The 106,431-nt window shown below is 44.6% G+C and overlaps 3 protein-coding genes across 8 annotated transcripts; all 3 read right to left on the reverse strand.

Annotated features, from left to right (window-relative positions):
• Positions 1-11,453: 11,453 nt before the first annotated feature.
• Positions 11,454-39,317, reverse strand: SMAD4 (SMAD family member 4). Of its 5 annotated transcripts, XM_083702806.1 has the most exons (13): positions 35,543-37,459; positions 33,347-35,170; positions 25,603-25,924; positions 25,170-25,344; positions 24,158-24,187; positions 22,269-22,484; positions 19,921-20,040; positions 19,681-19,794; positions 19,034-19,084; positions 18,488-18,671; positions 17,893-18,061; positions 16,030-16,168; positions 11,454-14,169 (listed from the first exon to the last, which is right to left on the reverse strand). In XM_083702806.1, the coding sequence occupies exons 3-13, from the start codon at positions 25,849-25,851 to the stop codon at positions 13,958-13,960; spliced, it is 1,659 nt and encodes a 552-aa protein (XP_083558932.1). In that variant the 5' UTR covers positions 25,852-25,924; positions 33,347-35,170; positions 35,543-37,459; the 3' UTR covers positions 11,454-13,957. The 5 variants fall into 5 exon arrangements, with proteins under 5 accessions (XP_083558932.1, XP_083558931.1, XP_083558935.1 ...); XM_083702805.1 differs by lacking the exons at positions 33,347-35,170; positions 35,543-37,459 and adding an exon at positions 38,793-39,317; XM_083702809.1 differs by lacking the exons at positions 33,347-35,170; positions 35,543-37,459 and adding an exon at positions 38,793-39,192 and having other exon boundaries at positions 18,488-18,665.
• A 2,720-nt stretch (positions 39,318-42,037) lies between these two features.
• Positions 42,038-54,193, reverse strand: ELAC1 (elaC ribonuclease Z 1). 2 transcript variants are annotated; one of them, XM_083702896.1, is made up of 5 exons: positions 52,853-54,193; positions 52,673-52,715; positions 48,387-48,567; positions 46,118-46,573; positions 42,038-42,698 (listed from the first exon to the last, which is right to left on the reverse strand). In XM_083702896.1, the coding sequence occupies exons 3-5, from the start codon at positions 48,541-48,543 to the stop codon at positions 42,214-42,216; spliced, it is 1,098 nt and encodes a 365-aa protein (XP_083559022.1). In that variant the 5' UTR covers positions 48,544-48,567; positions 52,673-52,715; positions 52,853-54,193; the 3' UTR covers positions 42,038-42,213. The 2 variants fall into 2 exon arrangements, with proteins under 2 accessions (XP_083559022.1, XP_083559023.1); XM_083702897.1 differs by lacking the exon at positions 52,673-52,715.
• Positions 54,194-56,241: 2,048 nt separating this feature from the next.
• On the reverse strand, positions 56,242-99,746 carry ME2 (malic enzyme 2). Its single transcript, XM_083702792.1, has 16 exons — positions 99,588-99,746; positions 84,787-84,908; positions 78,907-79,040; positions 75,450-75,599; positions 73,827-73,902; positions 72,360-72,521; positions 70,315-70,418; positions 69,766-69,875; positions 69,561-69,658; positions 68,646-68,759; positions 68,429-68,543; positions 66,621-66,763; positions 63,808-63,910; positions 63,107-63,177; positions 61,774-61,872; positions 56,242-60,994 (listed from the first exon to the last, which is right to left on the reverse strand). The coding sequence occupies exons 2-16, from the start codon at positions 84,892-84,894 to the stop codon at positions 60,830-60,832; spliced, it is 1,752 nt and encodes a 583-aa protein (XP_083558918.1). The 5' UTR covers positions 84,895-84,908; positions 99,588-99,746; the 3' UTR covers positions 56,242-60,829.
• Between the last annotated feature and the right edge of the window lie 6,685 nt (positions 99,747-106,431).

Raw genomic sequence — 106,431 nt, forward strand, 5'->3', positions numbered from 1 at the left:
TTTGCTCTATAAGACTCACTTTTTCCCTCCTAAAAAGTAAGGGGAAATGTGTGTGCGTCTTATGGAGCAAATGCAGGCTGCGCAGCTATCCTAGAAGCCAGAACAGAATATTTTTTCCTTGTTTTCCTTCTCCAAAAACTAGGTGCGTCTTGTGGTCTGGTGCATCTTATAGAGCGAAAAATACAGTACTTAATTTGTTCCGGAGGTGCGTTCTTAACCTGAAACTGTTCTTAACCTGAAGCACCACTTTAGCTAATGGGGCCTCCTGCTGCCACTGCAGCACGATTTCTGTTCTCATCCTGAAGCAAAGTTCTTAACCCAAGGTACTATTTCTGGGTTAGCGAAGTCTGTAACCTGAAGCGTATATAACCTGAAGTGTATGTAACCTGAGGTACCACTGTAGTGCCTATTCACCAAGAGCTCTTCAAGGTGCCTGCTGCAGCCATTGCTGCCACCATGGCAGCAGCAGCAGTAGGAAGTACCGTATTTTTCGCCCTATAGGACGCACTTTTTCCCCTCCAAAAATGAAGGGGAAAGGGGAAAACTGGGCCAAAACAAACAAGATGAATTTTAACAGGGAGAAATATAAAGTATTGCACTTTGGCAAAAAAAATGAGAGGCACAAATACAAGATGGGTGACACCTGGCTTGAGAGCAGTACATGTGAAAAGGATCTAGGAGTCTTGGTTGACCACAAACTTGACATGAGCCAACAGTGTGACGCGGCAGCTAAAAAAGCCAATGCAATTCTGGGCTGCATCAATAGGAGTATAGCATCTAGATCAAGGGAAGTAATAGCGCCACTGTATTCTGCTCTGGTCAGACCTCACCTGGAGTAATGTGTCCAGTTCTGGGCACCACAGTTCAAGAAGGACACTGACAAACTGGAACGTTTCCAGAGGAGGGCAACCAAAATGGTCAAAGGCCTGGAAACGATGCCTTATGAGGAACGGCTAAGGGAGCTGGGCATGTTTAGCCTGGAGAAGAGGAGGTTAAGGGGTGATATGATAGCCATGTTCAAATATATAAAAGGATGTCACATAGAGGAGAGAGAAAGGTTGTTTGCTGCTGCTCCAGAGAAGCGGACACGGAGCAATGGATCCAAACTACAAGAAAGAAGATTCCACCTAAACATTAGGAAGAACTTCCTGACAGTAAGAGCTTTTCGACAGTGGAATTTGCTGCCAAGGAGTGTGGTGGAGTCTCCTCCTTTGGAGGTCTTTAAGCAGAGGCTTGACAACCATCTGTCAGGAGTGCTCTGATGGTGTTTCCTGCTTGGCAGGGGGTTGGACTCGATGGCCCTTGTGGTCTCTTCCAACTCTATGATTCTATGGGGTGAATGCAGGCTTTCGCTGAAGCCTGGGGAACGAGAGGGGTCGGTGCGCACCAACCCCTCTCGCTTTCCAGGCTTCGGGCAGCTCTCCGCAAGCCTTGGGAGCCCGGTGCGACTTCCCGCCGGGCTCCCAAGGCTTGCAGATAGCAGCCTGTTCTGGGGGCTGGGGTTGGGGGAAGCCCCGTGCCTGGGGGGGGGGGGAATAAAAAAAAATTCTTTACCCCCCCAAAAAAACCTAGGTGCGCCCTATAGGGCGAAAAATACGGTACATTTCTTGGAGGCGGCAGGACCCGCTGCTGCTGTGGATCCTGCCGCCTGAGGCGGTCACCTTGCCCCATGGATGGGCCGGCTCTGCCAAATGCCCTCAGAATAGAAAACCAGGTGGCACTCGTATCTCCTGTGGGGCTGTAAGCCGCATACTGGTACCAAGGCGGAAAGCAGACTTACCCACTTTATAACGTTGCCAGGAAACTGATTTCTTTTCTCGCACAACGGACCTGGTTCAGCCAGATAATCTCAGCAATGTGTTTGAACCACAGCTGGGCGGATTGTGCAAAGGAAGCATTGTTGTGGAAGACGGTCGCCATTTTGGCATGGGATTCGGTCATATTATTGACAAATTCAGGCTGCCCAATCATAGTCCCGTTTGGGAGGGCTTGCGCAAGAACCCACTTTCCCCAAAGCCTGGAAATTTTTGTGAGAAGGAAATTGATAGGGAAAGCAGTGGTAAGTGTGAAATGGCCCCACTTCAACACAATGATGCTTCAACCAGTGTTGGCTGGTGTTACACTCCCCTTGAAGACTCAGGCTTGTAGTTTGAATGTTCTGGATTTCTCCAGCTTTCAGTGCTGGCCAGGAATGTGTTTGCACAATTACAGCTCATGCAGCAACTGTGCCCTTGCAGTGTTGGATATGGCCATGGCTATGGGGAGGCGCTGTGAGTTAAACCACAGAGCCTAGGACTTGCCGATCAGAAGGTCAGTGGTTTGAATCCCCGCAACGGGGTGAGCTCCTGTTGCTCGGTCCCTACTTCTGCCCACCTAGCAGTTCGAAAGCACGTCAAAATGCAAGTAGATAAATAGGTACCACTCCGGCGGGAAGGTAAACGGCGTTTCCGTGCGCTGCTCTGGTTCACCAGAAGCGGCTTTGTCATGCTGGCCACATGACCTGGAAGCTGTACGCCGGCTCCCTCGGCCAGTAAAATGAGATGAGTGCCGCAACCCCAGAGTCGGCGACGACTGGACCTAATGGTCAGGGCTCCCTTTACCTTTATGCATGCCTTAGTTACATCCTACCTGGACTACTGTAATGTGCTCTTAAGTGGGACTTCCTTTGCAAAGTGTTCAGAAGCTTCAGCTGGTCCAGAATGCTGTATCCAGATTGCTAAGATCCTCAGTTGAGCATCTTTTCTCACTCCCATCAATATCAGACACATTTTGTGGTGACACACAAGATCTGCAAGTGACCTGATTTTCATTTTCTTCCAAGACTTATTTTCCCTGTGTATGTGTTGTGGCATGTGGAGATGAGCAACGCATTTCAAACAGGACTTGGGAAATCACTCAGATGTTCATGAATTGCCATATTTGATATTGCTGCTGCTAAGGCAACACACAGCTCTCTTTTGTAACAGCTTATATTCAAAGCAGTTGAGACTAATTACCTTTTAGCAACGTTTTGCTTTAAGAGGAATCTTAAGTCAGATTCAAGTTCTTTCAGGCTTTTAAAACTGCAAACTGGAGAAACATGTCTTTGCATGCATACATTGTCTTTTTCGAAAGAAAAGGCAACTGATCTAGACTAAAACGAAATCTACCGGCTGCTCCATACTCATTATGTATTAAATTTCTATACAACCTTTCATCCAAGGATCACAGAGCGGTTTATACTAAAACAACACAAAAATACACAAAGTAATAAACAAAAACCATGCACTTGCACAGACACAGGTTCAAAGGATATAGATAGTTTAATGAATGAAAGGCCTAGGAGAAAGGGGATTTGTCTAGAGATGACTCACTTGCAGTGGCGTAGCGTGGGTTGTCAGCACCCGGGGCAAGGCAAGTAATTTGCGCCCCCTAACCCGTGGATTTGCGCCCCCTAACCCGTGGATTTGTGCCCCCTAACCCGTGGATTTGCGCCCTCTAACCCGTGGATTTGCACCCCCTAACCCCCAGATGTTGCGCCCGGTGCGGCCGGGCCCCCCTGCACCCCCACGCTACGCCACTGCTCACTTGTGTAGGTAGAAACCAGTGTATAGGAAATTGTATCTGATAGTTGTCATGTGTGTGTTTGTGCATATTCGTTGGAATGTTGACAGTGCAATGCTCTGTCTACTCGCAAGTAAGTCCCACTGAATCCAGTGTGATTTAGGGTGCTTTAGACATAAAAATTTGTTGTGGAATCATGCGTGCGTGCACATTTGTGGGGTTTTTTTTGCAGAGACCACAACAAAAAGTTATCCCATATTCCCCCCTCCCACACACACATTTGATCCAGATTTACCATTTTTTTGTTTTTATTTACTTACTGAATTTTTAGCCCCAAATAACTGTAGGGCACCAGGGTGGTGTGCTAGACCTTTGATTCACTCATGCCTGGACGCAGCAGAATGGACTCTCTTCAGAGGCAGCTTCCCTGGGGCATCTGAATGAATTGCACAGAGTTGCATGCAGCAGGCTCTCTTCAACACAGGGCATTTGTGTGTGTGTGTGTTTACAATATACTGGAAGGGCTGGCATTTGGCATAATTTAGGTTCAAATCAGGTGGTGCTGTGGGTTAAACCACAGAGCCTAGGGCTTGTCAATCAAAAGGTCGGCGGTTCGAATCCCCACAACGGGGTGATCTCCCGTTGCTCAGTCACTGCTCCTGCCAACCTAGCATTTTGAAAGCACATCAAAGTGCAAGTAGATAAATAGGTACTTTCTGTTACTATTCAGTTCCAGGATAAGGAAGCAGAGGTGCAGTTGGGATAAGATCTCAGGGGCTAGACTTAGGCTGAAGCTATCTCCCCGGATCAGAGTTGGCCTGCCTTGTTTTAGTAGTGGGTTTGAAAGTGGTGGGTTAACTACTCTGGGGCAGTTACCACAATTGTGCGTGTAAAAACCAGGAATATCAGACGGGTTGCTAGCAGGTATTTACTTAGTCAAAACAGTTCAAATTCTTTTCGGTAGTGAAAGTCAACAATGCTATTTTCCCATTCTTGTGATGTGAACCCCAGACCCTCCAGGTGTCCCTACTTTCCAGGGATGTCCCAGATTTACAGAAGCCATCCCAGTTTCTGATTTGATCCCAGAATGTCCTGCTTTTCCTTATGACATCCCTATTTTTATCAGGGGGTGCTGGTGGCACTGTGAGTTAAACCACAGAGCCTAGGACTTGCCGATCAGAAGGTCAGTGGTTCGAATCCCCGTGACAGGGTGAGCTCCCGTTGCTCGGTCCCTGCTCCTCCCAACCTAGCAGTTCGAAAACATGTCAAAGTGCAAGTAGAAAAATAGGTACCGCTCCGGCGGGAAGGTAAACGGCGTTTCCGTGCGCTGCTCTGGTTCGCCAGAAGCGGCTTAGTCATGCTGGCCACATGACCCGGAAGCTGTACGCCGGCTCCCTCGGCCAATAAAGCGAGATGAGCACCACAACCCCAGAGTCGGTCATGACTGGACCTCATGGTCAGGGGTCCCTTTACCTTTACCTGGGTTCAAATCTGGCTGCAGGCACCTTTGATCTGTGATTGGAGCCACAGCAGTGCTGAAGTATAGTGGTACCTCGAGTTACAAACACTTTGGGTTACAAGCACATTGGGTTACAAACTCCGCTAACCCCGGAAGTAGTACCTCAGGCTGAGAACTTTGCCCCAGGATGAGAACACAAATCGTGCACCACTGGTGCGGCGGCGGCGGGAGGCCCCATTAGCAAAAGCGCGCCTCAGGTTAAGAATGGTTTCGGGTTAAGAACAGACCTCCAGAAAGAATTAAGTTTGTAGCCTGAGGTACCACTGTACTTCGAACCTTTTCCTCTATGACATTTCCTGCTCTTCCACCCCCCAGCTACTATTTCCCCTGCTGGAAGGGACGGTGGAGAGCAATATAGACGGTGCCTATTTTGTTCCTTGCCACTTGGCACAGCCCCTTTTAAAAACCTGTTAGTGCAAGTTGTTATTCTTCAGGTTTCAGTTGACTATCCCTCAGCTGCAGAAGTGCCAAATCCAATTACACCTTTCCATTCACAGAAAGGCTTTTGATCCAGAGACTAATGGAAGAGGATTTTCACCAATTTACCCTATAGGCCTTCCACCCCCCCATCCTCCCATCTACTCCAGGAGCAGGGGGGCTGGGGACCCTTCCAGTTCTACACTGATGAAGGCGTTGGGGGAGGGTTTTAGGGGAAATAGAAATTGGCAAAAAACACCTCCCCTGGCTTGTTATCGGAGACCCATTACCTGAAAGGATTGGGAATCCATCGCATACCTGCAATTTCAGGTTGTGCAGTTATAGCTGATTGGGCGCAAGAAGCCACTTGCCCCAAAGGAACAGACTTTATGTGATAAGGAAAAGTGACAGGGAAAAGTATGGGATGACGTCATCTAAACTCCCCACAAGCGAAGAATTAATACTTGCATCCAACATCATCTAATCTCTCCAGAAACAAATGTTTATGACTCCTCAAAGTCCACTTTTCTGCGTACCAAAGGACTCTCCTTTTGTAAAAGGGCACAATTGCATCGTGTCTCTAGTGCCCATGCAGGCCAATGTATGCAGATGAAGAATAAGGCCTTAGGCCTTTGCTGTGGTTGGAGGATGGATGGCAGCTAACGGACTGAGATTGAATCCTGACAAGAAGTACTGTTTTGGGGGGACAGGGCGGGTGGGTGTGGGGGACTCCCTGGTCCTGAATGGGGCAACTGTGCCCCTGAAGGACCAGGTGCGCAGCCTAGGAGTCATTTTGGACTCACAGCTGTCCATGGAGGCGTAGGTCAATTCTGTGTCCAGGGCAGCTGTACCAGCTCCATCTGGTACGCAGACTGAGACCCTAGAGTGGTGCATGCTCTGGTTATCTCCCGCTTGGACTACTGCAATGCTCTCTACGTGGGGCTACCTTTGAAGGTGACCTGGAAACTGCAACTAATCCAGAATGTGGCAGATAGACTGGTGACTGGGAGTGGCTGAGACCATATAACACTGGTCCTGAAAGACCTACATTGGCTCCCAGCACGTTTCTGAGCATAATTCAAAGTGTTGGTGCTGACCTTGAAAGCTCTAAATGGCCTTGGTCCTGTATACCTGAAGGAGCATCTCCACCCCCCTCGTTCAGCCCAGACACTGAGGTCCAGCTCTGAGGGCCTTCTGGTGGTTCCCTCACTGTGAGAAGTGAGGTTACAGGGAACTAGGCAGAGGGCCTTCTTGGTAGTGGTGCCTGCCCTGTGGAATGCCCTCCCATCAGATGTCAAGGAAATAAACAACTATCTGACTTTTAGAAGACAACTGAAAGCAGCCCTGTTTAGGGAAGTTTTTAATGTTTGATATGCTAGTATGTTTTTAATATTCTGTTGGGAGCCACCCAGAGTGGCTGGGAAAAGTCAGCCAGATGGGCGGGGTATTCTTATTCTTATTATTAATAAATAATTCCGCACACTACAGACCCTCAAGTCTATGGTGAACTGTTGCTCATGTATAATTGGGCAACCATATTTGAACTGAAGGCACATGCCAATTGGTTTTTAAAATCTATAGAAGGCAGATTGTGCCTTTAAAGTACATTCTCCAGCCTTCCAAGAGATTTTGTCAATGTAGTTTGCACCTTGTAGTTACAATTCCCAGCAACTCTTAAACTTACAGTGCCCAGAATCCTTTGAAGCAGGAAATGGGCTTTGACTGTGCTGCAAAGGTCTAATAGGTCAAATATTTCCTAAAGGTTATTTTCATCTGTTGTGCTTCTGTCCGGCTCTTACAAAAGAGGCTTCCACTGATCTCTTAATCCCAATGAGAGCTACACCTGCCTTGCTCAAGCAATTCTACAGCATCTGCAGCCTCCGGACCATTTACTAGTCCCAAGGCAATAGTATTTTGAATTCAGGCAGGTGTACCTGAGGACAGAATGTACAATGAGAACCATCGAACATCAAACAACTCCCATAATTGGTTAGCATGACCACATCTCCAGTGTCATGGAGTCGGACACTGGTTTTCTTCCTATCTCACTTTGTCCAAGCACAGTGCTGTTCTGAGTATATTTCCTGTTAAGAATACAACCGAAGTTGGAAATGAGGATGAGTCAGCCAACTTGGGCCTTGTTTTTCAAGGTGTGGCTATTGCTGTTCCAGAAAGGCCAGCGTCCTTGAAAACAGTCCGTGGGATAATTTCACCAGTGACTCACCTGTACTGCAAATAAAAGAGCCCAAAGGTAATAATTAATGGTATATTGCAACATCTGGATAATTGTCTGCTTTTTGTGGCTGATGTGAATGGCGGGAGGGGATCGCAAGGCTGCAAAGACTTCAGAGGACTGCTCATTGTTAAAATTAATATTCAAGGCCTACTTAACACTGCAAATATGTATAGATGTATGTATAGATGGCATTTGACGCCAGTAAAATTAGCTAAAATGTATAGGAAAAAAGAAAGAAAACGTTGGAAATGTAAAAAGGCAGATGGGGACTATTTCCATATGTGGTGGACCTGCGATAAGGTAAAAAAAAAATGGGAATCAATTTATAATGAACTCAAAAAAATATTTAGATATACTTTCCCCAAAAGACCGGAAGTGTGTCTATTAGGCTTAATAGGAACAGAAATTAAAATAGATCAAAATTTGTTCATGTATGCTACAGCTGCCATGAGGACCCTTCTGGCCCAAAGATGGAAAGCACAAGATATACCAACTATTCAGGAGTGGCAGGCGAAGTTGACAGAATATGCAGAACTTGCCAAACTGTCAGGGAGGATCCGGGACCAGGGAGATCAAAGATACCCAAATAACTGGAGTAAATTTATTGAATATTTAAAGAAGAATTGTAAAGAGGTCAAGGCACTAGCAGGATTGACATAATACCTCCAATGTATAATAGTACTAATATGAGAATGATGTGCATGATGGAAAGAGGATAAATATACCAGTTGTGGGGGGGGGGGTCGCAACTCGGCAGAGTCAAAGGGAATGTATGGTGCTATTACAATTTGTTGGGAAAGAATATATAAGGAAAACAATAAAAAATCACTTCGGGGGAAAAAACACTGCAAATTTAAGAAGTAGCTATCTAGTATAGTACTTAGGGTGGTGAAACCTTTGCTGATGCTTGGTGGTGTCATTAGAAAATGTTTAGCTGCTCAGGGAGCGGTTGGAGAGTCCAGCTTCTCTGAGGGAAGGGCACATTGTCACTTTGGCTTGGCTGGGATGAAAACCTCCAACACAGGCAAGATTGGAAACTCAGGAGAGGATCTCAAGACCTATGGAAATAAAGAGAACGGGAACTTCTAGGCAACACAGCAGAAGGATGAGAACACAGCAACTTGCAAAAAGAATAAGTGGAGAATGAGACTTGCCAGGTAAGGACAGATAGGGAATTGAACAGAAAAGGAGAGGGATCAGAGAGAAATCAGAGAGGGAGCGCTGAAGAAACTTCACAGCATGTAAGATGAAAAGGAGTTGCATGCTAGGGGGCAAGGAAGAGTACTTAGGAGTTTGGGCAAGAGCTGAAGCAGCAAAGGAAAGTGGGACAAAGTAGGCAGTGATCTGAAAAGCAAGAACCGGAGGGAAGAAGTATGTGGTGAAGACAGGAGTGGAAGAAAGGAGGAGCTAAGAACAGAGGAATGGAGTTATGTGCTGTTAGGAAGTGAGCAAGCAAGGGAGAGTTGGAAGACTGGCAATTATGGACCAGGGAGCCAAAGCAGAATAGGGTCGCTACAATTGGAAATTCGACCTGTCACGGGAAGTCGGCTACGTGGGGTTTTTCACTGCAGTTTTGGGAGCTGACCACAGGTGTTTTTTGTGTGGAAGTGCTTAGATGTGCAACACACACATCCCTCTCGCCAGCAGCTCAAAATACCATCTAGTAAGAGCCAGGTATGTAAAAATCCCAAGAAACTGAACTGCAGAACACAAGCTGTGTTGATGTCCAATGGGCATGTTTGACTTCTGCTGTTTTCCCCAAGCCTTCAAAGTCTCTAATGTGCATTGACAGCTAGTGTGGTACAGTGCTTGAGAGTGTTAGACTAGGACCTGAGAGACCAGGGTTTAAATCCCTGCTTGGCCACTGGGGAACCTTGGGCCATTCACTGCCTCTCAGACTAACCAACCTCACAGGGCTGTTGTGCAGATTAAATGAGGGGGAGAACCATGTACACCTTGGGAAAAAGGTGGGATATAAATGCAATAAATTTATATTTGCATAGGAGACGCAGCCAACAATTGGAAGAAGAAATGACATTTGTGCACCCAATACATTAATGTCTTCTCCTAAGGGTCAAACTAGATTTTTGCAAATAAAGTTTTCTTTTTTCATGTGAAAAGGATGAAGCAGACACATTTTATGAGACATTTCCTTCCAAACGTGGAAGAGTGAGGACACCTAGTGGCTAATTGCACTGTCAAGAGTTGTTTCAAGCAGCCCAATTATCATCAAAATTTAAAATCTGCCCTGATGGATCATAGCAGAGCCAGCTTCTATTCTAGTAGATGCAAGACAGATCCCAAACCCTCTGGACATCGTGGTTAAACAGGAAGTTCCTGGCCATCACCAGCTGGCATACGGCTCACAGGAAACTCTGGGAGACAAGTTAACATTCACCATAGGTCTCATTGGTCCACTTCATGGCATTAATCTTGCAGCTCTTGACCAAAAGATTTTTATGTGGGCATAAGCTTTCATAATAGGGATGCGGGTGGTGCTGTGAGGAGAGCCAAGCCCCCCCTCTGCTACCGGCACAGTAAGTTCCGATTCTCCTCACAGGCGCTGTGGATTAAACCACAGAGCCTAGGACTTGCCGATCGGAAGGTCGGTGGTTCGAATCCCCGTGACGGGGTGAGCTCCCGTTGCTCGACCCCTGCTCCTGCCAACCTAGCAGTTCGAAAACACGTCAAAGTGCAAGTAGATAAATAGGTACCACTCCGGCGGGAAGGTAAACAGCGTTTCCGTGCGCTGCTCTGGTTTGCCAGAAGTGGCTTAGTCATGCTGGCCACATGACCTGGAAGCTGTACGCCGGTTCCCTCGGCCAGTAAAGCGAGATGAGCACCGCAACCCCAGTGTCGTCCGTGACTGGACCTAATGGTCAGGGGTCCCTTTACCTTTTTAAGCTTTCATGAGCACAAACCAGCCAATGAAACATGTTTTAACTTTTTTTAAAGGTGCCCACAAGAATGCTTGTTCTTTATGTAGTGTGAGACAGACTTGACACAGCTGCACCTTTTAAGGATTTGCAAACTCATGCAATCCACAACTGCAGTTTTCCCCACTGAGAACAAAGGTTAAAATTAAAACCACTTGGTACAATCATATTGAAATCTGCGAAGACCTTGGCTGATAAAGACAAAAAGCAAGTTATCACAGCAGCTCAACATCTACAGCAGGTAAGGCGTTTTTCATGACCAAATAATGCAGAAGTGGGACTCTTCCCCCAAATATGCATCTCTTACCAATTCCTTTGTGCACCACAGCAAGCTGCTATTTTAAAGCAATGAGTGTATGCTCCAGCGGGCGTTCTTGCTTGTTAAGAATATCCCAGCACGCAATTATAAACAGCCTATCTCTATATTTTATTTTGCAACAGGAGTGACATCAGCTCCGGAGGTTTTCGAAAATGGGGAGCGTTTTCTTTTCCACTTTGAAAGACCTAGAGCAGAGCTGTTTCTCAGGCAAGAGTTTCACAACCAGGAAGGTGCCAGGACCATAATTACCTCACAATTCTACAACTGCATTATGCAAACACATATAGATCCTATAAGCAGAATTCAGCCTGAGAATTTCAACTTTCACTTACTTACTTACTTAATTTACTTACTTATTTTTAAAGAGAAAAAGTATCTTGTCCCAAAGACTGTAAACAGAAGCAGGGGATAAGGGAGGTGTCCTATGCAGGCTTTCCAACATGCCCAGTCTCGCGACAAGAGGAGGAATTATGCAAAATAGGCAAGTATGCAAATCTGCTTTATTTCTATAATTCGTACAGTTTGAAGCATTCCATTTTTCTTCACACAATTCTGGGTTTTCATGATATACATAGTCTCCAGGTTGGAAGAAATTGTTTGGCTCCCCCCCTTTTTTTTTATTACATAAATTGGAACGGGGGCTACACAGGGTTCTCCTTCCATCACTGACCATTCAAAGTAGCCCAAGATGTATACAGAGGATATACTTGGGAGGTGAGCAAAATCTAGCACTCACACACTCTCTCCCCACAAGGCCTCCCATGCTTTTTTTGAAAGAAAGCCAAGGCAACTGGTACATTTGCATCTCTGAAGTGAGACTCGCCTAGGAAAACCTGTCTGACTGCTTTGATGCTTCTTGCACTATTTACAGACTTGGAAAAGCTCTAGCACACATTGGTTTCCAGCTGCCCTCCACTCTGATGCCCTGGTGTGCTTGTCAGGCCCTACACTGATGACTAACTCATTCAGAGGCTACATTTGGAGCCGGGTTAACCATTCTGCTGAGCCTGCTTTAGAGCAGCCCCTGTGTTTCAGTTCAACACTTAAGAGCAGGGCAAAAAATTCTCTTCCAGGAATTGCAAAGTTTCAAACACCCACACCCCACCCACAAGATGCAAAGCTGTATTTTTTTTTTTTTTTTTTTTTTTTTTGCTTAAGCGTGGGGGCGGGGAAGAAATTCTACATGAAGAATAAAAAAATGCTGAGTACATAAAATTACTTAACTTCCATTGGGGTTGTCGCTCATTTAAAGAACTCTTTCGTTGATTAATTTTATGGCTTTTAATTGATTACTCAATTAAGTCTGCATACATTTGCATAGGAATAACATAGTTTTGAAGAAAAACCATGCTTTGTCTTTAGATTATAAAAACAGGCACCATCTTACAGAGCACTCCTTTTTCAGGCAGCAGGGGAGAGGGGCGCCTCCACTAAAATTGGAGGTTGCCACCTACAGTTCTATGTACGCACTTATACTGACAATTATTAACTTTAAAAATAAAATTTAAAAGTTGCCTGATTAATCAGGACACCTTTTCAGATGATCAAAAGTTTTAGAATCCTTTGGTTTCATAGAAAACTGGAGGGCGAGGCAAAAAATAAGTCAGGCTGAGTTGAGGAGGGAGACTATTACAGGCAGGGGACTCAGATACCAGGAGCTGGGTTGGGCAAAGGGGAGAGATGCTGCAGGCCAGATGTGCTCTGCACTGTTCTGTATGCTTGCTAGCTAGGGGAACTGCCAGTGTCCATTCCTGCCACCGTTTGTTCTTATAATACTGGATCTACGTAAAGGGGAAAGACAGCTGACACCACAGAGTTTGAAAGCAAGCCAGAAAGTGGAGAAAAACCCTCCCATTGCTTCCTGCAGAATTTTCAGGCAGAAACTTTATCCAGGACTCCAGATGAAAGGATTCAAAACGTAGGAAAATACTTACAAAAACTGTCGATAAATTTCTATCAGAGTTCTGAGAGTTTTTTCCAGTAGTTTTATTAACTAGAGAAAGCATAATATTGCATCTGTCATACAGCCAATACATTTGCAACTTCTACCTGAAATTCTCTATACAAAGTCAATGCAAATAGATAAAATCATTGATGGGATAAAGAGCTTAAAATAACCAAGAGGTATAAAAACAAGTTTGCCATCTTGCCCTGAGTAGAAATGTTAAAAAATATAAAATCTGGATTCTCGGCGATGCAACCATCAACATGATTATGAGGTTTTGAAATGGCACTCCAAGTGCAGTAAAACACATATTAATGCTATCTCAACTGTCCAGGTTTTACAGCCTTTTCACTGTAGCGGAAATCAGTTGGGAATAGTAATGAAAATATGTATCATTGCACACTGGTTACATAATTTAGCTGGCAGTTCTCCTTGCTGAATATTTTATGTTGCATTTACATTTAGTGCCAACTTCGAAGCCCATCCATTTCTAGTGTGTTTCAAATGATTATGTGTATATAAATATTTCACATACAGAGCCTTGCTATGAGACGTGCCCCAGTGCTGTAGCAAAGTGCAGCACCAGAAACCATCCCTTTAGAATAATCAACATGATTTTGCTCATTTGGGGTGGATCTAGCTAAGGGGCAGGCTGAATAAGTGCTTAAGCGGAGCCCCCCAAAATCCATGCCACCAAGAGAATGGAGCGGGGGGGGGGGGGAGGTTCCCTTAATCAAGCCAAGTGAGATTTCCAAGGCTTAAGCACAGCAGTGATCACGCCAAGACCACAATCAAAACTTTGCTGCTTGGCGTCAGCTTCCCACAACTACAGAACAAGCCCGAAGGTGTGAAACTATTCAGAATTCCTGCAGGTTCTGATTTTTTTTTTTCTGCTGAGAGCAAGGTGGCAAAGACATTTTCTCTTTAAAACCTGGTTAAAAGATTAAGCAGAACGGAAGCAAAATATATCTTCCGGTTAATAAAATTGTATTTTACAATCCGCCATCCTCACTCTATAACAGCTAAGAACAGCAGCAAGGTCTCAGTCTAGGGGCTGGGGGTCTGCAATAGGCATGGTATGGAGAACTTCGTCTAGGAGCTGCAGGGCCCGATGCAGGTGGATTTCGATCCAACACGGCGTCTCCTTAATGCTCTGCCTCGGGTAATCAGGTCCCCAACCTTTGACAAAGCTCATCCTGAGGATACACAGGCGGCGAAGGTCATCCACGCCAATTCCAGCTGCAGCTGACAAACCTAAAAAGAGCCAGGGACTGCATTAAACACCCTTCTTAGCTTTCGGTTTCAGGTAAGCAATTTGCCAGCCTCAACCCAGCTTTCGAGTGGCTTGGGTGCTTTAACAGCAACAATGCTTGCTGCCAAACACTTCCCAGATTTCTGAAAATATTTAAAATTTGTTTGCTGGGTGAGCGGCAACAGTTTCCAATAGTCTCAAAATGTTTATGCTCTTGGCTAAAGAAAATATGCAACAAATGTGTAACAGCTATTACTGTCCTATTAGAATCCTCAAGGCCTAAATCCTGATGCCAAAGCTCAATTTAACAGAGCCTAACATTCCAGCAGCATTTCAGAAGAAACTTACACTACCCGGCAGAATCCATGATTCTTTTGTCCAATTTTGGTAGCAGTTCCTAGCTGGTGCTTACCAACCCCTGCTTCTGCCCTGCAGGGAACTTTTTAAAACCATCTTCCAGATTTAAAAAGCAGTAGGAGATATAGCTGTCTCATCTGAACTGCAGCCTCCAGTTTCCTCCTTCATGACATTCCAAGCATTTATCAAAAACTGCTGCATCATGTGAATTCCCATGGGAAAGGAATTCTGTAAATGCTTTCACACCCAGCACTCCTGTCAACTCACCACAGGGGTATGTCATGTTGAAAGGGGACAAAACCAATTCCCTGATGAAAAACAAGATAGACACATGTACAGCTCAAGCCAGACATCGTGCGAAGCTATGGTTCAATAGGGTTGCAAACCACGGTTTGTTTTGTCTGAACTGATAAACCGCAGTTCTATTAATTTGTTTGCCTCCAGAGATCACAGCATCTGGAAACGGGAGTGATGAACAAAAAAGGAAAAGGAAAGACTCTCCTCCTTGGAAGAGAGGGGAGTGGTTGTGGGCGGGAGCCCGAGCACCGCCCCTAGCAGGGGGCGTTGGACCCCTGCCTCCACCTCTCCTGGCTGGCGCCCACGCCCCTCGGCAGGCACCCAACCAGTTGCCTCCGAGGGGGCGTGCTCAGCAGCCTTTTGCTGCAGTGCCAGCCTCTCCCCGGCCTCATTCTTCGCCGTCGTCTCGTTGCGAGTCATCGCAGGGAAGAGCTCAGCCACGAGGTTTGGAGTCGGGGGGTGTTTGTGTGTGTGGAGGCTGTCTGGTTCCTGGCTTGCCTTTTTAAATTTAGGAGGCTTGCGTGCGCTCATTGCTTTACTGCTTTTAAAAAACCTAGGCACCCAAGTCTGCCTTGCTGTCTTGCTGTGTCCTCTTTTCTGTGTAAAAACCTACATTTTATTTTCCCCCACTCCTGGTGCTGGATTTGTTTGGGCGGTTTAAGTGTGAATTACCTTTCTTAAGCTGCAGTTTTTTCCTTTGCCCAGCACATGGTCTCTCCACCAACAGCGAGGTCTGAGTATGAGTGCCGTCTTTCTATCTCACTTGTCTCCTCACTTTCCTTCCCTGGCCTCTGCCTTGGTGGCTGTGCGTTTTATTTTAATTTTGGCCAGGGTGCCTGTATGTTTTTCCCCTCTATTGCCCTTGCCCGTCCGATTGCCTGGCTGGTCTGGGTGACTGAGTGGGTTTGCCTTACATTTTAATTTGCTGGCCAGGATGCTTGTACGTTTTCCCCCTCCCTTGCCCTTGCCTGTTCCTCTCTAATTTTAAGCCTCCAGAGATCACTGCATCTGGAAACGGGAGTGGTGAACAAAAAAGGAAAAGGAAACAAGTGAACAACTATAAATCATGGTTTGTTTACACATTTGGAAGCTCAATCCACAGTTTGGCATGATCGAATTTAATTTATCCCTGCCAAAATCACTTCAAAAGTGAATAATAGCAGAGAGCGGTGGGGAAAGCTGGTAATTTACTTTTATATGCCACTTACTGATGGCTGGAGCGATTCCTCCTACAGATCCTGGCCCAGGAATATTTCCTGCAACTGCAGCAGCTTGAGCAGCAGCTGCAGCCTGTGCTGTAGCAGCCTGCTGTTGCATCTGACGGTGACACTGACGCAAATCGAACACCTTATTAAAAAAGAAACAGCAGAGATTACAAATTAGTCTTCGAAAGAACACCCGCCAAAATTAAAACCACTGGGAATTCCCACCACTTAAGGCTTTCACAATGCAGAATGTGCAGGTAACTCAAAAAATTGGAACAAACTTGTCTGGCTAAGTTTATTTCTAGAACACAAAGCTGACTGTTCTCTCCCTTTGCTGTTCTCCTTCTAAGAATCTCCTTCTAAGATTCTGACGCCACTGGCTGTATGCACTGTGGAAAACACAACAAGGGCTCTGCGAACTGCGAAGGCAGACACCAGGAATCATGCAGAAGAAGCCACATAAATGTATTCTGTGTAGGGATTGTTACTACATAGAGTAGCAACTGTTTGTTAAGTTCCTGCCACATGCTTCAGGAACAGAAGACCATGGACCAGACTGAATGATGGTGGCTTCTGTGAAAAGGCACATGGGAAACTTAGGCACCAAATCAGCACATGAGAATTATAATGAATGGCTGGGCAACAACATAAACAGCACACTTACACCACATGGTTTGAGGCTATTGAATGTTGGAGAAGTGACATGTTGGAAAGACATTAAGGGTGGGGGTATAGGAAAAGAACAAAGCGAGGGAAAAGTGCTGAACAGGGTGGAAGTGAATTTGGGGAAAAGAGTAGGAATCTATAGTAAATTATGTGGGAAACTGCAGCCCAACACAAGCATGCATGAGTGCTAGTTAACACATGGAGGTTTTAAGACCACAGAGTTCTGTTCCTAGTCTCAGCTAAGTCACACCCCTTCTCTTCCACAAGGGAAGGTGTTTTTATTCCTTTCTCAAACTCTCTTGTCGCCATGTAATCCACCAGGACGGATATGTATGAACTTGGTTCATGTTCAGATAACATGTTTGAAATAATATACTGTATTTTGCACCCAAGAGTAATCTACCTGTGTTCTCCTTGCTGCTGCATGGAATAATACATGAACCACTTTTGGATTTAGTAATTAGAACATGTTAAACTTATTTATAACAGTGTGTGGACTGCTCATTGCAAGAAGGGTAGAAAGTGGGGCAAGCATTTTATGGTAGACTAAACGGGATATGCAAAAGGGTTTAACAACCAATATTCCACACTGTGCTGCTAGCTAACTGGAGAGTGTGCAAAGCCCCATGTTTTGAACCTAGGGGCCCAGCCAAGTCTTAAAATACCCACACGTGGGTCAGATCTATTTTCCTTCCACAAATTAAGGGCGGTCAGCCTGATTTCATGACGTTTGAGAAAGGCCACAAATACATGCTAGCATGAGCATGGGTTGAGTTCTTAAAACAGTTCACATTATAGTTAGAATTAAAATGACAACCTGTCAACATCTCACAAAAATCAACTTGCATAAAATGATTAATTTTGATGTTTGAAGTCATCAAGCCTAATCGAGGGTTTTAAATCTGATCGTGGGTCTCATGCTTACAGAGAGACTGAATGAATCCAATGTCTGTGAGCCTGGCAGCAAACCTCGAAGGAATGGTCTCCATCTTCCCACCACTTCCTAAGACTGCTCTTCATAAGCTTATATTTTAATTCTTATTTTGGCTATAGGCTGTTCTTAGAAAATAAAAACTTGTTTCCCTTCTACTTGCAATGCCAAACATAATTACAGTAAAAAGAAAAAGAAATAAGGAGAAAAAACAAGTCAGGAAAGGCTTCTAGAAAATATTGACTGCCACCCAACAGATTCACACAAACCTTTATATATGCACTTGGATAAATTTTGTGGACTGCATCGCCTGGCGCACGCCCTGCTTCCCGATCTAGGTAGTAACTCTGAACAAAGACTGCATGATCACTGAGGCACCGAACCCACACGTCACCTTCACCTTTGCATTCCAGCTGCACACCTTTGCCTATATGCAACCTGAAAAAGACCAGACCACTCAATGCAAGAAGGGGAAACAGTTATATAGAAAATCAGTTCAGTTTGTAGGCAGCTCCTTCAGGGGGAGGGATACTTAAAAAACATTAATTTCCAGTAGGATAGCAGGCCTAATCTGTTGACAGCAAAAACAATAAAGAGTCTTGGGGTACCTTAAAGCGACAATTCCATGTTTAATACTGCACAAAACAACTGTTGATAACACAGGAATCCTGGGATTAGTGCTGCCTTTTGTCTGTCTTGAATATTCCAACCTTTAGCATGAAATATTCCAACCTTTACATGAAATTTCCCTCTGTACCTGCCTTTTTTCTAAACTAAACCTCCCCAAATGTTGCAGCCTTTCCGCACAGATTTGCTCCAGCCCCTTGTTCATTTTGGTTGCTTACTTTTCCAGAAATAACATACCTCGCTCTCTCAATGGCTTCTGTTCTATGAACGTTGGAGAGCTGACCGAGGCAAAAGCGGTCTCCACCTGAAGGGTCCACATATCCATCAACTGTAACAATTGGGCAGCTTGAAGGTACTTTAAATGTTTCGCCAACTTGGACATCCATCTCAAAATAGGCAATGGAACACCAGTATTCTGGAGCTGATTTTTATCCCCCCAGGAGTAGGGAGGAGGAAGAAAGAGAAGAGAAGTGAATGCAGAGCACCAGGCAAACAAGCAGCAGAGAAGGAGCATAGGGAATCAACTTCTAGAACATAGTTGTTCAAGCTTTTGCTAAATCTCTTCACTGCGTGTCTCTAGAAATAGGGAGCTTATTCAATTTTGCCTTTCAAAACTATAACTTTTTCACAGGTTTCTTTAAAAAAGTTTACATATGGGGTTTTTTTAAAGGTCAAATGAATGGTAGAAGAGATTTTAAAGGGAGCATGAAGCTGCTTTCAATTTGACATTCTTAACTCATAGAAGAACACCAATTCAACTGAACGTTCTTTATATGCACTTACCAGGGTGGTTTGATATAGGTGGCTGGAATGCAAGTTCATTATGAACTGGCCCTAAAAAAATGCAAAATAAATACAGTCATGGTGCTTATTCTTTGTCTACTCTCCTCACAAGTCCCTGCATCCTCCAAAAACAAATGACCACTAAATATTTGGATTTATTAGTTACAGTAAATAGGGCAGACAGTAGAAATCAGTGGGGGGGATCGTGTACAGTGCAAATTGTATACATAAACTCAGATAACTCAGCCTTTATAGACACACATAGAGAATGCCCAAATGTGTAAGGCAGAAACGACTTTTGGAATAGTACCCCAACCATTGCTCAAAGTGTTGTTTGTACAAACACTTGCAGCTTGTTAAACAGAAGAATAAGAGATGAGCATGCCTACCTGAAACATGCGTGGTTTTCCTTATTTTGTTTCATTACATTTATATCCCACCCTTCCCATATCATTTCCTTTCCTGTGTGGTAGGTTCGGGTGAGAGACAGTGCCCGAGACAAGACAAGGGCCTTTGTAGCTGAGCAAACACCTAAAGTGAGATCTTTCTGGTCCAAGCCCACTGCACCATTACTGCCTCTCCTGCAGCCACCAAGATGCTGCACAAAAAGTAAGTGCATCTCAATGCGGTAATAAAAGGGTGCTTACAGTAATGTCCAGGATGGGGCATAGGTGGATGATGTTGAAGATGCCCATTTTGATGGTGAGGGATGGTAGGTGTATAGGCGGCAGTTCGACTCCCAGTCCAAGTTGTTGTACTGTCTTAAAAATGCAGAGTAGAAAAGTCTGATCAATTTGCTTTACCTAGGAAACCCCTTCCCCGCTCCATTTCATTTGAAAAACTAGCAGTGCCCTAAAACACTGATGTACGGTATAAAAAATACTTACTGTGGTGGTAAGTAGCTGGCTGAGCTGTAAAGCCATTCTGCTGTGTCCCTGGCTGAGGCCCTGAAGCAATCTGCAAAAGTCCATCACTGTGGCTACCAGGCAGCATACTGGGGGGTTGACCTGGCAAAATTTAAGAGAGTTAATACCTGCCTTAAAATGAGTTATCATTAGACAGATGTTAGCATCACAATTCTGCTTCTTTGCCCTTTATTTTGTAAAATTACTTATTTGATTTTGGCACCTTCAGGAAGCCATGACACAAAATATGGTTCATTACTAACACTGGCTGCTTAATGCCAAATAACTTATAAACAGAATTGCTCTATATGCCCCAAACCTGTAAGGTGGGAAGAGACAAACTAGAACAAAGAGATTCCTTGTTGATGTTCTGCAGTGTGTATGAATGGGCCAGGAAACAGAGTTCTAGCATACCAGGTAAGAGAAGGCTGTGGATCAAACTATATCAGTGCTAAAGACTGATAGAGGTATGGGCTACATACACCTTTCCCCCACCCCAAAAAACTGTAATGGATCTTGTTTGATTCCCTATTCTTTCATTTACATGTGTATGGATTAATGACAAAAAAGACACTGCTTGACAGCCTTTTTCTTAGTTATACTTGGAGGTGCATGGGCTTATTTTCATCCTCTGGGTAGGTTTTAAATGGCAGTCTGAAAGTCTTAGTATTAACTTTCACATAAGTTAGTTTGGTTATTTGTCATAGTGGTTCTGTGTCTGTTTGTTTACTGAACAAGTGAAGTGCAATGATGTACAGAAAACTCCCCATTTACAATCGCTCTATTTGTGTGCGACCTTGTGGTGCCAGGATCTCAAAAGTGGAACCTGGAAATGGGGAACACATCCTCTTTGGGCTCTGGAGAGGGTCTTCTCATGAGCTGGAGGCCCAGTGGGGCTTTGCTGAGGCCTCCCCACCTAACCGCTGATGAGCAGGGTAGCGCAACAGCAGCCACTGCCCCATGTGTCAGCTGTGGAAGAGCCTGAGAGGCAGAAGCACTTAGCTGAGCCACTAGAGGAACAGCAGGGCTTGCTGATCAACTCAGCTGATGCGTGGGGGCTATGCAAGCCCCACTGCCCCTCCATGATGCTCCCAATAAACATGGTTTCTGTTACAAGCAGGGGGCCCCAGAACATAACCCCCACATAAATTGGACGTTGCCTGTAATGCAGATATACTAACATACTTTATTGAACTTCCTCTGCTTACATATTTACCTACTTCTTGAAAACTCAATAAAACTATTTAAATGAAAAAAGAATTAGCTTTCACATGTTGATACTCAATGGTAGATACCCAGGGGTCTTCAATTAACTCTTCACTATCAAGTCACTAAAGCATTTCTCAGCCTTCTGACTTCTGTACGTACTTCAGGTAACTGCACACACAACTTCTCTCTACAACAATGGGAACTAGAACTGAATTTCAAAATGTTTTCTAATGCTATACCTGTTGACCACATACTTGCACAAACAAATCTGCACTCACACAATCTACACAGCTGTGAGCATGCAAGTGTGTGTGTGTGTGTGTGTGTGTGTGTAAGTTTAGCCATGTTTCCACCGCTCGTAAATTATTTTCTTCAATCCAATCATTTGCACAACACTAGGAATCAAATGATAACAGCTTTCGAGACTTACATTCATACTCAGCTTAAGGGTTACTTAAGAAGCATATGTCATATAATTACAAAGCATTATGAAATTTCCCCACTAATTAAATTGCAGTAAAATCAATAATGAAATGTAACAAAATATCAATCAAGGGTGGGAAGAAGAGAAAACATATAAGGTAATTTGAGACTGTGGCTGCATTCTAAACCCCTGACCAGCAGCAGTGGGGCTTAACAGGGGTGGTGCAACCACTGCGGCGTCCACGGTCCTGCAGTTCACACTGGCCAGAGTGGAAGGGAAGCAGGGAGAGAAGAGGGGGAAATGTCTGTATGCTACACTAGTCCCCATGCTAGCACAGTGAAGAGGACAGAATGGCATGTGACAGAAGCACAGCCAACTCTACCCCCTCCGTCGCATTTTGGTGTGTTCCACTGGCAACAACCAGCAGGGAGAACACTGGAAGTAGCTTCCATTTGGGCAGGTGCCATGGGGAGTTCTCCAGTGGAAAAGCTCCTGTGCCAGCACAGCCAGGTGGAAGAGCACCACCACCTCATCCAAACCCCCTCCAATACGGCAGAGCAAGGGTTGCTTTGCTCTTTGAACCACATCAGTATTCCAATTTGTAATCTCGCCAGTTTGAAATAGAAGTTAATTTTGCCAAGTTTGAAAGAAGTTGATACAAGTTTTGTAATCTTTAAAATAAACAGAGTTATCTTACTTGTGGAAGCGACAGGAATGTTGGGAAAGTTGGTGGTGCTGGTGGTGCTAGACTCAGAAGGAGCTAACATGGATGGGGTGCTGTAGGTTTCAGTAGATGCCCTGTTACTAGGCGGATGTTGGATAGTCTGAACTGAATGGCCTTCAGCAGTTGACAGCGATGTCTGCCCCTCAAATTCATGAACATATTCATCTTTCACCAACATGCTTGAGGGTGCTGTGATAAGATAAAAGGTTAAGTTACAAGGAAATATTAAGGGAGGGAATACACTTTTTAAAAAAAATCTCAGAAAGGACAGCAATTGTTGACATTATCCACAGACTAGAAAGAGAAGATACTGTTTTAAATTACAAGGAAGGAAACTTAGGATAAGTGAATTGGGGAAACTCTTCTAACTATAAGGGCAGATCTGTAATAAAGTAAGCTGCTTGGTGATATATTCAAAATAAGGTTGGACAGGCAACCCCTTTAGGGATGTATTTTCCCCCATTACTTATTTCATAAAAGGTGTACACCACTTGACTGTAAAAGAAAACATCAAAGCAGTGTACCAAATGAGTAAAACAATAAAGTTATATTTTAAAGTGACTAATTGAAACATTCAACAATTAAGACCAGCAATAAACTAAAAAACAGTCATCAGCATTCTACATAACAAAAACATTTCAGGGGCCAAAACTCTTAAAATTCAGAACTGGTATTATGCTTTATGTATGTACAGATTATTCAGTTTTGGAAAGTGGAGCAAACAAAGCAATTCACATCCTCTTCAAATCAAAGCCTATTTGCCTTGTCTATGCCTATTCCAGTTTATTTTGTTGGGCATCCTAATCCCTTGGATCCATCCCACATTTGTGCTCTAGGGATTAAATCGGAAATCTCTGGGGCTTGCTTAGCACCCCTAAAATAAAATAAAAAAATAAAAAAAATACACTTTGGGGGGGGGGGGATTTTCACTTCCCCAGCAATCAATGGAAATGGATTTAATTCCAGTTTGACAAAACAAAACCATCAACAATTCCTAAACTTGTTTTCAACAAACTTCGAACAGAAAAGAGTTGAAGATATCCAACCTAATCATCTTCTGTTAGTGAACACATAGAACAAATATAATTAGAATTTTAACATTTTAGATACATGCAATATCTTATTAAGATTGCTAAATTAAATTTAGTTGATTTAATTTAGTTAGCTACATCCAGTAGCACTGAAATCATTGGTGTAAAATGTCAGTATACCCCAGCCTAAGAACCTTTCTCTCTCTACCCTCATGTCTGTACACGTTTGTGTGGCCCATAGTACAGGCGACTCCCCACTTACACAGGGGTTACCTTCCAGTGCCCCTCATGCATAAGTGAAAACTGCGTAAATGGGGAACACTCTCTAAACACCCTTTAAATACCCTCTCTGATGTGCTCTCTCCAAAAATCAAAAATATTGTACCCAAAATATCCATAACTGGAATTGAAGCTCTGGGGCTGACTGGAGATAGTGCAGGAAAGCGGCAGCTACTGCTCCGCTACCCCACATACCAGCTGTTAGGTGGGGAGGCTAAGCAGCATAAACAAAGCCCTGCTGCACCTCTCTTCTCCTCTTCGGTCCTCTTTGGACTCTGGGGAGGGTCTCCTAATGAGCCACAAGGACACTCCATCTCTTTCCCTCCATTTCCGGGTATGAATTAAGTTATTTTAGTATTTCCTGCCACCACGCCTATACACAGGCGGGCGTGAGTCCATCGCACACAAGTGGAAGATGTCTGTATATCAATTAACTTGAGTATTCTCAAAGTAATTTCCCTAGCAATGCTTTGCATATGCTTTAAATTGAAGAGGCATTCACCTTAAGAGATACTGCTGTTTATACTTCTTATGATTTCACATATAGCTTACCTGAACTCTGCAGTGTCAATCCTGAAAGATCTTTAAATAGAAAAGAACATATAAAGTCACTAATTCAGTTTTAAATACCAATAAACTAATATTTTACTATCTATATAGCCTATAAACTGAAGGTGAGTAAATAACTGGAGGCATACTGCAGATTAAGCACAATTAAACATTTCCTTCAGCATTTGTGGAAAACTGGAAAAGTGAAATTTTACTCTTAAAATACTCATTAAAATAACTTTCTATCACAACTTTTAATACCAAACTGGAAAACTGTCTCCTTACCTGTTCACTTCCCTCTAACACCAATACTGGAAAAAACAAAACAAATTTCCTTCCAGTAGCACCTTAAAGACCAACTAAGTTATTTCTTGGTATGAGCTTTCGTGTGCATGCACACTTCTGAAGAATAACCCTGTCCAAAGAGAGGCAGGAACTCTCTACTCATGTTAACCCCACAGCTGTTGTACCTTTTCCTGCTATTGCTTTCCCTAAGAGCAGAGAAATACAGAACATCACTCCCTGGTGTAAGATTTGGCCTGCATCCCCACTAAAGTGGGAAGGAAAGGTCTGGGTTATTCCACTGTCAGGAAAGCCTGTTCTCCCAGCAGATCTCCCCAAGTGCTGAAGTTACTTTGTGTGAGGGAAAGGCACAAACCAAGAACTGCTGGCTTAAGTGACAGAGGTGAAGATCAAGAGGACCTGAGGGCTGCAACCTTGCTTCTACCAGAACAGCATTCATGGTAAGCAGCAGCTGCCACAGCAGCAACCTACCTATAGACTAAAAAGCAGTATATTCCTTCGTCCCTTACAAAAAGTAAATACATGCAACTGGGTTTTGGAGGGATGGGCCCTTGTCCAGCCCCAAGGGTGTTTTGCAATAATCTAGAATCAACTGGCTATATGAGGTATCATGAAAAAGCACAGGACAGCAGGGTGAATGAAAAACCTGCAATACTCCACCTAATGAAACATTAATGAAATGCAACTCCACATACAGTATGAACATACTTACCAATGCCAGGTGATACAACACGCTCATAATGATATGGATTCACGCAGACACTATCACACTTCAAGTCAAAAGCATACTGACAATATTTGACATGTTTGAGTTCGTTTTTGTGAAGATCAGGCCACCTCCATAGCCGTGCATAAATTACATGAGGGAAACCCTTACGGCCAGCCACCTAGAAAGATTCAAATGAGAATAGAAAATCACAAAGGATGACAAGGAACAGAATCAAATGTCACTAAGTGGTAGCAACACAACACTTTATACCCTGTGAATACCACAAGGACCCAACCCCTTTTATAAACCCCAAATTGATTTCCATGACACAAAGCAAATTATGCTCTCGTACCACTACTCTCCCTACTTCAAAATGACCCATACCCTGCTGCTCTCTGAGTAAGGATATTAAGGTATCATATGTGCTTCTACCAACCTGAAGTCTTCCATCCAATGTTCTCTGAATTGTAACACACTTGCTAGGATGAGCTCCATTTGTAGTTATAGCTGTAATCAAAGAATCCAATTCATCTTTTTTCTCCTTCAGTTTCTTTACTAAGCTTTCAATTGCTCGCTTTGCAAATGTTTCACTCTCCCCTCCTTGTCGATGGCACATCAAACTGTGAACAATGCTCAGACAAGCATCATTACTTGTTGGTGTGTTAGTAATAGACATATTGTCCATTTGGTACAGCTTTTACTTCCAAGACCAAATAATCTTGCCAGTCAGTGGGCCAAGAACTGTCTCCAACATGCACCTAGAAGGAAGAGAGAACAAACATCACAAGAATGGCCATGAAATGTTTACTGTCTAGGCCACCAGGAAGTATCATGTATGAGAAATCAACATGTTTTTTCCCCATGTGCAATATTTGAGTGTGTTCAAGCTATTTTTCAAGACGATTATTCAACAGGAAGTAAGCATACTCCTGTTCTTCTGCAACTATGTAACAGCCTTCCCACAGTATCTATACTTATTTGACAATGTTTTATTCTGTTCCCTGCCCTCAAAATGTAGCTCAGTGGATCTATCTGGTTTAACCCTTTATGCACTTTGTTTTTCAAAAAGTAACCGCTGTAATGGATTGCTGCATTGATACGAGCCAAATCATGCGAGTTTATCGCAATTTTAAAATTAGTACCAGTAAGAAATTGAGTAAGGGGGTGAGGAAGAGCCCATCATTTTCATTAATCACCACACATATTTTTATAATGTCTAGTTCCGCTCTCAAGAGCCACACTAGACATCAAAGCAGAGGATACATTTAGTGTTTTCCAAATTATGTTGGCTTTTAATACTTTGCCGCTGTCAAATCAGAGATGGGGGGGGGGTCCAAATCTGACTGGCAAAGCAGCAGGGCAGGAGTGTTAAAAGTTTTCCTCATGCACAGATTTTGCTTTCCTTTATAAAGGGGAAAGATAGAGATGAAAGCAACTGGGAAAGCCAATTCTGATTTGATAAACAGTCCAAAGAAAAAGTGCCAAGCGTCCCACACAGATACACATCTGCACCAATATTTAAGTTTCCTGGACACACTAACCCCTTTTTGCAATAGAATATAACAGAATAGAATATTACCAAAGAGCAAGTTCATGCCCCTAGCTCTGCCCCTGAAGATATACAGTTTCCCCTACATTCTCTATTCCACAGTATTCACATATTAGGCATGCTTCATGATGGATTCCAGCTCTAATGGAAACCTATGCACATAGGCTTTCCCCTTGCGGAAGTCCATGTGCAACTCCGCTCTCTGGTAACTGAGAGTCCTGGATGGCCTCAACAATGGGCTGCATCCACTTAGTCATACTTACAGCAGACTCACTGAAATAAATGAGAATTGAGTTAGTCATAACTTGTTCCTTTGATTTCAATGGGTATACTCTAAGCATTTAGTCTGTATCCAATCCACTATACCCTGTCAACAGAGTAGCTGTAATTCTTTCCAATTAAGACTTATTGTACAACTGACATTTAACATTCAGAGCAGCCAGGAAGTTATAAAATCACTTCCAAGAAAGAATTAGCAACACACAAATGTCCTGTTGAATCACAGAACTATCATCAGAATACATTTTATGCATGTGTGGCTTAAAGTAGTCCCCACAAAAATGCCACTTTGAGCTGACCAATGCACTGATTTCGTATGGGATTATGTCTTTTCAACGGAGGCGTAGGAATTCAAAGCAGATGGCAGTTCTTCCAATTAACATTGCTATTATGGTGCAACATGCTGCCTCTTTTCATTCCTCGGGATATTTCTGTCCCAAAGGGGTATTTGAACAATTAAGAGACAACATTTGTAAGCTGCATTGCAAAGATAATGCCTTGCATGCTTTAAATGTCATTGCAGATACGGCATAGCTTGCTTTAGCATCTCTTCTATTTACTGGTGTTTACACCAAAGAAAACAATATCAACAGGGATCTGTGAAAATCACAGGATGTTCTGATGTGTCAATTAAAAGTTAGAAATTCCTTCCTTCACTTCCTGGTTCCCTCCAGATGCTGCTGAGCAGCCTTGAACGGCCTCGGCTCGCATGGCCAAATGTCATGATCAAGGAGAGTTGCACTCCAACAACAGGAGGACCCAGGTTGGGGCTGAATGCTTTAGTTTCTCAGCTTAACACATACCACCCGCTTGCTTTTCTCTCAGTCACTGATAGGATAGCCCTAATTTGCTGCCATTTGCTGCCTTGTGGTGTTGGGGCACACATGATTCAGAAGGTGCACATCCATAAAGCCAAAATCCCCTGCATCAACCTTCTTGAACTTTGGGTCCCCAGATGCAGCTAGAATACAATTCCTTTCACTCTTGGCTAAACTACTTGGAAATTATCAGAGTTGGAGTCCAGAGCTGGCAACCCAAAGTTGAAGAAATGTGCACTTTTTTTTTTAAGAGTTCCAATAAAAAAGAACAGGCAAAATGCTCTCTGCTAGTGGTGATTCTAGGTGGCTTAACTACAGCATGCATGTAAAATCTCCATCTACAGATGTCCTTCCAGTACCCTATTCTCTCAAAGGATCTCAGGGTTGACTGGTATGTGTGAGTAAATGCATATCCCCTCAGTCTTGATGCTTAATTCCCAGGCTGCAATAGTCTTGTGGGGACATCCTCATAAGGACAGATACAAAACCATTATTATACATTTGGCACAAGCGGAAACATGGAAATGTAAAGTGCTTCTCATGATGTGGCCACCAAATGCAAGGTGCTTCAGCTTAGATTGCTGTGACATCTGTTCCACAAGCCCTGGCTGGCATCCAATCAATAATATACTTCATTAATAAAGAATAGCTAAAGGCCGCAAGCTGCCACTGCATCTATTTGTGAGCTATATAGACTTGAAGGTAGCGAGGTGGGGCAACACAAGTGCAAACTTGTCTTCCATGTTTGCAGGTCACATTGCTCTACATGTTTCCCTCTTTAACACCCTTCTCTTGTTGGTTGCTTTGTTTTCCTCCTTGCTTCAGGCGCCCGATACCTTCACAAGTCTCTTCCTCCTACATCAGGGTTGGCTAACTTGAGGCCCTCCAAATGTCATATCTCCCATCAACCCTACCCATTACAATGATCTGAACCCCTGCTCCTCCTCTTCCCTTCCTAGCTACAGTCTGACCCTGGTTCAATACACAAAATGGACAAACTGAAGCTCAGACCAACATGTTTACTGGGATCCTGCTGAATCGGTTAGTGACCTGACTGTTAGTCTTGGGAGTTGAAATCATGCTTATCACTGTAAGAGGACTGATGTGATGGATGGATGATCACAATGCTTACTCAGCCAGTCTTCAGTTGGCTTTCTGGGCTATATTTCCTAGGGTACAGCTGTGGCCCTCCGGGTTTCATTGTTTCCCGTACCTCTTAGCACTGCCCAAGACAGCAGGCATTGATGGGAGTGAAAGTACAACATAGGTACTGCACCACAGTTTGCTCACTGCTGCCCTATGCAATTCATAAAGACCAGAACCAGGCCATTAACTCTTCCTCTTTCTAATCATGTACACGGTGTTTCTTTTGCCCAGGCAGACACATGTGGTTTGGAGAAGCATATGCATGTGAAGTATTTTATACATACAATCATAGAATTGTAGAGTTGGAAGGGGCCCTGAGGGTCATCTAGTCCAACCCCCTGCAAAGCAGGAATGTCAACCAAAACATCTATGACAGATGGCTATCCATCCTCTGCTTTAAACATCCACTGAAGGAGAGTCCACCACCTTCGGAGGGAGCCTGCTCCGCTGTCAAACAGCTCTTATCACCAGAAAGTTCTTCCTGATGTTGAGTTGGAATCGTCTTTCTTGTAACTTGAAGCCATTGATTCAGGTCTTACCCTCTGGAGCAGGAGAAAACAAGCTTGCTCCATCTTCATGGGACAGCTCTTTAGATATTTGAAGATGGCTATCATATCTCAGTCTCCTCTTTTCCTGGCTAAACATACCCAACTCCCCCATAGATGATGCTAAATACAGTGGTGCCCCGCAAGACGAATGCCTCGCTAAACGAAAAACCCGCAAGACGAAAGGGTTTTCCGATTTTTTAGCGGCTTCGCAAGACGAATTTCCCTATGGGCTTGCTTCGCAAGACGAAAGCCCATAGGGAAATCTCCGGGGACAGCGGGGAAGCGCAGCGCGCCTTCTCCTCTGTTCCTGGACCTGTCCTAAGGCTTGTGGTGGGAGGTCCGGGAACAGAGGACAAGGCGCGAAGGGCTTCTCCTCTGTTCCCGGGGCTTGCGGTGGGAGGAGGGTTTTTCCTCCCCACAGCCAACATTCAGAACAGCATTCTGAATGTTGGCGGTGGGGAGGAAAGCCCTCCTCCCACTGCAAGCCTTCAGGACAGGTCCGGGAACAGAGGGGAAGGTGCGCAGCGCTTCTCCTCTGTTCCCGGGGCTTGCGGTGGGAGGAGGGTTTTTCCTCCCCACCGCCAACATTCAGAACAGCATTCTGAATGTTGGCGGTGGGGAGGAAAGCCCTCCTCCCACCGCAAGCCTTCAGGACAAGTCCGGGAACAGAGGGGAAGGTGCGCAGCGCTTCTCCTCTGTTCCCGGGGCTTGCGGTGGGAGGAGGGTTTTTCCTCCCCACCGCCAACATTCAGAACAGCATTCTGAATGTTGGCGGTGGGGAGGAAAGCCCTCCTCCCACCGCAAGCCTTCAGGACAGGTCCGGGAACAGAGGGGAAGGTGCGCAGCGCTTCTCCTCTGTTCCCAGACCTGTCTTGAAGACTTGCGGTGGGAGGAAGGTTTTCCTCCCCACCGCCAACATTCAGAAGGCTGTTCTGAAGGCTGGCGGTGGGAAGAAAAGCCCTTCTCCCCCCAGCCTTCAGAAGAGTTCCCGCCTAGGCTGCGGATAGCAGCCTGCTGCCCCGCGCGAGGGGCAGACATTCGCCGCTTGGGGAGCCCTGCAGGGGAAGTCTTGCAGGGCTCCCCAAGCTGCGAATGTCTGCCCCTCACGCGGGGCAGCAGGCTGCTATCCGCAGCTTGGAGAGCCCTCTGGACCTCTTCTGAAGGCGGGTGGGGGGCAAAAGTCTTTGTCCCCCCTGCCTGCCTTCCCGGGGGATTTTAAAATGCTGGCGGGCGGCAGCACTGCCGCCCGCCAGCATTTTAAGATCGCCCCGGACAGCGGAGAAGTCCTCCACTGTCCCGGGGTTTTTAAAATGCTGGCGGGCGGCAGGGAAGGCTTCACTGCCGCCCGCCAGCGAAGGCTTCGCTGCCGCCCGCCAGCATTTTTAAATCGCCCCAGGACAGCGGAGAAGTCTCCGCTGTCCCGGGAAGGGGGGGGGGAGCAAAGACTTTCGCCCCCCCCGTCGGCCTTCAGAAGAGGTCGGGGGACAGACTGTCCCCAAACCTGGTCTGAAGGCGGTTTCCATAGGAACGCATTGATTGATTTTCAATGCATTCCTATGGGAAACCGTGCTTCGCAAGACGAAAAACTCGCAAGACGAAAAGACTTGCGGAACGAATTAATTTCGTCTTGCGAGGCACCACTGTAGACTGTTTTGAAACATATTCCTAGAATTGGCCTCTTCTGTTTTTTGTGGGGGGAAATTTTCTTGATAAATTAATAAGGATGTCAAGAGCCAAGATATTCAACACTAGAGTGATGCTGCTACTGAAATATAAGGTAAAACAATAAATACATATCTCAAATGATATGTATTAAACCATCTAATGGACCAAAGTTTTGACCTCAACTCATTTCTAGACCAGTAATCTAGTACACAGCTTAGATACTTAACTGCTGAAAACATGGCACAAATTCAATAATCACAATCACTCACACCAGCTACAACAAATTTCAAGGCTGGGGTGAATCATTCAGCAACTGTGCAGAGCAATAATGCTTTTAAGATCATCACGCCACTGGTCTAATGGAAGCCATTCAAGCACTTGAATCAACAAGAGGCTACTGAAGTTTTAATCTAGCTTTTGAGAGCGGTAGCAACCACCACTGCCTTCTCAGCAAATAAAAAAAGGATTTTAATTTGTATTCAAAAGGGGGGGGAATATTCACTTGCCAGTCAATCAAAGGAAAGCAATTAGACAGCACCCCTTAAAATTAATGGACTAAGTTAGTCAGGTCTTTTCAATGGATCAACTCTGAAAAGGACTAACATTGAATACAACCCCCAATTTTAACCTTGCAGTGCATAACTACCTCATCCTGCAACATCATATATTTATACATTTCCTTTTACTGACCTGGGTGAAATATGCTTAATTAATGTTGTAAAAACAATATGACAGAAGAGCAGCTCAGGAATTCCAGGTATTTAAGCTTGCTTGCTTACTTTAAAAAAAAATCTACCTGTTTTTTATTTGTCTGTGCACACATGCACACTCACATTTAACTCTTTCTTACACATGTTTAATTCTCAGGTTTATCTGTAGATTCCAATCCAATGCACACTTACCTGGAAGTAAATTCCTTTAAGCTCAACAGAGCTTCCCTCCAAATTTATCTCTATCTATACATGACTGCACTGTAATAGGGCTTATCCACGCTTCTATTTTCTCCCGCTCTATCTAGGAAGGTATAATGCTCCGTGTCCGAGGCAGAATGGGCTCCCATCCCCAAGCTTTCCCCACAAAAACCCACTCTTCAATGTTCAATCAGAGTAAACATCAATTCAGGTTTTGAGCAGAATGATGCTTGCTCTGACTAAGCTTTAAAGAGAAGAGTTTTGTGGGGAAAGCTCTGGAGAAGAAGAAGAAAAAAAAAGAGGCTCAAACACAAAGCTGTAAATCACAAATTGTGCCTGGAAAGAGGACAGGAAAGGTAAGTGTAGATAAGCCCATAGTTGGCATATAAAGTGATTAATCCTTAAAGAAATATAATCATCATTATATATCCTCCTTCCTCTCAAAGGCACCCACAACAGAGTGACTAAGACTGCAATCCAAACCCATCTACCTAGGAGAAAGCTCCACTGAACTCAATGGGATGTACTTCTGAGCATACGTACCGGTAGTTAGGATTGTGGCCTAATCAGATATTGGCTATGGTCAAATAAACAACAAAGCTAGCTTTACAAATTAAAAACCTCTATAAACCTAGGTAAATAAACATAACAAAATGTATTTATTGTAGAATTTATATTGCACCTATTTACAGTTGAAGGCAGCCAACAATGCAAAAAAACCCACACAATAAAAATGGTGACAGAACAAAAAAATAAAAAACAGGAGCTTCTAGAACATACAAAGCTGAAGGAGTAGAACCTAAATCAAACAGGAATATTCTTTACAAATGTACAACTAATCCAAGCTTGTAAATAGCAGCTTGACAGGTCACCTGTCCAGCAAACCCAGTGCTTATAAATTGGAAATATGTCAGTTCTTTTTTTTTTTTTCATGTAGTTGAGATGCCCACATGACTAATAGAGCCATTGCCAATGTTTTTGAAATGTTCGTATTGTTTTCACAATTTTGTTGTTTCCTGTCCCGGTCTCCTTTGGAGGAAAATGACTGATAGAAATGAAAATAACAGTAATAATCCTAAATTCAGTGGTCCAAAATATGTGGAGGGCAGCAGGCTGGGGAAGGCTCATTTAGATTATTCATTGACTGATTCAAATCTGCTTCAATGAAACACATTCTACAAGAAGTAGATTTAGGTGTGCCTCTCACTGTCCCCTTTCTACCTCAAAAGACCTCCTCTTCTTGTCACCAATTAAAATTTGTTACCTTTAAGTAGCAAGAAATTGTTTTTCAAAAAATGCTTCATGTGGTTGTATAAAAGGATCATGAAAATGACTGCAGCATTTGTCCATCTGTGCCAAACACTGAAACCATCAACTAAGCACCCAACTCCATTTGATCTTTTTATTCACTCCAGAAGTTATGTGGCTTTTATCCTTGTTAAAAACCTGTGACAATTTTATTTAAAAAATCAAGAAGTTACATCTCACTTTACAGCCAGACGAGGCTCTCAAAAACATTTACAAAATCACCACAATAAAAACATCATAATTATCTAAAAGTAGCATACAGTAAGAAAAGCTTTCCAAACAAGCCACAACCATCACATGGAAGTGCAGAGAGAAGGGGATATCATGTTAGCGCATTCCACAGTAAGGTGGGAACTGCAGTGGTACCTCTGGATGCGAACGGGATCCGTTCCGGAGCAGAACGTTACCTGCATCTGCGCGGGTCGCATTTTGCCACTTCTGCGCATGATGTCATTTTGAGCATCTGCGCATGCGTGAGCGGCGAAACCTAGAAGTAACGCGTTCCGTTACTTCTGGGTCACTGTGGAGCACAACCCGAAAACGCTCAACCTGAAGCAACTTTAACCCGAGGTATGACTGTACTGAGAAGGTTCTGTGCCTTGTAGCCAGCCAAACTTTAGAGTATAAAGGCAGGTGGGTTATCTGGGATGACCTTGAATGCTTCTGGGATTTATGATGTATTGCGTAAGGTTAGGGTGACCTTCAGTGTGCGCAAGAATGCTTACATCAAGGATAATTACTAAGTATCTTAATGTCTGAAGGCACACCAGTCCCAGAATGTGAATTCATAAACTGAAAAAATCTCAAAACTCATAGATTTAAAAGCTTAGTTTTATAATCTGTAAAACCTAACTGTTAGTTAAATGGGAACTCAGGTCTACTATGTGATTCTGTTCTGCATGCACATTTGATTTCCTGATGGCATAATGGAAATTCAAAATATGAATTTGATTATCAAGGGAAAATCCATGTTAATAATAATACAGTAAAGGGGGGGACCAAATAAATAATAATTTATGCTTAGCCATGGGTCAAAAGCTCTGGGTTTCATTAAAAAGTAGCATCAAATTACATTGTGTGAAAGCATGGTTTAGCATCAAAACTAAAGAATAATGAATAGGGAGTATATACAAACAGGAAAACTGATGATAAAGATTTCAACATAGCAACATACAATAGTGAGATAAGGGACAGCAAAGACTTAAGACATATAAATGGATACTTCTGTCAGAAGCAAAAACAAACAAATAAACCCCAAAAGCTTTGAATAATCAAAAGAAATCACTTAACTCTGGCTAGCAATAGGACACTGTTTTGTTTAAGAATGTGAAAAATCCCTCATAATGGGGGGGGGGGGGGAATGGAAGAACCGAGCTGGAGAGCAGTGAGAGTGCTTGCAGCATGCAAAGTGCTTAAATACAAGAAAATAAATAAGTTTCTATAAAGTAATTGAGATTATAATGTCAGAGGTGTCCCTAATACTTAAATGACATTAAATGAGTACACTAAAATGTAACATACTGTTACTAACCAGAACATCCAATCCATTAACAATACAAAGGGGGGAAAAAGATGTAATGGCAGGATGCGGGGGAGATTGTCAGGAGGCAAAGAATGCTTATTTACTGGAAACACTCTCAAATGTTTGGTCCCAGTAAAAAGCCATTCACAACTGCATGGAAGATCACCTTATCATCTGAAAGAAAACAGCAAGGCAAGGGTAGCTAAAAGTGTACAGAATTAACTTAATGGACAGTTAGGATAATTTGCTTAAGTGTAGCTATAGGGGACGCGGGTGGCGCTGTGGGTAAAACCTCAGTGCCCAGGACTTGCTGATCGTAAGGTCGGCGGTTCGAATCCCCGCGGCGGGGTGAGCTCCCGTCGTTCGGTCCCAGCTCCTGCCCACCTAGCAGTTCGAAAGCACCCCTAAGTTCAAATAGATAAATAGGTACCGCTTTATAGCAGGAAGGTAAACGGCGTTTCCATGTGCGGCACTGGTACTGGCTCGCCAGTTGCAGCTTCGTCACGCTGGCCACGTGACCCGGAAGTGTCTTCGGACAGTGCCGGCTCCCGGCCTCCTGAGCGAGATGAGCGCGCAACCCTAGAGTTGGTCACGACTGGCCCGTACGGGCAGGAGTACCTTTACCTTTACCTAGCTATAGCAAGGGAATCTAATCACAGTCGAAAAGTAAGATGCCTACAAGATTCCCATATTCTCTGATATCTAGGAAATGTGATCATCCTATTCAGAATGGATAGCAGTTTTTGCATCTAAGGAAAATTCGACTCAGACAGCTTGACTTAGCCCACTCCTAACAGGCTGGTGGACTCACAGTCAATGATGCATACAAGCAACTGATCAGTTTTTTAATGTCAAAGAAAAAAAATCATTGGTGCATTAATTGTGGTGGGGAAAGCTATCTAAAGAGAATGTATCCATAAAGCATGGGTGCTAGTCTCTGGCGCTCTAGATGTTGTTGAACTCTGAACTCCCATCAGTCCTAGCCAGTGTGGCTAATGGTCAGAGATAATAGGAACTGTGGTACAAAGCATTTGAAGAGCCACAGATCACCCAGCCCTGCCACCAAGTCTACTGGAAATAGCTATCCAACTCTATCACCCACTGAATGCTACCACCACACTGTCAACCCTTTCAATGGCAGTCACAGTGTCTAACCTTTTCCAGTGCCTGGTTGCCTGAAGTTGGCCTTCATTCCCAGAATACTGTCTGCTCATAAAATGCTCATAGCTTTATTCAACTCTGTTTGCTGGACTTGTTCAAGGATGTGTTATCATCCAACATTACTTCCAACCCACTCCCTTCCAACACCTGCCAGCACCCAAGGCTACACACTAATCATGACACATGTTCAACACATTCGCTCTAATCCTTGCTATTCATCTTAGTGATATTTTTTCCTGTGCTTCTGAGTTTAAGCTTATTTTACATATTGATTTTTCCCATTCCACCAACATAAGTGGCATCAACATGTCATGGAGTGCATATGGAACTTGTTCTCACAGGAGGCAGCAATGGCCGCCAACTTGCATGGCTTTAGAAGAGGATTAGACAAATTCATGGATGAAAAAGCTATCAAGGGCTACTAGCCATGATGTTGATGCTCTACCTTCATGGCAGAAGACAGCAATGCTTATGAATAATAGTTGCTGGAACCTTCAGCGCTCTTGTGCTGGGGTCCTGCATGTGGATGTCCACAGGCATCGAGCTGGCTACTGTGAGACCAACCTTATTCAGGAGGCTCTTATGTTCTTAATCCACATTAATGATAGTGAAAAGAGGATAAAATGTGTGTGATTGCATGGGATGGATGACATGCATCCCTACTTGACAGATGAACAGTAGAATAAATATTCACAGCAAATCCATCCCTACTTAGTATGTGATGGAAATACATCTTGTAAGCTATTATAAGTTCGTTGCCATTCACAATAAAGCTCTTTTACCATGCAGTATTTTTTATTTACTTAACAAAACGTATATAGCGCTTGATTGTAATAAAACCACTCAGTGCTTTATGTACCTCTGAGCAATGCAATGGGGCAAGATTAGTTTTAACACAGTGCATTGGGGAAGTTCTTTTGCACACAAGTCTGAGCTACTAAGATTAAAGTCAATAGATAACCCACCCTTCTTTTCACAAACTGAGGTTGAAAGGCAATAGCTAGCAATACCCCCAAGGCTAAATCTAGATATGGAACCTAGATCCAACACTGACTCACATTTCTACAGTACTTTTACATCAGGCTTTTGGTGTTTTAACAATAATGTGAAGAAGCATAAAGAACTTCTTCCGACACTTACTAAAGAACTGAATAGCTTCTATAACCTTGTATTTCAGTACTTCACAATCCTTGTATGACAAAGACAAGTTTCTTATATTGATTGTACAAAATGCTTCCCACTTACTACCACTGATTCAGGCAGTATTATTCACTTCCAGATCACTTTTTTCGGGCACATCACAGCATGCTTTACAAAGCTTCTCTCTCGACCCACCAATTCACCTCTTGTGAGTGTGTAATCTCCTTCTATATTTTAAATATGGATGGGGGCTATTATCCAGAAATACATAATAATAGGGTTTTTAAACATGACATTCAAGAGCAACTTTTCAGATCAAGTTTTAATGAAGTTGGTTATAGTATAGCCAACTCCTTCATTAACTTACTGTAGAGGTATACAGCAACCCACAGAAGCATATGTAGAATTACAGCTTATTATTAAAATTAGTTTTCTGAATTCATTCTTTAAATGAAAATTAACAGAAGTATCCATGCATTTTATAATAATACCCACAGACATAACTGTCTCATGTTGCTGAAGGCACTTCATTACTATGGTTACTACTAAAGGCTAACAGGTGTTTTTTTAATAAAAAAAAATGGCATGAGCCTTCACGGACTAGAGCCAGCTTCATCCGATGCAGATGAACTCATCACAGTAAGGCTGCTAAGTCTCCAAGGTGCCACAGGACTGTTAACCGCAATAATTCAAAAAGAGCAGCCTTGTGGCCCATGAGAGATTTAGAAGATGTACAGTGGCAACAGTTTTTTCTTTCCTGCATCGGATGAAGCAGGCGCTATTCCATAAATGCTCATGCAAACAATAACTCTGTTTTAGGTTTTTTACGGTGCCACTAAGCTCTTTGTTCTTTTCGCCACAACAGTTTCACCACAAGCTTTACGATACTTTAAAAAACTAGCAGGTTTACTGTGGCAAGTGTTCTCGCTCCGCTGCAAACAGAACAAAAACCACTCATGCCATTGCAGGGGGTTGGACTAGACGACCCTCGGGGGAATCTCCCCCCTCCAAAAAAAAACCCCCCTTCACGATTCCACCAACTAGTCATGTTAAGCCTTTAAAAGGTACCATTTGGGGGGGGGGGTCTCCTTCCGCTGCAAGAGCAACAGATGAAAGAAACACTTCTGGAACTCTTACACCGCGCAAAGGGGGCAGGGGAAAAAATTAGAATAATGAAGTCTCAAAGCGAATTTGCAAGGGGCTTCCACGGAGAGCCCCCCCTACCCGCCCAGAGCCACTGCTCGGGCTTCAATCTTAAGCAGGAGTTACTCGGGAGTAACTCAAGTAGAGTAAACGTGCAGAGTTTCCTTTTTAAATCATTACAAAAGGGGGTCCCGGGGGAGAGTAGGGAAAACAGACCTCCCAGGCTCCCTTTGTCTCTCCTTCTCTGCTCGCGGCAGATTTATTACAATCACAGCCTGGCAATGTTTATAGACACAGAGAGATTACTACTACTCCTCGCCTCTTAACTCGGGAAGGAGCTTCAAGGCCGAGTAAGTAGTAAATAAAGCGAGCGGAGCGAAAACAAAAGCCCGAGCAGCGGAGAGGGGAGAAGAAGAAGGGGCTGAGGGGGCGTTACCTGGGCCTCGGCCGGGACCCCGTGTCGGGCGGCGGCGGTGGCGGCAGCAGCAGCAGAGGCGCCGCCGCGGCCTGCCCGCCCTCCCGCCGGTGAGGGGCCTTCCTGGGCGCCCCTAACCCACCTCCTCGGCCGCCCCTCGCGATCGCCTTCCCGCCTCCTCAGCGGCCCTGAGGGAGACGAGCCGGGAGGGGGGAGGCTTCCTGAGGGGCGCCGCGGCCTCTCGCTCTGCGCACGCGCGCGCAGACGGAGGGGGGGGGGCGAGGCACGAGGAGGAGGAGGGAGGAACGTTCCAGCCGCCGCCGCCGCCACCTCCTACGTCGTGCCCCTGGCTGGCTGGTGTTGTTGGTGCCGCTGCTTCTGCCGCCGCAGACACGGCCAGGCAGGCGCCGTAGCGCGCATGCGCCACATCCGGGTTTTTTCCTCTCTCTTCCCTTCTTCCTCCCACCCTCCCGCACTTGGTGCTGCTTCTCTCTGTCGCGCCGCCGCCGCACGCCGCCCTCTGCTACGGCTCCTTCACCACCTCCCGCAAGCGTGCGCACAGCGCGCATGCTCAGTCGAGGGCAAGCCAGGCGACGGCGCCCTCGCATAGGTTGTTTTTTTTTCTGCTTGGAAAAGAATGCGGGCGGGCGCGGAGTAACCGCGGGATCCAGGAGAGGGAAAGGGAGTTGGGTTTTTGGTTTTCAGGAGCGTCGTCAGCGTGCGAACACAGAACGGGCGGGTGGCTTTTTTTTTTAAAAAAAAAACTTTCTTTTGCCCTGAAATTGCTGGCTAGAGAGGAGGGGTCGATTCCTTCCCGGAAATACCGCCAATTTTGCTCAAAAAAACCCCCCGCACTGCTTCTTGTTTGCACCGTGCACGCGGTACAGGATTGCTACCAGGCGACAGCCACCAGCCTTGATCTGCCAGCAGCGCTGGGTTTAGGGCACACGAGCGCGCACACATTTTCAAGCAGAGGTTGAATGGCCATAAATGATAGGTGATCTAGTTGAGATTTCTGCATTGCAGGGGGCTGGACTAGATGATCCTCAGGACCCCTGCAAACAAGTCTGTTTGTTTAAAGCAAGGGATCTGAGGGGAACCACCAAATGACGTCCCCCTCCTCACTTTTGGGATGGGGTGTAAGGTCCTTACACCCAGCCCAACTTCAGCTTGGGTCAACAAGGCGAGAGAATCCAATTGTGAAAAGCTGGGCTTGCTTGCTGGTTGCCAAAGTCCAGGGATTTCCACGGTTCAAAATCCCGGCCCTGCCAACCATAAAAGCACCTAGCACTTGGGATGCGATTAGATGCAATAATTGCAAGTTGAATCAGGGACCTGCTTGCAGGGAGAAAGTGTTGAACTCCCAGTGATTAGCTGCAGGAAATTTTTCCTTGTCTTGGGACACTGAACAGGAGGAAACCCTGGGGATAGCCGAGCCAGGCTATGCTATTTAAAGGGAGAATGTGCGCAGCAGTTGGGATCTTTGGCCCAAGCCACGCCCTCTTTCTTTGAACATGGGAAAGATTCAGCCTTCATGGCCAATGGGCCTGCCAAGTTTAAAATTAGATCAAGGACATCTGAGCTTGGATGGGATCTCGGGGGAGGCAGAAGTATTTTTAAACTCTGGATGCACTTGGATCCAAAAAGCAAAAGGGGAAGTAAAAGATAACCAGTTTCGTGACATTTTAGAAGCTGCAGAGGAGATGAACCACATTTCGCAATCCTTCGTGCTTCTCGCTTCTATGCAGCGGCTTCTGCTAAAGCGAAGCCTCCAACACAGAGTTGCCTTCTGCTGCATTCCTTTCCACGCAACACAACGCAGTAATTTGAACACCAGTTCTTATACTATTAAACGTAAAGGGACCCCTGACCATTAGGTCCAGTCGTGACCGACTCGGGTTGCGGCGCTCATCTCGCTTTATTGGCCGAGGGAGCCGGCGTACAGCTTCCAGGTCATGTGGCCAGCATGACTAAGCCGCTTCTGGTGAACCAGAGCAGCGCATGGAAACGTCGTTTATCTTCCTGCTGGAGCGGTACCTATTTATCTACTTGCACTTTGACGTGCTTTCGAACTGCTAGGTTGGCAGGAGCAGGGACCGAGCAATGGGAGCTCACCCCGTCGTGGGGATTTGAACCGCCGACCTTATGATCAGCAAGTCCTAGGCTCTGTGGTTTAACCCACAGCGCCACCCGCGTTACCATTCTTGTACTATTACAGGTGCCAAATAAACTGCATTTGTAAGAAACTGACATTTGATTACGATGGTACTACACTTTAGAACTCCTTGCCTCTTGACATGGGGCAGGCACCTTCACTGTACTCTATCTGCCACCTGCTAAAAATTATTTGCTTATACATGCCTACATAGATATCTATCATGTCGGTGTGTGTGTGTTTTACCTGTTTTTAGTTTATCACTGATTATATTGTTTTGAATTGTAAAAATGATTGTTCTTAACAGTTTTGACTGATCATTTTAGCGTTCTTTTTGTAAACTGCTTTGAGGTTTCTGACAACCGAGTGTGATAAAAAAATTATGAAATAAATGAACAGTGGTTTTGTGAGTGGTTTTGTGAGTTGCAGTCTGTGGATGAGATCATGCACTTGAGTTCTCTGACTGCACATATTTCCAATCCCTGTTTTATGATTTTGCCACATTGCACAGGTCTGTGTTATGGCAGATGGATCATGGAATCTGATATCACCTGCAGGCACCAGGGTCTACCCACCTTTTCGCCATTATAATTCCATCCCAGATTGCACTTCACTCCAAACCTATTTTCAACAGATATGCATTATGACTCTTAAAGAACCCCTGACCATTAGGTCCAGTCATGACCGACTCTGGGGTTGCGGTTCTCGTCTCGCTTTACTGGCCGAGGGAGCTGGCGTCCAGCTTCCGAGTCATGTGGCCAGCATGACTAAGCTGCTTCTGGCGAACCAGAGCAGCACACGGAAACGCCATTTACTTTCCCGCCGGAGCGGTACCTATTGATCTACTTGCACTTTGACGTGCTTTCGAACTGCTAGATTGGCAGGAGCAGGGACAGAGCAACGGGAGCTCACCCCGTCGTGGGGATTCAAACTGCCGACCTTATGATCAGCAAGTCCTAGGCTCTGTGGTTTAACCCACAGCGCCACCCGCGTCCCATTATGACTCTTAAGAATGCTTAGTTTAGGAAACTGAAATTTGTAATGGTTTGCCTGAGATCAAAGGCTAAACCAGCTCATTATGCCTTCAGCAGAAAGTAAGCTTGCTAGCTCAGTCTTTTGATGATTTAATTAATATATTTGTCAAAAGGAAAGCACGGATGAGGTCTTTCAAGTAGGAAAAGTGCCCATAAGTAAGTCCAATGGATCAGGTCCGTAACCCCCTCCAACTGGGCATTAAGAAACTAATTTGGAAGTAAACTATAGCTATAGGTTCCGCCTATCAGCAAATTAATTTGGTGGCGCTATTGTTACTTTTTTCATTGGAATATCAATGGTCATAAAATCCTCGGCTAACACCACTTCTTGGCCATCCAATACCTCCTCGGCTTGCCTCTTCAGCTCCATGACATCCACATCTCCTTCACCAGTCTGACCTGCAGGCTTGTATCTCTGACTGAAGTGAGACAGAACCAGTTTCTTCACTTTGCACAACTTTGCAAACTCCGCCGCCACCCGTGGGGTGCTGTGACCATGCTCCTTCGCCTTGTCTGCCTGGGCATCGTCCAGCGTGGCTTCGTGAACCAAGAGATCGGCTCCGTAACAAAGGGCCGCCGCTCCGTGTCCTACAATGCCAGAGCAGTCTCCTAAAATGCAAACTTTTCTCCCAGGAAGCGGGTCTTCCGTGACATCTGAAGGAAAGATGGTTGTACCGTTTTCCAGGACAACTGTAGCCCCGTCTTTCAGTCTGCCGTATATAGGGCCTGGTGGAACTCCTAGAAATTAAAGCACAGGTCCAAAGCTATTTGTCAAGAAGCTTGGCTTGCAACAAAATTTTAAACACATTTTTGAGCAATCGGCAATTCCCCAAAAATTCACGCATTCATGCCACCAAGTTTCTAGTCCTTATGAATGCACATTTGCAAAATATGCAGGCATTTTCTGCAGCATACTTTTTCCTCTGATGGTACCTATCCAATGATCCATCCCAGATCCATAACCATTCCCTCCCTGCATCAGTGACCACTGCTAATGAACATTTTGCTGGACAGCTCAGATGGTTAGAGTGTGGTGCTGATAACTCCAAAGTTGCAGGTTCAATCCCCATAAGGGCCAGTTGCATACTCCTACTTTGCAGGGAGTTGGACTAGATGATCCTCAGGGTCCCTTCGAAGTCTGTATGATTTAACATTTTATGCAGGGGAAATACTGCGTTTAGAATAAAGTGCATGCAGAGTTTCCATTTTTAGGTACTGAATTGTTTCTGTTGCCTAACAAGTTCTACACATGAAAAAGTTCCATCCTATTCAGATTCCTTTTCAACCCTTTCTCGCTGCATCCATTGCCACATGATTTTTTGCCCTATAGATGATATATTTTAATACTTGCAATATGACATCTGCAGTGCTTCAGCCAAGGCCAGCCTGATACTACAACCCCGCACATTAAATAGAGCTCTCAGTTAGCCTTGGTTGAAAAATAAAAAGGGTAGAACTATAATCTTATGCAACACTGATTGTTCCTTCCCTGTTACATGAAGGATTCTCTACTTTGAAATGCTTTTTTTTGGGTGGGGGTGGAAGGAGCTCTGCTCCTACCCCCCATGGATTTCTGCACTAAAGTTTTCAGATTTGATCAGAATCATTAACCAACATTACCTGCGTCTCTACAAAAGGGAAATATGTGCATTAGCCTGCAACAGCAAAGGGAAAGAAGAGCGCAGGCATCTCAAAGACTGGCCTCAAAAGCACATCCCACATGAAACCAATGGCGATTACATGGAGCAGGCCGATGGCTTTGAAGACACACACACACAATCACTGTGCTAAATTAATTATTCCCTAAGTTGCCACAGCACTCTCTTTTATGGGCAAAAGCAAGCTGTTTCCCCTGCTCGGAAAGTTATTAGTCACACTCGGGAGCTGCGGTGTGACGTCAGCGCTCACGATGATCAGCAGAGGCGCTGTGGGAATTTGAATCCATCAAGTGTACCGCAGTGGCTAAGAGGTGGCGCTGTGCACCAAGAAGCCCTATGCTCAAATCTCTCACGGCTACCTCTGCCAGCAGCACAATGCCAACCTACAATTCAGGGTCGTTGTGGGAACCGTTGAGATACTCTGCCTGAAGTAAATGTTAAGTACGGCCATCATTTAAAAGTAGGCCTGGCTGATACAGTGGTGCCTTAGTTCTCAAACGCCTTGGTACTCAAACAACTTGGAACCAAAACACTGCAAACACGGAAGTGTTCTGGTTTGCAAACCTTTTTCGGAATCCAAACATGCTCCATTTTGAGCGCCACACTTCCGTTTTGAGTATTACGCATCCGTTTTAAGTGTTACGCTTCCGATTTGCATGCCACACTTCCGTTTTGAGTGTTACGCTGAGGTCTGTCTGTTTTTGCGTTTCTGTTTTTGCGGCTCTTTTTGTTTTGTTTTTGTGACTGTGTGGAACCCAGTTCGGCTACTGTTTGGTTGACTGTATGACTGTGGTACGTTGTTTATTGCTTTCATTTTATGGATCAATGGTCTTGTAAGATAGTAAAATTCATGTTAAATTGCTGTTTTAGCGGTTTTTTAAAAGTCTGGAATGGATTCATCCATTTTGCATTACTTTCTATGGGAAAGCACGCCTTGGTTTTGGAACGCTTTGGTTTTGGAATGGACTTCCGGAACGGATTAAGTTTGAGAACCAAGGTACCACTGTATATCGATATATCGCCTAGGAACAGACCGCGATGTCAGCTTCATTCAGCGGTATATTGCTGGTGAAACTGCTACCGCTTTTCAGTCCCTCTGCTAGCAACTTCCTCCAGCGAGCGTTGCTAGCAGAGGGATTCAGGAATGGTGGCAGTTTCACCAGCGATATGCCGCTGAGTGAAACCGCCATCCCACTCTGCCTCCCTCTGTATCTTTAATTGCTTGGCTGAGGAGTGTGCAGTTGCCGCTACCCTCGGCAGAGCAATGAAAGGAGCCCCCAGCCCAGCGCTGGCTCCCACGCAAGCGGGGGAAGCACCAGGGGTGTCTCAGCCGGGGATCGGGAGCACCCCAGCTGAGCCATACAAACAAGCTGCTTTGTCCCAGCCCACTGGAGGTAAAATCGAACCTTGACTGGGATCCAATGAATATTAGTACATTGACCAGGATTTGGCATGGTGTGTGCTAATGTTGATTGGATCACTGGATTAACATGATCTGGAGCACCCTAGATGCTAACAGCAAAACCAGTCTTCAAGTATCAATACTCCACCAGGGCCAGGGCCTTTTCAGTGATGGCTCCGACTGGGTGGAATGCTCTGTCCCATGAGACTAGGGCCCTTCAGGATTTAATCTCCTTCCATCAGGTGTGTAAGACAGAGCTATTCCGCCTGGCTTTTAATTTGAATTCAGCCTGATCTTTTATTTCCCTTCTCTTCCCTTCCCCTCCCCTTTTATGAAGATTACCCACTCTGAGACTTCACAGCTAATTCTCCCCTGGCCTTGTTGCTGGCCCAAGTAGGACTAATTCAGCCAGCTAGCCCTGGCGATTATCTAATGTTTATTAGATGGATTTCCCCTAAATTGATTTCTGAACTTTGAATTTTATTGTTATTCATGTTTTTATATTGTATTTTATGCTGCTTTTACAATTTGTTGTTAGCCGCCCTGAGCCAGGTTTTTGAACCAGAAAGGGCGGGGTATTAATAATAATAATAATAATAATAATAATAATAATAACCATATTATTATTATTATTATTATTATTATTATTATTATTACCAAAACAGGACCATCCACACACAAAAGGGCACAATCGGGGAAATTGCAAAGTTTGCCGTTGTAAAAATCTTACCCAAAAAACCCATTCTAATGAGAACTGAGCATACTCAGTGGCCACAGAACACTGTTTGCTGGGCAAGGGAGGGGCAATGGAATGGAGTACCCTGAGGAAAGGGCTTGGCTGGCTGGCACCCTGAACAGGAAACCTCCATGCTGCAACTTTCTGTTGCAGGTCTCAAAAAAAAAAAAGACTAGAGGTAACCACTGGGTGTAGATTCCCATCATCCATAATCAATGGCCATGCTGGAAGGGGCTGCTTGGAATTGCTATCCACGAACTCTAGAGGATACCTGTTGTTTGTCCCTTTTTTAAGACAAACTTCAAAACACCTGATACAGGACAGTTTTCCCAAGGGTCGAAAGAGGCAGGCCCATTATTACCTAGTTCCTTCAGCTTCTGGGCGTTGAGTTTGCCAGGCCGTGGCTTCTCTTCCACGAGAAATCCGAAGGAAGGTATGCGGTGAAACAGCCTAAACGCCTTCACCACAAACTGAGAGTTGTCCACCAAGGTGTACGAGTCTTCTAGAGGGTCCAGGCGGATGGTTTTTCCTGGTGCCTCTTCAGACGAGACCACAAAAGACTGCTCCTTCCGTTCCTCTGCAGGGCACTGGTCTGGCGTAGGCACCAGTTCGTGAACGACCCAAGGGAAGGCGAGCTGCGAGTGGGAAAGCTCCAAAGTTCTGCAGATGAAGCTCCTCAGCCCAAGAGGTCCATAAATCTCAACCGGCAGCTTGTTTGTGGCAGGGCTACTCTGGAGGCTGATCGTACAAAGAAGCCCAGGGAGGCCAAAGATGTGGTCCCCGTGGAGGTGTGTTATAAAGATCTTCGCAATCCTTCCTAAAAACACAACAATGGATTGGAGATGAGAGAATTCAGGAGGCATACATTGAAAACAGCACATGGAGAAAACAGAAGTTCACACCAGAGAAGTACAAATATGTTAGGCTATAGTTCCGTTCCACCTTTAGAATAGGCATATGGAGTTGTTCTTTTTCTTAACTGCCATCGCTTCTGTCAGCAAGGTCCACAGAGGTATTTTTGGTTCCAACATCCCTTTATATTTTATCCAGATCTTATATAATGATTTCCTTATTAGATGATTCAGGAAACCCCTGTGGACTTCACCTTGTCATAAATTAGATAGGCATGCCACCCATTATCGATTATCATAATCGGTATAAGTCAATATTTTATTATTGTGATGCTTCCTGGCTTGCACTTTAGCTTCTTCATTTTATTTTATTCTTGGCTATGTTTGCCCTTCTTAACAAAATCAATAAATATTATATGAAATAAAACATCAAATGAATAAATAGAAATGGTTGGTGACACCTTGGTGCACAGTATAGGATTGCCGCCTTAAGCGTGGAACTGGAAACACATACTTTTCCAAAGATGCCAGCTTGGCTAGAGCCTCTAGCTTCTGCTGGAAGAAACAAGATTTACCAACTATAGAAGAGTGGCAGATGAAGATGATGGACTATATGGAACTTGCCGAACTGACCAGGAGACTCCGAGACCAGAGAGAAGAGACGGTGGAAGAAGATTGGAATATTTGAAAAAATATGTTAATATTTACTGTATTTTTTGCCCTATAGGACACACTTTTTCCCCTCCAAAATTGAAGGGGAAATGTGTGTGCGTCCTATGGGGCGAATGCAGGCTTTTGCTGAAGCCTGGAGAGCGAGAGGGGTCGGTGAGTACCGACCCCTCTCGCTCTCCAGGCTTCAGGAAGCTATCCGCAAGCCTTGCAAGCCCGGCGGGAGGTCCCACGGGCTCGCAAGGCTTGCGAGCAGCAGCCTGCAGCCCAAAAGCTCAGGGGACAGCGGGGAGGCGGAGCGCCGCCACCCCGCTATTCCCCGACCTGATCTGGGGGCTGGCGGGGGGGAGAAGCAAGCTTCTCCCCCCCCCACCAGCCCCACAAGCTCAGGGGATAGCGGGGAGGCGGAGCGCCGCCACCCCACTATTCCCGGACCTGGTCTGGAGGCTGGCGGGGGGGAGAAGCAAGCTTGATTCTCCCCATCGCCAGCCCTCAAGCTCGGGGGACAGCGGGGCAAGCCACTGCCCCGTGGAGGCTAGAGAGGCTGTCCCTGAAGGCAGAAGAGGGAGACGGAGCGCTCTGTCTCCCTCTTCTAGCTTGGGGATGGCTGCGCAAACCTGGGGGGGGGGGAAATAAAAATTTTTTCCTTGATTTCCCCCCCAAAAAACTAGGTGCGTCCTATGGGCCGGTGCGTCCTATAGGGCGAAAAATACAGTAGATCTTAGAATAGCTTTGGAAGTGGATTTAGGCTCTAGGGTTAGAAGTAGAAGATAGTGTATTTTATTTGCAAGTGAAGATTTTTATGGTTAAAGTAAGTATGATAAAAAATGGTTAGAAATTATGATATATGTAAACTGCTAAAGATGAGGTAAAATAAAAATCAGATAGGGGGGACTCGGGGAAGCCCACCTAACAATGTTTAGAAAAAATAAGGATAAGACAAGAATCTGTTTCTATTGTTTGTTTTCCTGTTAGTGCTGTTTATTTGTGTTATAAAATGAATAAAAAGTTTTTTTTGGGGGGGAAATAGAACTTCTAGCTTCTACCAGCGACTTTAGAAAAGAGGTTGTTGGGATCTATCTGACTCGAGAGACAATGGAGTTCGCTGACCTGCTTTCAGATGACTTTTCATGAACTGGGTTTGCGTCCCCTCGCCACAATCGAACAACCAGCTTTCTCCTTCAAAACGGACCACCGTAGCCGAGGCCCCTCTCGTTGGAGACGGGTAGGCAGCCCCGGTTCCCAGGAAAGTAACATCCATCGCCATTTTGCTCCAAATCAGCGCGGTACCCTAGCGGAGACAGTAACAAATGGGATTTACTTTTGGGTTTTCTGGCCCCGTGCACAAAGAGAAAAGCTACGTGACATCAAAATGTACTGGTAAAGGCTAAGGCTGCAATTCTAAGCACACTTACTAAAGCGTAAAGACCTAAACACCAGAATTCTTGAATAACCAATGAAGCTGAATGTTGCAAGATTTAAGGCAGACAAAAGAAGTCAGCTCCCAAAGAGGTAATGACTGACAGCCGCCAAGTTGGATGTCTTTCAAAGAGGATTAGACAAAGTCATGGAGGATAAGGCCTTCAGTGGCTACTAGGCATAATGGCTACGTTCTACCTTCACTGTTGGAGGAATTTGCTTCCGAACACCAGCTGGCGGGGATTGTAAATAGAAAGCGTGCGGTTGTGCTCAGCTCTTGCATGTGGGTTTTCCATAGGCATCTGTAAGAACAAACTGCTGCCTTTAATCTGATCCAGCAGGGGTCTTCCTAGGTTCCTAAATTCAATGGAGCACATGTTTACTCCTATCATAGAATCACATAATAATAATAATAATAATAATAATAATAATAATAATAATTTTTATTTATACCCTGCCCTCCCCAGCCAAGGCCGGGCTCAGGGCGGCTAACAAGCAATAATAAAAACAAGTTGAATGAATACAACTTAAAAACAAGATTAAAATACAACATTAAAATATAGAAACATTAAAATATTAAAATGCAGTCCCATCACAGTAGGAGAAAGGAAAAAGAAAGAGGGGGAAGGAATCAAATTGGCTCCAAGCCAAAGGCCAGGTGGAACAACTATGTCTTACAGGCCCTGCGGAAAGAAATCAGATCCTGCAGGGCCCTGGTCTCATGAGGCAGAGCGTTCCACCAGGCCGGAGCCAGTGTTGAAAAGGCCCTGGCTCTGGTTGAAGCTAATCTAACTTCCTTAGGGCCCAGGACCGCTAGGGTGTTGCTATTTATGGACCTTAAGGTCCTCCGTGGGGCATACCAGGAAAGGCGGTCCCGTAGGTACGAGGGTCCTAGGCTGTGAAGAGTTTGAAGTAGGGTTACCAGACGTCCCCGGTTCCCAGGGACAGTCCCCAGTTTTGCAAACCTGTCCCCGGACAAATTCTGTCCCCGGAATGTCCCCAGATTTGCAAATCTGTCCTCAGGAAATGTGGCAGCGGCAGCCTCAGCAGCCTGGAGCCAGCCTGGTAGCGCAGTTGGCTCTGGCTGGCTTCAGGAGCTGCTCACTGCCGCCGCCACTGCTGAAGGAGAACCGGGGATGTCTGGTAGTACAGATCTCCTGCCCCCTTCCCCTTTATTTTGACAGATCGAGGGAGGCTCAGGAATCATGGGTGGGTGGGCGTTGCCTAGGAGGGGCGCAAGGTGCTCGGTTTCTCTGCCAGACAAGGTGCAAAGCCCTTCTTTCGCACCCTGTGAAACATAAATGCACAGGTTTTTTAAAAAAACTGGGCAATGGCCGCCCACCCACGACTCCCGAGTCTCCCCCGATAAGTCAAAAGAAAGAGGGAAGAGTGAGGAGATTGGGGAAGGCTCGGGAGTCACAGGCAGGAGGAGCACCTTTGCTCAGATTCTTAAAAACTCTGGTTACAGATAGGTAGCCGTGTTGGTCTGCCATAGTCAAAACAAAAAATAATAATCCTTCCAGTAGCACCTTAAAGACCAACTAAGTCAGTTCTTGGTATGAGCTTTCGTGTGCATGCACACTTCTTCAGATACCTGAAGAATACATGAAAGCTCATACCAAGAACTGACTTAGTTGGTCTTTAAGGTGCTATTGGAAGGATTATTTTTTTTTGTTTTAAAAACTCTGTGCATTTATGTTCCACAGGGTGCGAAAGAAGGGCTTTGCACCTTCATACAGTATGCATGTGTGCTTGGGCCCAGGGTCTTTTGCCTCACCATCCCCACTACTGACTCCCTGTTGCTACTCAACTTCAAAAAAATAAAAATAAAAAGTGTCCCTGGATTCATTGAAAAAAAATCTGGCAACCATAGTTTGAAGGGGCTCCAAGGGTCATCTAGTCCAACCCCCTGCAATGCAGGAATCTCAGCTAAAGCATCCATGACAGATGGCCATCCAGCCTCTGCTTAAAAACCTCCAAAGAAGGAGACTCCACCACCTTTCGTGGGAGTCTACAGCGGTGCCCCGCAAGACGAATGCCTCGCAAGACGGAAAACCCGCTAGACGAAAGGGTTTTCCGTTTTGGAGGTGCTTCGCAAAACAAATTTCCTATGGGCTTGCTTCGCAAGACGAAAATGTCTTGCGAGTTCCTGAGGGGTTTTTTTCCTCCCCCCCCCTTTTTCTAAGCCGCTAAGCCGCTTATCAGCTGATTCGCTAAGCTGCTAAGCTGCTTATCAGCTGATCCGTTAAGCCGCTAAGCAGCTGATCCACTAAGCCGCTAATAGCGCTAATCCGCTAAGGCACTAATGGGCTTGCTTCGCAAGACGAAAAAACCGCAAGACAAAGAGACTCGCGGAACGGATTCTTTTCGTCTTGCGAGGCACCACTGTATTCCACTGTCAAACAGCTCTGTCAAATCATCTGTGCTGGATTTGTAGTGCTCGATTATGCTTCATTATGGTTATTGCTATTGATTATCTGTAAGCCGCTTTGGGATCCATCTGAATGAAAAGCAGCACAGAAACACAACCAACCAACCAGGGCCGGATTTAGGTTTGATGAGGCCCTAAGCTACTGAAAAGAGATGCGGGTGGTGCTGTGGGTTAAACCACAGAGCCTAAGGCTTGCCGATCAGAAGGTCGGCGGTTCGAATCCGCGCGAAGGGGTGAGCTCCCGTTGCTCGGTCCCAGCTCCTGCCAACCTAGCAGTTCGAAAGCACGTCAAAGTGCAAGTAGATAAATAAGGTACCACTCTGGCGGGAAGGTAAACGTCGTTTCCGTGTGCTGCTCTGGTTCGCCAGAAGCAGCTTAGTCACGCTGGCCACATGAACTAGAAGCTGTACGCTGGCTCCCTCGGCCAGTAAAGCGAGATGAGCACAGCAACCCCAGAGTCGTCTGCGACTTGACCGAACGGTCAGGGGTCCCTTTACGTTTAAGCTACTGAAGGTAATGAGGCCCTTTATATATCCAGCTGTCCTTTGTCAACAACAAATTGTCACTGTTTTTTGTGTTGAATATATGCTATATGGTAATTTAAGGACCTAATAGGTATCTAAAGTCATTTGCACATAACAAAACATTTATTTTATCAAAGTAATTGTTGAACTGAAATACAATTAAGAAGAAGGACAGTATTAAAGGAATGTGGGTGGCGCTGTGGGTTAAACCACAGAGCCTAGGGCTTGCCGATCAGAAGGTCGGTGGTTCGAATCCCCGCGACAGGGTGAGCTCCCGTTGCTCACTCCCTGCTCCTGCCAGCCTAGCAGTTCGAAAGCACATCAAAGTGCAAGTAGATAAATAGGTACCGCTCCAGTGGGAAGGTAAACGGCGTTTCCGTGCGCTGCTCTGGTTCACCAGAACCAGCTTAGTCATGCTGGCCACATGACCCGGAAGCTGTATGCCGGCTCCCTCGGCCAATAAAGCAAGATGAGCGCAGCAACCCCAGAGTCAGTCACAACTGGACCTAATGGTCGGGGTCCCTTTACCTTTAAAGTATATTAATAGTGAAATTTGGGGGGGTGGGCCAAGTGAGTGGGGCCCTAAGCTATAGCTTGTTTACCTTATAGTAAGTCTGGCACTGCAACCAAACTAAATCAAACATTCTGCAAGAAAAGCTTATCTGGCCAGATAGAATGGCATTTACCACTTCAGTTGCAAAGGAGGGATAACATTGCTGGGATTTTTTGTTTGTTTTAAGACGGAGCATTAAAAAACAGTAACCCCCTACTCATTAAAACAGTGACATGCATTTTAACCCTTTCCTGGCATGCATAGAACCTCAGCCAATCTGCAGACGGCATTCATCGACCTGGGAATTCCGCCCCATAGCGTTGGACTACAATTCCCATCATCCCTAGTCATTGCTGGGGCTCATGGGAGCTGGAGTTCGCCACCTGATTTTGCTCCTGGGCGTAAAAGCAGCTCGTTTACAGTTTCATGGGGCGTTTGGTGTGTGTGTGTGGTTTTTTTTCCTACCCACCTGGAGTTTTCTCTCTCGGAGTCCTCCTAGCTTGAGAGCCCGGCTACCAAGGAAGGGAAATAAGAAAATAAAGAATAGGTGATTTTTGTTTAAAGAGGAGGGTTTTTCGGGGCTCTAGCAAGCCTCCCTGCTTGAAAATCAGTTTTGCTCATTCGGACCTTTCCCCGGTCCAAAACGCACCTTGCAAGCAAGCAGCCGGAAGCGGAGGAATGAACTGCCCTCTTTGCAAGCTCAGAGGCGCCCTTCTCCTGCGGGATGGGGGGCTATTCCGCATGCTCAGGAAGTGAGCATAATAGGAAAGGCAATAGGTTCCGGGGTTGAGACCGTTCAAGGGGAGGAGGAGGAGGAGGAGGAGCCGCTGCAGAGGAAGAAAAGGAACCGCTTTGGCATTTTGGATGCAGCTGCTGGCGAGTCTGGAGGTGAAATTGCTGGAAATCGGGAACTCTTCTAATTTCATTATTTTATGCAAAGTATATTAAAAAGTGCATAAAAGGAAAAGGTACAATCGGCAGCTGAAACTGATGGAATAGGCTGAATTAGCAAGTTTAACTAGTAAAATTGGACTAAAATGGTCAACCCAAAGCTTTACATTTCTGGTGTTTATCACCACAACAGTTCTCGACACTGGGTTTTAGGAAAGCAAATAATTTAAGTAGGCAGCGCCTATATGATACTGAGCGGCAGAATAATTTGGCCACGATAAGGAAATTTTGTCCATGCTATGATTATTTCCCACCTAGTCATTTTGACACGTTGGCACCCTATTTGCAAAATTTAGCAATTCCAAAATACAGGCTGTACTTGAGGGTCGATTTCGAAAAACTCCCCTGGAAAAACGGTTATGTCCCTGTGGAAATGGCAGTATTGAATCAGTAGCTCATCTGCTTCTGGTTTGTACTCTATAAAGATTTGAGGAGTGAGGTTATTACTTATTACCCCTCTACTATTATCCATACCACATCGCTCAACCATTGCTACTGTGTCCTTTCTTCTAGCAGAGAGATGTCTAACTGGTAGATCCCGTGCCGATCCTGGTGGATCGCAGGATCCTTGCGTACAAAAAGTAACGGGGGGAAAGCTAAAAAAACCTGCAATCCTCCCCCCAAAAAAGTTCAACAACTCTGGGCAATCCACCCACACAATGCACAATGGGTAGATCACTGCCAGGTTTTTTTTTATACTGGGAGTAGATCAGAGTCTCTTGGGAGTTGGACATGCCTGTCATCAAAATAATCAGGTGACAGCAAAAAATATATATAAAAAAATGCAGGGGCAATTGGAATAAGAGCTATTATTTGATTATTAATGTGAACCTCCAGAATGTATTTTCTTCTATCAGATCAAAATGAGCAGATAACATCAAAGGTTGCTAGGTTCATAGCAGGGGCAATCAGAATAAGGGCCACTAACTGACTGCTAATTCAGGACTTTAAACTGTGCTTTTATATCAAATTTCCTTTTCTGCGTATACTGTAATGTTTTACTGTTGCTATGGCCATTGGCTAATGCAAATAAAGTTTTATTTCTCTATCCAGAATGTATTTTGTATAGTTAGGTTTTTACCTCTATCTTCAGTACATTTTTATTTTGTCGTTATGGCTAGTGGCTGATGCAAATAAAGATTCTTCTTCTGATGAATTAGAGAGCAAGGCAAGATAGTTTTTAAGGAGGACTGGGAAATGTTTGTAGATTTCTTTAATTTTTTTTGTAAACGTGTTAAAATGCAAGGCGGTTTTGAGTAAGAACAGCAGCAAAGTGTACCTGAGAAGGTAAAGGAAAAGGACCCCTGGGCAGTTAAGTCCAGTCAAAGGCGACTATGGGGTTGTAGCACTCACCTCGCTTTCAGGCCAAGGAAGCCAGTGTTTATCCACAGACCGTTTTCTGGGTCATGTGGCCAGCAGGACTAAACTGCTTCTGGCGCAACAGAACACCGTGACTGAAACCAAAGTGAGTGGAAATGCTGTGTACCTTCCTGCCGCAGCAGTACTTATTTATCTACTGGCACTGGCATGCTTTCGAACTGCTAGGTTGGCAGGAGCTGGGACCGAGCAACGGGAGCTCACCATGTCGCAGGGATTCAAACCGCCAGCCTTCTAATCAGCAAGCCCAAGAGGCTCAGTGGTTTAAGCCCACAGCACCACCCGCGTCCCCTACAGTGAGAATACGGTGGAGGAGAGACGTGATAGAATAATTTTAATATGCAGTAGTATTCGGAAATTTGGGGAAACCATGGAAGGGTGGAGGGGAAGTCAAACATTAATGGAATGCTAATTGGAAAATGTTGCATAATTTATTTTCTTTTGGAAAACTTGAGAATTAAAAAGAAAAGGTACAACATATCACTATGTATGCAGACAGCTGCCATTTCATATATGCTTGTCTAGTATGTAGGTATGTTATTCAAGTACATATATAGCTTTATATGTAGGGACCACCCTGTGGAAGCCACAGAGACCTGCTTCTGCATGGACAAGACGGGTGCATCACCCACAATCAGTTTATCACATGCATCAGCTTGATCATATGTAGAGGATTTTATGCGTCAGCCTTCCTGGTGCCCATTCCAGATCGATCCTGTCCACTGATGCCAATAAGTGCTGCAGTTGCCCTGTGGCACTACCACTATGCAGATGACTGAAAGGCATATTGACAAGCCGTAAGTTTCCGAGCACAATTCAAAGTGTTGGTGCTGACCTTTAAAGCCCTAAACGGCCTCAGTCCAGTATACCTGAAGGAGCGTCTCCACCCCCATCATCCAGCCCGGACAATGAGGTCCACGCCGAGGGCCTTCTGGCGGTTCCCTTGCTGCGAGAAGCCAAGTTACAGGGAACCAGGCAGAGGGCCTTCTCGGTAGTGGCACCTGCCCTGAGGAACGCCCTCCCACCAGATTTCAAAGAGAAAAACAACTACCAGGCTTTTTGAAGATATCTGAAGATTATTGTATTTTAATATTCTGTTGGAAGCTGCCCAGAGTGGCTGGGGAAACCCAGCCAGATGGGCAGGGTATAGATAATATTATATATATTATATATGCGAGGATATTGACAAGCTGGAAGGTGTGCAGAGGAAGGCGACCGAGATGATCAAGGGTCTGGAAACCAGGCCTTATGAGGAACGCTTGAGGGAATCGGGCGTGTTTAGCCTGGAAAAGGAGTAATCTGAGAGGAGATATGATAGCCATCTTCAAATATCTTAAGGGCTGTCCCATGGAAGATGGAGCAGGCTTGTTTTCTCCTGCTCCGGAGGCTAGGACCCCAAACCAATGGATTCATGTTACAAGAAAGGAGAACTTTCTGACGGTAAGAGCTGTTTGACAGTGGAACGGTCTTCTTTAGGAAATTGTGGACTCTCCGTCCTTGAGAGGTTTTTAAGCAGAGGTTGGATGGCCATCAGTCACGGATACTTTAGTTGATATTCCTGCATTGCAGGGCGTTGGACTAGATGATATTCAGGGTCCCTTCCAAATATTATTCTATGGTATAGGAAAGCTGCATCAATGAATGAGTGAGTAGAGAGGGGGAGGGCTCCCTCGTGCAACTTGGCAAAATAACAGTTTCACACACACAACGTAGGCAAAAGGGACGGCTTTTACTATGAAAATAGAAGACCATAACACATTATCTCAGTACAGTTACAGTATTACCAAAGGAGAAAAATAAACCCACATTTTTAAACACAGTGTTTGTTCATTTTTAAGCCACGCAGACTACTTCGCAATAAACCATATTCTGAAAAAAGGTTCATCCTGAGGATTTGTATTTTGACTATGCAAGAATTGCTCCCACAAAGGTGTTTCATTTGCTTTAGAAACAGCCCAAACAGCATTTATGCAAGACACAACAGCTGATGGAACTAAAATTGCCTTACTTTTGTGCTCCGCTTGGGGCATTTTGGGCTACCAGAGAGAGTTGGGGTTTCTTATTTCCCATCAAGATTCCTCATGCAGAGGAGCCAGAAAAATGAAAGGGTTTCCCCACTTGAGCCATAAGAAAACTGTCCCTTGTTTCTGTATACAGTACATGGTTTCAGGGCCAAATCCAGGAGCCCAACCAGCACATGGCAGTCAACAGAGATTTCCTGTTGTATAAATCATCGTGTACACATGCATATGTTCCCTTTAAATTCAGACCACATTGGGTTTCGGAACATCTCCAAAAATGTAGCTTCTGACACATTTCTGGTGGCATGTGCCTAAAGTGGATCTGGGCTGAATTCAATAAACGGTGGCGGTTACACAGACCCAAAAGGGCATCATGTGTTCAGGCGGTTGTGTGAACAGCTCCTTCACTGACACTGGACGGCTAAGGAGAGAGACGGGTTGACTTTTCCAAACACGAGTTTCACCTCTCAAAAAAGAATTCCAAGCTAACAAGATGTACAAATACATAACAAACCCTCTTCTGAAGAATTGCTTTCGGTCCCTCTAAAGCAGCATTTAAGCTTTTGTTGCACTCACGGAAAAGCAATCTTCGTGCGCAAAGCCTCGAGAGCAATCATTAAAACAGATTCGTTAAAAACGACTTACAGAATAAATAAACGTCGCTAAAAAGAAAACAAGGGTTAGGAAGTGGGAAAGTGCAATGATGAAGCCATGTTATAAGGCAAACAAAGGGGAGGGGGAATCCCTTCTAAAACAGGTGCCAGGTGATGCTATTTTGTGTGCAAATAAAAAAGAAAAAAGACATTACAACTAAGACACACTTTTAAATAGCATTGCCGACACCCCATTGTTGTTTTTGCCAATAACACAAAAGAAACTTACGCTCACAGCTACATTATAGTGCCTTGTTTTTCACATGTTGTTTTACTTGTACTATTTTTTAAAATGGTATTCGTCAAGAATCTTGCAAAGGTTGACTTGAATGGAAGGCTCACATCCCTGGAGGAGGAAGACTGATTGGATCGGAATTGAACTACGCTCAGCAAACACAAGATTCACCTGTTCCCAGACTACCATTTCACACTTGAGGGGGGCAAATAAATATCTGAATATCCCTATTTTATTTTTATTTTTATTTTATTTTATTTTTTAAAACACCTTCCTGCACATCACAGAACTAGTATAAAGGGAAGGTTGGTTCAAGGCAACTTTCTCCTTAACATATTAGTTTTGCATGTGCACAGCACTCTCTCGCTTTTTATTCTGGGGAACATTTAAGCACGCAATTCCCCACCTGGAGTCTGAAGAAGGTGCAATCCTGCAACAGATGCACCACCAGAGTCTGATAGTTGTGTAAACTCAGCTCTTACAAGAGCAACATGGGGAGAAGGGAAACATTAGCTGGACTATCTCTCAGACTAAATACATTCCGTCAAAGCTTGTGTACTTTGATCCAAGTCTGACCACACAACTATCTCTAGAATCTAGCAAATTATGTGCCCAATTGCATTAACCAAGCTATGCCTATGAAGGACAGTGGGAAGACAGTTTCAAACTATGCGAGTGCTCCTGTATCTTAAAACTGTAGCGTGGAAAAGACCCTTAAAATTCTCCTTTGAATTTTCTGTGTCCAAGACACACTGGGCTGTTCATATACCGTATGTATGATCCAATTCTTAAACCCTTGAGGGTGTGTATAGGAGAAAAGGATCATTCTGTTCTGCTTTCCGTTGAGAAGTGTGGCATAAGCACTGCTGCAGGAACAGTCCACAAACCTCAGTGAAATCCAGGAGACTTCACCCAAAGAACAGTAGCTGGCTTGCACAGCTCCAATGAATTTACTGGAGCTTGTACAAACTCTGGTAAATTACGCCTTTTGTAATCACAACCTTCGCTGGTGCAAAAAATTCATCTTTTTGCTGTATGAGCATGCAATCATCTTGGGAGACAAAAAATTATGCAAAGAGGCGAAGTAGGGGAAATGGCAGAGAAGACATTAGCATAATGCCAATCTAATACTAAGTGATGCTTGTCCGGCAGCTCATCCGTCTGCTGAGAATATTCAAATTAAATCTGTTCAGAAATGTACCCCGTATGCTTGATTGGTTTAATTTCTTTCATCACAAATGTCTTCCATCCCTTTTGGCAGGCAGAAGAGCCATTAAGGGCAGCGAGTGCGGAGTGCCAGATATAAACCCCGATATCTCATTGTTGCTTCTACACAAAATGAGGCGGTCAAGAAATCCTAATCCGTTTCCCAAGTCTGTTTAAAACTAGAGTTGCTGTCGTCTGGTGCTTATCGGAAGAAGTTTCTCCGTAATAAACAGGGAACAATGCCCACTCACCATTTCCCACGATCACCACAATTTTAGGTAACAACTCATTTGAGAGATTAAAAAAAAACAGCCAGGCACCAAATAAGTCTTTGTACTAAATGTACAATCAGTTGGAAAATCAGTTTTGCAACAGCTGTACACATAGCGGATCTATAGTTAAGGGTGGCTCAGTCGGGTGGAAGCCGTGGCCGGACTGCTCACTGACCATGTTGCAGGCCAAACACAAGCCTTGCATCTGGTCAGGTCAAAATGCAGCTTAGCACTGGGGAAGCCCACACTGAAACTGCCCCTTGTTTTAAGGGGCACAGTTCTGGCTATTATGTTGTAAAATAAAGCGAGTTCAAGCCAATTCCTAAATACATGCCTCAATCAAAAGTTTGGGAGTGTATGTGTTTTTGAATGCAGAATTTCCATGGGAACTGGGAATGACCTGTACAGGAGGCTGAAATTTAAATATGGGAAGACCACCCCAATGCTGATGCCATTGGGACAGAGCTCTGAGGATGCACTGGAGGCCCAGGATTTGGGGCTATGGAGTGTAAGCACCCCGCAGAGAAAAACTTTGAAAAGGCAAAATTGGAACATTGTAGAAGCCAACACTGGTACGCGGGGTGGAGAACCTTTGGCCCTCCAGATGTTGCTGAACTCCAACTCCCATCAGCCCCAGCAAGCATGGCCAATGGCCAGGGATGACGGGAGTTCTAGTTCAGCAACATCTGGAGGGTCAAAGATTCTCACGCCCCTTGTATAGATTCAAGAGACTTAGGTCACTTACACACTGTGGACTTTGTGCTGTTCACACATAAAAGTTTTTTGCTGCATCCCTGAAACATCATCCTCATCAAAATGCCACCCCATAATTTAGCCCACTGCATTTAAGCCAGTTCTATTGTTTTGTTCTTTTGTGAGGAGGGTGTTACTTGCTGAATTTTCTGCAGAAACAGTAAACCCCTATTAAACTGGAAAATAATATGGGAGGGCATTGTGACATTGTATGGATGCTGCATTTGTGAACAGCACAGACTTCACAATAAACTGCCATGTGGAAGCACTTTGAAACCATGCTTGCTGGCAAGGGTTTGTTTTGGGGGTTTTTTGTAGCAGAGCTAAGAAGGGCAAAGTTGCTTACTCAGAGCTCAGAACAGACAACTCACCATGTTTACCTGCAAAGGAAGCTGGTAGCCCGTCCTAAAATCTAACATTGCTCAATTGAGGCCACAAAGCTCAGCACATCAGACAACTGCAAGGGCCATCAGGCCACATATAAAATAGGCAACCAGAGTACAAAAAGGGACGAAGAGATTTGCTAGCCACCTTAAGGCCCAGTTTATGCATGCAGCAGGATCAAGAGGTAAAACCATTTCTGCGCTGTACCACTTCAAGATGCTGGAAGGTTGCCCGTTTGAATGTTTTCGCCATAAAAAATAAGTTCTGTGCAAGCAGAAAAACAGCACATGACAAAAGGCTAGGCCGAATCTTTCTGACATGCTCATTTTCTACACTCTGTGAGTTTATTCGTTTCCAATATAGATAAAGAAGATCATTTGGAGTCTGAAGTGGGGCAGCTCAGAAGAAGCTCTACCACTAAATATATAAACTGGGTCTATATAACAGGAATGACAAGATAATTAAGGATTTCCTGTATATGGTTAAGTGACCCTGAGGACTGTAAAAGTGATTTTTTTAAAAAAAATAATCAGTGTAAGTTTTTGTATCTTGGTTCCAGATAAGTCTTCCATCCAATGGAATGCAAATCGTCAGAGGGAAAATCTATACCAGGAGCAATCCCAGCAATTGTTATGGGGCAAGGCTTAAAAATACTTTTGTCGTTGTTGAAAAAAAATCAAAGTCTCAAAACGTTCCTGGTTTTAAATCTTTTCCGGAAAGAGATTCCCTGCAGAAATTCAGGTGCCACCTGAAGAACTTGCCCCCTTAGGCGAGTCACTGTGTTTTTGGTGGATGCGCCGTAGATTCTGGCCAATCATACAAATCCGGGAGAAACGATTCGTACTTGTAGTTCCAGATCCTCGACCGTATGTGCTTGTTCTTGTCTGCAGGCTCAGGGTAATGGAACGCCATGTTGTTAGCATACAAAAATTCCATAACCTGGAGGGCGGGAGGAAATCAGATTATTGATCTGCAGGATTCCCATGATCTATCTCAGAGATGGAGAACACAGAAAGCAGCCTGATACTGGTCCATCTCATTCTGTATTGTCTACACCCTGGCTAGCCTACCTGGTGCCCTTCAGATGCTGGACTACAAAACCCATCATCCATGACCGTTGGGCCATGATGGCTGGGGCTAATGGGAGTTGGGAGTCAGGCAACAGAGGGTGCCTCTCTATGGTTTCACATGGGTCTCTCTCAACCCTGCCTGCAACTGAATCTGGGACTGTCAGCACGCAAAGAAGATGTTCTGCCACTTAGCTACAGTCCTCCTTGTGGTCCTCCAGCTTGCCGTTGGACCCTCCCGCTCCCATCAGCCTCAGCCAGCAAGGCCAACAGTCAGGGGTGATGGAAGCAACATCTGTGGAGAGCCACAGATTCCCCATCACTGGTGTCTTCCTATTTTGTTTCTAACCACAAGTAGCCAATTGCTTCTGGAAGCTCACAAACAAGGCCTGAAGGTGGCCTTGGCATTTTGGGCCCAGACATGTGCTACCTTTGTCTTTCAAGGTTTCCATTTAATGATGATCGTCATTATCCAAACCTTGTTCAGACACCTAGAATGGGCAGTTTAGGTTCATCCCACGCAATCAATTCCAGCCCCTAGAATGTCACTGAATGTCCCCACCCACTCCACCCTGCGATATTCAGAAAAAATTAAGGTGAGCTGTACATCTATCCAAAGGCTCCTCCTGCCACCCCCAAAATTGCACTTACTTTAACAGCAATGTTAATGGAAACCTCCCGGATGTTTGCAAGAGGAGGATAAAGCCGTCCTTCCGCAAGTTCTTCCTCAGTCAGCTGCTCTGTTAACGCCTTTTTTAATACAAAGAGAAAAATATTACACAGGAACCATCTGGGGTTACACTGGTCCTGGGCCATTTAAGGCTTTAGAGAAGATAACCAATCCTTTGGCTGAGGCCTGGAAATGGCTCTCAAGCCAGGGAAGTTGTTGCAATAATGGGAGCCACGCAATCACAGTAACTGGCTCCGGTCTACATCCTTGCTGCTACGTTTTTGAACCACAGGACGTTTCTAAACCATCTTCCAAGGCAGCCCCATGTAGAACACATTGCGGTCGCCTTGATCTAAGCAAGGCATTTGACATCATGGCGAAACCTCCTCACTTCAAGCCTCTTAAGCCAACCAATGCACAGGTCAGTTTTGAACTCATATTCTATCTTTTCCATTTGAAAATCCCCTCGAACGTGCGGAAACCGCAATGCACGTACTATTCCATCCACCAGGCGTTTCGCCTTCGGACCACTCCATGGAGGCGCAGATTGCAGCTATAACAAAGGCGGCATTTTTTCATCTCCGCCAAGCTAAGCAGTTGGCTCCTTACCTCTCTCGCCCTGACCTAGCCACTGTGATCCACGCGACGGTCACCTCCAGACTGGATTATTGTAACTCGCTCTACGTGGGGCTGCCCTTGAGACTGACCCAGAAACTCCAGCGGGTGCAGAATGCCGCAGCGAGACTCCTTACGGGGTCTTCGCTTAGAGATCACATTCATCCGGTGCTATATCAGCTGCACTGGCTCCCGGTGGAGTACAGGATCAGGTTTAAGGTGCTGGTTTTAACCTTCAAAGCCCTATACGGCCTAGGGCCCTCGTACCTACGGGACCGCCTCTCCTGGTATGTCCCACAGAGGAACTTACGATCTTCAAATAAAAACACCTTGAAGGTCCTGAGCCACAGAGAGGTTAGGCTGGCCTCAACTAGAGCCAGGGCTTTTTCGGCTGCGGCTCCAACCTGGTGGAACGCTCTGTCACAAGAGACAAGGGCCCTGCAGGACTTGACATCTTTCCGCAGGGTCTGCAAGACAGAGCTGTTCCACCTGGCCTTTGGTTAGGGCGCAGCCTGACTCCCTCCTTTGGTAATCATTACAAAACTTTAGTTTATGGTTGCCATCAATTTTGATTTTAATTCATTTTTATAATGTTTTATAATGTTGTACTGTTTTAGTGTTGTTAGCCGCCCTGAGCCCGGCTTCGGCTGGGGAGGGCGGGGTATAAATAAAATTTATTATTATTATTATTATTATTACCTTCGCAGCCTCCAGGAAAACTTGATCGCTAATGTGCCGAACCCCACTGAGAATAACAGCAAGAGCAACGCCTAAAGAACAGAGACATTCAAAGTCGTTTTGCAAAATCGTCTGGATTTGGGGAACTGAAAGGCTTTTATGCCGCTGTTTGCGTAGAAGCTTACAGCAGTGTTTATTTTTATAAGCGTTGCTACCAACAATGCTCAACACTGAAAGCCAATAGCATGAAGGGAACTGAAGAAGAAGAAGAAGAAGAAGAAGAAGGAGGAGGAGGAGGAGAAGAAGAAGAAGAAGAAGAAGAGTAGTAGTAGTAGTAGTTTGGATTTGATATCTCCCTTTATCACTACCCTAAGGAGTCTCAAAGCAGGTAACATTCTCATTTCCCTTCCTCCCCCCACAACAAACACTCTGTGAGGTGAGTGGGGCTGAGAGACTTCAGAGAAGTGTGACTGGCCCAAGGTCACCCAGCAGCTGCATGTGGAGGAGCAGAGACGCGAACCCGGTTCACCAGATTACGAGTCTACCGCTCTTAACCACTACACCACACTCGCTCTCTGTGGGGCAACACAGAATTCCCTGATGCCCTTGTGGCAAAAAATATTTTTTATTATGAACTTGTAACCTGCCATCGTAAAGCCCATCTCGCAATGCAAGAGGCCTTTTCTTACAAGCCAAAATTGTCTCTTAACAAACTGCTTTACCTGGAAATATGTATGCATTGTTTCCTTGTCCAGGTTTGAAGGATCGCCCATCACTTAGCTTCACTGGCTCAAAAGGGCTGCCGCTTGCGAACAGACAACGCCCCTGTCAAATAGAAAAAAGAGGAAACGATTCATCAAGAAGCCACTTCTGCAAGAATAAGGGCAATACAGTACAGATGAAGTTCCACTGCAATTTTATACATGTGAGTATTTCTACACTGGGCAGTCACAACACTTTTAGCTACACCAAGAGGTGCTCACACATGTCTCCAGCCAAATAATATTACAAACTGCCAGGGTGGATTTGATTTAAGTCAGTGAGACTTGGTTTAAATTTTTTTATTCGTGTGTATTGAAACTCAGTTTAAGTTTTTTCCCCTTTATGTTTAACCACATCAGTTAACAGTTAAAAAACAGCAGTCATGAAATTAAAAGACGCCTGCTCCTTGGGAGACAGGCAATGGCAAACCTAGACAGCGTCTTAAAAAGCAGAGACATCACCTTGCCGACAAAGGTCCTTATAGTAAAAGCCATGGTTTTCCCAGTAGTGATGTATGGAAGTGAGAGCTGGGCCATAAAGAAGACTGATCGCAGAAGAATTGATGCTTTTAAATTATGGTGCTGGAGGAGACTCTTGAGAGTCCCATGGACTGCAAGAAGATCAAACCTATCCATTCTTAAGAAAATCAGCCCTGAGTGCTCACTGGAAGGACAGATCGTGAAGCTGAGGCTCCAATACTTTGGCCACCTCATGAGAAGAGAAGACTCCCTGGAAAAGACCCTGATGTTGGGAAAGATGGAGGGCACAAGGAGAAGGGGACGGCAGAGGACGAGATGATTGGACAGTGTTCTCGAAGCTACAAACATGAGTCTGACCAAACTGCGGGAGGCAGCGGAAGACAGGAGTGCCTGGCGTGCTCTGGTCCATGGGGTCACAAAGAGTCGGACACAACTAAACTACTAAAGAACAAATTAATTTTTTTACAGAAAGCCATTCCTGATGGTATAATCTTAATATTTACAACCAGATGAAGGTTTCATTTTTGGAATAATACGTTTTCAGAGTAGTTTTTACAGTTATATCAAAAATTACTGATTTGGTTGTACTATGAGATATAAAGGTAAAGGTAAAGGAACCCCTGACCATTAGGTCCAGTCGTGGCCGACTCTGGGGTTGCGGTGCTCATCTTGCTTTATTGGCTGAGGGAGCTGGCATACAGCTTCCAGGTCATGTGGCCAGCATGACTAAGCCGCTTGTGGCGAACCAGAGCAGTGCACGGAAACACTGTTTACCTTTCTGCCGGAGCGAATGAGTTAACTGTTTTTATATTTGGACAACTTTTCTGCTGTACTTTATTGGAAGGAGAAAAGTAATAACAATTAATAACAATTTAAACCATTTATTTAACTAAAATAATAACATTATAGCATATGTATCCATGTTTGTTAACTGATGTGGTTAAACATAAAGAAAAAAAAACTTAGACTGAGTTTCAATATACATGAAAAGCTTAAAACAAATCCTTATTTCCTGATGGCCTTTGGACTATAATGTAACTTAAATAGAAAACTTATCTTTAGAAAGATTTTTTCCTCCAAAAACATTTTATTTTAAACATCTAATTTAAATTAAAAAAAATCGATTTAAATAAATAAAATCCTATTTTATTTTAAAATAAATAAATCATTGATTTTTATCCACCCTGCAGACTGCATTACAGCAGAATCTGACCCCATTGGCAAACCTACCAGATATCTATATGCTGGACCCATGTTTCCATAGGGCCTTTGGAAGTGTGTAAGCCCAACAATACAACAGTTAACTTTTGAACATATAAAAAAAGGGATAATATTGCCCTATTCAGTCTGTGTGTTTTGGATCCGGTGTGTGTGGATCATAAGTGATTATGACATCCAATGTGTGGATGTCCGGTACACCCAGAGCTAGGGCAGATATTCCTGGTGGGCAGCTGAGATTCTACTCCACCATGCCGATTCCATATCTAGTTAGAGCCTAGTCAGAAGTTGTTGCTGCTGGCATCCATCTGTCTCAAGGGACAATGGAGTGCACCTCTGGGGATTATCATCTTCCAAAGCAACTACTCTATTCCGAACCTAAAAATGGAAAGTGTAATGCTAGTAGTCAACAAAAGAGCTTTAAAGACTGTCTCAAGGCAAATCTAAAAAAAAAATGTAGTATAAACACAGACAACTGGGAAACACTGGCCTGCGAATGCTCCAATTACCAAAGGTGTCATGGGCTGTGAAGATGCTCAAACTCAGGACGCAGGGGAGAAATGTGCTAAGAGGAAGGCATGCTTGGCAAATCCTCACCATGATCAACTCCCACCAATGTCCCCACTGTGGAAGGACATGTGGATCCAGAATTGGCCTCCACAGTCACTTACGGACTCACTGTTAAGACTGTGTTCATGGAAGACAATCTTACTTGACTACGAGTGCTCAGTGAAGGAGAAGGAGAAGGAGAAGGAGGAGGAGGAGGAGGAGGAGGAGGAGGAGGAGGAGGAGGAGAAATCAAACTACTGTGTTAGCAGCACCCAAGTGACCTCCCAGGGCGCAAATCTGGGCAGTGTGTCTCTTGAGGTCCTCGTGAGAAAGGGAAAGGACCATTGATACCAGATACCAGTTCTCTGCAGGTGAGCTGATCAGCCACACTAGCACACGGGTCACAACCACATAATGTCTTCAGCACAGAAGGTGCTTCTTGATCAAGCTTCCGGCAGCTCAGTCAAGCTGCACAGTCCAGGAGAAAGACTGTGATGACCAGCGATGCTTCAAGTTATTTGGCTCACCTCTGTTAATGTGTATGCCTCCTCAGCGGTGCACTCGGCTTTCGCAGTAGGGTTACTCAGTGCAAATATGATCGGTCTCTGGTTGATGGAGCCCATCGCTTTGAGAACGTCATGGGAGAAGAGTCGGCCTGCGCCTGCGACCCCTGGAAGAAGCAAATAACATGATGCCTTTTCCCCCGCCCTCCTGCCAAAAAGAGGCTCACATGCACTTGTTTGAAAAATGGTAGCAATAAGACACTGGAACACAGCAAGTATTTCTGCACCAACTGGGCTGGACACAGCACAGCCACGCTGGGGATGTAACGGCACACGTTCCTGCTAAAGCAAAATTATTTCTCATGTTCCTACTTGCCTCAATGCCAATGGCATTGAGGACAGGCAATGCAGGACAGGCAACACACAGACTCAGTAAGGTCTTGTCTCATGGCAAGTTCGTATATTTCCGTGTCTCCACACGTAACTGACAGGGACATGGGTGGGACTGTGGTCTAAACCACTGAGCCTCTTGGGCTTGCCGATCGGAAGGTCAGTGGTTCGAATCCCCACGACGGAGTGAGCTCCCGTTGCTCTGCCCCAGCTCCTGCCAACCTAGCAGTTCAAAAGCACGCCAGTGAAAGTAGATAAATAGGTACCACTGTGGCAGGAAGGTAAATGATGTTTCTGTGCACTCTGGCACTTGTCACGCCTCAGATGATGCATGCAGAGTGGGATGGTTTACATGGGGAGGGGCGGTCCTTGAGGTATTGAGGTCCTGGGCCACACCTCTGTGGGAAGTTGCACAACTTTAGGGGCTACAACAGAGAATGCCCCCGTCCCAGCAAGCTTCTGAGTGGAGGAACTATCAAGAGGACCCCTTCTTAATATCCAAGAGGGACTATAGGGATAGAAGTGGTCTTTCAGATATTTGTAGCCTACAACTCTTAGGGCTTTAAGCACCAACAGGAATTGGGCCCAGAAATATTCAACCAAATGCCTACGGGAAGCCATTAAGCAAGACATGCCACCTTTGATCCTGGAGGCAGTATCTAGCCGCTAGTATTAGCAGCCACTGATAAATTTATGGAGGATAAGGCTCAGTTCTGCTTTATTGGGAATAGCAATGGCACAGGATGACCAACTCACACATACTGAGAGTTCAGTTGGGACACGGGTGGCGCTGTGGTCTAAACCACTGAGTCTCTTGGGCTTGCCAATCAGAAGGTTGGCGGTTTGAATCCCCACGATGGGGTGAGCTCCTGTTGTTCTGTCCTAGATCCTGCCAACCTAGCAGTTCGAAAGCACACCAGTGCAAGTAGATAACTAGGTACTGCTCCGGCGGGAAGGTAAATGGTATTTCCATGTGCTCTGGTTTCCATCAGTGTCCCGTTGCCCCAGAAGCGGTTTAATCCTGCTGGCAACATGACCCAGAAAGCTGTCTGTGGACAAACGCCAATTCCCTTGATCTGAAAGCGAGATGAGTGCCGCAACCCCATAGTCGCCTTTGACTGGACTTAACCGTCCAGGGGTCCTTTACCTTCACACGGGTGTCTATGCCACACTCAGTACAAGCACACACAGGCCAGTCACCGTGGAAAATGTAATTCTTGCAGGTCTGGTGCTCAGTAACCACATAGCCTCCTTTGGGAAGGCAGCCCTGTTTAGAGAAGCTTTTAATGTTTATGCGTTACTGTATTTTAATATTTTATTTAATATTATTATTATTATTATTATTGTTATTATCCACCTGACATTAAAAGCCCTTCCTGAAAGCATCAGTACTATTATTACTGGGCTGCTAACCCGATATGAGAAGAGTCCGCAACACTCACCAATGATAGCTGAAGGCTGAAGCACATTCACAGCTTCTAAGAAGGTCTTTGGCACCTGGTCTGGGGCTGTGTGAGTAAAGGACTCTTGGTTGGCGTCAACTGTTTGTTCCCGACCCTAGACATTTTAAAAATAAATAATTATTGAGAGTTGGCAGGGCGGGGGAGGGGTGGAAGAGTAGAGCAATAAGTTTGTGCCCAACCAAACCCCAAGCCTCACCTGAACCAATAAGCCATATTTGTCGAACATCCATATTTTCTTATAAGCTTCTTCCGGAGAAAGACCGCTTTCCACCATAGCCATGACGATGAGATTTGCAATTCCAAGGGCAGCCTGATAAATAAGAGAAATGCTGGGGAAATACCGTATTTTTCCCGTGTATAAGACGCCCCCTATTTTGGGCGACTCCGATTTAAGAAAATGGGGAGAGATGTATCCGTGTATAAGACGAGACCCGATTTTGAGCATTATTTTAGAATAAAAAAAAATAGTCTTATGCATGGAAAAGTATGGTATGTCACTCTGCAGAGCTGCTGACCAACTGCCTTTCAAAAAATTAGTTACGTAGTCCGGAGCAAGGCAAACCATGAGCCCGGGTGCAGATGATGCACTTAGCCAAAGCATGGTTTAGCTCAAGGCAACGCATCAGCAGGAGGACCAGGAGTGAGACAGCAGCGATCACTTCTCCAGGAATACTTGTGAGCGTGTGCTAAGCCACAGTTTGGCTTGGTGTGTCGTGTGAAACAGGCCGATATTATATGTGCAAAGCTTTCTGTAATCCCTTACTGCGTTTGGTCATTGCATCAAAGCTGTAAAAGGTCAGTCGCAACTCTTTTCCAGCTGGGAAAGAACTACCGTATTTTTTGCTCTATAAAACTCACTTTTTCCCTCCCAAAAAGTAAGGGGAAATGTGTGTGCGTCTTATGGAGTGAATGCAGGCTGTGCAGCTATCCCAGAAGCCAGAACAGCAAGAGGGATCACTGCGCAGTGATCCCTCTTGCTGTTCTGGTTTCTGAGATTCAGAATATTATTTTTTCTTGTTTTCCTCCTCCAAAAACTAGGTGCGTCTTATGGTCTGGTACGTCTTAGAGCGCGAAAAATACGGTACATGCCTCACTCAGAAGCACAACTCACCTCTCCGGCACCAAGGAACAAGATCTGGTGCTCTGCAATTGGTTTACCAAGAACTTTCTGCGCTGCCAACAACCCAGCTAAGGCCACCGAAGCTGTCCCTGTGAAAGGAACAGACCTTGCTGAAAAGAGCTGGAATAAAAGAGGCGTCAACAAATACAGCCAGAAAAATATCATCAAAACAGATACCCAAGAGGGGGTGATTTACCCTGTATATCATCATTGAAGGTACAATATTTCTCTCTGTATTTCCTCAAAAAGCGGAAAGCGTTGTGGTTTCCGAAGTCTTCAAACTGAATGAGGGTGTTTTGGCCATACCTAGAGGGCAGAGTGAGAAATACGGAGTCAATAGCTGTGCTGCAAAGGGCACAATGTTTTAATACTTCGTGCATGTTCATGCATGACTTGGAAACAGCCATGGAAGAACCTTGCCGTATAAGGAAACCAGGAAAGAAAACCTTTGTAAATCTAAGCTGCTGATTCTCTTCTTAACATAGTTACTTTATAGTGAGTTGATTGGTCCATCTAGCCATCTATGGCCTTCCTTATTTTTTACTTTTACTTTGCTTCAGGATGAGAACAGAAATCGTTCTCCGGGGGCGTGGCAGCAGCAGGAGGCCCCATTAGCTAAAGTGTTGCTTCAGGTTAAGAACAGTTTCAGGTTAAGAACAGACCTCCGGAACAAATTAAGTACGAAACCAGAGGTACCACTGTTCTTGGAACATGGGTTGATGTTTGTGATTATTGGAACGCATACCTGTCTACAATGGCTTCCATGAACTCGTCGATGAGCTCATCGTACAGCTGAGAGCGGTCTCGCTTCTGGTAGAGCCCCATATAAAACGGGTCATGAAGAAGCGTCTGTGGAAAACAAAGAACAAAAGCCATTAAAGGAAGCGCTTAGATCATTCTGCAGTACCCTGCTCTACAGAGGACTTACTTATTTTGTGCCATTCCCAGGAAGTGTGGACTTTGGCAGCAGATATCAAGTAGCCTTTCACACCTTAGTCAAATTTTAAACGCTTCACCATCTCTTTAAAAATAAAATTAAGAATACCACACTCCCAGATGAGGACCACCGTCCCCACCATGTCCCACTACCCAAGGACCCCAGGCAGAAAAACATCTGGCTGAGCTGGCTTAATAATGAACATTATGGAAGAAATAACAACAAAAGAAGAATGGCAGATGAAACAGATGGAATATGTGGAGATGGCGAAATTGATGGGGAAGATCTGAAACCAGTAAGATCAAGTATTTTCTAAAGACTGGAGTAAATTTGTCATTTATTTAAAGGACCACTGTAAATAGTTAAAATCTTTGGCAGGGATGTAATGACACTTGTAATGTGGAATTATTTATGGTAATTATGGTTATATAATAGATGGATAATGGTAAAAGATGCAGCAAATTTAAACTTAAACATGGAACCCATAGAGGGAGGGAAGGAGGTCCAAAAGTTCAAAAAATATTTTAATGTTTGAAATGATTATGTTTTATATGTATAAAATTATCCAAAAATAATGAACATTATGTGTATTTCATGTGTATTTTAATGAACTGAATAGTGTTAAAGATTATGAGTCATAGGTTGTGGAGTGTGTGTTATGAATTTAACAGCGCTTAGCTTATTTTCTTATAGTTGTTATTTTGTTAATGTTGTCAATATTGTTTAATAAATTATAAATGTTGTATTGATTTGTTAATCACATAATACGACATTTCCTGTAATTGTGACTATTTAAAGTTGCTGCTTTGTTAATAGTGTTTTATAGATTGTAACTGTTTTATGATTTGCTAACTATTTTATATGATTTATGCTGTATTTGTGATGTCCTATTATGTTTTATTGCATTACCTTATTTATTGTTTGCAAGCCGCTTTGGGATTTGTCTGAACAAAAATTGGCATAGAAATGCAATCAATCAAATCAATTCTGCAAGAAAAGTGTCTACCCAGGCAGCAGAATCAGATGGTGGGATGAATGAATGGCCCGCAGCACTTCAGACTATAAAATGGAGAGGACTACATTATTTTCAGATGCTACTCTACATGAAACTCCCGCTGCAGAGAGAAAACCAGCCTAGGGAAATGCTAGAACCAGGCTGTCCTACGTCTAGCTTTCATCTTGCAGAGAAATCAAATCAGATCAATAAATCAAATCAAATCAAAATAAAACCTGCCATGAAATTCTCAAGAGGATCTCTACTCTTCTCTGCCGTTCCACAGTTCTGGGAAAGGCTATAAAGGTAAAAGGTAAAGGACCCCTGGACAGTTAAGACCAGTCAAAGGCAACTATGGGGTTGCGGCGCTCATCTCGCTTTCGGGCCAAGGGAGCTGGCGTTTGTCCACAGACAGTTTTCCAGGTCATGTGGCCAGCATGATTAAACCGCTACTGGTGCACGGAGGACCGTGACGGAAGCCAGAGCGTGCGGAAACGCTGTTTAGCTTCCCGCCGCAGGGGTACCTATTTATCTACTTGCACTGGCATGCTTTCAAACTGCTAGGTTGGCAGGAGCTGGGAGAGAACAACGGGAGCTCACTCCATCGCGGGGATTCGAACTGCCGACCTTCCAATCAGCAAGCCCAAGAGGCTCAGTGGTTTAGACCACAGTGCCACCTGTGTCCCTGACTTGAAAAGGCTAGGGCTTTTTGTGTCCACCAAGTGGCAAACCAAAGCGTGGAAGTCTAAATAACCCCATCCCATAAACAAACAGAAGGCCAAACTTCCCAGTAGGCCAGGGCGATGTAGCGATACAAAACTGGTATTGGGAGAGGGGATGAGGCAGTGTTGTAACTTACCTGATTGTCTGTGCCGACATCAATACAGACAGGGAGGCACTTGTCGGGTTGTATTCCAGCACATGCTGTGTATAAGCAGAGCTTGCCGACAGGAATCCCCATCCCATACACACCCAGATCACCAAGGCCCAATATCCGTTCTCCATCTGTGACGACAACAGCCTTGAAGGCACAAGAGGGAAATTAACTTCAGGCACATGAGTAAAAAGATGGAAGCGGTACAGTATAAATCTCTACAGTCTTTCTTTTCTGGTAGGTAAGAATGTTTAGGCTGAAGAGGTAATTATTTTCCTAATTAGGATAGGGCAACTAGGAGTACCCAACACACTGCTGCGCTATAGACTTAACTATTAAGTCAGTTTGTTCCCCTTTCCCAGAGAATCCTGAAACCCTTAGATCAGGGGTGAGGAGGAGCAGCCAAGAAATTTCTCAGCACCCTGACTAAACCATAGGCAAAAGGGGGACGATGAGATGTCACTTTGAGATTGCAAAGAGGTGGCGGTTGCACAAATAAAAAAAAAGAATAGACTTGGATTGCCTTGGATTGGGGAATAGGTGGACATGCATGTGGGATGTGATACATAAGTAGCTGTCAAGTACAACATTCCTTGTTTTCCTAGAGAATACATGCAGGGGAATGTTTGGTCCAGCCAGTCGAAAACTTCCTGTTTCCTCCTGACATGGAGCATCCTTCCTCTTGCATGTGACTAGAGGTTGGCGTGACCTTACCTGCCTAGGTAACAAAAGGACAAGGCATGCAACACACCTTCTCTTTTTGACTTCTTCCGTCGTTGGAGCAGCTCTTTTTAGCTAAAAATGCATGTATATACTTTGTAACTAAGTCTGTTTTCAGGAATTCAACTGTGAACTGATGATGTGAGTAAACTTCTTTTATATACTTTACACAAGATTGTGGCGTGTTCATTCTTTTAAGAGGAATATAAGGGAACTTACCAGGAACCTAATACTGAGAGGTTTTAAACAAGCCTGCAACCAGCTATCTGCTGTGCGTTTAAAAGGGGAATGTAAAACTCTGCTGTTATAGAACTTGCTAGCGCAAGTTTTGAAGGATATTAATAAACAATATATCCTCTCCTGCCTCCCTGAACATTCCCACAATGCACACACATTTTAGAAAGCTCTGTCAATGGTAGAGAAATGAGGAGATGCAAACGGTTGCCCAAATCAGTTTCCCCCAACCTGGTGCAGTCTAACTGTTTGGCTCAAAGAGTGAGCACAGTGGGTCTCACAAAAATGGTCCTGTTTTGATGCGTTCCTAAGTTTCATACTCAGAAACACATGTTTGTCGAGACATGGGACAAGGTGGCTATGCAGTATTCATAGTTGCATGACACAAATTCCTGACTGCAAGACAAATAACCCCCGGTATTTATCTATCCAGTTTCCCCATTGCTGAAAAAGCAAAGCTGGAATTAAGAGAATTATGAAGAAGGGGATGCATCATACCTTCACATCGTTTTCTGGCCAGTTATTCACAACTGATCTGATATGGCCCCTATCTGTTATGGCAATGAATAATCCTCTGCAAGAAAACAGAAACGTATCACTCACTGATGCATTCAAATCATTCCTTTTCTTTGCAGTGTGAGCTTAGCAAAGGGCACCCTCTCAATTAATAAATCAAGCTAAAGATAGTGCTTTTAAAAAAAAGAAGACGACACAATGAATATTAGATTGGAATTTTGGAATGTATTATTTAAAGGTTATGGAGTTTGGAAAATGTGAAATTAATCCACCCCAACTTCAATCTGTCACATGAAATAAAATTAGACAGAACTTCATAAATCAGCAAACTAAGCTGACAGAAATACTTAGGGTTTAGATCAAGTATAGGACTGAACAGGGAGAGAAAGATTGGGAGTGGGAACCAGTCCTAACATTCTCTTCTCCACGCTATTCTCTGCGAACAGAAATTCACAGCTGCACAAAAGGCAAAGAGGATGTTTGTCACTTGTAAGGAAAGGTAAAAGTCATCTGTTTTGCTGAGTTGAAAAGCTCACATTAGCCCCAAAGGAACAGGAGGATGAGGATCTTGGTGGGGCAAGTTGAAGACTGGAAATCAAATCAAGTAGGTAGGAAAGCTCAAAAGGATGGGGCTGAAGGAAGGGTGCAGAGAAGTTAGCTCGTAGAATATTTGCTTGCCCTACCTGCCAGCAGACTGTCTTGCCAGAGTGGTGCATGCTTTGGTTATCTCCCATTTGGACTACTGCAATGCACTCTACATGGGGCTACTTTTGAAGGTGACTTGGAAACTACAACTAATCCAGAATGTGGCAGCTAGACTGGTGACTGTGAGTGGCCGCCGAGACCATATAACACCGGTCCTGAAAGACCTACATTGGTTCCTGGTATGTTTCTGAGCACAATTCAAAGTGTTGGTGCTGACCTTTAAAAACCTAAATGGCCTCAGCCCAGTATACCTGAAGGAGCGTCTCCACTCCCATCTTCCTGCCCAGACACTGAGGTCCAGCTCCAAGGACCTTCTGGTGGTTCTCTCACTGCGAGAAGGAGGTTACAGGGAACCAGGCAGAGGGCCTTCTCAGTAGTGGCACCTGCCCTGTGGAATGCCCGCCCATCAGATATTAAGGATATTACAAGACATCTGAAGGCAACCCTGTATCAGGAAATTTTTAATGTCTAATGTTTTACAATTTTTTATGTGCTGTAAGCCGCCCAGAGTGGCTGGGGAAACCCAGCCAGATGGGTGGAGTATAAATAACAATATTGTTGTTGTTGTTGTTACTGCCTCTGAATTCAACAATTGCCACTGTGCAACAGATTAGGAAATGGACTACCAAACACAAATCTAAAGGAAAGATAGAAGGAAGGAGAGGAAAAGGGTAAACAGATAAATTAAAGATGTCAATTTGGACAAAATTAGTCCATTATTTGGCTGCAGGCTCCTGGTTTATTTTTTATAGCACATGTACACGGTGCTTTATCAAGCAACATAAGCAGGCAAACAGACAGCAGCATATCTGCTCCTGAGTCACCATGGTACAGCAACTGTAAATTCTGAAAAGCTTCATTGGTTGAGACATAAAAATCAGAATATAAAAATCTTCTTACTTTGGCCTCCTAAAGATATGTCCATACTGGGAACACGCTAAGCCTACTGTTGGTGTATAAACAATTGGCATTAATTGCTCAATATCATCTTGCAATACCCTGTAGAATAGCTTCTCGTTTCTTTCCTGCATGCCCATCACATAGATGTATCTGTAAATAAAACAGTGGAGATGCAAGATTAGATTTATTTATATACTAATGAGGAATACCCTGAAGCTGAAATGAAAGATGGAAAACAATAACAAAATCATCCCCCCCCCCCTTTTCTTTTTGAATTTGTGGTTCTCCTGTGCTATCCTTCTCAGGGAGAAACTATTCATTTCACTTAGATGAGTATTTCTTCTCTTTAAAAACAAAAACAAAAAACACAAGCAGTGCAGCAGGGCAGCAAAAGGTGGAGGAGGAGAGAAGGGAAGGGAAGGGGCTGCTTAATCCTCTCCCTTCCACTCATATTTCTGCTCAAGGCTGCTTTTCACCCACAGGGGAAAAGATACAAGTATTCCATATATATTCAAATCAGAACCAGTGAAGGCAGTGAAGGTCCTGTGTGAGCGTCTAGAGGCGGTTGGAGGATGGATGGCGGCTAACAGATTGAGATTGAATCCTGACAAGACAGAAGTACTGTTTTGGGGGACAGGAGGCGGACAGGTGTAGAGGACTCCCTGGCCCTGAATGGGGTAACTGTGCCCCTGAAGGACCAGGTGTGCAGCCTGGGAATCATTTTGGACTCACAGCTGTCCATGGAGGTGCAGGTTAATTCTGGGTCCAGGGCAGCTGTTTATCAGCTCCACCTGGTACGCAGGCTGAGACCCTATCTGCCTGCGGACTGCCTCGCCAGAGTGGTGCATGCTCTGGTTATCTCCCCCTTGGACTACTGCAATGCGCTCTACATTGGGCTACCTTTGAAGGTGACCTGGAAACTACAACTAATCCAGAATGAGGCAGCCAGACTGGTGACTGGGAGCGGCCGCCAAGACCATATAACACCGGTCTTGAAAGACCTACATTGGCTCCCAGTACGTTTCCGAGCACAATTCAAAGTGTTGGTGCTGACCTTTAAAGCCCTAAACGGCCTCGGTCCAGTATATCTGAAGGAGCATCTCCACCCCCATCATTTTACCCGGACACTGAGGTCCAGCACCAAGGGCCTTCTGGCGGTTCCCTCGCTGCGAGAAACCAAGTTACAGGGAACCAGGCAGAGGGCCTTTTCAGTAGTGGCGCCCTCCCTGGGGAACGCCCTCCCACCAGATGTCAAAGAGAACAACAACTACCAGACTTTTAGAAGACATCTGAAGGCAGCCCGTTTAGGGAAGCTTTTAATGTTTGATGTATTACAGTTTTTAATATTTTTTGGGAAGCCGCCCAGAGTGGCTGGGGAAACCCAGCCAGATGGGCGGGGTATAAATAATAAATTATTGTTGTTGTTGTTTCCCCCTGTGGAACAAAAAGCAGCTTTTAAAGAGGAGTCAATTTTGAGCAAAAATGCCAGAAGAGGGGGGGAAATTAAGCGGGGTGCTGCAGAAAGAATGCAGCTGGTTGAGGGAGCCGTGGACTCAAAAAGCTTGAAAACCTCTGGACACTTTCTTCATGGAGGTTACTTCCAGTTAAGCTAATGCAGGATTTTGGACTCCAGTTCAAGGTTGTTTTTACAACCGACACTAAACCTTTTGTTTTCATTTTGCATTTAACAGTTGCATTCGCTGAATGCAAAGCAACCTCTGTGAACCAAGTGATAGTTTCTTCCAAGAAACACGCACTGGATCAGGATTATGGGAAAACCTACTTAAAGGGCAGTGGAAATGAACGTGATCCGGTGTAATCATCGTTTGCTCAATGGACATGGCACTCCCTTGATAAGAGAGCTGTTTTATTAGGCAGAACACTGCTTTATGGGCACCTTATCTATCTTCCAGTTACTGCCCAGATCCTAAGTGCCTATACATTAACACTCAAGTCAGTAATTACGCTTAGATTTATATCAGGGGTGGGGCAAGGGCTCTAGCTCAATGGCACAGAATCTAAATCTCATACAGAAGGTCCCAGGTTCAAGTAGCGCTGGGAATCTCAGAAAAGGAGAAAAGAAAGCAGGTTGCTTTACTAGTAAATATATTTAATAAGAAGCAAAGCAACAAAGGCTTCAAAGGGGTATATTTGGAAAATGGGAACGAGTTGAAAGAAGCATGGCCTATACCTGGTCAGAGAAGCTTTGATGGAAGCCCTGATGATGTTTCGATGGACATGTTTATTTTTATTTTAATATTCTTTATTGATTAAAAAAATGCATGTCTATACAAACATTATGTACTATCTCTTAACAGGTAGAAAAAAGAAAATTATATAAAATAGAAAATTTATAAAGAAAGGGGGGAAAAGAAATAACAAAGATAAGAAACAAAGAAATTTTAAAAAAGACAAAGTTATTTACATAGTAAAAGTACTCATTGACACAAGCCTTCCCACCTTTCTCATTATACTGTTTGATATAACATTCTTTTTTACACAGGTTTAATATCATTTCTTTCTGCTTTGTATACGTTCCTTTGATCTTTTTCTTTACAAATATCACTCAATTTCTGCTAATATGGAGTTATTTGTACAATAAAGTTTTACATAATTCTTAAATATTATCCATTCTCTAGTTGTTTTTTGTTTCGATATTCCTCTAACTGATCCCATCAGTTTTGCTAATTGTAGATATTCTAACATGAGCTAATCTGTAATCTCTACGAACATTTCATTTTTCCAACTCCTTGCTATAAGGGTTCTAGCTGCTGTTATACCATACATAAACAATGACCTTATATATTATTTAATTTCCGATGGTAATATACCAAGTAGGAAAATCTCGGGGGGGGGGGGGGGTTGAAAGTAATTTTAAATAGTTTCTTAAACTCGTTATAGATATCATTCCAGTATTTGCCACAGGTCCACCACATATGATAGTATGGCCCCTTCTCTTTTTTACATCTCCAACAGGTTGATATTTTCCCTTTATACATTTTAGCAAGCTTTTGGGGGGTAAGATGCCATCTATATACCATTTGCATGGTATACGATATACGATATCTTTATTGTCATTGTCCCTTGCAGGACAATGAAACTGAAAAACTACATAAAACTACTACAAAACTACATAAAACTACTACAAAACTACATAAAACATTCAAAAACTCCTAAAAACTCTGAAATCCCATTTTAAAATACACTGAGATTATAGCATGCTGTAAATGTAATGTCTGTCGTTCGATGGACGAGTTTAGGCACTGTTGATTGTTCGCTTATCGGACATTTTTTAAGGCCTGAGTCAACTGGCTACTTTCAAAAGCTGAGTTTGGGCCAAACCGGCTTTCCCCCCATGGATCTGGATCCCTGACACATGTCCAAGCTACAACAGCAATAGCAATAAAAACTCAAGAATGAATGATACAAGACTAAGTGCCTGCCCACACACACTTACTTTTCCAAAGGGTCGGTCATTTTTGCCACGTTCCTGTGAAACCGTAAGGCTTGGATGTCTTGCGTCTCAAACTTTGGAGGTAGAAGTCCCTGGAGGCCAAGCATTTGACGTTCTTTTAACGTGAAAGCCATGCCCTGGAGACAGAGAGGAACAAGAGAAGTCAGATGCTGTTCAGCCTGGGGAAAAGGAGACTGAGAGGAGGTATGATAGACATCTTCAAATATCTCAAGGGCTGTCACACGGAGGAGGGGGAAAGCTTTTTTTCTCCTGCCCTGGAAGGCAGGATTCGAACCAATGGATTCAAGTTGCAAGAAAGGACATTCCGACTCAACATCAGGAAGAGATGTTCTGCAATGGAACGGACTCCCTTGAAAGGTGTGATGGACTCTCCTTCCTTGGAGGTTTTTAAGCAGAAGTTCAATGGCCATCTGCCAGCGATGGAGCCAATGCAACTTGTTTCTCATTTGGCGTGCTAGCAGTAGAGGAACTCTCTTCGCCACCAGCACATAGCTGTCAACTTACAGATTTGAAAATAAGGGACCAGCAGCCTTGAAAATAATGGATCAGCAGCCAAAATAAGGGATTTTTCAGAGCACAGGTATGTTCAACTTCTGAGCCCCTCTGAGCCAAAGGCAGAAAGCCCAGCCAGCAGCCAAACGAAGCCTCAAGCGGTGGTTCCCACAGCACAGCAACTCGGCAAAGGGGATGCAGCAAGGGAAACCACAGTCACCTCTCCGCTGGGAAGCGCTGAGCAAAGGTGAGTCCCCAGGCAACGCGGCCGATTTGATCGGCACAAGGCATGCAAGCTCCACCCCCCAGTCATTCTTAGACTCCTTATTGGGTGAGCAACGCAGCCAAGCAACACAGTTGGAGCCTCCCTCCTCCCTGGCCGGCAGGGAGGGAGGGAGAGGAGCTGCTTCCTTTGAAACCCGGGAAATTTAAGGGACACCATCAATAAGGGACAGCAGCGGGACATTGCGCTGGGATAAGGGACTTTCCCACCAAATAAGGGATGGTTGACAGCTAGGCACCAGCACCCGCCAAGGGACCTGAGGTGGTTTCACCCTGCACCTTGCAGAGCAAGGGCCGATGCAGCTCGTTCCTCCCTCTGCTTTTCAACACTGCAATGTGTTGGCTGGGGATACATATTGCGATGTTTGGCTGGTGATACATCGTGATGTTGAAAGGCTGATCTTGCCTAGCGCTAGTCCAGGATTCTATTTAGTCCAGGAGACCACAAGCAGGACATGAGAGAAACAGGCCCCTCTCACTCTTGTTTCCTAGCAACCAGTATCCCCGGCCCTACTCTTAAGATTTGCTTCATCAAAAGAATACTAAGGAAAATAAAAACAAGCACCCCTGTTCTAGTTTAGGGAAGCTTTTAATGTTTGATGCACTACTGTATTTTAGTGTTTTGTTGGAAGTCGCCCAGAGTGGCTGGGGAAGCCCAGCCAGATACGCGGAGTACAAATAATAAATAATAGATTATTATTACTATTATTACTATTACTATTATTATTATTATTATTATTATTATTATTATACCAAAACTAATCTAATTCAACAAGCCAAAACAATTCCTGGCAATTCTCAGTACCATCTAGTTGGGTTTTATTTTTTTTAGCAAAGCTGAATCTCAGTGAGCCTGACATCTTATTGAGCTAACAAGGCCCATAGTTTCCTCAATTTTAATCTGCCAAGGATGAAGAGGCTTGGAGAGTAATGAAGGATATTGTTTTCTGAAGGAAAGTCGGGGTCACTAATCTCAGATGGCATCTTGTTCAGTCTCTTCAGAGATTTGAACAGTGTTCAGAGGCCCTCCTTTTTCAGAAGATTGAGCTTCAATATGGCCTACTTAGGGCTTATCCAGATGCTCAACAAACATCTGTTTAAGAAATAATAAATATTAAAATATTATTGTTGAAATGGGCAAGGGTCCTTTTTTGGGGGGAGGGGGCAGAAGAGAACCAAGCAGCCATTATTTAGCACTTTATTTTCCAGAGCCCATTCCCTCGACTTCATTCTTAATCCTCTTATGACTCAGCCTCAATAAAAACTGCCGGATTGAACAACAAACCCAGCAGTGACCTCGGGGTTCATCACTCCTATCGTCTTGTCACACGGAATTGCTTCTTATTTTTCCTGTCAACAGAATCGTAACTCTTTTTTTGGCGTGGGGGAAAAAGATCAGTCTGTCAGAGCTGCATCCTGCCCTACCTCCCCTGTGACCCTCCAAATGTCGTTGGACTCCAACTCCCATGAGCCTCAGCGAGCACAGCCAATGGTCAAGGATTATGGGAGCTGCAGTCCCAACAACATCTCGAGAAACCTTTTCAGAAGCGAGAGCCAACTTTGGATCAAACATGCGTTTGGGGATCCACTTTTGAAGGAACACCATATACTTGTACCATTGTAGTGTTGCAACCCATTGTAGGGCAGGCTATAGGTTGGAGGCCAGCTAACTAGAGGGCCACAAGTTTTGTGGTAAGAGACTTTGGAAAGGGGACAGTAGGTCAGTTGGGGCAGCCAACACCCAAACCTATTGCTGTACCCATTGCTCTTGGCTCTGGGCTGGCAATAAGGCAGACAGGTGACATTCTTCTGAAGGTCAGATTTAGCCAAGAACCACTGAAGATAATCCTGAGAGTTTTCAAGGAAATGAGCCCCGTATTTAGCAGGCAGACAGCACCCACCCCACTTCTTGTTACTTTCCATTCACTAGTTAGGAACTAAAAAGTATGTGGAGAGTGTTGTTGAGAAAAGGCCTGCTTTAAAAGTTACTTACATAGGCGCCGACTCCATGGGGCCTGAGGGGGCCCGAGCCCCCTCAAAAATTCGTTTGGGGGGGCTCCGCCCCCCCAATAATTTAAGAAAATTATTACCGTAAATTTCGCTCTATAACACGCAGATTTTTTTCTCCTAAAAAGTAAGGGGAAATGTCTGTGCGTGTTATTGAGCGAATGTGTGGTCCCTGAAGCTGACTCGCCGGAGCGCAGGGGCAAAAATAGGCAAAAATAAGGCAAAAATAAGATCGGGCGGGCGGAGGGAAGGCGGAAGCTGCTGCTTTCCTGCATTCTGCCTCAGGGTCTTACTGCCCACCCGCTTCTGTTGCTGCGTTTGCTCAAACTCAACAAAGAGCAGGGAATCCCCTGCCCTCCTGGCAAGCAGAGGGTTAAGGAAAGGATCGAGTCCTTCCTTCTAATTCTTTCCTAGTCACACTGCGTGCAGGCTCCAGCCCACCACTTCCTCCTCTCCGTGCTCTAGGGACTCGCAGGTGGGAGAGAGAGAGAGGGGGCTGGCTTGGGGGGGGACTTTTGCCTTCCTTTCCTCCCCCCCACCCCGTTAAACTCCTTCCCTGCATTCTTAGCCAGCTGCTTCTCCGCACACCCCTCTTGTGCTTCTTGTCCCTTCTGTGTTTTTCCTTCCCTCCCCATTTAAAACGTGGTGACAAAGCACGGATCCACATGGATCCTCAGGATTTTTGCATTGGGTCACCCCAAATTCACCATCAGATCACATAGCATGTCCATGGCTAAATCTTGCACCAAAAAAATCACGCACCCACTGTTGCCTAGGGTCACAGTGGTGCAAAAACGTGGTTACAAAGCACGGATCCACATGGATCCTCAGGATTTTTGCATTGGACTACTCCAAACTCACTGTCAGATATTAAAAATCTTTATAAAATAGAGAATTAAATACATACAGAATGTTAAATTTTCAGTTTCGAAATATTAGTACTAGTTTAGTACTGTATTTCTATATTACTATAGTACTATATTAGTTATTTTCAAATACTTAAATATTTTTAGGGTGTAAGACCCAATTAAAGCCCGTTATTTACATACAGTATTACAGTATTTACATACAGTATTAGGCATACTGTATTAACTTTATTAACTGTATTAAAGCATTAACTTTGAGATATTATTTTTATTTAATGAACCCTCAGCCTTATTCAAAGTAAGCTTAAATTAGCTATTTCACTTATTAATCAAAGTGCTATTACTGTGCGACAGCAATATTTTATGTTTTATTCTTTTAATGATAGTTTAGGATTTATTTAAATATCATTTCAGTCTTTTCAGAGCTATATATTCACTGCTCTGTAATAGTCTATAAGCATAATTGTTACTGTAAATTAAATTAGCTTTTTACGAAAATACCGTGCGTGTTTATGTTTTGTTTCTTTTTTCAAAGCCAAAAAGTGTTTCAGGCTTGTCGAGTTTCCCGGAGTGTGGAGTTATAGAGAGTCGAGTTTTCGGGGTTCTAATGTTGATCATATGACTCTAAAATACTTTTAAAAAACTTTAAAACTCACTAATTTTCATCTAAAATTTAGAAAACTTCCCGGGGCAGGACCCCGGTATGGGCCCCCCCAATATTTTTTATAAGTCGGCGCCCCTGGTTACTTACCTAAATAACCCAATTCCCTCCCTCTTGGTAAGTGCTAATCTTAAACCATATGGAATGAACCTCTTCTCTGATGCAAACTTTTCCTCTTCTCTACCCTTTCCCTCAAGATTCATTCTCCCACAGCTTCTTCTTCTCGTCTCAATTCTCCCTGTGCCATTCCTTGTCACTAGATTCCTTTATCTTCTGGCTGACCAGATCCCTGTGCTTTCCCTACCAGCCCTGCACCTGCCACCTGAAAAGTTTTGATCCCAGCCACACTGACAATGTCTCCTTCCCTTATGGAAGAAGGACTGCAAACTGCTGTGTTTCTCAATCAGCTAAGTATTCCATGACACTGCACCAACACAAGCACAATGCACTACCACCACCAGTATTATACAGTGGTACCTTGGGTAAAGTACTTAATTTGTTCCGGAGGTCCGTACTTAACCTGAAACTGTTCTTAACCTGAAGCACCACTTTAGCTAATGGGGCCTCCTGCTGCTGCCACACCGCCAGAGCACAATTTCTGTTCTCATCCTGAAGCAAAGTTCTTAACCTGAAGCACTATTTCTGGGTTAGCGGAGTCTGTAACCTGAAGCGTATGTAACCTGAAGCGTATGTAACCTGAGGTACCACTGTACTGGTATACAGATGTACCTAGGAAGTCGAATGGAATCCGTTCCGGAAGTCCATTCGACTTCTGAAAAGTTTGGAAACCAAGGTGCAGCTTACAATTGGTTCCCAATTGCGCAGGCGCACCGGAAACAATAGCGGAAGCCATGGCAGACATTCGGCTTCCAAAAAAAAGTTCAAAAAACGGAACACTCACTTCCGGTTTTTGATCGTTTGGGAGCCAGAACTTCCGACTCCCAAAGCGATCAGGAGCCATGGTACGACTGTACAGTGGTACCTCGGGTTACATACGCTTCAGGTTACAGACTCCACTAACCCAGAAATAGTGCCTCAGGTTAAGCACTTTGCTTCAGGATGAGAACAGAAATTGTGCACTGGCGGTGTGGCGGCAGCAGGAGGCCCCATTAGCTAAAGTGGTGCTTCAGGTTAAGAACAGTTTCAGGTTAAGAACAAATTAAGTACTTAACCCGAGGTACCACTGTACTCATATTACAAGAGGAGGATTTGTTGTGATTCTCTACGTTGTCGCCCTTCCATTCAAACTACCGGTAATAAAGATATGCAAAGTAAGATGTGGTCATTCAGGCTTTGCTTAAAGTAAGGCTTCTATCTCATTTACAACACAATCTGAACCACACCTACTCAGAACTCAATCCTACTGAATTCAATGGAGTTTACTCCCAGGTAAGTGTGGGTAAGAACTGCACCAGCCTTGGTCTTTTCTTTTAAGGGTACGAGTCTCAGCAGAACAACTCCCCCTGCTCTTGCAGAAGCTTTTAGCTCTGGGTAAGATCCACAGCACAGATAGCAATTCAAGAACAGACGTGAAAGACATTCCATGCGACCGACCTTATTTGTTCTCGGGTTCAGCATCAAGACCTTGCCTTTTTCTTTTGTATGTACTCTGCGACATGCCAACACGCAGGGAGCAGAAGCTATTCTTAATCTGGAGAACATTCTGTATGGTTTGCCTGGAGAAAGAAAACATTACGTTACACGTTACAAAGAGGGCAGTCTTGTTTCACGCTGGCAACACACAGAGGTACAAGCAAACCCTTTATGGATAGTTAAGCTTTTCTCATGCTGGCTAGATAACACCTATAGCCTTTCAAAACAACAACTCGGTCTACAAGCAAGGCAGGGACACCATTTGGATGAATGAAAAAGAGCTAAGAGAAGGGGGTGGGAAGGAACATTAGTGCTTTGCTTTATTCCTGGCACTTTGTGGCTGCGTATATGAGGGTGCAAGGGACGCGGGTGGCGCTGTGGGTTAAACCACAGAGCCTAGGACTTGCCGATCAGAAGGTTGGTGGTTCGAATCCCTGCAACGGGGTGAGCTCCAGTTGCTCGGTCCCTGCTCCTGCCAACCTAGCAGTTCGAAAGCACCCCAAAAAGTGCAAGTAGATAAATAGGTACTACTCCGACGGGAAGCTAAAATGGCGTTTCCGTGCACTGCTCTGGTTCGCCAGAAGCAGCTTAGTCATGCTAGCCACATGACCTGGAAGCTGTACGCCGGCTCCCTCGGCCAATAAAGCGAGATGAGTGCTGCAACCCCAGAGATGGCCACGACTGGACCTAATGGTCAGGGGTCCCTTTACCTTTACTATATGAGGGTGCAGCATGACTACAGTAAAAAAAACAGGTATAGGTAAAGGGCCCTGGACAGTTAAGTCCAGTCAAACACAACTATGGGTTTTGGCGCTCATCTCACTTTTCAGGCCAAGGGAGTCGGCGTTTATCCACAGACAGTTTTCCACGTCATGTGGCCAGCAAGACTAAGCTGCTTCTGGTGCAACAGAACACTGTGATGGAAACCAGAGCACACAGAAACGCCGTTTACCTTCCCGCTACAATGGTATCTAGTTATCTGCTCATTCTGGCGTGCTTTCGAACTGCTAGGCAGGCAGGAGCTGGGACACAGCAACAGCTCACTCCACCGTGGGGATTCAAACCGCCGACCTTCTGATCAACAAGCCCAAGAGGCTCGGTGGTTTAGACCACAGCGCCACCCATGTCCATCGTGTGCCATCGTTTGCCGCGTTGCAGAAATCGCAAATTTAATTCCCATAACCCTAGAGCAGCAGTGCTCAACCTGTAGGTCCCCAGATGTTGTTGGACTACAACTCCCATCATCCCTGAGCTAGCTAGGGATGATGGGAGTTGTAGTTCTGGGGACCCACAGGTTGAGAAAGGCTGCCCTTAGAGGCTCAGAGACGTCCAATGAAGCTGAATGCTGGAAGATTCAGAATGGACAAAAGAAGGCATTTCTCTGCACAGCTAACCTGTGGAATTCATTCACACAAGATGTAGTGATTGACACCAACTTGAACTGCTTAGGAAAAATCCACGGAAGACAAGGCTAATCCATGGCTATGAGCCATGATGGTTATGCTCAGCCTCCATGGTCAAAGACAGCAATGCTTCCAAAGGTCAGCTATAGAAAGCGCAAAAGGATGTTGTGGTTGGCCACAGGATGTTGGACCAGGTGGGCCACTGGCCACTGGCCTGATGCAGCAGAGCTCTTACTATGTTCTTACTGAAGCTCAGGCATGTCCAACAGGTAGATCGGGGCATTCCTGGTAGATCTTTGGCCTCCCAGCAATCTCCCCCCCCCCCAAAAAAGGGGGGAAGCTCAACAACTTTGCCTTTCCAAAAAAGCTCAATTAACTTTGGCTTCCTAAAAAAAGGTAAACAACCTTGGTTTATCCAATGACAATGGGTAGATCACTGCCCTTTTTTAATACTGTGAGCAGATCGCAGTCTATTGGGAGTGGGACGTCCCTGCTGTAGCTAAACCAAAGTACCTGTAACTGAAACAATCCCATTCCAGGAAAGGGGTACATAGGGTACATTCTACCATTCTTCCTCGGGTATATTTTAAGATTGCTAGCCCTTTGCAGTAGGGACTTTAGAAAAGCATCTTATACATGGCACAATATAAATAAAATCTTGAAGTTGGAAGGGACCCTAAAGATCATCTCACCCAACCGCCTGCAATGCACGACTCTGCAGCTGCCCCATACGGGGATCGAACTTGCAACCTTGGCGTTATCAGCACCACGCTCTAACCAACCGAGCTATCCAGGCACTATAACAACAGCAGCATCTATTGAGTCTTAAGTATTTGTTTTGCAAGCTTGGGTGCAACCTGCATTTCATGGTTTGAAGCAGAGGTCATGCCTATAAATGCTGAATTTTTCAACAGGGGAAAAGGGGGGGGGGTTCTTTGATATGCCATAGCAGGGATGACGAAGCGGTATTTCATTGGTCTCATTTGGGTCCCAGAATAATTTTATCTGGATTTCTAATGTCATTTTATAGAATATTAAATGTGGCGGGGGAAGGAGTGAGATGCCAACATATTTTAAGCACCAATGAAAATGAAATTCTGTTGGAGGCGTCTTTTGAATAGCATACTGCTCCATGTCTCAAGTTATTGATTACAGTGGTGCCCCGCAAGACGAATGCCTCGCAAGACGAAAAACCTGCTAGACGAAAGGGTTTTCCGTTTTTCGATGCGCTTCGCAAGACGAATTTCCCTATGGGCTTGCTTCGCAAGATGAAAACGTCTTGCAAGTCTTGCGATTTTTTTCGCTCCCCCCCCCTTTTCTAAGCCGCTAATAGCCGCTAAGCCGTTAATAGCGCTAATCCGCTAATAGGGTTGCTTCGCAAGACGAAAAAACCACTAGACGAAGAGACTCGTGGAACGGATTATTTTTATCTTGCGAGGCACCACTGTAATTAGCAAGGGAAGTGGTTATAAAGGTTTGATGAGGCCCTAAGCTACTGAAAGTAATGGGGCCCTTTATATGTCCAGCTGTCATAGAAAACGGGAGATACGTAGCCGTTCCAGCAACATATCTCTATTTCCTCGCACCCAGAAATGCAAGAAGGGCTTTAACTCTTCCTAGAAGCTCGGCCTTGCCCTCATCGGAACTGGAAGGCTCCTATGGAAAAGTCCTGTACACACAGAGACTTTGCACCTGCCCATTAGGGGAAATAGGGAGCCCTGAACATATATTTTATAGACCTCCTTTTTATGCTGAGATTCGTAGAGACACCACTGACTCTTTGCTGAAGAGGCTCGCTGATCTTTCAGAAAAGTCTAATTCTCTCCTCTTGGGCAAAGATCACAAGACGACCTGGCTGGTAGCCAGATTCTGTGCCCAGATTTGTAGGCACAGATCATCCTCTAGAATAAAATAGCTTATTAGAGAAAAGCTGAAGTCGTCCTTTGGGGTGCCTCAGGGTCAATTTTTATGGTAGTCCAAATCTCAGTTGTACGGGTGTATGTATATATCTCAATTTTAACACATGAGCTATTGCTGCAAGCTGCTCTAATTGTATATTTTATCTTTATGAACGCTGTTTTTATTGTGTTATGCGAGCTGGTCTTTGACCGTAATAATTTATCTCTCTATATTAAGTATGGCTTTGAAATCAAGATTCGGGTCCCTATTATACAAGGGGAGGTTACTGCCATTAATTGCTCTTTTTAAAAAAACATCCATTGCCAGGAATGTAAAAACCTCCAAATGTCCTTTGGAAAGTTCCGACAGCAATGCAGGAACCGATTGTGCCTTTTTATTTTTAGTCTGCCTTGCGTTCCATCTCTCTTAGCTGCCCGCTTTAAGATGCAGGTATTATGGGAGAGAGAAGCGACTTTGCTTTCTAAATCACGAATTTGGTGCACATCTGCAAACCTTTGCTGCGTAGGCCCTTTAAAAACAAATCAAAGTAAAAAAGAATATGAATAAGAAGTTTTCTTTCGAATCAGGCTAGTTCAGAGGGACCTGTGGCCAAGTTTATTCATTTACAGCTTGGCAACAGAAGCAACGGAAACTTCGTTGCTAACAGAAACACAAGCTGCTTTCTAAAGAGCGCTTAGGTGACTGGGGACGAAAACCCAGCTGGCCTGCTGGAATTAATCGGTCGAGAAAGATCTATGGCAGAAATCTGTATCAAATCCAATTTATTGAAGAGATGCCATTAGTACACAGACAATTCAAACAGGAGAACTTGAGCTAGGTTGAAGGTTTTTAGAACCTGTCAACCAACAAGAAGATTTTGGAGCTTATTTGCTTTTAATGGAACTAATTAACTAATGCTTTGAAGTTATGCTCTGCAATGCCTCAGTGAAGAAGCTGTGAATCAGTCGGAGTTCTCCAATAAACCCCCCTGAAAGGTAATTTCCCTGGACACAGTCTGAAAGGCAACTCTAGACAGATTCGTCAATTGCTACGGGGGTTGCACCTCAGATAACGCTGCTCCTTAGATCCCAATTTGACAGCAATTAGCACTGCGTTCTGCTCTGCATTACTGACCGGCATCCATTAAAGGAGGCTAAGCACCTTCAAATATATTTAGCCATGATATAAAGCCAACAGAAGGTACTCCTCCCAACAAATTAATTTACCTGTCTCCAGTTAATGAGGAACCTGTGGAACCGGATTGCTCTCCCGTTGCAGGAGGAGGAACAAATGAAATATGATACAAGTGTCATCTGGCCCCGGTACAATCTAATTAAAGGTAAAGGTAAAGGTACCCCTGCCCGTATGGGCCAGTCTTGACAGACTCTGGGGTTGTGCGCCCATCTCACTCAAGAGGCCAGGGGCCAGCGCTGTCCGGAGACACTTCCGGGTCACGTGGCCAGCGTGACATCGCTGCTCTGGCGAGCCAGAACCGCACACGGAAACGCCGTTTACCTTCCCGCTGGTAAGCGGTCCCTATTTATCTACTTGCACCCGGAGGTGCTTCCGAACTGCTAGGTTGGCAGGCGCTGGGACCGAGCAGCGGGAGCGCACCCCGCCGCAGGGATTCGAACCACCGACCTTTCGATCGGCAAGTCCTAGGTGCTGAGGCTTTAACCCACAGCGCCATTACTTATTCTCTCCCGAACTCTGTCCTTGAATTCATAATTTAAAATAAATGCCGATTAAACCATAATGAATTTGGACTTTCTACTTGTCCTTCAAATTAATATCTTAATTTAGTTTTTCAACACAAGGAGAACACACACATTAGGTTTGTTTGCTTTTTAAAATTTCTTTTTGCCATGGGTAAGAAAAGTTGCCCCGGTGCTTTAAACCATGGGGGCAAGCAGGAGTTGGGAGAATGAGGTAGGGTGGGGGAGATGGGGCAGGGCACTTGCCAAGCCCCTGCTCACCTAGGGGCTACTGCTAATCGCCCCAGGTGAGCGTGTGAATATGAGCGTGAAAGGTTGAGTCAAGTGTGCCAAATACCAGCTTGGCAAAACAAGGATGTCTTGCAGTGGTTTCAGGCTTAGGGCTTGTCCACAAAGCCCAAGAGATTATTTTCCCCACTTGCCCTGTGCTGTCTACACAAGTCCAAGTAGTTTTTCATTTGTCACACAGTTTTCTCTTAGAAAACCCACTATTTACTGCTGAAACAGAACAAGCTGCAATCCAATTAATGTTTTGAAATATACTCGGAGTCGAGTGTGGATTTCATGCTCTTTATTCAGCTCATAGTAGTGAGGAAAGGAAGTTCCCCCAAAATGTCTGCTTTATATACATTATTTACACAATGGGCCCCACGTGATTGGCTAATTCTGGGATTCTCCTGTAGGCCAATGAGGTTGCGGAGTCACTTCCACCTGGAGCTGGATTGGGTGGCTCCTGCGGACCAATCAGACTGCTGCATTCTGAATCCTATTGTTCTAGGACCAATCAGACTGCTGCATTCTGAATCCTATCGTTCTAGGACCAACCAGACTGCTGCATTTTGGATCCTATTCAACTCAGTACATAACATGTTTATTCTGATTCAGCGGTGAACAACGGGTTTTCCCGGGGTGGGGGGAGCAGTGGGACAAGCAGAAGTGAGGGCGACCACTTAACTATCACTAATCTGGTCACTTACTCTACACAAAGCACTGGCGCAGCTTTCCTGGGGGAGGAATCCTCAGCAAACAGGTAAGTAGGAGGTAAGTTGAAAAGCCACAGCAGTTCAGACGAGGAGGAAATCAGAAAGATGTGGACTTAGCAAGCCACAGATGCAGGGGGAAGCGATGATTTGAAAAGGGATACAGCTGCGATTGAATCCCCTTCAATGTTTTTGTTTTTGGGGGACGGGGAGTGCAATTGTGGCAAACCAAGGATGCAGAAGGGAGCCATGGTGCTGGGACAGGGGGAATCATAGAGTTGGAAAAGACTCCAAGAGTCCATCTAGTCCAACCCCCTGCAAGGCAGGAATATCAGCTAAAGCATCCATGACAGATGGCCACTGAACCTCTGCTGGAAAACCTCCAACGGAGGGGAGTCTACCACATAGCTGTCAACTTACAGATTTGAAAATAAGGGAGCAGCAGCCTCAAAAATAAGGGATCAGCAGCCAAAATAAGGGATTTTCCGGGCACAGGTATGTTCAACTTCTGAGCCCCTCCAAGCCAAAGGCAGAAAGCCCAGCCAGCAGCCAAACGAAGCCTCATCAATAAGGGACAGCAGCAGGACATGGCACTGGGATAAGGGACTGTCCCACCAAATAAGGGACGTTTGACAGCTATGGTCTACCACCTCCAGAGGGAGACCGTCCCACTGTCAAACAGCTCTTGCTGTCAGAAAGTTGTTCCTGTTGTTTAGTCCTGTTGTTCAGTCCAAATCTCCTTTCTTGTAACTTGAAGCCATTGGTTCAAATCCTACCCTCCAGAGCAGGAGTAAACAAGCTTGCTCCATCTTCCATAGGACAGCCCTTGAGATATTTGAAGATGGCTATCATATCATATCATATGTGGAGCTAGACTGGTGACTGGGAGTGGCCGCTGAGACCATATAACACTGGTCCTGAAAGATCTTCCTTGGCTCCCAGTGCATTTCGGAGCAAAATTCAAAGTGTTGGTGCTGACCTTGAAAGCGCTAAACGGCCTCGGCCCAGTATACCTGAAGGATCTTCACCCCCATCGTTCTGCCCGGACACTGAGGTCCAGTTCTGAGGGCCTTCTGGTGCTTCCCTCGCTGCGAGAACTGAGGTTACAGGGAGCCAGGCAGAGGGCCTTCTTGGTAGTGGCGCCTGCCCTGTGGAACTGGTGACAGACATAATTCTCCTCCTTCCCATTTTATCTTCACAACAATCCTGTGAGGTCGGGTAGCTCAGAGACTTTGGCTGGCCCAAGGTCACCCAGTAATCAACCTTGATGGCTGACTGGGGACCTGCACCCTGGGATGCTAGTCCTACCCAGAGTAAACCCATAGATCACAAAGTAGGTGCATTAATTTCAACGGGATTACTCTGAGCAGGGCTTGGTTGAATACAACTCCAGGTTCGCTAAGTCAGAGGTCAGCATCCTACAGCTCCCTGCCTGATTTTATGTAGAAAAGTTCTGACACTCATTTTTTCCCCTGGAGAGATGTGATTTCCGTTCAATCAGACCAGAGGCACCAATGGCTTTCCCCCTCCTAATTGTATTACCCATCTCGATTTCACAAAGCCAATAATTTTTGGTATCTGGAAGACGGCATTTCTCTGAGTCACAGACGATTGCTGGTTTCTGAGGGGAAGCCTCTTATCAGAAGGGCAGCTGGCCAGTTCAAACTAATTGTTAGCACTGTACAAAGGTGCTTATCTAGGGAGCAAATGTTTCCCATCAGTGGGACCCAGTGTACACTGATGTTGAGTTTCAATCTGTTTTTTGTTTATTGTTAGTTTGGGCTTTTCCAAATTATTGTTGTTAATTCTTGTTCTGTTCTTATTTTATCTGCAAGCCGCCTTGAGTCCCTGTCAGGGGGGAAGGGAAGGCATAGCTAAATATATTCTATTTTTGCAATAATATTTCTTGTTGATAAAATCATTGTTTTATATTATCTGTAAACCACTGACAGGTTTATTGTTGTTTTTTTTACTATCAAGAAGTGTATAAATTCCATGAAATAAATAAATATTAGAGCCAGCTGATGCATTTACATTATTTGTCTCCAGCCAGCCCCTAACACTCAGGGGTGGTTATCATTAACATTTTTTTCAAAAAAGAAAATGAAGGCGGGGGCACGAGAGAGTACATTTCTGACAATCGATCGTCAAATGACTTATATCTGTGGAATACAGTTTATTTACACTACAATATTGCAAACAGTTTGCCCAACAATTTATAATAACAACTCAACAATGTGGAAGGTACAGTGTCATTAAATCTCAAAAGGAAGGTTTGGATAACAGCCCGGATTGGAAGGATTAATGACTTGGGAGTTGCTGCGTCATGAAACTTCAGATAACAGACTTGGACAACAGCCCGGACTGGAATGGAGTCAGGGGAAGCTGCGCTGGCAAATAGACAGTTGGAAAAATATACAGACACAGATAAAGCTGTATTCGACGGACGAAAGGATATATGATTCCTGACACGATTGAGAATCGTAGAGACAGAGAACTTTAAAGCGTTAAAATCGGGATGTGGTTTGTTTTGTTATCTGTATGAAAATTGGGAAATCCGTGGAAGGGAATTTTGGTTGACCTTAGAGAAATGTTTTAAGAATAAGTATTGATGTATAAGTTTGGATGAGAGTTAAGATTGGATAAAGTAAAAGTGGTTTTTAAAATGAACTAAATTAAATGAAAATAAGGTTGGAAGGATATATACGGAAAAAGATTAGATATAGAAGATTAAGCAAAAATGAATAGAGGAAATGGATGAAAGAGAGAAAGTAAAATAATAAGATACTAAAAGAAATTATTAAGTTAAAAAATAAGGTTGAAAGGACTTGCTGAAATAAAAATCTGAATTTGAATACAGAAATGGGAGGTGTGGGGAGATCAAGAAAATAAGTAAAAGGGAAGTGGTTATGTAAAGGATTTAAATTGCTTTTTTCTTTTTTAAATGATTCCATTTTTTCTTTTTTTCTTTTTGTGTTGTATTGTGTATTTTTTTGTTTTTTGCCTTTTTCATGTTTTCTTTGTAATCTTTAAAAAATCTGAATAAATATTATTATTTTTTAAAAAAACAATCGGGATGTGGAAAATATGAAAACAATGAGGAGAGGCAGGACTGAAATTTGGAGATATGCTTCCGACGTCCAGACTATGAGGAGCCCTGAAAAATTAATAATTACAATTTGGATTCTAATTTTGTGTTTTTTATTTTAGTTTTTTGTTTTAACTGGATTACGATTGGATATGTTGACTGGATGTTTTTTATTGGAAAATTAATAAAAATGATTTTAAAAAAAGAATGTACATTTCTTCTGAATTCAAAAAAAAGTTATTCAAAAGCAGTCAAAGCAATGTTTACACGAAACATGGGGGAAAGTGGACGGCTCAAAGATGTAAATTTTATTTTTCTGAGCTGGGCTAGTTCCCACACACATTGACACATATCCTCCATCAAGACAAGCGAGAGGCAAATTCCAGCCAGGCAAAAACACTGCAGGAGGGTGCAAAGTCAGGCCAGCAAAACGCATGGGCTAGGAAGCGGGTGTGCAATGGGGAGAGAAGTTCGAGCGCTGGGCTAGGACCTGGGAGACCAAGGTTCTCCCCACTCAGTCATGAAGTTCACTCAGTCATGAAGTTCCCTGACTCTCAGCCTAGCCTACCTCACAGGGTTGCTGTTAGGAGGATAAAATGGGGAGTGGGGAGGAGAATGCATACCATCTAAACATAGAAATAGAATAAGCAGAGAGGTCTATGCTGAGAGGGGGCATTCCACTGGGCCTCAGCGGAAGAAAATAAGAAAAGCGACAGGACATTGCCTAGACTTAGGCCCATTCACCTCCACTGAGTCACATGCTGCCAAGACCACATAACACCGGTCTTGAAAGACCTACATTGGCTCCCAGTACATTTCCAAGCACAATTCAAAGTGTTGGTGCTGACCTTTAAAGCCCTAAATGGCCTCGGTCCAGTATACCTGAAGGAGCGTCTCCACCCCCATCGTTCTGCCCGGACACTGAGGTCCAGCGCCGAGGGCCTTCTGGTGGTTCCCTCGCTGCAAGAAGCCAAGTTACAGGGAACCAGGCAGAGGGCCTTCTCGGTAGTGGCACCCACCCTGTGGAACGCCCTCCCACCAGAAGTCAAAGAGAACAACAACTACCAGACTTTTAGAAGACATCTGAAGGCAGCCCTGTTTAGGGAAGCTTTTAATGTTTGATGCATTACTGTATTTTAATATTGTGTTGGAAGCCGCCCAGAATGGCTGGGGAAGCCCAGCCAGATGGGCGGGGTATAAATAATAAATTATTATTATTATTGTTATTGTTATTATTGTTATTATTATTATGCCCATCCTGCTCATGGATAAAGCAGAGGTGTCTGTTTTTATTTTCACCGGAACTATTAGGAGGAAAGTGCTTCAGGTAACGAGGCACCATTTGGAAGGAGAGGGGAAAGGTAAGTCCATGTTATTGGCCAAACCACTTCAAGCTCTGTCTTGGGCCCGGTCTTATTCAACATCTTTATGAATGACTTGGATGATGGACTCAGGGGCATCCTGATCAAATTTGCAGATGACACCAAACTGGGAGGGGTGGCTAACACCCCAGAGGACAGGATCACACTTCAAAACGACCTTGACAGATTAGAGAACTGGGCCCAAACAAACAAGATGAATTTTAACAGGGAGAAATGTAAAGTATTACACTTGGGCAAAAAAAAAATAAAAAAATGAGAGGCACAAATACAAGATGGGTGACACCTGGCTTGAGAGCAGTACATGTGAAAAGGATCTAGGAGTCTTGGTTGACCACAAACTTGAAATGAGCCAACAGTGTGACGCGGCAGCTAAAAAAGCCAATGCAATTCTGGGCTGCATCAATAGGAGTATAGCATCTAGATCAAGGGAAGTAATAGTGCCACTGTATTCTGCTCTGGTCAGACCTCACCTGGAGTACTGTGTCCAGTTCTGGGCACCACAGTTCAAGAAGGACACTGACAAACTGGAACAGGTCCAGAGGAGGGCAACCAAAATGGTCAAAGGCCTGGAAACGATGCCCTATGAGGAACGGCTAAGGGAGCTGGGCATGTTTAGCCTGGAGAAGAGGTGGTTAAGGGGTGATATGATAGCCATGTTCAAATATATGAAAGGATGTCACATAGAGGAGGGAGAAAGGTTGTTTTCTGCTGCTCCAGAGAAGCGGACACGGAGCAATGGATCCAAACTACAAGAAAGAAGATTCCACCTAAACATTAGGAAGAACTTCCTGACAGTAAGAGCTGTTTGACAGTGGAATTTGCTGCCAAGGAGTGTGGTGGAGTCTCCTTCTTTGGAGGTCTTTAAGCAGAGGCTTGACAACCATATGTCAGGAGTGCTCTGATGGTGTTTCCTGCTTGGCAGGGGGTTGGACTCGATGGCCCTTGTGGTCTCTTCCAACTCTATGATTCTATGATTCTAAGCTCCATGTGGAGCCTCACAAAACGGAACACTCCTCCATGCAAATCCTTCCTTGCATTTAGAAACCTAGCATGTCAGGAGAAGGGGAACCCATTTCCTTGAGCATACTGAACTCCCTGCGTTCTGAAAACTTGGAGACATGCTAGCTTTCTATGGGGAGGATTATTTTCTTTTTTTAAAAGACCACATGGGCCTCCAAGCTGCAGTCCAAAGTAAGAAAGAGCAGAGACCTTGTACAGGATTAGACCTCATCCAAAGGCATGAGGACCATTAAAAAGAAGGACTTTATGCTCCTTAGAACAAGCAAGATGAATCACAGTACTAAGTGTCCGCTCTTTTCGTGGAAATAGCCAGACCTTTTTATAAGCTTGAGACAGAACAGCTCGTGCTAGATTGGCTCACCGCTTTAGCAGAGATAAAACAGGCTATAATTCATTAAGCTGGGCAAGTTCCAGGTACAAATTGATCGATGCATTATGCCTCTGCTTCAAACAGAGACACTGCCTCTGCATATTAGATTTCAGAATCAGTTAATTCTTCACATTTTTGTCCCGCAGCAAAAAAGTGAAGACATTTCCGTTAGATGTGACAGACATATTAATGCAATTATCTTGCTCAAGATGATGACTACATCAAAAATATATAATATACTGGAGTGAAGTGAGCAACCACATATTTTCAGGTGGTCCTAAATATTCTACTTTTGACTTTATAGACAGAGCAGCAAAATTGGAAACACGTTAATGCCCGCTTTTAATAGTTTGTTTCTAGACCTGTAGGTAAAGCCTCCTAATAGTGTAAACAGTAAAAGAAGGCATACAGTATTTAATTCCTTTGCCTGTGTATGAAATGGAGAGCATCACAGAGACACAGAAAATAAACTTCAAAGTGGCACTTCTGTGGCAAGCAAAACACATCTATAGACAGCTTGTTCAAACTAGAAGCGAGTTTTAGGTTTGCTCCTTTCAGGGATGAAGGACTACATAAGTATGTGATGCAAATGTCTAAGAAGGGACTCTCTAACATTGTCTCTCTACTTTATTTCCTGCTAATGGTAGATCTTAGAATTTCATAATGCTAAAAAAAGAGAAGCTACCTCATCCCATGACAAGCCGCACTCCATTCCCAACAACAAGGGGAATTTAAAGACCGCATATCAAACATAGTTTGTCCTTGCATTTTTGTGTGCTTTGTTTTACAAATTGGGGACATGGAACCATTTTCCAGCTGTGTGGAACTCTGCTTTTGTCGTGATACACAAGGCCATAAAAACCTATCGATTCACTGCTGCTTTCTTGTGATTAAGGCTCTTAACAGGCCTGCTGCTGTTCAGCTATTGATTTTGACCCTGAAAGGCAGGTTATGCATATATTAAATAAATAAACATTAACCTGCAAAGGAAAGTGGAAGAGCAGTGTGTGAAGTGGGTGGGGTTTTCAACCTCTCCCCTCATACCCCTGCTGCTAAAAAGCTGCTTAATTTGGCCTGTAAAAGAACCTTTGCATTTTATAACACAGAACAGAAAAGGATGAGGATGAGGACAGACAACACATAACTAAGCCCTCATGGCTAGACTTGCGCTAATTTTCAGGGACTTATGAAAGAAACTGAAGAGAAGGCACTTGTCACTGTGGGTATGTTTGTTACACCCCTCCACCACATAAAATGCAGTAAGATTGACAGCTCCAAGCCCAATACTACAATGCAGAATTTTCCATGCAGCAGTATCTCACAGGACATTTACAGTGCTCTGGAATACATAAGCAGGTGGCAGAAGCCAAAGTACTCTACATGCAAAGATCTGCACATGGCAGGTGGCTCAAGCAAGTGAGCCACTGAGCATAGTACAAGGAAAGATTGAACACTATAGAAAATATGACAGCCACCAGCCCACCTGCTATGGAGAGACATTCCTGTGTTCTGCGTATGTCCCTCCAAACTAAGGAAATGGTTTTATACAACAGAAAGCAAAACTCACTATGGCTGTGCTGACAGCAGAAGTGGTCTTTATTTGCAGCAATTAAAGGTGGAATGGAAAATAATATTCCAGTGAACCACAAGCAAAGAAAGGATCAGAAAAAAAGAGTCAAGAATTAACCATCAATTACTTGTTGCTATTTCTGCAGTTTATGTGATAAATCTACAAGGAACATTTCATTATTTCTATCCTGGTCCCCTTTCTATGGCCCATTAGAATGGGATTTTTCTTTCTCTCTTTGCTGCTGCAAGCTCTAAGTGATGTTTTGGCTCTATATATGTCAAAGTCACTGCAAAAGAAATCTGCAATCAAACCCAGAGTGAAAATGTTTGCTTCCGAGTCTGAAATCTTCACTTCCTGACTTTTACGGTTGAGAAGAGAGAGGTTCACTTCAGGCCAAGAGCTGACACACAAAATGGCTTTGCTCTAAGGGCTGGACGTGCAGCAATAAGGATGACTAGTTTTAAAGCTCAACTACATCAAATTTTAGCTTGAAGGTTTAGCTACCCTTCAGGATAAGTTTTTTCACCACACAGCCCTGGCTCTTTACTGACAAGTCTTCACTAAAGTGAAGGTTTTTTGCAAATATGCTCTCACTTGCTTTTATAACACACGCACTTGATTTCAGACAGCTTGTTTCCTTCAAAATAAAACCGTAAACACTGTCCCAAGTAGATTGTGCTGTCCCAAGGAACTTTGCCAGATACCAGTAAGCAGCCTGCAGGAATGCAAACTGTCTCCACTCTTGGAAGTAATGATTTGCAAACAGAGGACTGCGAAAAATAAATCGGATATGGATCTGAGCAGGAGGGGGGCTCGTCCTGCCCAAGCGAAAAATCTGTTTGATCTAATTTCTAAAGACAAATTATTTTGAGGAGATCACACCCCACAGCATGGATGCTTAACTGTCTACCTAAAGACACAAAATCCTACCAGCATCCTAAATCACTCAACAGAGGGCCTGCGGAGAAGAACTATTTACCAAGCAAGTTTCAAAATGCTTTTTGAAACAGGGTGACCCATTCAGCGGCCACTGCTATGATGAATTATTATTATTATTATTATTAATTATATTATAATATAATAATTATTAATAATAGTAATACCAGCTTGAGCTGCAGTTTAACTATGAATTTGCCCACAGCAAACACACACACACATACATGAAGAGTATATGTATATATGTAAAGGTACATTAAGAGTCTAAAAGACAGGTCAAAGGAGGGAAAGGGACTGAACTGAAAAGCAACCAGGAAGAAAATAAAATGAATATAACTACAAAGGGCAACCATAAGAAACGCAGGTTGTAGATTTTAATAAAAGTGCGAAATAGTTTACCAGGCAAGTGGCTGCCGACACCTTCTGCTCTTCGTCGCAGCGCTATGTGATGCTATTCCACCATCTAAGCCCTCTGCCAAGCCCACGATCCTCCTGCAGGCCCCGGGAGTGAATAACGCACGCAAGCCGGAGTCAGGGAGCGACACCCTGCGGGGCGGGTCTTCCCTCGCTGAGCGACACCGCAGCCCGACCAATGAAAGGCGCAGGCGAGTAGAAAGCCGGCAGCGGCCGCCAGCCAATGGTGCTTCCGCAGCTCGTTCCCGCCGCTCTCGCCGAGGAACCACGGAAGGCGGAAAGGAGGGGATGCGGGGGGGGCGGGGCGTATTTGAATTATGCTGATAAGCTGGCCGGAGCAGCCAATCAGAGCTCTCTCGTAAGGCTAAAGCATCTTCAGAAGGACCACCGCGCCGGGATGCAGAGGAAAACATCTGGCTGGGAAGATGATGGCGGACTTGGGAGGCAATGAAAGCGACGCGAGGCTGGAGGGTGCGGCTTGGCCAGCCGGCGCTGATTTAAAGGGAAAGTCTATGGGAGAGTTCGCACGAACGTCACCTGAAATTCGTCCACGTGTTTCAAGCAACCTGTAGCCAAGCAAATACACATTTTGTTGATAGGGCTTTTTTTCAGCTGGAACTCACCAGAACTCAGTTCCGGCACCTCTCAGGTGGACACCATTGCCATTATAAGAGAACAAGGGAGGCTTTCATTTTGAGTTCCGGCACCTCTTTTTCCAGAAAAATAGCACTGATTGGGACACAGGTGGCACTGTGGGTTAAACCACAGAGCCTAGGACTTTCCGATCAGAAGGTCGGCGGTTCAAATCCCCGCAACGGGGTGAGCTCCCATTGCTCGGTCCTGCTCCTGCCAACCTAGCAGTTCAAAAGTATGTCAAAGTGCAAGTAGATAAATAGGTACCGCTCCGGCGGGAAGGTAAATGGCGTTTCTGTGCGCTGCTCTGGTTCGCCAGAAGCGGCTTAGTCATGCTGGCCACATGACCCGGAAGCTGTACATCGGCTCCCTCAGCTAATAAAGCAGCTCCAGAGTCGGTCACAACTGGACCTAATGGTCAGGGGTCCCTTTACCTTTACCTTTAGCACTGATTGTTTACATTTATATCCAACCTTTTCCTCCAAGGAGCTGAATATGTTTACACTTCTCCTCCTCCTCATTTGATTCTCACAACAACTCTGTGAGGTAGGTAGTTTTATTTTATTACATTTATGCACCACCCTTCATCCGAGAAATACAGGACCGTTTACAATGTAGAAGCACAAAGATACATAACATAAGGAAAAACAAAACAATAACACCTCCCCCCCCCCACATAAGACACATTTATTAATGTAAGCTGCCAAATGTCCAAACCGATAGGAGGTTTATCCTTCGAGCCTTACATGTTTGTGCGCACCAGAACCTGGTAAATAGGGACACCTCTCCAGGTGAATAGAGAGGAGGTGGGTGTAAAGGGTATGACAAAACAATAGTTGCGTAAGAGGCAGCAGCAGAGAGAGATAGCTTGGGATTGACTGAGGGCACCTAGAGATGCATGACTGTGGCCATATTCACACCATTTAAAGCACTATGATACCACTTTTAAAGCACTATGATATCACTTTGAACAGTCATGGCTTCCCCAAAGGATATTGGGAGCTGCTGCAGTTTGTTAAGGGTGCTGAGAATTGCTAGGAGACCCTTATTTCCTCCACAGATACAATTTCCAGAGTGGCTTAACTATCAATCCCGCGTCACAGTGAAATTTAAGTTCTGTGAGGGACAGGGCTGACTGTCTTGGGAGACAATGGAGGAGTGCACCTCTGGCGGATGACATCAAATCGTTGAAAGGTTGCAGCACCTGCTGTGGGTATAGAGACAGATACTGGAGGGACATATTGTATTGCATCTGGGGCAGATGATGGTGTCCAGTTGTGCTGCTGCAGATACACCATGGGCTTTCTTCTCTCTGCACCCAGCAGTCGTTCCTCCTCTGGTCTCTGCTATGGCTACATGGCCTGACTGCAGTGGCGTAGCGTGGGGGGTGCAGGGGGGGCCAGCCGCACCGGGCGCAACATCTGGGGGGCGCGCTCGCACTCGCAGCTCTCTGCCCCTACCTGGCTCACTCGGGTTGTTGATGTTGTTTAGTCGTTTAGTCGAGTCCGACTCTTTGTGACCCCATGGACCAGAGCACGCCAGGCACTCCTGTCTTCCACTGCCTCCCGCAGTTTGGTCAGACTCATACTGGTAGCTTCGAGAACACTGTCCAACCATCTCGTCCTCTGTCGTCCCCTTCTCCTTGTGCCCTCCATCTTTCCCAACATCAGGGTCTTTTCCAGGGAGTCTTCTCTTCTCATGAGGTGGCCAAAGCATTGGAGCCTCAGCTTCAGGATCTGTCCTTCCAGTGAGCACTCAGGGCTGATTTCCTTAAGAATGGATCGGTTTGTTCTTCTTGCAGTCCATGGGACTCTCAAGAGACTCCTCCAGCACCATAATTCAAAAGCATCAATTATTCGGCGATCAGCCGTCTTGATGGTCCAGCTCTCACCCAGCTCTCACTACTGGGAAAACCATGGCTTTAACTATGTGGGCCTTTGTTGGCAAGGTGATGTCTCTGCTTTTTAAGACGCTGTCTAGGTTTGCCATTGCCTTTCTCTTAAGGAGCAGGCGTCTTTTAATTTCATGACTGCTGTCACCATCTGCAGTGATCATGGAGCCCAAGAAAGTAAAATCTCTCACTGCCTCCATTTCTTCCCCTTCTATTTGCCAGGAGGTGATGGGCCCAGTGGCCATGATCTTCGTTTTTTTGATGTTGAGCTTCAGACCATATTTTGCGCTCTCCTCTTTCACCCTCATTAAAAGGTTCTTTAATTCCTCCTCACTTTCTGCCATCAAGGTTGTGTCATCTGCATATCTGAGGTTGTTGATATTTCTTCCGGCAATCTTAATTCCGGCTTGGGATTCATCCAGCCCAGCCTTTCGCGTGATGAATTCTGCATATAAGTTAAATAAGCAGGGAGACAATATGCAGCCTTGCCATACTCCTTTCCCAATTTTGAACCAATCAGTTGTTCCATATCCAGTTCTAACTGTAGCTTCTTGTCCCACATAGAGATTTCTCAGGAGACAGATGAGGTGATCAGGCACTCCCATTTCTCGGGTTAGGGAGTGCAAATTACTTGCCTTGCCCCGGGTGCTGACAACCCACGCTACGCCACTGCCTGACTGTCCATCTCCAGGCACTGGTGTAGCAACTAGAGGGCGTCAGTTTCACAAAAGCTCTCTTATCAGCAGCGATGTGAAGCAGGCTCTTCACTCCGATGGTAGCGTCGACCCTGCTTGCTGTTTTCAAACCCAACTCCTCTTGCAAAACCAAGCTGCTTTTAAACATAACGCCTTGGGGAAACATGGATTGCAGATTGCGGAGGTGTGCGGAGAACTGCCAGAAAGCTACACAAGCAGCCCCATCTCCTGGGGCTTATTCTGATGGGAAGCATTTCCATGTAGGAGTTAGTGTGAAATCCATAGGCTGAGCTTCTCACTGTGCATGTGGGCACATGGAAGGAAATGCACAACACATCAAGATACACACACACCACAGGTTAAAGACTTCCAATTCATAGCCTTCAGTGCAGAATGGAATTTCATTATTTCATTATTTCATTATTTCATTGAAATAACCAGGGAGTGCACACAAACCAAATGATGGTTTGGAATAGTAGCCTACAGCAGATAACCAGAAGAGGGCACTCATCAGCTTCTGTTTAATGGTATAGTTTCAAATATTTCTGTGCTGTGTTCTATGCAAATATGTGTTCTTTTCCTGCACATTAAACACAAGGAAGGGCCCTGTGTTATTCAAAAGCTTGCATATTGCATTTTGAACACTGGCTTTTCTTAGTGAAATATACTACTTCACCGGCACTGTGATTTTAATTCAACTGGCTCCATTTCTTTTTGTTTTTATTTTACCATGTGTTCACACCCAGTGAGTTCATGGCAGAGCTGAGAATTGTAACCAAATGCAGTTTCACCACCAATACACTTGTCTCATTCCATTGTGCCAATTAAAGCAGATAGGATAGTAAAAAGTAAATGATGCCTTTGTTTGAATCCAGCTTCCACAGAACTCCTCATTGAGCCGGACTTGGGGCCCCAACCACGTGCCTTTCTATGCTGCCCCTTGAAGCCCACCCAGCTTGCAACACCTTGGGCCCACAGCAAAGGAGCATTTTTCCCCTGCCTTTGCTCACACCTTCTACCATAACCTGCACAACCGCTGGGGCTATGGATGCGGTGCTGGCTATGCCGTTCCTTCAAGCCCCACCACTGCCAGCCAGGAGTTTAGAATTGCAGCTTAAACTCTTGATTGAGCAATATACATACATACATACATACATACATACATACATACTATGCTTTCTAAGAAGGGACGCGGGTGGCGCTGTGGGTTAAACCACAGAGCCTAGGACTTGCCGATCAGAAGGTCAGCGGTTCGAATCCCATTGTTCGGTCCCTGCTCCTGCCAGCCTAGCAATTCGAAAGCACGTCAAAGTGCAAGTAGATAAATGGGTACCGCTCCGGCGGGAAGGTAAACGGCATTTCCGTGCGCTGCTCTGGTTTGCCAGAAGCGGCTTAGTCATGCTGGCCACATGACCTGGAAGCTGTACGCCAGCTCCCTCAGCCAATAAAGCGAGATGAGTGCCGCAACCCCAGAGTCGTCCGCGACTGGACCTAATGGTCAGGGGTCCCTTTACCTTTATGCTTTCTAAGAGCAGCACATAAGGGATTTTGAGCACAATATCCCCCCTCCAAATGTAACCTTAATATGTCTCTCATTTGGAGTGCCAGTCCACAAATATTTACCCCCAGTTGTGCTGTTCCTTCAGATACCAGTACCACTTTTTTCTATGTCAGTTCTTCTGCAAGGAACCCTTAAGCAGCAGTGAAACTAGGCTTTATTTAACCCAGGTCAGAAACCCAGTTTGACACCCCTGCCACACACATTTGCGCGCACGCGCACACACACACAGGCTGGGAGCCTCAATGGCACCCCTCTGGAGGCTTCACCTGGTGGGGCAACTGCCCCCCCCCCCCAGTTACAGCACTGCTGCACGTATATGTCACATAACCTCTGGACATTCCAGACCACCTGGAGAATATTCAAGTGTGCACACTCAGTTCTGGTCCTTGACTAAACCGTTTGGGTCTCACTTAAGAGTGCATTCTTAAAAAAAAACAAAAAACACCCTATTTTATTTACTGGTTACATTTTTTGTTCCACCTTTCTTCTGTTATGGAACTCAAGACAGTATCTTTAGGGTTCTTATCTCCCACTGAGGCACCAAACCGATCCTGACCTCCTTAGCGTCAGCAAGATTGCTGCATCCTGTGTCTTCAGACTGTGCACTGCACTTTATTGAGGAACATCAGTAGTTATAGGCAGTGTTGTCTTTAAGAAAAGCACACCTACCTGCCATTTCTGATCTTTTAACTGAGGTATCCCAATGAGCTTACAAAGAAGTGCAGGTTTCTCTGGAAAACCATTTGAAAGCCTTGCTTCATACCAAAGATATACATCTCCAAACGGAAAGCATTGTTAAATTTCCTTTATTGTTGTTGGTTACATACATGAGAAAGTCTTGACTCATGTCTGGCTGAAAACAATCATGTGGTAAGTTTAAGAGCGCTGTTCTTTTTAAAAGTGGTTTGATAATACTGGAATTTGAAACAGTGTGAACTGATTGTGTACCAGCGGAGATCCAGAGAAAATGATAAAGTACTAAGAAACAGAGTTGTGTGGGGGTTTTCCTGATTTTTCAATGGCTTCCTCTTCACAATGGCCATTTCAAAGAAACAGAATTATTTTATTAACATTCAAATCCATGGTGATAAATTTCAAGATGTATGATGACATTCAGACTGTATGTTTAAAAGGAAATGCATATAAATGATTACCGTACTTGTGACTTGTTGTTGTAGCTATTTATGTTGTAGTGTATAGCAACATCAAGTCTCATGCGATGGGAGAGCACTGTCTTTCATCCATCGAAAGGGTACAAAAGAGACATTTAAAACCTGACAATAAAATAATACCAAATATTCAAACATCTGTTTTCCAGGCGCAAACATTTTAAACATTTAAAATGTAAGATCAGTTGCTCAGATCTCGAATCTTAGTAAGAAAGTTTTCGATGCAACTGCAAATACCAGATACTGGTCACTGGGTGGGGCTGGTGACAATATTTCGTTGCTCATGCCAACACCTGCTGAGATTAAGAAAGTAAGAAAACCCTGGTGGATCAGGCCAGTGGCCCAACTAGTTCATCATCCTGTTCTCACAGTGGCCAACCAGATACCGTATTTTTCGCTCTGTAAGACGCACCAGACCACAAGACACACCTGGTTTTTGGAGGAGGAAAACAAGAAAAAAAATATTCTGAATCTCAGAAGCCAGAACAGCAAGAGGGATCGCTGTGCAGTGAAAGCAGCAATCCCTCTTGCTGTTCTGGCTTATGGGATAGCTGAGCAGCTTGCATTCGCTCCATAAGACGCACACACATTTCCTCTTACTTTTTAGGAGGGAAAAAGTGAGTCTTATAGAGCAAAAAATATGGTATTTGTTGGAAACTTGCAAGCAGGACCCAGGCACAAGAACACTCCCCCTGCTAGGGTTTCCAGCAAAAGGAAGCATTTTAAAAACTGCTTTTGAAACTTCTGCCTTTTAAGGGTTACACCAGTGACCACCACAATGGATATGGTTTGGCCACAGTTAATTGCTTTTAAGTCCCACTGATTTCAGTGGTAGAGACTTACAAGTGTTTAACTTTCAGCTAGAACATGAGCCTCACCA

Source organism: Podarcis gaigeae, assembly GCF_964106915.1.
Source record: "Podarcis gaigeae genome assembly, chromosome: 11".
In the NCBI taxonomy this organism is placed as follows: Eukaryota; Metazoa; Chordata; class Lepidosauria; order Squamata; family Lacertidae; genus Podarcis; species Podarcis gaigeae.

Excerpts from the sequence above, each read along its gene's own strand:
- SMAD4 (XM_083702805.1), bottom strand. The coding sequence starts at position 25,851 with ATGGACAATATGTCTATTACTAACACACCAACAAGTAATGATGCTTGT. Across the intron at positions 25,345-25,602 it reads CATTGGATGGAAGACTTCAG|GTGGCTGGCCGTAAGGGTTT; the intron begins GTTGGTAGAAGC and ends GAATCTTTCTAG. Across the intron at positions 18,672-19,033 it reads ACCTATATCAAACCACCCTG|CTCCAGAATACTGGTGTTCC; the intron begins GTAAGTGCATAT and ends GATAAAAATCAG.
- ELAC1 (XM_083702897.1), bottom strand. The coding sequence starts at position 48,543 with ATGGCGATGGATGTTACTTTCCTGGGAACCGGGGCTGCCTACCCGTCT. Across the intron at positions 46,574-48,386 it reads GAAAAGTCATCTGAAAGCAG|GAAGGATTGCGAAGATCTTT; the intron begins GTCAGCGAACTC and ends TTGTGTTTTTAG. Across the intron at positions 42,699-46,117 it reads CCAGAAGCTGAAGGAACTAG|GAGTTCCACCAGGCCCTATA; the intron begins GTAATAATGGGC and ends TTTAATTTCTAG.
- ME2 (XM_083702792.1), bottom strand. The coding sequence starts at position 84,894 with ATGTTCTCCAGATTAAGAATAGCTTCTGCTCCCTGCGTGTTGGCATGT. Across the intron at positions 68,544-68,645 it reads AATATGGCTTATTGGTTCAG|GGTCGGGAACAAACAGTTGA; the intron begins GTGAGGCTTGGG and ends TAAAATGTCTAG. Across the intron at positions 63,178-63,807 it reads CAATGCATACATATTTCCAG|GCGTTGCTCTTGCTGTTATT; the intron begins GTAAAGCAGTTT and ends TCTGTTCTTTAG.